General features: G+C 35.8%; 1 protein-coding gene and 1 long non-coding RNA gene across 5 annotated transcripts; one reads left to right on the top strand and one right to left on the bottom strand.

The window, feature by feature from the left end:
• Positions 1-13,051: 13,051 nt before the first annotated feature.
• LOC150005195 (uncharacterized) lies at positions 13,052-16,560 on the bottom strand. The gene is made up of 3 exons (XR_016512426.1): positions 16,150-16,560; positions 15,587-15,722; positions 13,052-13,316 (listed from the first exon to the last, which is right to left on the bottom strand). It is a non-coding gene; the product is annotated as an uncharacterized LOC150005195 (long non-coding RNA).
• A 275-nt stretch (positions 16,561-16,835) lies between these two features.
• On the top strand, positions 16,836-113,465 carry SLC4A7 (solute carrier family 4 member 7). 4 transcript variants are annotated; one of them, XM_090284409.1, is made up of 26 exons: positions 16,836-17,115; positions 53,979-54,060; positions 57,480-57,626; positions 60,781-60,919; positions 61,496-61,656; positions 63,653-63,841; positions 66,297-66,665; positions 72,129-72,244; positions 74,215-74,372; positions 76,256-76,343; positions 77,971-78,117; positions 81,975-82,081; positions 84,256-84,430; positions 88,018-88,151; positions 89,333-89,578; positions 91,023-91,128; positions 92,959-93,120; positions 93,510-93,623; positions 96,237-96,398; positions 96,584-96,835; positions 99,471-99,539; positions 100,899-101,072; positions 107,529-107,660; positions 108,239-108,336; positions 111,066-111,173; positions 113,041-113,465. In XM_090284409.1, the coding sequence occupies exons 1-26, from the start codon at positions 17,068-17,070 to the stop codon at positions 113,120-113,122; spliced, it is 3,765 nt and encodes a 1,254-aa protein (XP_090140535.1). In that variant the 5' UTR covers positions 16,836-17,067; the 3' UTR covers positions 113,123-113,465. The 4 variants fall into 4 exon arrangements, with proteins under 4 accessions (XP_090140535.1, XP_090140537.1, XP_090140536.1 ...); XM_090284411.1 differs by lacking the exons at positions 16,836-17,115; positions 66,297-66,665 and adding an exon at positions 44,612-44,713; XM_090284410.1 differs by lacking the exons at positions 16,836-17,115; positions 111,066-111,173 and adding an exon at positions 44,612-44,713.
• The last annotated feature ends 3,128 nt before the right edge of the window (positions 113,466-116,593 follow it).

Here is a 116,593-nt window from a genome sequence, read left to right as displayed (position 1 = left end):
ACAGAGAAAGCCCCCACGCCATACTTGCCAAGCCTGAAAAGTGTGTTTCCACCCTAGGCAGCCCCTTTAGGCCCTGGAGTACCCCATGCTCCCCACCCACAGTCCTTCAAGTGCTGTTTCCTTGGTCCACACTCTACCTCTGGTTTTGTTCCTCCTCTATGTTAGCACGTCACACTTAGAAGCCTCTGTGTTTGGGACTCTTTCCTTCACCCCAGGACTGAGACAACAGGACTCTTCCTGTTCACATCAACATTCTTGAACATTGCAGGGTAATTTCCTTTTTTCTTGTCTGCTCTTCAGGCACTGTCTGTCTTTGTGCACATAGTAGACTCGGGGCCTGGCATATAGTAGGTTCCCAATAAGGCTAGCTTCATAAGCACTTGGGAGGGAGCTGTGCATTTGGGGCTTAATGCTTGTCAATTGCTGTCTTGAACTTCTTCATCATTTGTTTTTGGATGAAGGTTTTGTGAGTGAAATTCTGGGAAACAATAGCTCATGCACCAGGGGCTTGGAGCCTCACCTCCCTGGGATACTCCCCTACCTCTACCCAGTGACCATGGCTGCCCATCCTCCTCCATTCCTCTTCACCACTGCCACCATCCAGCCCTTGGTGCCGGAGCAGGGAAGGATTGGCTCTACAGGGATGGATCAGTTGGATTCTCCTCCCCACTTATGGAGTTCTGCACAGTCTGTAGTGCCTCTGAGGGTATGGACTCTCTCTTCCACTACCCACATGCCTAAGGGCCCACAATGCTAAGTAGCAAATAAAAAACACCATGATAGGTTGAAGAGATTGCAGAAGAAAGGAAAACACTCTTTTCCTACTCTTTGAAGAAAGGACCCTGCATTTTCATGTCGCACTGGGCCCCACAAACTATGTAGCTACCCTTGGCTGTCAGTGAATATTTGTTAAACAGATGAAGCAAAGAAATTTGACCAAATGTATGTTTCTTCAAAGCAGTTGCCTAGAGAGTGTTGTCGTTTTCTAAAATATTTTTGGAACTTTTTATTGACAAAATTACTCATTTGTACAGCAGATATTTTTCTGAGCACTTTCTATGTGCCAAGTTCTGGTGTAGAGCAGGGAGCTATTCAGACCAGGCTGTAAAAATATATCATTAGAATTGCTTTTGGGGAGACCTCTGGTCAAGAGGTCAGCACAGGCTGACATGGCTCGCCTCTTTGCACAATCACATCAAAATTACAACCAAAACATAGAACAACCATCACTCACAACTGTCAGAAATTGAGTTGAATGGAAGTCTGGCAAGTACATAATTAAAGAAACCACATCCATCCAGTCTGGTAGGAGGGGCGCAGACGCAGAATGGGCTGGTCCCTGATCCCCATCTACGCCTTTCTTATGGGGTTCCGTGTGAATGGCTAGTGAAGGCTTAGCCAGGAGTCAAGAGTCAGGAGCAATAGCAACCTCAGTGCCTCTGAAGCTCAGGTCACGGTAGTAACAGGCTCTTGTAGATATGGCAGCTCAAAGTGATGGCAGAGGGGGGCATCTCCACAGACAGGGCAGCTGGGCTGGGGCAGGCAGCAGAATAGCTAGGCTACAACTGCAGAAGTCCCTGTATTCCACTCTTTGTGAGCCTAAGGATTCAGGAAGATGGAATCCTATTCAGTTATACTGGCCCTTCACTTGTTTGGCAACCCATTTCCCTCAGAGTGACCTCAAAGGAACCAGGAAGTTGTTTTTTTTGTTTTGTTTTGTTTTTTGTTTTTCTTTTTTGTTCCATATCAGGTCAGCGTGCAATATGCTTGCTGAGTAATAGATATTATCTAGCTAGATTAGTAGATACAGACAGGATATTTATTTTCTCTGTGGATTTGATGTCTTAACGTGCCTGGCAGTCAGCATGTCCTCTTGCAACACCAGGTTTGCCTGAGCACTCTCCTTAAGGTAACAAAAGGCCCCTGCCAAAGTACATTCACACTGTGCTTTCCAGAGGTGGGGCTCTTCCGAAAATCCTGAGGATGATCCAGACTTAAACGGGGCTCTTATTAGATACAACAAAACAAATTTTAATTCATTGATTGACTGATTCAAGAAATATTTACTCAGCTTCTAATCATATGTGCCAGATACTATACTGGTACTTGGAGGTAGAGAAATGTATAAATACCATCTCTGCTCTCATGGAACTTACTGTTCAAGGGTAGAGACAGAAGTTAAACAAGCTGTCAAACAGGTAAGGACAGCATGTAATTAGAACCAGCAAGAAGTGCTAGGAAGAAAATGAAAGTTAATTACAATGTTCTCAAACTTGCTGGTCATAAGAATCGATCTAGGGCCCTTGTTAAAATTGTGGATTCCCTGGCCCCATCCAGACCTGCTGAATCATAATCTTTAGGGAAATCCATATATTTCAAGAGCAACCCAGAAGATTCTTAGGAACAAGCAAATGTGGGAAAACCTGGTCTAACAGAACTTAAAACAAAGACCAAAACTGGAGCTTCCTACTGGGCAGTAGTCTTAGAAGCTTTTATTTTAAAGAAGTGTTATTTGGCAGGTCTTTGAAGATTTGTTGTAATAATTGGCAGAAAACTTCCAATTCAAATTTGTATTTGCTGATGCTCATGACCTATGGACTTCAATGCCACCTTTATGGAACCCTCATTAGGTTTCTAGGCAATGGGTTGCTCTACCAACGGGACTTAATTCCCTAGACACGAGACGTTCAGAAACCCCTGTGGCTTTCTTTCTCTTTGTAAAAAAAAAAAAAAAAAAATACACACACATATATATATATATTAAAAATATTTAAAAAATAAATATATAAAAATATATTGAAAATAGTATACATATATTTTTCTAACCCAGAAAAGATGTCATTGAGAATATTTATCAACAACTTAACATTCCTCTCCTTTCAGACCCCTCCATAGCATACTCAACAGACATCATGGCGGGCTTTAATTTAACCCATTCAGTTTTTGACTTGGCCTCAAGGAGACAAGTAGTATCTCTTAACAACATATGAATACCCTTTTACTGTAATTACACTGTTTAATTTTAGTTACTATTCACGCGTTTGGCTTTTTTTAAGGAGTATTTAGCTCTGAAATTTTTACAAGTGTAAAGCATTGCAAAAATCTTCCATTACTATTTGACTATTTTGCCTTAAAAATGATGTTTATATCTTTTTTTCTCAATACCAAAGTAATTTATTCATTATAGATACTTGTAGCTAATATAAAGAATGAAATATAAAAATAAACTGTAATCCTACTGCCCCAAAATAATTGTTAGCATTTTAGTCTCTTTCCTTTTAATCGTTTTATTGTTAATTTTTAACATATTTCTTTCAATTGATCTATAGATAGATAGTTCCAGTCATAAAATTACCGGGTTGAAGGCCATGTTCTTTTTTGAGATTGTTAATAAATGTTGCCAAATTGCTTTTCGGCAAGATTGTACCAGTTTAGGCCTAGAGAGTGTCTTTAGAGGGAGAGGCTAGAAATTATTATTGACAAGATGGGTCCACTGGGACCAATAATCACTAGAAAATGGATGTGATTTATGGAATCCCCAATTAGCCTCATTGTGGTCTCAGACTTGTATTCCTAACTCTGACAGTGTATTTTCAAAACTGAATATCACAGGTAGGACCTTGAAAGAGCCATATCAACCTATCCTTGCGATTGCATCAAAATCTTAGAGATCACGTGTTACTGATGATGAGTAGTCATGACATCTTTATATACAAAGGGCAGCTTATGACTGGAACCACGGTCTGTTCTCTACCCATATTACAAGCACTATTGTTAATTGGCATTTAAAGAGGAGATGAAGCTAGTCATTGGCAAATAATAATACTAGTATTCCCAATTACAGGGCATAGGTTCTCAGTTCTCAAATGGAAATATTTCCAAATTCATAGTGCTTTTTCTGGTTAATTGTCTTTAAGAAAAGACGAAATCCTGGTGCTCATAAAATATGTTTCATTTTCCCCTCCCCACTTTCAAGTTTCAATTGGACCTTAGCTGTGAAAGACAAGTAAAAAAGAAGCTTACTACTTCTCAGTCCTAGTTGACCCCAGGTTACAAGGACACATTTATTATATTTAGGTGGATTTGTCATATGGTTCAATGCTCACTGTGACATGTGATGAACTTATTATTCCCACCAAATGAATCTGAGAGAGAGAGAGAGAGAGAGAGAGAGAGAGAGAGAGAGAGAGAGAGAGGTGTACTGTTTTCACATATAGGTACAGCTTGTATGTACTGTGTCCCTGGCTTCTGGCTTCAAGCATTGAAGATTACAGTAGTTTCCATGATGCATATAGAGCATTTGCAAGCACCCCAAGGGCTTAAGTTTTCACTTGATCTGATTTCTTTCCACTCTCTGTTGGCAATTCATTACCAGCCTGAGTTTAACAGAGCTACAGAACAATAGACATCCAGACTAGCCCTGGGTGGGAACAAGCTCCTAACCACAGGGAGCTGTCTTTTAAAGAAATCTTTAAGGAGAGGGACGGCATGGGTGTGGGACAGGAAAAAATGCTGTAAGACAGGTAGAAGCTGAGAGCTTCTTCTAGCACAGGAGAAGAAAGCTTCCAAACTGCAGGAGTTCTAGCAAGTAGAATCCCCAGGGTTGCCTATGGTTAAAGGAGGTACAGCACCCACTTTGTTAAGTAGTTTCTTATCCATTACCTTATTTGACAACATATGACATCTTTGAAATAAGCAGAATAAGTATTATAGGTCTGTGATCCTTTATTTGAAACCCTTAAGGCAAGATAGTTTAGATTTCGAAATTTTTCACAATTTAGGCAAGTGATATAATGCATGTTATGTGTATTATGAAATACCTGCAGCAGGGTCTAAGACAACATCCTGTTCTCAGACACATTGATATTTTGGTAATGAGACATGTGGATAGTCACAATAAGGAGATTAAGACCATAAAGAACCTCATGTCAATTTAGGTTAGGTTTTCCAGAAATGTATGGAGTTTGCGATTGTGAATAAGGGATTATGACTTCAATTTTCTGCATTTTACAAATAAGGAAACAGAATTCCAGAGGTATTAAGTACCATGTCCAATGTCATGCAGAACTTAAATCTCCTTTTTTTTTCCTGTCAGTTTTAGATGATCTTAAAATGGGATAATTATGAATATCCCAAGATGATCTAAACCAATCCTGTTCCTTATTTTAATATTAATGCCTGGTAATACTTTGTTTTGAGAATTTTGATTCCATGGCAAGAAATGTTTTCTTCCATCTCTGTCTCCCTAAAAGTCTGTTAGTCTTGGTCTGTGCTTCTCCAAATGGAACCTCGGATTTTGGATTTCCCCTTTGGTTCAGATGAGTTCCTACCCAAAATTGGTTGTAGTTTTAGTCATAGACCTGATTGAAGGAATCACTTTCACAAAAGGTGCAATTGTTTACTGAGATTTAATTATTTCCTGAGAAGAAAAAAAATGATTAAGAAGGATCGTGCAACGTTTCCCTCACCCAAGTACTAAGAACAGTCTTCGGAAAGCAACCAACATGTAAGCTACTACCCACATGTACCTAGGTGACCAATATGGACTCCGACTTTCAAAGAGCAGTGACTAAATCAAAACACATAATAATCTTTAAAGAAAGTTTGCTGGCACACCTTGAAGTGCCAATGTACACTACTCTGGACTCACATGCCACTGTTAACTCAACAGTATTCCAGCCAATGCTTGAGCAAACTGTGTAGGTGGTGACCAATGACTATGAACTGACTTGGAAGAAATCAGCATTGTTGAAGAAACAATAAGCTGAGTCTTAGCTAGTTTGCATTCAGTTCCAGGACCCTTTCTAACTTGCTGTGTTATTTGACCATGATAATGCTGACAGTTTAGTTTCAGTAATTTGTAGTTCCTTCTGAAAAAAGATGCATAAAAGAATTCAGAAATAGATAGGGAAATGGTTTTGTATGTAGTAGCAAGAAACCAAAATAATTTAAGGGTCCACTGAAGCTCTAAAAATAATATTTTATTAAGGATGCTGTGACGTACTATTTAAAGCACAACATAGACCTACAGCATAATCATAAATGTGTAAAATAAGGTTGATAAAGAAACAATCCACTAATCTCTGATTGTAAAATATATGTGCATGTGTGTATGTGTGTATGTTAATACAGTATGTTTCTTTTTGTTTTATGTCAGGTTTATTATTAACATACATATTACATAAAATCCATCTTTTTTAATAGGCAGTATTATGAGTTTTTTTTTTTTCAGATTTAATGTGTTTTATTGATTAAAATATTACATTTGTGCCAATTTCCCTTCCCTCTGCTCCCCTCCACCCGGTGGCCCCCCTCCCTCCAGTTGTCCCCCCCTTTTAGATTATGTCCATTAGTTGTGCATACAGTTCCTCCCAACCTCTCTCCGTCTATTCCATTCCCTCCTACCATGATCCCCAATTCCTATATCATCTCCCTCCCTCTCCCCACTCCCCCTCCCTGTTGACCTCCCCCCAATATGCTTCCCGTACCCACAGTTCCTTTTCCACTCTCGTTGCCTGTTTAGTTTGCCTTTGTTTCATCTCCCTAGCTTCTGTTTTTTTTAAACCAGTCCCTTTAACATCTCATATAACAGTGGTTTGGATCTAATGAACTCTTTCAGTTTTATTTTGTCCTGGAAACACTTTCTCTATCCTTCTATTCTGAATGACAATTTCGCTGGATAGAGTATTCGTGGTTGTAGGTTTTGGATTTTCATTACTTTGTATATTTCTTGCCAGTCCCTTCTTGCCTGTAGGGTCTCCCTTGAGAAGTCAGCTGATAGTCTAATTGGGACCCCTTTGTACATAATTCTTTTCTTCTCTCTTGCTGCTTTTAAGATTCTCTCTTTATCTTTAATTTTTGACATTTTGATTATAATGTGTCTTGGAGTGGTTCTCCCTGGGTCCAGTCTCTTGGGAACTCTCCTTGCTTCCTGGACCTGCAAGTCTATTCCCTTCCCCAAGTCTGGGAAGTTCTCCTTTATTATATTTTCACTCAATTTTTCAAGTTCTAGTTCATCTTCCTCACTCTCTGGCAAACCAATGATTCTTATGTTGGGCCTTTTATAGCTGTCCCAGAGGTTTCTGATCCTCTCATTGTTGCTTCCCATTTCCTCTCTCTGCATTGGTTGACTGCTTGTTCCTTCTCCATATTCCAGTTTGTTGAAATGAACTCTGGATTTTTTTTCCTCACCATCTGTCTCGTATGTGGTTTTGTTCCTTTCGTTATGAATGTTTTTCGCTTCTTTCTTATCCTTTTCCTGCTCTTTTGTGAATTCTGTAAGCCACCTGATAACAATGGCCCAGAACTGAGCCTCTGACAGGTTTCTTATCTGTTCATCTGTCAGGTTCTCTATCTGTTGCCTGGTGAGCTGTGTCACCGGGATTTCTATAGTTGTCTGCCTCATTTTGACAGATGCGTTTTGTTTTCTTGGGCCGGCTGTCGGGGGCAGTGCCTGTGTACGCGTCACAATTCAGCGACCGGCGCCTGTCGGCGACCTATTTCGCAGCCCTGTGGCGCTTTCTTTGGGGGCGGGGGTCCAAGATGGATTCACACAGTTATTCAGCTAGGAGACCGGGATCCATCCTCCCGCCCCCCTGGGTCTCACTGTTCAAGGCGATGCGGTGGCTGCCCTCCCCAGCGCCGGAGTCGCGCACCGCCAGGGGCTTGACCGCAGCCGGGATTTTTCGCCGCCCCACCGCTGTCCCAGGTGCGACCGCAAACAGCGCTGCCCTCTTTAACTCTTACCTGCCCAAATGGCACCGCTGGTTTATAACTTCATATGTTGGGCTTCCGTGTAGTTTTATTTTCTGGAATTTCTAGTTATCCTTTGTTTTGAAGTAGTTGTATTCCTCTCTAGTTGTAGAGGGAGACCTAGCGTGTCCGTCTAAGCCTCCATCTTGGCCGGAAGTCTGAGTATTATGAGTTTTGACAAGTGGATGCATACAGTTGTATAACCACCATCGTGATCAAGAGATAGAAAAGATTTATCACAGCCAAAAGTTCCCTCACGTCCATTTGTATTCAATACTTAATCAGCATTCTAAACCCTGGCAAACATGGATTTGTCTTCTTCCTTTTTTCTCTTCCTTTTCTCAAGAATATCATATAAATGGAGTCAGACAGAATGTAGCCTTTTGAGGCTGGCTTCTTTTACTTTAGCAAAATTCATTTTTTAATTCATCGATATCATTGTATGTGTCAGCATTTTTTTTCTTTTTTTGTGGATTGGTATTCCATTTTATGGATGTACCATCATTTGTTTATCCATTCACTCTAGTTTATCCATATTTTTCATTAAAGAACAAAACCATTGTTTCCAGTTCAGCCATATGGATTAAGTTACTATAAACGTTTTTGTATAAGTTTTTCCTTTTTTTTTTTAATGTTTTATTGGCCAATTATGAGGGCAGGCAAATTATCTGTCCTATGCTTTGCTGGTTTACAGGAATCTTAGCTTTCTTGAAGGTTTTCACATTATTTATTTATTTATTTTTAGAGGGGAAGAGAGGGAGAAAGAGAGGGAGAGAAACATCAATGGGTGAGAGCTACATTGATCAGGTGCCACTCTCATGCCCCCAGCCAGGGACCCGGCCCGCAACCCAGGCATGTGCCCTGACTGGGAACCGAACTGGCATCCTTCCAGTCTGCAGTCCAGTGCTCAATCCACTGAGCCACACTAGCCAGGGCAAGTTTCTTTTTTCTGTGAACATAGTATTATTTCTCTTGCATAAATACTCAGGAGTGGGAATATATTTCTTTCTTTAGCATCACTCCATTAATTTATTAAATTTAATGATATATCTATATATATAAAATGATAGAGAAGGACTGATACAACTATTTGTGAAACTTAAACCAAAAAATACTTTTGCCTAAATTATAATGGTATTTCAATTTAAGGTGGTGTTTTATATTATTGGAATAATAAAAACTATTTTACGTAAGTGTGGTTACTGCCAGTTTTTAAAAAAATCACAAGTGTTTCAGTGAATTTATCTAAATACATATTCTATACACTGTTTTTTAAAGTATATTTCATTGATTATGCTGTTCCAGTTGTCCCAATTTCTTTTTTCCCTTTGCTCCCCTCTGCCCAGCAACCCCCTTCCCTCCAGCAATCCCACCCTCTTAGTTCATGTCCATGGGTCATGCATGTAAGTTCATTGGATTCACCCTTTCCTATACTTAACATCTCCCTGTCTTTTTCGTACCTACCAATCATGCTTCTTATTCCCTGCACAATTTCTCCCATTTCTTCCCCCTCCCCCTCCCAGCTGATAACCCTCTAAATGATCCCCATACCTATGATTCTGTCCCTATTCTGGTTGTTTGCTTAGTTTTTTATTTTTTAGATTCAGCTATTGATATTTGTGAGTTTGTTGTAATTTTAATGTTCATAGTTTCGATCCTCTTTTTCTTAAATAAGTCCCTTAAACATTTCATATAATAATGGCTTGGTGATGATGAGCTCCTTTAGCTTTGCCTTGTCTGGGAAGAACTTTATCTGTCCTTCCATTCTAAATGATAGCGTTGCTGGATAGAGTAATCTTGTTTGTAGGTCCTTGCTCTTCATCACCTTGAATACTTCTTGTAAGTCCCTTCTTGCCTGCAAAATTTCTTTTGAGAAATCAGCTGATATTCTTATAGGAACCCCTTTGTAGGTAACTCTCTTCTTTTCTTGAGCTGTTTTTAAGATTCTCTCTTTATCTTGAAACTTTGGCACTTTAATTACGAAGTGTCTTGGTGTGGTCCTCCTTGGGTCTAGCTTGTTTGGGGCTCTTTGCTTCCTGCACTTGTATGTCTATTTCCTTTTCCAAATTAGGAAAGTTTTTCTTCATTATTTTTTCACATAAGTTTTCAATTTCTTACTCTTCTTCTTCTGGTACCCCTATGATTCAGATGTTGGTACATTTAAAATTGTCCCAGAGGTTCCTAAGCCTCTCCGCATTTTTTTCAATTCTTGTTTCTTCATTCTATACTGGTTGACTGTTTATTTTTTCCTATGTTCCAAATCGTTGACTTGAACCCCAGGTTCCTTCCCTTCACCATTGGTTTCATGTGGGGTTTCCTTCATTTCACTTAGCATAGCCTTCACTTCTTCCCTTATGCATTTGTCATACTCAATCATGTCTGTCAAGCTTGTGAGCATCTTTATCACCAGTGTTTTGAACTCTGTGTCTGTTAGGTCAGTGATCTCCTCGTCTGTTAGGTTGGCTATCTCCTCGTTGCTTAGTTCTCCCACTGGAGCCTTGATCTGTTCCCTCTTTTGGGCCATATTTCTCTGTTTCCTCAACTTGACAGGCTCCTGTGTTTGCCTCTGTGTCTTAGGTTGAGCTGTGGCACCTGTTACGTTGTAAGGGGCGGAGCCTTAGGTATTTGTCAGCATGGGGCGACCCACTTCACCACCTTATGGTGCTGTAGGTGGGGGAAGGGTCAGAGAGGGAACAATGATGCTTGCTCAGCATTCGCCCTTTTTCCAGGCACTTCTTCCACTTCCTATATGTGATGGGTGCCCCTCTAGCTGTTGCCCTGGTATGGTTCCCAGAGTGGGGGTGTTTGTGGACATTCTAGGACCATGAGGGCCCTATAAACAAGCAGACTGCTGAGAGACTGGCAGATTCTTCTGCCACCCCAACCCCCACTGGTTTTCACAGTCAGAAGCAATGAGGCTCTATTTTCCCTGGTGTTGGGACTGTGAGCTGCGTGGTCTGGTGTAGGGCTGGGATCACTCTCCAGGTGTACCTCCTGGCTTTCATAATGTGTGACTGCGCTTTCCTCTGGCTGGCCACAGCCACTGCCTTGCTGCTGCTTCCAATGCCACCACTGCCAACACACCACTCCTTTCTGCCCCAGCTCCACCTTACTTCCCTGTCTGGATGAGTATTACTTCTTTATATCTTTGTTTGTTGAACTTTCATTCAGTTCAATTTTATGGTAGTTTTGGTTCTTTTTAGTTTTGAGGTAGTTTTATTTCTTCTTATGGTTGTGGAGGGTGGTGAAGCATGTCTACCTACGACTCCGTCTTGGCCAGAAGTCTACCCACTGGTTTTTATCAGTGAAAGTAGGTTGAAATGTTTTTGATTTTTCCCTGTACCACCAACTTAAGCTTTATTCCTTTTTTTTTTTTTTTTTTAAAGTAAGACTTTATTTTTTAAAAGCAGTTTTAGGTTACAGCAAATCTGAGGGAAAAGTGCCCACATACATTCATAGCCTTTCCCATTATCAATATTCCCCACCAGAGTGGCACACTGTTACAACTGATGAACTACAATGACATGTTATAATTACCCAGAGTCCATAGTTTACTTTGTGGTTCACTCTTGATATTGTACATATTGTATATATAGACAAATGTATAATACATGTATCTGACATTATGGTATACAAAATATTTTCACTGCCCTGAAAATCCTTTGTGCTCCACCTATTCATCCCTTCCTCCCACCCAACCCTGGCAACCACTGATCTTTTACTGCCTTCATAGTTTTTCTTTTTCAAGAATGTCATATAGTTTTCATCATATAGTATGTTGGCCTTTCAGATTGGTTTCTTTCATGTAGTAATACGCACTTATGGTCTTTTCATGGCTTGATAGCTCATTTCTGTTTAGTACTGAATAATATTCCATTGTCTAGCTGTATCACAATTTATCAGAGCACCTACTAAAGGATGTCTTGATTATTTCCAAGATCTGGCAGTTATAAAGCTGCTTTTAACATCTGCATGCAGGTTTGTATGCGGACATAAGTTATTAGCTCTTTTGGGTAAATACCAAGGAGCATAACTGCTGGATTATATGGTAGAACTACGTTTATTTTTGTAAGAACCTGCCAAACTGTATTAGGGAAAATACTTTTATTTATTTATTTATTTATTTATTTTTAGAGAGAGAGACATCAGCTTGTTGTTCCATTTGCTTATGTATACATTGGTTGCCTCTTGTATGCGTCCTGACACAGAGATTGAACCTGCAACCGTGGTGCATTAAGATGATGATCTAAACAACTGAGATCCTCAACCAGGGCCCAAAACTGTGTTTAAAGTGGTTGTATCATCTTGAATTTCCACCAGCATGAATGAGAGTCCCGGTTTCTTCACATATTTGTCAGCATTTGGTATAGTCAGTGTTTCAGATTTTGGCCATTCTAACAGATGTGTAGTGGTATCTCATTGTTGTTTTAATTTGCATTTCTCTGATGTGGAGCGTTGTTTTTTTTTTTTTTTTCATATGCTTAACTGACATCTGTATATCTTCTTTGGTGAGGTGTCTGTTAAGATCTTTTATCCATTAAAAAAAAACTTTTTTTGTTGAGTTTTAAGACTTCTTTATATATTTTGGATAACAGTCCTTTATCAGAGGTGTCATGTGCAAATATTCTCTCCCTTAAAATGCTTGTGAAGTTTTGAAGGGGAAGTGTCCCTATTAAGAAAGAGGTACCCAGAAGAATATTGGTGATGGTAGTGTTACATTGTAGATGATCTGACTATGTACACATAGATTTAGTGTCACATTTAGCTTAATCTTAGTGATCTACACACTTCTTTTCTCCTCTCTCTGGATAATTCCTTGAGCAGTAATAGCCTCTCAGTGTCTGGGAGGATACTTGCCTAGGAATTTTATTGCTTCAGCAAAGGCAAGTGAGTTTGTTGGACTTTGTATCTCTAGCTCAGAGCTCAGTTTTCATTTCTACACATTTCTACACATTTGTCCATCTCCAGCTGGACAGATTCAACCTGTCCATGGACATGGGGTCATCTTTGGTTGTCCCTTTTGAGGACATCAAATTCAACCTTTCCATCTTAGATTGTTCCTCCTGAAGCTTCTATATCTAAGGAGTCACTATATTCTATCTATTTTACTTCCAAAACTATCTCTTATATCTACCTTACATTTTCTGTTTCCTTTGTCATTGCCCTAGTACATGCTTTGTAGCTTAGGGCCATCCAATAGAAATATCATGTGATCCATATATATAGTTTTAAATGTTCACATTGTAAAAAGGTAAAACAAATGTTAAATTAATTTTTAATAATCTTTATTTAACCCAATGTAGCTAAAATTTTATCATTTCAACATGTCAGCATAAGATTAACAAGACTGCATTCTTTTTGTGTGTGCCCAAACTTTTAAACTTGGAGTAATCACAATTAAAATCAGCTATAGTTCAAGTATGCATGCAATAGTCAGCACATTGAGCAGGGCAGTTCGAACATATCTCCTTGCTCTTGGCATTTCTCCTTTCCATCCCCATCTTTCACATGATTGTGTCTATAAGTCACATCACTTCCGTCCTTCATACCCTCTGATGGTGGATCTGCAATAGCATGTAGAAAAAACATCCAACTTCATTACTGTACACACATTCATTCAGTATTTTTTTAAGTGGCCATTCCAGCCCAGGAATTCCAGAATGTTCCCAGTGAGGAGGCAGATATGGTCCCTGCATCTGATTTTTCACTCTAATGGGAATGTAAGCTCCTTAGTAACCTGGTATACCAGGCCCTTCCCATTGTATCAGCTTGAACCTACCCTTCTCCCACCTCATGGTTTCCCAACCAGATCATAATAATAACCATATAATGAATATTTCTTATATGTTAGGTTGTATGCTAAACGCTTTATTTAATCTTCATTTGCAAACCCATGAGGAGAGTACCATTACCTTCAATTTACAGTTTCCAAAAGGAGGCCACATGGTGAGGTAACTAGCCTAAAGGCACACCTTGCACAAAAGCAATCATCCCCAGGCAGTTTGCCTCCAGGCTGAGTGGGGGGAAGGAATGCTTTACCATGGGACTACCCTGCTTCTTCAGATCAATGCCACCGATCTTGTTATTACCTCTGCCAGGAACGCCCTTCTTCCCTCCCCCATTTGATGAAATTATATCATTATCACTCCTGACAGTTTAAATCTACTGTACTTCTCTGCAGCTTTTTCAAACACCTTCATGTACATCCTTTTCTGACAGTCTTCTTCCACCTTTAGCAAAAGCCATCCCATTCTCTTTCATTGAGATTATCTGACTTGTATTACAGCTGTACACATTCCATTGCTGGCATTTGTGTATATATTGATATATACACAAATGACAATACATATTGATATATACACAATACTTCATGAGATTAGTTACTGGTCTGTTTTATTTTTTCCAAGCTTTTCTGTAGGCCTAGCCTACAGACATAAAGAACAAACTTTTTTTTTTTCCTTTTCCTTTTGTCTTTCCCATCGAGGCTGGCTGCCCTGGTGCTCTTGTAAACACCATTCCAAGGATTTTAGTTTTCCTTATAGGGTCAGATAATTGGGAACATTTAAATATCAGCTATGACCCAGAAGAAGCAATGAAAAGATATGTAACCATCAAAGGATCCCCCGCTAGAAGTCAGAGATCGCTTTTCAAGATGACATACTGCTATTTTTCTTTACAAAATATGCTCCGGCTCAAGAGAACTGCTGGGGGAAGATTATTGTTTCTCAGGATAAAGATCTTGCCAAGAGATTGTATCCAAGTCTCTGCTAGTATTACCTGCTGTTCCAGACACCCAGGAAGTATCCTGAATGTGGGATACAGCTAAATGTCATCAATTTTAGATGGTACAAGTTCACTGTTAGTGATAAACTTAGGTTCATATTCTCCTTTGTTTAGCAAATGTTTCACTGTGCCTTATTTTGGATGGATATTTAAAATACTTAGAACAATCTGTCTTTCAGACCATAGTACATTTTATAGCCATCTCCATTTGCACGAAAGCAATTTTAACACATTATCTTCTTTACTCACGAGCATTACCTCAGGATGAACTCTGGCTGAGTTTGAATTAAGTGGGCAATTGAGAGTAATAAATTCTATATCTTGACTTCTACTACATTATTTTTCTAGATGTTGGGATGAAGTGAGGAGTGGAAACAGTGCATGACAGCCCAGGAGTCAAAAAAATAATTGTGGACTAGATAAGCCAAGGGTTTTTTCCCCCCTTTTTGCAAGATGGATAAGAGAAACTTATTTTCTAGCACAGTCTCGCAAGTGTATGTTTTTAAGTCCTTGAAATTGACTCCTTAACTCTCTGGCCTCTGGCTCCTATTTTGTTCCTGTCACTACTTTGGCCATATTCTCAGCTGTCGCCTAGAATGCTCTTAGGTCTAAAGGATGTTGGTCTCCTCCCAACGCCCTCCTAAAACATTCATTTGACATTTAACTGAGAGCTTACTAGGGCCTAACACTCTTTCAGGATTGCTAGGACTATAACAGCAAACACACACACAAAAATTGCTGCTTACATGGAACTTACATTAGTGTGTGTGTGTGTGTGTGTACAGACAGCATAATAAAGCATCACACATGGACTGTTACAAGAGGATAAATGCTGTATAGAAATATAAAGCAGAAAAATGGAACACAGGGTGTTCTGTATATACTCATCACAATTTTATGGTAGGGGAGCTGCATTGTGAGAAAACTCAGAACGAATTCTTCAACATAAATCGTATCCACCTTAGAGAGTGATGATATGAGCATAAGTGATTGGCGCCTGAAACAAATTTAGAAGGCTATTTAAACTTTTTTTTTCCAGTTCCCCGCTTACTCTATATTCTTTCCTTTTCATTCTTGTTTCATGTTTTCTTCCCTTTGCTTTATTGTTCAACTTTCTTTAGTGAAGCATTAGAAAGAGCAGTTCCACCAACAAAACCAGTCATCTCTGTGAGTCTCGATTTTCTCATCTGTAAAGCGGAGATAATAAAACATATTTTGTAGGATTGTGAGGATTAGAGATGAAGCATGTTTACAAAACGTCACAGTCTCTAATTGTAGGCCTCTTTAAACAGTAGCTATTATAACAGAAGCACATTTGCTCTGATACAAGTACAAGAATAATGTGTGCCAGCCTTTAAGTAACCCTGGGAAATTAGAGCAAAAGGGGACCAGGATTCAAACCGGCATCCTTAACCATTTCTGACAAAGGCTTTAATATCCTATTGCAGATAAATAGGCTATGAGATCCAGATTTGCTGTAATACAGTTTCTGCCCAAAGCACCAACTTAGCTCTTTACTCTGTTAAAAATAATACTTATAACAAGCGTGCTGTGGGTCAGACACATTTACGGATCGAAATTCACCTAATTCTTCAATGACCTCGTGGCACGTACCATCGCCTCCTGCGAGAGCTGCGTGTAGTTACTGGAAAGGCGCATCGTATGGGAGCTGCCGTGGTGCCTTGTCAAGAGCCAAGCCCACGAGCACACCTGGTCAATAGTCCCTCTTTCACAGGCCCAGAGTTGAGGTTCCTCCCTACTGAACCGAGGGGAAAAAACTTGCAAGAGTCCTGAAGACCCGTTAGTCCCTTTGGGGTTCTCGTGAGCGTCCTCGAAAGGATGGCATCCTTCTTCCCTCCAGCCTTTCTTTAGAGAAATTGGTTAGGAGCTAGGCACGGTGGTGACCCTCAGCCCACTTCCAAACTTCAGGGGAACCTCCGACCGGAAAAACAAGTTAGACACTTAGTTTCGGTCATTTAGGATTTTACAAAGAGAGGCGGGGCCTCCAAAGGAGGTGGCAGGGGGTGTCCGTGTGTGGGGGCTTGAGCGCAACTCGTGAGCCGCCGATTGGCTGGGACAAATGCCCGCCCCACTCTCTCTCTCTCCACCCCCGAGTGGCCTCGCAGCGGGGCCTGCGGGAGCCGGCGGAGGCTGGTGGTGCCAAACTGGCAGGGGGCGTGACGCTAGAGGCGGGGCGGTGGGCGTGCTGCGGCAGCGTCGCGCGCGTCAGGGCTGCGGTCCCGCCCCGGGCTCCTACGCGGCTGACTCCCCCTTCCCCTCCTTGTCCGGCTGCTCGCTCAGTTCTCACTCCTGATCCACGCCGTGGCCTCGCAGTCCTGTAAGAGGCAGCGCTGCGGCCGGCCGCTGCAGACGCGCGCCCCGCATCTCTCGCACCAGGCTCTCCCCGCGCGCACGCACCTCGCGCACGGACACACTGTTCGGTTTCCCTTGTGTCCTCGGGTCTCGGCAGCAGCGGCGGGCTAACCGCGCGGGGCAACACCGTAGCGGCCGTCGCGGGCTGGCCGGCCGGCCATGGAGGCAGATGGGACCGGCGAGCAGATGAGACCGCTACTCACCCGGGTAACGAGCAGGGTGAGGGCACCGTGGGCGGTGGGGCTCCTCGGCGGGGGGGTGGGGGGCGGAGCACAGAGCTAGGCAGACAAAGGCGGGGGGCATCGGGCGTTGTGAAGGTCTGGCCACCTTGTCTGAGCCCCCGGCGCCCCTCCACTGCCCTGCGGCCGGCGCGCCTCGCCATCCCCTTTGTGTGGCCGCCCAGGGCGCGGGTGCGAGGGGGCGGCGGCGAGCGCAGGAGGCCCGAGTAAGGGCAGCCGGCAGCGCGCCACGCGCATCCTCGCTACCGTATTCTCGGCACAGCTGGGGCGAGACCCCAGCACCCCCGCAGGGCCCGCCCTCCCTCCGGTGACCCCAACCATTTCTTGCCTTATCTATGCATCGCTCATCCCCTGATTCCCGTGCGTTCTCCCCGCTCGGGGTCTCAGTTCCGGTTGCCTTGGCGCTGGAATTCAGCTTAGCCCCTCGAAAGCTCATCTTTCTTATCCCTTTAAGGAGGAGCTCGGCTCCACCTGTCTCTAGCTCCAGGCAGTGGTGGAGAGCTGGGGTGAACCTTTTCCCTTCTTTCCTTCTTTCCCGTCTCTCCACCTGGTCCGCGTTGTGCTTTGTTCGGTGAGTTCTGCGGCCGCGTGGACAAGCTGCCTGCCTTCTCGGCCAAGCTTCTTGTCGCTGCTGTCTGGCCCGCCTCCTCCTGTTTTGGGGAAAACCGGAGGAGTGTACTCCTGCCGCAGGCCGAGTAGAAAGAGGAAGGTGTCTGGAGCCTCCTCGCTGCTCCCTCTTTCATTAGCGTAGCAAAATTGCGTTCTCGGGAGAGGCCTGCCTTTGGCTTCAGGGTCAGAGTCAAAGGGGAGTCGGGAACGGGCTTTCGAAAGGTTGGTGTTCCCATTTGGGATGCTGGACCCGTAGGCAGCCCATGCTCAAGAAATGGACTTCCTGCTTTAATGTGGAATACATGTGTCCCCACAGTTGTGATTCTCTTCTTACTTCGTAGTTCCTGTCGCAAAGCACATGGAGGTGTTATAAATTTTCCGATTTCCAGTTTTTACTCTATGACCAGCAAATGAGGGAGGTTGCAGTGAAAATTTTCCAGTCTTTCACGACTAACAGGAAAATTGCTTTTCACGTGTTTGTATTCAAGTCTTTTTCTTAACAGATCCCCACCCCCAACCCCCAGTCTTTTTAAAGATTATTGTAAGGCCCTGGAGAGTAGTCATTCATTATTTCAATATGTTAATTTCTAAGTTCTCAAAACAAGGAGAAAAATGAATCTCCAGACAGTGAAGTCATTTAGCAGTGGTTTTTGAGAGGATCATTCACAGTGATGGTAATGGAATACTGGAAACTCGTCCTAAGGAGTCCCCTGCAATTGTATGCCCTTTGAATAAACTATTTTGGATGTGTGTTTTAGCACCTTCTCTAATTGTGTGTATCAAATAGTGTTGTTTGCCCTTAAATTTATTTGCAAGTTTTCAATTTAGAGTCATAAAGAGTACCTGAGTTTTTATAAAGCTTTCCAAATCATTCATTCGTTCACTGTAATAACACTTACTTAGAACCTGTTCAACAAGGTAGGACTTACATTAAATGAGGGAGACAGATGACACCAGAATTATCAAACACCGTATTAATGGCATGGTGGGGGAGCACTTTGGAAGGATATACTTTCTACACCTTTGGGGAAATAAGACTTGGCCACAGTAAACATACCGATCGTTAATAAAAATCAAATACAAAAAGCTATTAAACAGTCAAAAAATAGGATGGGAACACAGGAAAACTTGGTTTAAGTAGTAGAGAACACTGAAAATTGGGATGAGGGGAACTATTGAAATTGACAAAGTTAAATTTTCACTCACTGATTTTTTTTTTTCCCTCCGGTATATGAAAGTCATAAAAACAGAAGATAATGATATTCATCTGTCATAACTTCTCTAACTCAAGCCAACTGCTTAGCGTAGCCAGAAAAAAGGATAAAATTCATAAAATACCTTAGGTATGTAATTATGTAAAACTTTTTGAATAAATTGGTGACAGTTTTTATTCTGAAATTGGAGTCTGTATGTTTCATTAATTTAGGCTCAAAGATTTTTTTTCTTCCAAAATTCTCTCACTTTCCATTGATCATGGTTTTGGGATAAAGTCACTTATCTTATAAAAAGGCAACTTTTGTTTGTTTTGATGCAGAAACGTATCATGGTGGACCTCCGTTACAATTGATTTTTAACTCAGTTTTATTTTCTGGTATAGGTTAAATCTTGTTATGATAAAGAGCACAGGTCTTAGCAAATGTTCTTATTTTTAAGCAGTACATGATTTAACACAGTTCTATTACCACTGAAAATCTGGGGCTGTTCCATGAATTTTGTTACAAAATTTCATTCATTTTCTGAGTATTTATTAACTATCTATTGGAAGCCGGGCACTGGGGTTATAGGCTAACAAGGTAGAATTTTGCCTAACTTTAAGGATTTATTTTGGCACGTGTCGTGAACACAGTGATAACGTTTGCATTCTTAGTAATTCCATTTGTGAGCACCAGTTAAAACATTTCCATAAGTCTGTTAGAAAAACTTTTTAAAAATGTAGCATTAGAATAAGTGAAAGATATTAACAACCTAGTATGAGTTCAGTGGTGATTGGCAAGTAGGCTTTTAGTAGGTCTGTAAATTTAAGTATCTCTGGGGATCTCTGGTAAGCTACTGATAGTTCCAGACATAATATCTATCCCAGACGTAATGTCAGGATTTTGTTAACTTTTTGCCGTATAGTTGGTATCTCTGGGCCACGATCCATGGCGTTGTAATAAAAGGAGAGACGTCAAATCTGTTATCTGTGCAAATGAAACTGTGGAACAACAGAGTTGGATTGAAGAATTGTTTGGTAATTGAGACTAGGAAGTACACAGGTTTTCTTCTAAGAGAGCTTAGGGTATGAAAATTAAAGAGTATTTTGTAACACTAGACTCCAGTTACTTGAGTAGGTTAAAATTGAAAGCCAAAGTAACCTGGTGTTGGAGGAACCTGGTGCATTATTCTAGTGGTATGTGGTGTGCTAACCAATACATTCTAAAACCTTGCTAGTTAACACTTGTCAACATCCTGTAGAGGGTTGTTTTTCTTCCTCTTTATTTCCCCTTTTGACTTACTGTATTTTACCACAAATATGATCTTAGAAACTGCAACTGACAAAATGGGCCATTTATGTTAAAAAAAAAAAAAGCATATGGGTGATTCATTGGGTTAATGTTACAGATTAATTAGTGGTTTACTATATTATAGTTTCCCTTTATTGGTTGGAGTCTTCTCTAGTTATCACTTTTTATGCATACAGTATTTTCAGTTTTGCAGTAAGTGTGTATCAGTAATAAAGATCCATGTTCACATGTAAAAGTGCAGTTAGCTGCCCCTGCCTTCCTTAGCCTGGCCTTTTGAAGGAGAGACGTTTTGATTCCAGTACAAAGCAGGTGGCTATTCCAACATTCTGTTTACAGTGGAGTTTGCCTCCGTTTTTGTTTAGCCAACAACTTTGTGTATCTTGTTAGGTGACACAGGTTGAATTTTACAGCTTGGGGAAATTGAGGGTTATTTGAATGATAATAATAGATCATGAAGGGGTCTGTGGTTGGCATCTTTTTATGATAGTGATTGGCATTGCTGCTATTAATAGTCTTCCTGAGGGCACAGGGCTCCAGACTGGAGTAGTGCTGGATTTCTAAATCAGTGACTCTGCTTCCATGGGCTAGACATTTTTAAAATAAGTGCTATAAGCTGAGAGTGGCCGAACACATTTTTCAGTGCTGCTTAAGAAGATAATATCATCATGGCATAGATTGGCATTTTCATCTGGAGCTGATATGTCAGTACAGAAAGGTTCTAGTATGGCTATTTTAAGCAGATTTTAGTATTTCCTTTAAAAAGGATATTTTTAAATATTTAATTTTTCTTAAGATATAGTTTGGATTTTAGTAAGTTCATTTAAACAGACTTTTTAATGAAATTTAAATCAATGGTAAAGCTCAATTCACATTTCCTAATGAAATAGAAAAGATGTTTTTACTATGTTAAGTATCCTTTTCCTTCTGTGGAGAATATTATGTGGATTAGTATCATTTGGTTCTCATTCTGTTCACATGTCAAAAAGCTTAGAATTGTCCTCTCCCTAGATTCCAGGACAGCATTGTTTCTCTCTTTCTTTTTCTTTCTCTCTCTCTCTTCCTCCCTTCCTTCCTTCCTCCCTCCCTCCCTCCCTCCCTCCTTCCTCCCTCCCTCCCTCCCTCCCTTCCTTCCTTCCTTCCTTCCTCCCTTCCTTCCTTCCTTCCTTCCTTCCTTCCTTCCTTCCCTTTCTTTTCTTGTCAGATTGCCTGGTTTGGAGAAGCTGTTGAGTTATATATCATCTGTGATTAGGAACATAGGAAGTGGGTATACCTTTGAAAATGGATTCTCATGTGCAAGATGCTATACTATTAGAAAGGAATGTGGAAGGTGTCTCAAAAGAGCATGAGAGGAAAAAAGATACTTGCAGTCCTTTGTTTTCTGGTAATTTGCCATAACATATACAGTTGACCCTTAGCAATGCAGAGATTGGGGTGCCAGCTTCACTGCAGTTGAAAATTTGTGTATAACAGACTCTCCCAAAATGTAACTTCTCTCCCAAAATGTAACTTCTCACAGCCTACTGTTAACTGAAGCCTTATGGATAACTTAAACAGTCGATTAACAGATATCTCGTATATGTAGTTATATACTGTCTTCTGTACAATAAAGTAAGGAGAGAAAAGAAAATGCTACTAAGAATCCTAGGGAGAGAAAATACATTGACAACACAGGATGCATTTATTGAAAAATCGCTACATATAAGTGGGCCTGCACAGGCCAAACCCATGTTGTTCAAGAGTCACTTGGTGCTTTTGTGTTTGATGCATGTTTTTTATACAGACTGTTTTCAGCTTAATACCATTCTTCATTCTGGAAAAAACAACTCTTAACCTTAGGCATTGATGTTTTCAACAAAAATAGGAATAAAGCTAATTCATGTATAGTGGGCTCTCTCCTCCCATTGAGTTCCATGGTAGTGGTGGAGAAGTGTTTCTTTAAAAAAAAAAAAAAAAAAAAGTCGTCTTGGCCCTGGCTGGTGTGTCTCAGTGGACTGGGCGCCAGCCTGCGAACCACAGGGTCGCTGGTTCAATTCCCAGTCAGGGCACATGCCTGGGTTGTGGGCCAGGTCCCCATTTGGGGGCACGTGGGAGGCAACCACATACTTATGTTTCTCTCCTTCTTTCTCCCTTCCCCTCTCTCTAAAAGTAAATAAATAAAATATTTTTTTAAAAGTCCTCTTAAGAAACAAGTTTTTGATAAGACTTTAAATTAGAAGTTTCCATTCTGTTATACTTGGTCATTGGGATATTACCCTGATCTAGAAAACATCTTTTTCATAATTTTAGTAATTGTACCATTTGCCATGGGTGGGTGGGCTTTTGGGGAGAGGATGTGTTAGCAGAGGACTGATCTGTCTGGGTTAAAATAGACATGGCCTTTGGCAGATTTAAACTTTACCACAAGGCTTGATGAGAGCAGGCTTCTGGGCTTCAGCCCCCACTGGCCCTCTTCTCAGAAAACTTCTGTAGGTAGAGTACTGCCCCTCAAAACAGATGTGGTAACCCTCAATTTAATACCTCTTCTTTCCTGCCCATTTTGCCTTTTAGACTATAATCATGCTTGGGGATTCTTTGATCTACATTGAAAAGTCCCAGAATTTTTTTCCCTCTCTCCTGTGCATTCCACATTGTCATATTCAAATTTGCAACAGAATTATATTTCTAGTAGATACTGCTGTTTAGTTTGAAATATATTGTAGTCTAAAAATCCTGGAAGTTCAGATTTTGTATGGAAGAAAATGAGTAAGAGACCAACTTTCTTAATTCTGTAAGAATCAAATTTATTTACGATGAGAGGCACCTGTGTAAAAATCAGACTACAACCCCTTGAAGTAGTTCCCACAGTTATTTAATAGAGTTTACTTTGCTTGACATTGTTAATTCTTAAATATCATCCGTAAGAATATACCAAGGTACACTTCATGTTGAATTCTCTGCTGTTTTTTCATTAGCTTTGCATGGAACGTGTTCTGGCTTTCCTCTTAGTATTTGGAGTATTAATGGTGCCACAGATAATATAGCACTGTTTACAATTGCTTTTAAAATAGATATAACCATGGTGACTATGGATGGGTCTCAAGGGTCCATGAATCCCAAGAAACTAAAAAAATTTATGCTTGTATGCATTCTTTCTAGAAGTGGGTCAAATAACTTTACATTTAGGTCTCAAAGGGGTTTATAATTCAAAAAACAGCTAAGGAATGCCTAGGCCAAAAATTAACTCAGCTTGGTTTTCTCCCTTCCTTAAAAAGTTCATACTCTTATATTTTGCTTAAATAGACGATAATAATTATTACATCCACCCTAGTATTTGCTAAATTTTGTTTTGCAGAATACAGTATCTGTAGAAGGTTTTGCAACAGAATTAATCATTCTGTAGCCAAGTAAGTTTGGGAAATGTTATATACTATACGGTTTGGAGATTTTCAATGTATTGACTACAATGGTGTATTACAATGTATGGTGATATATGAGAAATCCTATAACAAATACATTAAACTTTGATGGGGAGAGAATGCAGCCATGGGAGGCGGGAATTTCTGATGGTTCTTACAAATGTGAACAGTAGATCCCTAATATGTTGTATTATAAGGTTAAGAAAGCAAATCCTGTGACATGATAATTCACTTGTTACAGTAAAAGGAGATATTTGGAAAATGTATCACTTGAAGGAGATGCTTTGGAAGCAACCTGATAGGGCACTAGTTGAATAAATTATGTTATATCCACACAGTGGGATCCTACAGGTATAAAAAAAGAATGAGGATGAGCTCTTTGTACTGAAGTGGAAAGATCTCTAGGATAAATTGATTTAAAAAGGCAAGGTGTGGGATAGAGGATAATATATAGCTCTTATTTTTTTTTTTACCAAGGGTAGGGGAATAAGAAAGTGTGTATTTATTAGTGTTTGTGTAAATGTACTGGAAAGAGAAAGAACTAATGAAAATGGTTGCCATAGGGGGTGTGAGGGAACAGGAATGGGAGTAAAACTTCAGTATATACCTTTCTATACAGTTTCCATTTTTGAACCATGAAAACTTATCTATCCAGTAAAACAGGATGATTTGTTATATTGCGTTATGTTATAGGTGAACATATCCAGCTATTCCATGACTGAGAGAGAGATATGACTTGATAGATTCTGATATATCATGAACTACTTAATTTTTCATGTTACAAAGGTGCCACATAAATACCAAAGTTGTTAATACATGTTGTCAGTAAAATCACATACTACTTGCCTGATTATGATGTTGAAGGCACGAGTCCTCTTGTTAATTTGGAGTGTGCATATTACTGATGTGTCCTGATCTTTCTCTCACTTTCAGTTCCTTTCTCACCAGGGATTTTGACTCGTGCAGAGTAATTAGAAGGCTGGATGTGGGGAGAGGCTGAGGGTGGTGTTATAAATGAAGTGCCTTAGGCTTATGCTTAGACATATACATATGTTTAAACTTAGAATTTTACTTTGCGATTTATATACTTCGCATTGATTGAGTATAATAGGTATTTTGAAAATTATCCAGATTAATGACAGTTCGTTGTTGAGATTATGGCGGCACATTGCAGGGGCTGCCCAGTATTCGTGATGCGTTTCGTTCGGTTTCTGCCCCAGGAGGCACCATCTACCTTGAGTGCAGCGTAGCTGGTTACTCCTTGAGCTGCGCACCGTGGTAGTACTGTGGGAAGACATCACTGTAACTATGGATGCCTCACGTTGGTACATGTAGTCCATGCGAAATGTCTGTCCCTACATTTAGAAAAAAAAGTTAAAAATAAGACTAAAGACATGATTTCCAGTCTTTACAAGCCAATATTTGGCAAAGGTAGGTAATAATGTTTTTTCTTTTGAAAGTTTTTTTTTTAAGATTTTATTTATTTATTTTCAGAGAGTGGGGAAGGGAGGCAGAAAGAGGGGGAGAGAAACATCAATGTGTGGTTGCCTCTCACATCCCCCAAGTGGGGACCCAGCCTGCAACCCAGGCATGTGCCCTGACTGGGAACCGAACCGGTGACCCCTTGGATCACAGGTCAGTGCTCAATCCACTGAGCCACCCCAGCCAGGGCTTGAAAATATTTTATATTTTTCTTTGGGTGTAAACTGCAGTGAAGTTCTGAGACTTGACAGCCCCTCAGATGAAATAATAAAAATCTACTGAAGGCCCTGCTGCCCTCCTGGTTTGGGGGGAGGCGGCATGTCATGCTTCTCACACGGATGCGGATCACTACTCTAGGGTTTATGGTTTTGTCCTTTGCTGAGCAGCAGATTAGAGAAGAATAGGGAACTTGTTTTTTAGAGAAAGCTTGGTTTGAGTTATGCATTCTACTAGGTATCTGTTCATTACTTATCATCCCTGTTGCAAATGTGAACTGATGAGCAGAGAGGTTTTCGAAAATTTCCCAGGCCATATAGTTAGTCAGGCTAAGCTGAGATTTGAATCCATGGTGGATGCCAAATCACCGCTTGCCCCCTCATCCTCCGTCCAGAGGAATCAGTCCAAGATCCCTTTTTGTCAATACCATTCAAAATAAAGCACATCAGATAATTTTACTTAATGATACATGAAAGCTCGGTTTGTCTCAGATAATTGAGTTAACTGTTGTTTACTTCTCTAAGAGCTTTTATTACTATATCTTTTGTGAATTTATTGTTAATATTATAGCAATTAAATATTTCAATGAAATTTGCCTCTTTGCCTCCAGATCGCATGAGGGCTGGGAGAGAATTTTTCTGGATCATTGTTAAATCTTCAGTTAGGTCTGCTCTAGGGCCTAACAACATAGAAAGCATTTAATGAATATTTGTTCAGTGAATGAATGTTAGCATAATACCACGAATTCATAAAACTGAAGTTGAATATGCCTCTGGTTAGTTGTTTAATCAGGTAATGAATTATAGTTTTTTTTTTTTTTTTTTTTTGGGGGGGGGGCTACTGTTAAGACTATTTGCTTAATGTAACTGCCAGTAGAAGACAATGTTTCTTGCCTTGGTTCTATTCATTGGGGGGTAGGGAGGGGGGGTACTGGATAAATACAGTTTGGATAGATTCTGAAATAAGAGTACTTAACATTTCTTTAAACCTGAGATAGAATTTTAGGCCAAGTGACAAACACGTTAAAATGAAAATTTTATGACTCTTAAGATATTTTCACAAGTTATAAATACATTTGAATTGATTGTTGGAGAACAGTGAGTATTTTACTTGTATATTAATACTTGTGTAATATTTGATTTGTGAAAATTTGTGATTGTCAATGTGTATGACTATAAAGGACCAATGGCAAGAAAATGGATCTCAAATGCCAGATACTATGCCAGCTATTATGTATATTGGTTTGAAATTGTGCTGTTATATTAATCCCTTAGGCCTGTTACGTAGAATTCTTTTCTACTCATCATCTTTTTAATTTTATGATTTTTGAGGTTCATGGACTCTCTTCCTTCCTGGTGTCTGTATCTCTAACTTCCAGTGTTTGTACAGGTGCTATAACTAGCTGATGCACTGACTCAGAAGAGTCCTTTGAGTAATACTCTATATTTATTTTTGTTTTGTTTATAATTGTTCCCAAATGATCTCCTAATATGTTCAGGAAGACCTTCCTCATCCGTTTTGCTTGTGCCATTAGCAGTATCATCAGTATAATGTTCTGTTAGGAGCTTGTTTATATCTGGGTAAGTTGGTCTTGTTTTTGGTAGGGATAAGAGATTCATTCAGACTAAAATTGGCCTTCATTTGGTCCCTCATTTTATTGTATTGAACTGTTTTTATTTGAGAATAGGAAATGCACTAAATAACCCAAGCCCCAAGCCTCGCTTTAAAAACAAGATAAAATTTGGAGCTAACTTAACCTTAGCCCCTGGTGTAACAAGTATTGTTCATTTTTGGGTTTCAGACACACCTGAGTTCCCTGTCCCTAGTCCGCCACCAGGTGGCCTTCAGCAACTAACATCTTTGAGTCTTTTTTCTTCTTTTTCTCATCAATAAAATTGAAATTATAATACTTAACAGGGCTACTTCAGGATCAGGGAAAATATATACTGTATAATATGCTAAGTGTTTCCTTGGAAACGTGTTATTAATAATCCTGTGTTCTAAAAAAAATCCTGCGTTCTTATGAAATATCTCATGTAACAACATTCTAAGAGTTACTGTACATGTTTAGTGAAGAACTAGGTAGAAAAGAGAAAGTCTTGACTATGCTTAGACCTTGGCACGGAGGTGTTCTGGGCAGCTCTGCGGGGAGGGGCTGTGCATGAGGAAAAGCTCCGTCTGCCTCCTGTGCCTCTCCTCTCACTCTGCCACCACAAGTCACAACACTCTGACACAGGGGTGTGGGGTTTGTCCCGCACCAGGCAACTCTGGGACACCAGCTGGTGACCTGCAATTCAGCTCAATTCTGACACTGTCTACCAGGAGATAGTATGAGGTCCCAAGGGTTAAGGGCTCCGTCTTGCAAGGCTGCCCACCCTCCAGGTGCCAGTTGCAGGTCCAGGTTGTCTGACCAGTCAGCTGTAAACCACAGGTTCCTACCACCTCATCCTTGGATTGGGTTGCTTTGCTGGAGCCTCTTACAGAACTCAGGAAAACAGTGTACCGGTTTATGCTAAAAGGAGATGATAAAGGATACAGATGAACATCCAGGTAGAGAAGAAGCGAGGGCAAGGTATGTGGGAACGGGCACAGAGCTCCCATGCCTTCTCCAGGCAGGCCACGCGCCCAGCACCTCCACATCCTTTTCACCCTGGAAGCCCTCCGAACCCTGTAGCTTTAGAATTTTCGTGGAGGCTTCATCTGTAGGCATGACCATCATTAACTCCATTTCCAGCCCCTCTCCCCAGTGTGGACAATGAAAGGTGGGGCTGAAAATTCCAAGCTCCTACTTAATCATGGTCTGGTCTTTCTGGTGACCAGCCCCCCTTTAGAAGCCCACCAGGAGTTACCTCATTAGAACAGAAGACAACTCCAAGGGATTTAGGAACCAGGGATAGAAACCAATATTTATTCTTTTATTACCTCACAGGTTAGATAGTGGTTCATTGCCTTAGCATTAAAATTTTTTTGTATTTTCTCCCATTACCATTTAGTCCCCTTATGCCCCACTCCCTGCCAGCAATCACCACACTGTTGTCCATGGTCCACAAGTCCTTCTTCCTTTTTGCTCAGTCCCTCCCCTCACCCTTAGCTGTCATCCTGCTCTCCATCTATGAGTCTGTCCCCATTTTCCTTTGTTAGTTCAGTTTGTTCATTAGGTCATATGGTATTTTTTTCTCTCTGATTGGCATATTTCACTTAGCATATTCTCCAGGTCCATCCATACTGTTGCAAAGGGTAAAATTTTCTTTTTTGTGGCTGAGTAGTATTCCATTGTGTAAATGTCCCATAGTTCTTTTGTCCACTCCTCTACTAATGGACACTTGGGCTGCTTCCATATTGGTGATTGTAAACAATGCTGCAATGAACACAGGGACGCTTATGCTCTTTCAAATGAGTGCTTTTGGTTCCTTAGGCTATATTCCCATTAGTGGGATACCCGGGTCAAAAGGCAGATCTATTTTTAATATTTTGAGGTATCTCCATACTGCTTTCCACAGTGGCTACACCAATGTGCATTCCCACCAACAGTGCAAAAGGGTTCCCCTTTCTCCACATCCTTGCCAGCACATTTGCTTTAGCATTAAATTTAAAAGAATATAATTATATTTCGACAAAATGTTTAAAAGTTTAAAGCATAATATTTTCACTTAATTTTAGCCATTTGAAAAAACATTTAAAATGTGAAATATGTCTCCTTTTAAAAGTAGAGTACTGATCACTAACTGGCTTTAGACTAATGTGGGTGCTTTTAATCTTACCTTGCTTTAATTATTTTCTTTTGTCATTGGATTTCTTATCTGTTACAGATTTGTTGTAGGTAACAAGTGAAATTGCATAGTAGTTAAATGGGGATGGGGAGAGGGGTCTTTTGTTATGTCACTGTCACACAAATTTTACATCCTAAGATGATCCCCTGGTTCTTGGCTTGTTGTAGAGCGCGAGGTTGCTTGCTAGGTTAATTCTCTTTTGATGAGATCTTACTGTATCTTCCTGTTAGCCTTTCAGAATGAGATCTGCAGGGTATTGCAATGCAGAAGAGTTTAGCACATTGCTTGGCAGAATAGGTATAAGATAGTTCCAGTTATTATTCTGCTGAGGCTTGATGATAAATTATACTTTATAAAGAATCCATAGTGTCATCTTAAATTTAATTGTCATATTAATTTTTCTGTAATCTGAACTAACAAGACTAACCATGTATTTTATTGGATAAAGTAAATCTTCTGAATTTTGTTTTGCATGTACATATATACACACACGTACACCTATATATATGCATACATACACTACTCATTTTATATATGTAATTATTTATTTTAATCATTGAGTCATTAAACGGCTTACTGATATTTAGGAATTTTCAATTGAACTAGAATGGGTTATCATAGCCAAATTGCCATTCTATTTTACAAAACTATGATTTCTTAAAAAGCACATTATTGTAGGAATTTTAAAGTAATGCAGTTTGTTTTAAGGAGGTCATATATGGACTTAAGTTAACTGCATTTTTTGAGATGTTTTCTTACCTGTATTTTTCAAGCTACTTCAGATCTTTTTTAAAAACAATCTTGATAGAGGTAAGATTTAAATAAAAGTAATTTTATTGATTAGAAATCACAACAGAGTATTTTAATATAACGATCTTATAGCATATGGGCCTCACGGAATTGAATTCATATTGGAAGTGTGATAGGGAGAGGTGGGAGTTATCGTAAAGGGGGTGAGGGAAGGAACTTGTATTAAATTTCAGAGCACAGTTGAAAAATGCCAATTGCAAGTTTTACATAATTGCATTTACTCAATTTTTATATGTTACTTATTTTGCTATTATCTTCTAATTGCATTGATTTAGCAATAAATGGGTGTAAAAGGTTAAGTGATGCAAATGTTCTGTGTCTTAACTGTGGTGGTGGTTACGCAGATATGTATATACATTTGTCAAAACTAAATATGTACACTTAAAAGGACCACATTTTGTTATAAGCAAAAATAATAAAGTTGATTTTAACTAAAAAAAAAAAAAAAGGTTAAGTGATGAATATTGAGTGGATTAGTCATGGGGTATTGTTTTCCGCTTACGGTGCTTGTGCTTCCTCAGTTATGGTCGTGAACTTCAAGTAGTCAGGGGCAGTTTAGATTACAGTTTGGTGGCAGTGAATTTCAAGTCGTTGAGGATTGCTGTATCTTTCTGTCTCTACAATAGGTAGAGGTATCTGATTGGGGAAATAAATCATGTTCATTGAGAAAGTTTTTGTAGAAAGCCAAAATGATAATATTTCAGCTTTATTTTTCAAGCTGCCTCTAGAGAATGACACATACAATAAATGAGCATTGGTAGGCTAATTTTTGGGAGGTCTGTTGGATAGGGGTTGTTTACTGTTGTTCAACGCCTTAAATCACTTTTAGAGTCACAGCTTTTGTTTTTGTTTGCCACCTGATATAAGTGAACTTGACCTATGGTTTATAGAGTGCAGGTCTAGGGCCTTTAATCAGAACTTTGCACTCACTGTATTGATTGTGAATTAAAAGTTTTAACTTTGCTCTTTTCCGCCTTGTCCTCCATTTTTCAGAGTAGCTATGGAGCTAAAAACGCTGACTAAAACCTCTGCTTGTCCAGCCTTTAAAGTAGTTGTTAAATAAAATTTATGAAGGGTTATCCCAAAATTCATTCCCTGTATCTTTTCCACTATTTGCCCAACTTCAGGTTGCACTTTACAGAAATAATTTATTGGATTATCACAGGTATTTAAAAAATAAGAGAAAGGTAACAGAGTAGACAATAACAGAATATGTTGCAGGTACGGAGGACAAATACTGTTTTGTGAAACTTGTTTATCTTATATATACATACGTAGACATGTGAACAAATATGTGTGTGCTGTATTTCCAGGGGTTGCATTTAAGAAACAAAAGGAAATCCACTTCTGTAGATTAACATTTGATTGCATTCTTTTGATGATAATATACATATATTATATACATATAGTATTTAAATTTTTTTCATTTAAAATTTTAACATATCCAAGTAAGTATTTTGATTAAATACATCTAAGTGAATGCTACATCAAAAAGTTTTTATATTGGAGAATTTAACTTCAGATTTTGTTAACAATAGCTTACTGGTTTCACGTATAATTAGGGAGGTGTAATGAGAAGGGAGAACTGCTGGATGGACTTTCCTCTCCAATTTCAAACTCTCATCAACTGTGTCAGCCTTTCGGCTCATAGGAAAGAACAAAAATTGGAATATCTACAATTAGAAAGACTGTTTAGTCAGTTTGACCCAGAAGTACCGGAATTATTGTAATATTTGGAAAGGACTTATGGAAAACGGTTGATAAAATTTTTAGAAATGTAGCAATTGTATCAGTACTCTTATAGTACATTAACTGCTTTGAGATTTTAGAAGACACAAGATGATCAGCATGGAATGTTTAATGACATAGAACTATGATTTTTATGTCTTACATGTATGTAAAAAATAGAGCAGACGTAAAAGAAGACAAGTATTGTTTATTGTGTAGGATAATCCTAGAGACTTAGGCTTTTTTTTGGAGAGAAATCTGAAGGAGATTCCATTTGCTTAAACAGTTTATGATACAGGAAGGAATGAGTGATTCTATTTGATAAGCTATATTTTGAAAATATATTTGCAGATTAAGTACCTGAAACTGAAAAGCAGAATATGTTCCTATAGATTCCATTTTTTCTTTTTGTGTATGTATTTAATGGAAGGAAATTTAATATTAAATAGTATTAATATTGAATATTGAAATAGATCAAAGGTTCATATTGAATATCTCTTAGAGGTGGAATTTAAGGGTAATAGAATATTATATTGTAGTTTTCAAAATTTTCACAAAGAACATGCATTATTTTATAATAAAAATATTTGTATGTATCTGAAGTTATTTTATAGCCACTTTTCACACAGGTCAGTAGAATGAATCCCTAACAGTTAAATTATTTTGCAGAAATTAGACAAAGTGGTCATTTTTTTCCCAGACTGTCACCATCTTAGCACTTCAGCAATGGCTTTAATTATTGCCCTGCATGTTTAGTTTTTAACTGTAAAGATGGTTGCAGTGAAAATTATTTCCATATGGTTGAGGCTTAGGCTCTTGTTGAGTCTGTGTGTTTAGGCACGGGTATCATCTTACCAGAAGTCCTCTAAATTACTGCAATTCTAGAACTGAGTCCCTTTTAGAGGTTTTTAAAGCATAATCAGTGTTTGAACTTTTCATGATGTTGGAGAGGTCCTCAATGGAGCTATTATAGGAGTTTATGCCGCTTTATATTTTACGGTGTCATTCATGTGATTTGGTAACCAGCATACTCCCTATTCTTATTCTTTGAACTTCGAAGCTCTCCAGTCGCTTATCTAACTTGCCTTTTATTTGGGGGGTGGTGGTGTCTGCTGCTTCCTCTTCCCTATGCAGTTTAGAATCCATGGCCTGTATCTTCAGCCTCTTTTTTTGTTTTAAGGAAATTTATCATCATGTTTAATGGTATTAAATATGTCAGTAAATCCCCAATTCTCCATCATTTTAACTACTGGGGGTGTCAGACTGCTGGAAACATTGTTACGTAATCTTACAGATTGGTACCCCTATACATTCATGTTTCCCTTTGGTTCTTCAAATAGAGAAAATACTCCTGTGTATTTCTAATTATTTCCTGTTCTCTACAGTGGATGCATTAAACGTTCTCTGCTGTCTTCAGACTGTATCTTTTCACCCCTTAACCCCAGCAAATATTGCTACTCTCTTCACAGAGTCAGCAGAAGGTACCAGAAGGGAGCTTCTATCCATTGCTCTTTCCACTTGGACAGCTCAGCTGAAACTTGACACGTCTTAAGTAGATACCATCAAGCCTTTTTCTGAATTTCTTATCTCAGCGAATAGCACCACTGTCTGGCTCAAATTTGTAAGTGTGAGCATTATCCATGAATTTTCCTTCCCCATACCTAGCACCCAAGTCCAGTGGATTCACTATTCTTACCTTGAATCATTTGACTTCTCTCCCTGCTTCCTTTGACTAGGGTTCAGGCTTCGGTCTTCTTTTGCTTGAAATAATGCAGTGCATTTCCAGTGTTCCAGAAAAAATAGGATTCTGTTAAAGAAAAAAATATTTAGTGACGCTTGTTCAAGAATGGCAAAGCAGACTTTATTTAAGGTAGGACATTCTGATGGGTGTAGGGACCCCTACAGTGGGGATGTAACAGAAACCCTGGGCTGCTCGGATTGAAACAGAACCCACAGGCTGTTTAGTTAGGGGCCCGATTGCCCGCCGCCAGAATTATAATTCTCAATACCAGAGTTTGGTGAAAAGGAAAAAGAATTGTTTATTTGTACATAGTTCTGCCTCCCCCTCCCAGACCTGGCCAGTCTTAGGAAAGTCAGAAACACCGTTTCCCTACTTCCTAGGCACAGTTCAGCTTTACCAGCAGCTGCCAATCACTCAATTCTGACTGGGGAGGTCCTTTCTGTGCTGTGGTGCCCTCCAGCTCTCAATGAAGGACCACCTGGATTCTCGGCCTCCTTGTAAACTGCCTTCTTCCTGTAAACCGCATGGATCTCCTCTCCTTCTCAAAACCGCATGGCGACAGCTTCTTCTTTAAGCAGCCTGGAGACCCCTTCTCCTCCAAGCCACATGGAGGGAGCCCACGAGAGCCAGAACCAGCATCTTAAAGCAGCCTGGAGAGACCTGCTCCTCCAAGCCACATGGAGGGAGCCCATGAGAGCCCGGGCCAGAGCCAGAGAGCGAGCCCCAGAGAGCCAGAGAGCCAGCTAAAATGTCCGCAGCTGCTTATATATCCCTCACTGTAGTGGGTGTTGCAAATAGTTTTGACCATTCACAGAACCCTACTCAGGCTCTGTCTTCTTCCTTACCATCCCACAGTCCAAGATCCCTCCCATCTTCCTGAGTCTTGGAAGTAAAGCTGATCTTTGTGCAACAATGTTTCCAGCCACTAGCTCCAGGCATGCAAGGGCATCCTGAAAACTGCTTCCTTTTCCGCAAATTCTGGGGTTTGTTTTTGGACTCCCCTGTTTCTGTAACAGGGAGGGGAGATCAGACTCCACTCGGACTCTTAACAGGGACAGGGGGTGGGGCTAGGGGGATCAGTGGATGGAAAGTTACTAAGGAAACAGCAGAAGTAAGGGGGATTCTTCTTGTTAGACCAATCCAGCAGAGTTGTTAAAGGCAGACAGGGAGATACCAGGCTGGGTCAGACACCAAGGATTAGGGATTTTCCTTAAACTGGCTTGATTCCACAAGGACAGAGAAGGAAGCCAAAGGTCGGCTTTGCACCTCATTAAAGTTTGGCCAAGGGATAGTCTTTATCACCACTTCCTGCCTGTTATTCTTCACAATGTTACCTTGCCAAAGGCATTTTGGACTGCGGATTATACTCCCCTTGCTCTCTGGATGAGTTTGAAACTTAGGTAGGCCCTGGAGGGTCTGGCTCATTTTTTCCCTTCTCCTCTTTTTCTGTCTTGACTGTTCTTCCCTCCTGTTCTACATTTCAACCATAGGCAACTGATTTTAGTTATTTGAATATACAAGACTTTCATTTCTGGGTCTGGGCATATTATACCTCTACTCCTAGCACAGTGCCTGGCACATAGTAGGCACTTGATAAATAACTGTTAAATGTTGTATACATGCAGAGTTAATAAAATTCCACATAAAGAAAATTGTGTCTTCAAGGGGCTTGAAATGAATTGGGAAATGTTGGTAAATATGTTCAGAGTAAATTTAATTTCACTTAAATATAAAATGTAAAATTAACATGATATGACCAATAAAGATCATGCAGTAGGGTGGTAATAATACCTAATATTTAATTGAGCATATATTTTGTGCTGTGAACTTTTTAAAGCTTGTTATGTTCACTATCTCATTTAATTTTTTACAACCTATCAGTTGTAAGCACTGTTACCATCCACATTTTACAGATGAGGACACTGCTATCTAGTGAGATTAACTAACTCGCCCAGCTAGTAGCAGAGCTGGGGTTTGAATTCAGGCTCTCTACTCTAGCACCTATACTTGTTCATGTTTTAGCTTCAGCCAAAATAAACTGGTTGACAAATTGCATTATATATGTATAGGTACAGTTTTCACTAGTACCTAGTCTTAATTTTATGCTAATATAATTTCTTGGATAAGGTCATTAAGTAGAAGCTGTTTCTCAAATATATGTAAATTGTCTTAATCGCTTAATAAAATTTTGCGCACTGTTTGCGTATTTAAACATGATTTAGTTTCTGAGTCCTACTCTTATATCTTCCGTAGCCATCTATATTTCAAGGTTGCTGTTTATTTTCCAAATGACATAAACATTCCTACATCCACTTGGTATTCCAAAGATTTTCTGATATCTCTTATTTGTTGTACTTTTTTCTTTTCTCTTTGTCTTTGTCATCCTTTAAAAAAATTACTGTGACGTCAGTGAATATTGGGAAAGAGAAGACGTAAACCCAAACCCAAACCTTTGATCTATCGTGTTCTTTGATGACCTGCAAGTTGCTTGGCTTTACTTCCCTGCCCCACACACTGTGTAAACATAAAATGAGTCACTGTTGTTAGGAAGCTTTCCTTTTTTTAAAAAAATATTTATTTACTGATTGATTTTAGAGAGAAACATTGATCTGTTGATCCAGTTATTGATGCAATCAGTGGTTGATTCTTGCATGTGTCCTGACTGGGGATCAAACCCACAACCTTGGTGTATTGGGACCATGCTCTAATCAAATGAGCTACCTGGCTAAGGCTTAGGAAGCTTCCTTTTTATTTACTTAAAAATGTTTCCTGTTAGAGAGCAAGTATAGAAAATATTGGGAGAAGGTGAGATAAAAATTTGACCATAGTGTTTCTTTGTATTCATTTGAATTAGTTACTAAGAGTACTTAAAGTTAGATTATATGCTATTGAGCATGAGGGTAATTGCTTGATGAATTGATTTTCATTCAAATTTGGGTAATTTGAAAAATAAATATCTTGAATCTTTAAAAAGGAACCTAGTATCAAAGAGTAAATGGTAACAGCATTTGTTGTAATTGGTGAAGACCTGCCAGTTTACCTGCATAATGGTTAGATTTGGCAATATTTTATTCTTAAATCCTTAAACTACTTTTATTCCATAATTGACAGCTCTTGCCTCAGTAAGTAAAACAAATAGAATAAGTTTGTGCATCTTCCAGGCAGGCTTCTGTGATTACCTGGAGTCAGAAATATATTTGAACTCGCTATAGTTAGAGATATATTGTAACCGTATAGGGTTTTTTGCTGGGTTCCAGGAAAAGCTGCAACAGAGCGTCCCCCAGCATCTGAAAGAGGAAAGATAGCTGCAGAGAACAACTATCTATAATCTTCATTTTCCTTGTCTCTGACATATGGCTTCTTTGTCAGGTGCCACTTGGTGTCACTCATATTTTCTATCCACTTCTGCTTCAATTTTTCACCCTTTCCTTTTCCTTTCCTTTTCCTCTCTCTCTCTCTCCCTCTCTCTTTGTTTTTGTTGTTTTTTGCTCTTAGTCTGAGTCCATAATCTGGATGCTTCTAAGCAAGGCTGGTCTATGAATTTTAATTAAGTAGATTAACCAAATGACTGTATTGCAGTGAAATGCACCCAGGGACAAGATACGATGACTTTGTAGTGTATTCAATTAGCCTTGGACGAGTTAATGCAGAGGCGCTCTGCATTTCACAAGCCACTCTGAAATGTGAAGGTTTAGGCTTAAGGCCTAAGGCCTAAGGACTTGTTTTATGATGTTTAAAAGTATGCATAGATAAAAAGATTTCCGTCTTTTATTTATCTAAAAAGTACTATATTAAACCATCGTCGGCAGCCGTCCGTCTCGAGAGACGATGGTGTAGCTTCTTAAGAGTCTATCTGCACCGCCGAGAATGGCTGTGCAGTCCGACTCGGGAGTGACATGGTAGTATCTGTCTCCTCCCGTGTTGAATCGACATCTTGCGATGACGCTGAAGCTACAGAGCCTGGGCAGGGTAATATGGAGGGTCTGCTGTTGCCCATGCAGCAGACCCCCCCTCTCTTCGCAGCTGAAGGATCCAAGGGAAAGACGGAGTCAATACAGCTTGGGTTCAGGTGCGCCGCAGGAGTTGCCGGTGTTGACTACAACGTCAAACCGCCTTAGGGACTCCGGCTCCGGATTTTCTGTCGGGGTTTACTCCCTTAGCCTTTCCCCTGAAGAGGTATGCCGCAAGGCAGCGGAGGTTTTTTGGAGTCAGAGTTTTCCTTCTCTGATGTACCCTGACTGGAAGATCGAACCAGCGACACTTAGCTCGCAGGCCGACGCTCAATCCACTGAGCTAAACCAGCCAGGGCTATATTAAACCACACTATGAATATTTTATAGAGTAAAGTTATCCATATGACATCATTGAGATTCCTATACACTGAGCACAGGTAGCTTTCAATAAAACTTCTATTGTAAATTCAAGGTTAAGATGCATTTCTGCCTGTAGAGTTCATTGCTAAATGCAGCTTTTATGAAAGGCTTAAGGCTTTACTTTGTTTGCCTGTGTGAGTGTTTATGTTGACTTCAGAGGAAGAACCTGGTAGATTATTTTTTGGTTTTACAGGGTCTAAAAGTACTGGAAATCAGTAGTAGCTCCCAGTTACTTCTAAGGCACTGGTTCTCAATGGGTTTGTGTGTCGAGTTGTGTTTTTGCCTCTCAGAGACATCTGGCAATTCCTGGAGCTGTTTTTGTTTGTCATAACTGGGGTGGGAGGATATGTGTGCTATTGCCATCTAGTAGGCAGAGGCCAGATATGCTACTGAACATCCTACAATACACAGGACATTTCCCTACAAAAACGTTCAGCCCAAAATTTCAGTGGTGCCAAAGTTGAAAAGCCCTGTTCTATAGGATCAAGGATCATAGAGCAAAAAAGATCAAAGGATTCAAAATAGAGAAGACTTACGTTTTTGTAGATACAGACAGAAGTCACTCTTTACTGGTTTCGAATGCCTTCAAGGAAGTGAGAGAGTTGTTCAATCAGATTATATTAAAATTTATTTTATTTTATTTTTTGTTGAATTTATTGGAGCGGCACTGGTTAATTAGTCAACCACCCCAAGTTATTTTTTAATTTCTTAGGTAAAAATTTCCTAATTAACAGTAGCCCAAGATAAGACCCACAAGAATGAAAAATTCTTTGTAATATGTAGGACTACAATAACATTATTTTTCAATGCAAATATTAATTGTTCTGTGTCTTCTGTCTCTAACATTTAAATGTGGAGCATTCTTAAGAAATATAGAGCTATACTTTGTCAAATACTGTTGCTTTTTATAATGATGTATTTGATTCTGGTATGTTTTTCATAAAAAATAATTTTACCCTATTGTGAACTATATTTTGTTTATGAACTGGATTCTTCACGTACTTAATTCTCATGAAATTATACCTGTGCCTCAAAATATGTATAAAAACAAAGTTCCTGAAATGCTATGTGCACTTGAAACAACTTTAAAAAAATGACTTTTAATCTACTTCACTGTAACACATTGATTATTCAGTGGTACATACAAAATGCCTATATGAAAACTGCAGCTCTACTACAGTATATCCTAAATATCCTAATATATACATGGAATATTTATTTAATAGTTATCTTCTTACACTTTGTTTCTAAATCTAATTAAATGTCCAGGTTTCATAAAGCAGCTGCCAGGAAAGTTTCTTCAAGCCCTGAATTTTTTTTTCTCTTTCTTTTTCTTTTTGCCTGGAATAGGTGCTTAGGGTCATCCTATTCACCACCAGCACAGCAGGAGATCAATTCCGCATGTCTCATGATAGCCACCAGATGGCGATCTTAACCACTGTGCAAGACTAGCAGTGGTGGATTCTGAATTGGTTGCCCAAATTAAGCAATGTATGTGTATGTATAGTACCTTCCTTACCCATCATTATTAAAGGAGATTGTTCTTCTCATACTTTTACTTCTTAAAGGGTTTAGGAAAATATGAGAAGAGTAACCATTTTAAATTAAGTAATTTAAAATGTTTTCTCATAAATAAGAAAATAACACATCTGACTGCACCCCCCCCACACACACTTTGGTCAAATTAAGAGAAACGTTTGTGGGTCCATTGCCTTATGTCAGCAGCAGCATCTACGTCACTAGCAGGTACATTTCTATTATGTTCATGTACTAAAAACGTGGCTTCGCATCCGTAAAGGGAACTTTTAATGGGTACTACAGAGGCTTTCTGTTTTTTCCATTTTTACTTTGAATTAAACTTTTTTTATTACATTATTGGGGTGACATGGGTTAATAAGATTATATAGGTTTCAAGGACACATTTCTGTGACACATGACCTGTATATTCCACTGTGTGCCCACTTCAAAAGTCAGTCATTTTCTGTTACCATATATTCGACCCTCTTTACTGTTTACTACCTGTCTTCCCACGCCCCTTCCCCTGGTAACCACCATACTGTTGTCTGTGTCTGTGAGTTTTTATTTGTTGTTTTCAATTTTATATCCCACATATGAGTGAAATCATATGGTTTTTAAGTTTTTCTGACTTTTTTCACTTAGCATGATATTCTCAAGGACCATCCATATGCTTTTTAAATAATCGTTTTAATTCCTGTACAATTCCCCACCTAACCTACATTTCTGGATTTTTTTTTTCCTTTGATTGAAATTCACAATTAGAATTCTAACCTTCTTAGCATTTCTTTTAACTAGATTTAAGATTTGAAAAAAATCAGTTGATGTATTATATAATTGGCTGAATGTGAAGCTGAAAAAATGTTAGTTGTTTTTCAGGGTGACTGCTAATTCATTTTTAAAAAATGCGAACGTGTTGAGGAAACTTTTGAACCATGTTCAGACTGTGAAATATTTCAAAAGTGTTATTTGCCTTATAATCATAGTTGTATTCAAAACATGACTTGATCATTGTTTTGAAGAATTGACTAAAATGATCATTTCTCACAATTAGTGGCTTCTTAATGATTATCTTTGGTATTAAACCTTACACTATATCCCCCACTGGCTGCTCTGCAAACCCTCCTTTGCCTCGCTCCTGAGGCCGGCTCCCCGCCCACGTACTCCTGCGCCGTGGACTGTGGCCGCTGTACGGCCGGAGCCGTGGACCCCGCGTTTTCTTTTCCATCCGCTGCGCTGGGTCGCCGGTGCGCGGCTCCGTGCCCGCCGTGGCGGCGGCCGGCAGCTCCGAGATCACCACCAGGGATGTCCGGGAGGAGAAGGAAGATGGAGGAGGCAGGAGGTGGAAGAGATGCACCTGCTAATGGGAACGCGAGTGAGGAAAATGGGGAGCAGCGGGCTGACAAGGCGGCAGGTGAAGAAGAGGAAGAGGAGGAAGGTAATGTTGACGGAGAGGATGGAGATGAAGGAGAGGAGGCCGAGGCAGTTGGGCGCAGGAGGAACGGAAGATGATGAGGATGACGACATTGACACCAAGAAACAAGACTGACGAGGATGACTAGACAGCAAAAAAGGAAAAGTTAAAAAGAAAAAAAAAAGGCCTCTGGGGCCTATTAACCCTCCATTTCCCATCTCAGAATCTGCAGGTGGTCACTTAGGTCACTTTGGAGCAGGGCCCAGCCCAGCGCCAGCAGCGCCACCCGCAGATGGACCGCGGTCCCCACCGCCCAACCAGAACCACAGTGTGAATTTGCAACAGGGGAAGAAAAAAGCAGAACTTCCAAGGCCCTGCTTTTTTTCCCCTAAAAGTACTTTAAAAAGGAAAAAATTTATTTTTATGTACACATTATATTTTTGTACATGTTGTTAGGGGTCAGCCATTTTTAATGATCTCGGGGTGACCGAGCCAGCCTTTGGAGGGGTCTCTGGCCTGTCTCTGCCATTACTTGTCATGTGACCATGTTCATTGTTAATCTCAAAAGAAGCAGAAACAAAAAAACAAAAAACCTTGTTAAAAAAAGGATGAACAGCAACGAAACAAACTTATTCCGAGCATTCCAGTAACTTTTTTTTTGTATGTACTTAGCTGTACTATTAAGGAGTTGGTTTGTATGAGGTGGTTAAAAAGGCCAAAGATAAAAGTTTCTTTTTGTTTTCCTTTTTGCCTCTGAAGTTGCTGTTTATTTATTTAGGCCTGTTTGATGTATGTGTGAAGCAATGTTGTTGAACTATAAACTGGAATTTTATTTTGCTGAGTTGTTCCAACAACAAAATCTTACACTATGTATTGAATTAATAGATCCTTTACATCTTTAGAGCAAGAGGATCTTTGTTGAAACTTAGACCAACCTGTATATCCTTCTGTACTTTATGTTTATAGAAATATATACTCACAAATAATGGTTTATCCTTTGTAAAATGTAAAAATTTGATCATAAACATGTAACTCTCCAACTTGCATTTTTCTTAACAAGGTACTGATATCTGTTGAGAGGGACCTTGTAGTTTTAATTCTTCATATCTTCATAATATTTCATGGTAATCATGCATTCTGTTTATTTACTTTCAAGCTGTTTTCCTGTTTTTGCCAGTTTGAGCAGTAAACATGCTTGACTGTATCTTTACATTTTGGTGCTTTTATTTTTGTGGAGTAGATACCCAAAGGTGTATATTGCAGAAAGGATATATTTTAAAATTTTTTTAAAAAGTTTATTTCCTTCTTTAGAGAGAGAGGAAGGTAGAGAGAAAGAGGAGAGAAACATTGATGTGAAAGAGAAACTATCTATCCGCTGCCTCTCCTACATGCCGCAACCGGGGACCAGGTTGGCAACCCAGGTTGTGTCCCCTGATGGGAAACCCAACCAGCACTTACCGCCTTGAAGAACAATGCCCATCCCCCTGAGCCATGCTGGCCAGGGCACAAAGGATAGTCTTAAAAATTAAAAATATACATTCTTCTTAGCTTACTCTCCACAAAGTTTTCAGCAACTTACATTCCCACTAGGAAGTATGTTGTCCTATCTTTACCAGTTTTAAATGTAAATTATACAGCCTTGGTGATGGTGATGTTTTCACAGGTGTATGTATATCCCCAAATTCACTGAGTTCTATATATTAAATATGTGCAGCTCTTTGCACGTCACTCATACTTCAATAGGTTTGTTTAAAAATAAGTATTGCTGTTCAATAGAAGAACTAGTAAAACTAGAATTCCTGAGTTTATATGTTGAGTTAATATCTAAACTGTAAAACTTGATTTTTTAAATTTTATTTGAATATTGGCCTAGTAGTGCCCAGAGTAGTGTCACAGCAGGTAACATTTTGGAGAAATGGATGTTTTGTATTTTGATGAAGAATAACATTTTGATTTGCAATTTGGGAAATTATATACCTAATTTGTTTTTTTTCTCTCCTTGGGACTCTTAACCTTCTTTTCTTCAGTTTTTCACTCCCTCTCTGTCTCCCTTTTCTACCCAAATTCCTATGCTCAGGGTTTTTATAATCTAGTCGGGGTGAGACATGTGCATGGTAAGGAGGTTAAGCTCTTAAATATTAGTGGGGAGGGCCAAGGTTTTCTACAGGAGGAAAATTTCAAGAGGTCGTTGTTGAAATTGGTATTGAACTTGATTGTTTGCAGATTCTCTTTTCTTTGCTTGATGTATTGAGAATTTTTAATATCAGTGAATAATGTGTCTTTTCTGTTTCTTCAGATTTATGTTCATTTGTGAAGCATAAATCATAGAAAGTCTGAAGATGTAAGAAAATATTAATTATATGCTTTATTTTAACTGTTAATGTCGTTAGGGTTTCTAATTCTTAGAGAAGTTTAATAAACAGGAAGCTTTAGTTGGATTTGAAGGACTTTGGCTTGGTATCTGCTGTCTCATATAGAGCAGTGGAAGATTAAGACAAACTTTTTTCTGTTTAGTGCATTATTTCAGTTTACAGTTTTTTATTTTATTATTTATCTGTTGCATGCCATCAGTGAATTCTACAGGATTAGCTGGTAGTAAGACTTCACTTCTGGAATATCGATATTTCTATAGAAAATATCACATATTTGTCTTGTTAAAATATAGGCTTTGATGGTACCAGGAAGCAAATTTGTGTATTCAAAGATATGTTTTTAGTTTAATTTAGATTACATTTGTATGACTTTAGTAGACTTTATTCATTCATTTCCAGCTAGAATTTTGTTTTAATTAACTATGGTTGGAAGTTTTTTTTCTTACATTTTATTACATATAGTTGAAACATTTTTAGACCATTGAGTTTCAGTATAACAATTACAAGAAATTAATTTGAAATGGTTTCAGATTCCATCTTCCAAACTAACCATTAAGAAACAACTACTTGTTGAATTTGGCCAAGTATCAAAGAGGAATAGTCAGAGTTACCTGAGAAGAGTATTAAAACATTCCTCCCTTTCCAGTAGAGTATTTGTGTGAATCTGGTTTTTTTTTTTTTCATGTAATTCAACCAAATATCAAATCATATCAGATTGGTTACGGAAGTAGATATGAGAATCCAGTTGTCTTTTATTAAGTCAGGTACTAGATAGAAATTTGGCAAAATGTAAAAGCCATTCTTTTCACTAACTTGTTTTGTTTTTGAAAATGCTTATTTTCATTAAAATGTTATTCATGTTAATAGGTAATGGCTTTATTATTTTTAAAAATAAATTTAAATATTTTAGTTTTCTCAGTTTTACCTTCTATGGGGTAAATATACATGTGAAACTGATATAAATAAAGGCTTTTTGAGAACCTTCAATAATTTTTTGAAAGCGTGTAAAGAAATTTTGAGTTTGAAAGTTGGAGGAGTGCAACTTATTTCCTTCCTCCATTTTAGCTGTTATCCATATCAATACTTAATTTTTAGTTAAAATAATTATTATAAACCATAATGTGATTTATTAATATTATTAATATAGTTACAATAAGTTGGTATAAATATAGTACTGATAAAAAGGCAAAACTTGACAGATGAAACATCTCTGGATCTTTACTGAAATTATGTGAAAGGGTAGATTTAGCCTAATTTGTTGAAAATATATACTCTTAAGTTATATGCATATACAGACACACTAACACAGTCATCCACATATTCTTAGGGTGTGCTGTCTGTTGAACTGATGTTACATGTAGAAAGGTTTATGTGTATATGACTTTCCAATTCTCTTATGCTGTAACCCCCATCTAAGTTGTGGTTATTAGCTTGGAAGATTAGGCAACTCAGAAGGCAGTGATTGGCTGTACCATAAAAGCAACTTAGAAGAGTTCATCTGTGCAAAGCACAGTGACCTAAATCAGATACGTACTCACTGTCCGTGGAATCTTCAAGGGACTTACTGAATTACATTATCAAAAACAAGACATTTATATATTACTATGGAAAGATTTCGCCTGGAGAAGAAGTTACTTGTATGTACCTAGTTTATGATCTTGTGTTTTATTTACAAACAAGTTAGACTCTTTCAGAGTTTAATAGTGAAGCTTGAAGAAATGTCAGGCTTATTAGCACTGGCTTAGAATAGTATCATCCTCTGTGTCCTTGGCTGTGGAAGTCATCTGCTGAAAAGTAAATCCTTGTATAAAGTTAGCAATGTTTGTAGCATCTTTATTCTATAAAAATAATTTTTGACTAATTAATATTGTTTGAGTGAGGCTTTTAAAAATTCTATTTGGATAAGATACTAGGAAAGAAATCTCTCTTAATGGTAAAGTATGTTTGAGGCTAAAAGGAAGTATTCTATAACTAAAATTACTCTACATGTTAATAATTTATGGAGGTGTTACTTTTGAAACGTCATATGTCATATAATGAAGACATTAATTTGTGATAGGGTTCTGCTGCTGCTGCTTTAATAGTGGATTTTTTAAACTTCACATGTCAAAAAGGATATTAAACTAAGTTTATGAATATGTTGTTAATCTTTTAACACCCCCTCCCAACATTATTCCTTTGGAATGTTAAAAGTATCATTTTGATCATTTTACCAAGAAAATACAAATTATGGATTTTGCTTTTTGGGTAGTATAAATGACTGTGAGAAGAATTAGTAAAATGCATTATGTAGTTAATAAAATCTTTCAGGCATAGAAACTAAGTTGGTTTGATGTTGCTGGGAATTCTCACTTGTGAATTAAATTTTAACTTGATTATGTGTTGATGTTGGGCTTCTTTTGTTTATAAACTGAGTTATTAAATTTAAAAATATTGAGTGTTTGAGCTTTAATTGTGTTCATAAGGAGTCCTTAAGTGGATCCAATATAAATTTTTAGCTGAGTGTCTTGCCTTTTGAAACATACTCAACATTCAACAAGTATTTATTAGAGAACTTACCAAGGGCCAGTCTTGATGCTGAAGATACAGTGATGAACAAAACAGGCATAATTCTTTTCTTGAAACTTATTGTTCAGACTGGAAGACAGTTAAGGAAGTACTTAAATAAATAGTTAACTACAAGTTTTAATACTGTGAAAAAATTACTGTGTATTTTCAGCATCTATTATAGAGGCCTTGGTTTATTGTCTCGTGTTAAAGAACCCATGTAGCTGGGACTTTAGAGAACTGACTTCTTAATTTTTTAAAGATTTTTATTTATTTTATTTTTTTAGAGAGGGGAAGGGGGGGAGAATGAGAGGGAGAGAAACATCAATGTGTGGTTGCCTCTTGTGACCCCCAACTAGGGACCTGGCCTGCAACCAAGGTGCGTGCCCTGACTGGGAATTGAACTGGTGACCCTTTGGTTCACAGGCAGGTACTCAATCCACTGAGCCACACCAGTCAGGGCGAGACCTGGCTTTAATTTTAGTTATTTCATCAACTAACAGTGTAGTCTTAAGCAAGTCACTTAAGCTTTGCATGTTTGTGTGTTTGCACATGCTCGGGCACCATCATGTTACATATGTGTGTATATCTATACTATATAAAATGATAAAACTGAACTGGAAAAGTAAAACATGTCTACACCTATGAGTTTGTGAGGTCTCATTTATTCATGAGGAATGGAAAGGAGAATTTATATCTGGATTTCTTATCATGGAGAGCCACATGTAAATTAAATTATAAGCTGGTATTTGATTTTATTACAGTTCTTCAACCACTGGTGTATTCTCAGTACTGGGAATAATGCTTGGTACATAGCATGTAGTCAGTAAGTATCTGTGGAATAAATGGATGAATTTTTTAATGACTAGTCTTTAAGGAAATAAGACTTTTTTTATGGTCCATTGAATTCATAGGGATCACAGTTATTATCCAGGGGAAGAATAGGCAAATAGACCCCATTGCTGAGGGATTTCCTGGCTCTCTCCTGTTTATTTTCAGTAGAAATATGCAGCAGAACCCTAAAGATTCCAAGCTAATGGTAACCTCATGCTAGCTGAAGATGGGGAATCTTGACAGGATAGCCATGGGATCTTCTTTTTCTGAAAAGCCTCTGGATTTTGTCTGTGGTTTTTTTCCCTATTGTGTAGAATGCCTCTGCTTTTCTGCACTAAAATGTATAGTTTATTTTTTTTTTATTTTAAGAAAGCTCATATTGGAACTAAATTTTGTCTCTATTTCTATTAATAAACTTACATACTTCATAATCCTAAAATAAATGATTCCTGTATGGTTTTTTGCCATGTGTATATACTGAATTAGAACTCAGAGCGAATGCATCTCCTCAGAGAAATAGTACTATTTATGATTCGTAATTTCAGGTAGAACCTTGATGAGGCTTTCCGTTGCCCACAAGTCCTGTGCCTTGTGACGAAGCATCTGACAATAAAGTGTGTTGCTAACAATTATTTGCCAATTTTTATACCTCATACTTTGAGTTCTCTGCTCTTCCATCTTTGGTTGTCTCACCTTTGAAACTTTCTTAACACTTAAGTTGTCTTTAGTTTTAAGCATGGTATTAAAAAAAATTTTTTATTGTTTATGCTATTACAGTTGTCCTACTTTTTACGCCATTGCCCGCCTCCACCCAGCCCGCCCCTCATTTCCATAATCATTCCCCTCATCATTGTCCATGTCCATGAGTCCTACATATATGTTCTATGACTAATCCCGTCACCTCCCCCTCCCCTCTTACAGCTGTCAGTCTGTTCCATGATTCTGTGCCTCTGGTTCTCTTTCGCTCGCTAATTTATTTTGTTCATTAGATTCCTCTTATATGTGAGATCATGTGGTATTTAAAAGAAAAAATTCTGAAGCTTTTTGTTCCAATGTCAGAATCGATCCGATTCCCACTGTGTCTGGAGACAAAGTCTTTTTCAAAAGGCTTTTAAATTTTTTCTGTGGAAATCACATGATTGCCTAAATTAAAAATTTGCAATACCTTTTACATCTCTTCAGCTTATTTTAGAGTTAATATGTAGATCCAAAAATGCCATGTGAGTTCTTTAGAAACTATGAATTTTATTCTTTGGCTTTTCATTGTAGGAAACAGTAGTCTGATGATTTCTCCCTTTAACTGGATTAGGAAGGATTATTTGCCTTACTCTGAAGCTTTTTGCCGATAAAATTGAGCTTTCTGATAATTAAGTTCAACTCTTAGTGGTAGGTGGGAATGGAGTTGGGAATTGGGGTCATTTGGAGGAAACTTATATTTTGGGGGGACAACATTGTTATTTGGGTACAGTTTGATAGTTTGCCCTAGGCATCTTGGGTAAAATATTCTAACATACAAATCAACTTTTAGAACACTATTTATAGATTTGGGGTTGTTCGTATTCGTGCAAGTGTGTAGTAACTTTCAATATTTTCTTGTGAATTGGGATGTACATTTTTTGAAGGAGTAAAACAATGTACATGAAGTGGGAGTGGTCCCGAAAAGACCAAACTATTGTAAAATAATTAAGGGCGTGAAGCAGCCTCAAAGAGAAATTTAAATATGTGGGCCTTAAGTCTTCAATGTAACCCAAAGGTGTTCAAACTTTGGTGGGCACCAAAATCACATACAGAGGTTATTAAAAATAACAGGTGCTTGGGCTCCACCATAGCTAATGAACCAGCATCCCTAGTGTAGGGCAAGGGAAGCTGAGTTTTAACAAGCTCTCTAGGTGTGTCTGAATTTAATATGTCAAAGTCTCTTAAAGTAGTACAGTTTTCGGGCCTTATCAAAGTTAATTGCAGCATCTTGGCATTCCACCCTACCTAGTTACATATGCATTTCCTGTATAAATCTCTTATACAACCATAATGCTATTTTAGGATACATGTTAAGTCTTCACATAGGTTTTAATTAGGTCATTCAAAGGTATTTGTTTCTGCACTTGTAAGACTTTTCTAATCTAGTTTTAAAGTTATATGGCAGATGAGAAAGCATTTTTTATAGAACAACAGAACAGTTGCCTTATTCATATTCAGTAACAATGTAGACATCCTCTTTGGGTTTTGTACTAGGGTTAGGTCCTTTCACATAGTATCTCATCCCACCCCACGGTTCTTTGAGGTGGTATGTACTCTTATTTGTATTTGAAACAATGGTAGATGGGTTAAGTGGCTTTCCAAAGATGGCATCCTAAGTCTACCTCTGTATTTATGTGGTTAAAATAAATCAAAGCACTGTAAAAAAATAACAAATCCAGGAGTCTACCTCTATGACTTCCGGTCGTTTTAGTATTATTTTTGTATGTCCTTCCAGTGTTTCAATTGTGCAAATTTAAATATTCCTTTTCTGGGAGTTTCTTACATAAAAAGTAGCATACTGTAGATGTGGTTTTCTACTTTGTGTCTATTTCATTTGTAATAGGTAATAGATTTTTTATTTTTATTTTTATTTTTATGTCAGTGCATGGAGAATGTCCTTGTTTTCTTTGAAAGTTTGGTATTCCATTGGGTAGTCGTTCCTCTAGTAAAGGGTCCTTGGATTTTTTCCAGTTTTACCTGGTACAAGCCGCAATGAATAACCTTCCGTGTGTGTTGCTTCATATCCAGAGAATTTAAACTTTCTTTATGATCATATATGGATAATCCTTATATCTGTTGTCTTCTTTGTTATAGAGCAATTTAATCTGAATGGTTACCTTATTTTAAAAATATTCTTTAAAAAATTTAATTTTTTATTATTTTTAATCTTTAACCGAGGATATATTTATTGATTTTAGAGAGTGAAGAAGGGATAGTGGAAGAGAGGGAGGAAGAGGTAGGGAAGCGGCTGACAGAGAGAGGGAAAGAGAGAGAGAGAGAGAGAGAATGAGGGAGAACGGGAGAGAAACATTGATATGAGAGAGGAACATTGACTGTTGCCTCTGTTACAGGCCCCAAACAGGGATTGTGCGCTGACTGGGGATTGAACCTGCAACCTTGCTGTATGGGATGATGCTCCAACCAGCTGAGCCACCTGGCCAGGGCAGTTACCTTATAAGTAGGAACTGGAAACCAAGGATAAAATAATTTGGTTAAAGATTATTAGTGATTGATCTTGCATTTATGTACTTTAGGTGCCTTTTCATTCTTTAGTGTGTTTGAGTTTGCCCAGTGCCTCAGCTTTTATTTCATTTTAGGTAGGTTTTATAAACATTTACTTGGGTAACTCACTTATCTGAGGTTAAGAATGAAAACATTTTGATATCAAGGGTTGCTCTGTGCTATTGCCATTGTTAGGTTTCCACTATATTCTTGGAGTTAAAAAAATGAGGTAGAGTTTATTTTTCTAGATGCAGATTTTAAAATAACTAACCTATTATCAGATTAAATTTGAATTTATTTTAAAAAATATCAAAAGCAAAACATTTGTTGTAACACGAGGTTGAACACTATGCGGTTGTCTGTGTCTGTTCTTTCCTGCTGCTTTCCCAGTCACCATAGTGCCGGGTTTAACAGTATGATATTTGGCCTTCAAAATGTTTAATGGTACACATATTTTTGTACATAGTACTTTTAAAAAGCAAAAATATACTATACATAGTGTGTGAACTTTATATTTAGAAATAGGGCTTAAAGTATTATACAAAAATTATAAGATTTAAAATGTAATATATTTGTTTCAGAAATGCCGTACCCCCTTGAAACATCAGTGGTTTCATTCTAAGAGATTTTCAGTATACAGTGATATGCACCCCGCATGCGTCGTTGAATTACTTGTAGAATGTCAGGATGGCCAGTTTGTGTGGCCTACTTAATCACTGCATTTGTCAGAGACCGCCTTTCCAATTCAGTTCACAGGCATTGAAAAGCTAAGTAAAGTTTTTAAGAGAAGAGAGAAATGAAGATTCTTCTCCCATCCCCACTTTTTTTAACAGTTCTAGTTGTGTAAAAATTTTAGACTTTAAAATTTTAACTTTTGTTTGTGTTTACAAGCTACGCTTGAAAACATTCTCATTGAAGATGAAATAATAACAGTACAGTAATATTTTCACTTGCCTTTAAATTAAATGACTTACTTAAGGCTTCACAGATAATGTCTAATGGGAGAAGCTGGATGGACCATTAGAGGATGAGCTGATGGACATCCTTGTTATTTTAATGTGCCTATTTTTATACATATTGGAAGGTGTTTTTTTTTTTTTTTTCATGGTAGATGTTTAGAGGTCAAAGAGTGTCTGTTTTACATAAGCAAATATCGTGAGATTGCCCACTTTAAGCTATTTTTAAATGTTCACTGAATAGTGTTGTTAGTACATCTAAGCATGTAAGTATATCTGCATGGAAATAAAAGGTTTTGTTGTTGTTTAGGGGTGAGGGACGTGCATTGTTTTGCTTCCTATCTTGGCAATCCTTCCTGCTAAGTGAAAGTTTAGAATGGGAGCAGTTAATCCTTTTAAAATACATGGTATGCTACTTCTTGGGATAATACAACTTCTGCCCTTTCAATTTAGGAGACAGCTTGTCTTTTGTACCTGTGCACGTTTAGGGACTAAATGGTATCGAGTCATTGGAAGAAAGTTGAATAAAGATTTTAGAGTACCACACTCTTAATGGTAATTATTGATTATCCATTCTTGTAATTTTTTTGTGGGTTTTTTGTTTGTTTCCTATTTTTTAGAAAAGATTTTATTTATTTTTAGACAGGGAACAGGGAGGGAGAAAGAGATGGAGAAAAATATCGATGTGAGAGAGAAACACCCATCAGTTGCATCTCTCATGCACCTGGACAGGGGATCGAACCCACAACCGAGGCACGTGCCCTGACCAGGAATTGAACCAGTGACCTTTTGCTTTGCCCAGCCAACTGAGCCACACCAGTCAGGGCTATTTGTTTCCTATTTTAAGCCTTTCCTTATTTCTAAGGGTATATGATTGTCATAAGGCAGTTTGATTAACCTACATACTATTGTCTGCCTTCTTTCTTAATCATTATATGAAAATGTCACATGGTCTGCATAGCCTGCTTCTGACTTCTTTAAGTATGGAGCCTTAGCAAGTCATTTATTTTTTCTCTGAATTTCCTATATTAAGTTGAGCACCAATCCTTGAGAGTCATATACAAGTACCATTTGATATCCAAATATATTTGATTCTGTAGTTTGGATATCAATAAATTTGCATTCTCTAATATACTGAGACTGGTTCTGAGCTTTGGGTAGCAAATAGCGTTTGGATGGCAGGGAATTTATTTAAAATTAATCAAATTGATTCAGTTTTTGAGTTTAAAGATCAAGAGGATCTGCATACTGAGAGTTTGGATAACAAGGAACAGTTGTCAATGAATCTAGTTTCTATACACTGAGAAAAGCTCTATACAAAAATACAAAACTTTAGATCACAAATTAGCAGACTTTAAAAGATCATTTTACCCAGCCTCCTCTTTGATCCTTTCTAAGACAACTGGTTCTCCAATTTTTGGACGATTTTTGGACGTTGAGAGTGGTAAGAAGCTAACAACATTGTGTGCCACTTTGGTTTGTTCTAAGTGCTGGAGGACATGCTGGGCAATACGAGGAACCACAGACAAAACGGGGATGGTTGAAAACTTCCCTTGCAAAATTCAAAAAAGATTATAATTGGATGGGTAAAAAAGTAACACCGTTTGAGAAGAATGTTCAGTGGAATATTAACAATGTTGTAATTGATGTTAGTATTATTTAATTTTCTCATCTCCAGTTGTCTCCGTTGCCTACAAAGGTACCAATTAAAGCATAAGGACCTTCTAAGAGAACAAATTAGATTATTTCTTTTCCTTCTTGAAAGCTGTTTCTTTCCTGCTTTGGGAGCTTTGTAGCACTTTGCTTCCATTCAAGCCAGAACACTGTCCATTTCTTTTTGCCCATCCTTTTGCCTGCTTTAAAGGTCATCTGTTGCTTCACAAAATCCTAGCCCCCTTCTACTCATTTCTGGTCTCTTAGCCTCTTGCTGGGCCATCCTTTTCCTGCATTTACCTTCTGTTTTGATACTTTGACAGAGGCATTATAGGATGGGACCTCTCTGGTGGGAGTGGCTTGCTGAATGAGGTTCCACATTTTAGGTTCCTCTGTGTACTACACACAGAATACAGACTCCCTGAGCTGATTGTTGTTACCTGTGAAGTTCAGTGAGGCTTGTTTAATATCAGCCAGCTCTTCCTCAGAACCTTTGTATATCTTTTAAAAGTGTGGATGTCCTCCTTCAATACGGCTCCCAGTCCTGGGTTTCACTGAGGACAGCAACATCCTTTTCCGCTGTTCCCCGCTCCTGGTATACTGCCCTCTAGTCTTTGTCACAGGAACTGGAATAGACTTTCCAGAGCAATTGGAAGTGGTGGTGGTCTCCTCCTTATTACACTTGCCCACCCAGTCTGGGTGTATCTATTGGAACACCTTGTGCAGGCTCAAGGCTTCATGCTGCCGTGCAAGGTTAAAGGTCTGCAAGGTTGAGTATCTCCTTGCCTGGCCCCAGCAAACCCATGCTGGGCAAGGGTCCAGAGTGAATGACAGCTGAAAATGAAAACTTTCTGAGGGAAGGGAATTTGTTCATCGATCTCTGTCTATGGCACAGAATCTTGTGCCTAATAATTACATAGTAGTTAATGGTGGTTACAATGCTCTTTTGAAAGTTAAATTAGAAGTTGAGAAAGGAAGTTTTATTCTCTTAAAAATAATCTATGCCATATTTTACAATAAATATATTTGGTCTTTGTTGAGCTGAAGAAGGGAACAAAATTATGAAGGCAGACTTTTACAATCGAAAGCTAGACTCTCCTTACGGGTTAACTTTTAGCATGGCTTTTCCTTTGTGTGAATAAAAAGTTCTTATAATTTTGGTTGGCCCTTGGTTAATTTGTCAGTGAAAAATGGTACTACATGTTAAGTCTATAGACTTATTTTTGACAATATATGATTAACCAAAATCCAGGCTATTGTAACTCAGTAAAGTGCTTTCCTTTTAATTAGGGGACCGAAGGGCAAAGAACAAGTAAAGCATTCTATATTGACATCTGAGGGTCCCTCTCACCCCACATGTTCTTTAATTTCTGATCTGGAGGATCTTTCTGTTTAAGTGACTATAGGTACCAGTTACTTAGTTACTTCCGTAGAACACCAGTTAAAAATCTTTACCCTCTCAATTCTTACCGTGAGGTTTTTGAATGGTCTTTTGTGGATTAAAAGAGCATATAAGTATACTTTAAGAAGAATACAGTTAGCTGTAATAAGAATTTAGTTCTTGAATAAGAAGGCAATGTTATATATTTTTTGGCTATCTCAAATAATGCATCTAGTAGTAGGCCCTCACTACATATTAATTCATGAGCCAATGAAAATAATTTCTTTCTAGGGTCCTGATGAAGAAGCTGTTGTGGATCTTGGTAAAACAAGTTCAACTGTGAACACCAAGTTTGAAAAAGAAGAACTAGAAAGTAAGTTTGTTTAAAGTCACTTATGCTTAGCTTGGTAATTTACTAACGAACGTTAGTGTCCTTTAAGACTCACCTACTACTTGTTGAAGTACTTTCTGTTGTTGTTGTGAAGTAGAGCATACATGGAGAGGAGTGGTCCTTTATACTTTATAAATATAATTTAAAGATTAATACAGCAAACACTCATGTAACCACTATTTATATCTGCAAATAGAACATTCCCTGATAATTTATTCTTTGTTAAAAGTAGACATAACATAGTTAATATCACAGTTACCACTAGTTGTCATCTAAAGACTCATTTTATAGGTCTGTTACATCGGCCTTTTAACAGGCTATAATAACCTCAGCATAAAGTTGTGGAGCAAATGAATTACCTGCCAATCTTCCCTATGCAGAAGAAAGTGCTTTCTTTCTTTCTTTTTTTTTCTTTTGAAATAAGTTTAGATTTACCAAAGAGTTGCAAAGATAGTACAGTGTTCCTGTATACTCTTAGGCCAGCTTTTTCTGTTAACATTTTATGTAACCAGCATAAACTTTATGAAAATGAAGAAATTAACAATGGGTAATGATTCAATTAACTAAATTACAGATTTTATTCAGATTTCGCCAATTTTTCCACTGATGTCCTCTTTCTCTTCCAGAATCCAGTTGAACAATTTAGGATCTCGTAGTCATTTAGTTGTCATGTCTCCTTAGTCTCATCTAATCTCTAACATAATAGGTACTCTGTGCCTTGTTTTTCATGACCTTGGTTTTTTTGAAGAGTAGTGGTTGAATACTTTGTAGCATATCTTGAAGTTTGGGTTTGTCTAATGTTATCATATCAATAGACCAAGTTTATGGGTGTTTGGGGAACATACCACAGAAGTGATGGCTATTCTCAGTGTATCACGTCTGCAGACATATGATATCAACATGACTTACTGTTGGTGATGTTAACCTTGAACACTTGGTTAAGGTGATGTTCATGGCAGATGTTTTGGTAGACTTATTTTGGGGTCTTTTTGAGAACACATCATAAAATTAAACTCTTCTTGAAAACTGGTATCACATGGGGCCATTAATCTGCTGCTTGTAAAAAGGAGATGCAACGAGACAGAAGTGTTCTCCACATTTACTTTTTGAGATAGAAAAAAAACAACAACTGTCTTTTAAATTTGACTTTTAATCTAGACTTATTAGGGCTTCTAGAAAGAACCTCAGTTACCTAGAAGTTTGTGGTTAGATTCTATGAAAAACAGGGACTATGGAAGTTAAAATTTTAGCAATAATTTCTTAACTCAAATGTATGGTGATGATATTTAATCCATCACTTACCATTTAATGTCAGACCATGAAGGGAGGCACTTGACTATGTTTCTTGGCTTCCCTCGGTTACCTTAAAGCCCCTTAATTTTGCATACTTTTGAACATAACAAAATTTCAGTATCAAGTTTGAGGGAGAGATTGTGTATCTCAGAGTTTGACTAAATAGGCCTTTGGTGATATAAAGGTGAAAGAAAAATGAAAGAAAAAATTATGAGAGTACACTTAGGGGGCGATAATAAAATCAGGAAAAAAAAAAAAAAGACCCATGTGGTCTGATCTTTCAGTCTTTGGGTTCTAACGTATACTTATTTATCTAAATTGCAAACTCACGAACAAATTATTTATTTCATTCTAAATTGCTAACTCTTAAAATTTATTTTTGTCTTAGTGCATTGCGGCTTCTGTGCCAAAACCCATTAGTACTAATTGGGGTAACAACTTTATAATTTCTAGTGCACAATGATGAGAACTTGACTCTTTTAATTTCAGCTTTTCTTTAGTGTTCACAAGAAAATAGTTTCACTGAAATGAAATTGTAAGCTCACTGAATTTTGTTACTGTTTGTTTTCACTTGAGATTTAATTTACATAACATAAAATTCACCAGTTTAAAGCATATAATTCATTGTTTTTTAGTATATTTACTCTGTTGTGCATAACCACTCTCTAATTCCAGAACTTTTCCATCATTCCATAAAGAAACCCTGTATAATGAGTTTTTAAATTTGGGATTTTTTGGTAAAATATTTTCAAATAATTGATATTTAATTTTTACAGTTCTTTAGTGCTTACCATGGACTAGGTAGAGTAGTGGGTACTGGGAGATGTTTAAATGATTTTAGTTTAATATGTTTTTGTAGGTCCAGCATCTTTAGTTTAAAAGGTGATTATTTACTTTACTGACATTGATATTTTGGAAACTGAAACAAGAAGTCAGAATAGGTCACCTTTTTTCGGTCTTACTGGGAAAATGTGTGTCAGGCAGCTCACATTTTTTGCTGCTCTGTGCGTGTTTGTAAATGACTGCAAAACCTCCGTGGGTCTGAGGTTACAAATAAATTAATTGAGTGGCAAATGTGCAAATACAGAATCCATGAATATTCAGGATTGACTATACTTTTAAATCTTATCTAAAGATGAAGATTTTGAATTTTTTGAGGTATTTATATTCTGACCATCTAATGGAATTTGTTAGGAAAGGAATGACATTATCATTCATATTTCAGCATATTTTTTATATTGCTTTTAGTACATAAAGGCAAAAATCAGCTTTATGCCAGATGGTTTTAGCCTAGTTGCAAACTAGTTAAATTTGTAGTCCATGACCCCTATCACTCAACACAGCTTAGATAGGAACCTCATTAAAATTATTTAAGAAATCAATTTCATGCTTCTTAGTATTTGACACAGTGCTACTAGCTGTCTTGCTCCATGATTCAGTTTTATTTAGTGGGCAAGAGCAGAGATTGCCTTTCATAACCATTTTGCTGGTCAGAATACAAACTCAGGATAATGCAACAGTAGCTTTTTCTATCCTAAAATTGTATGATAACCATACTGTGTTGCTTTGTTTTCCCAATCTGATTATTTCCACCTTTTAATTGGAATATTTGGAACATTTACATTTATTGTAGCCTTCAGTGATTTGGACCTTGATGATTTGAGAATTTCAAAACTTAAAGAGATTAGTAAATTCTTACAGATACCCAAATATAAAGTATTTAATTATCATTAAAGCATATCTCTTAAGGGCCTCTACTAACTAGGATTGGCCATAAATGTAGATGGAATAATTTTATATCTACATAGTATGATTTTAGGAGGACCAAGCTCGCTTTTCAAAATATCATTTTAGACTTGCAAATTAATGCTTATTATACAAGCAGTCCTGTGTATCTGTGTATATATCAGTCAGTGATATTAACCCTTGCTGTGACATTTTGTGTAGTGTTCTGTAAAATAAAGAGAACTAACAGAAGACTAGCTTTTTAAATTATGTGAGTTTATATGTAGTTTTCTTTTAGCAAAGTAAATTGTGGTATGCTTTTGGCACATCACTTGTTTTTTCCTTTTGGAAAACCAGTAATGTGTTTTTGAACCTTCTGCTAGGTCATCGGGCTGTCTATATTGGTGTCCACGTCCCGTTTAGTAAAGAGAGTCGTCGACGTCATAGGCATCGTGGACACAAGCATCACCACCGGAGAAGAAAAGATAAAGAATCAGATAGAGAAGATGGACGGGAATCTCCTTCTTATGGTAAAAGAAAACAGTGGTTCTCCATGACACAGTTTAAAGTTCTTTCCTAGAAAGCTTTGTTTTGTTTTGTTTTTTAAATTGAATATTTTCTTTTAAAAAATGTATGTCTTCAATAATGTAGGCACATTATGTGCATTGAAAAATACCAATTGAAGTAAGACTATATTTTCCTACAAGAAAAAGATTTGGTTTATAGGTTAAGATATACTCAGGGTAAGTGACAAAAGTAAGGGACTTTGTTTTCATTGTACTCAGCCTTGGAATTGTAAAAGTTGAGTCTTGGCACTTAAACTTTAATTTAGTAGGGTTTTATTTACCTTTCTTTATAATATGTAAACTATTATATATTTTATTATTTACATAGGCAATAAACAAATATCTGGAATCTTGAGACTCCTGAAAGAGATTGTATATTTTATTTTATTTTTAAACATTTTGGCCAGAAGATCTTATTCACTAAGTTGGATTACTTGGTTATCTATGCAAAAAAGAATGCTCTGATTTGATAGTATGGTTTACATAGGACAGGATTTTTGTTTGAAAGTAGACAAATATAGAAGTACCAAAAGACAGGAAATCAGGAAAAGAGGAAAGGGAATGTTATCTGATGATACACGTTGCTAGTGCTGATGATTTAAGCGGTGCTGAGCGGTGGGAAAGGCAAGAAACAGAAAAAAAAAATAGCTATGTATCCTGAGGAGGATTCTCAGACATTACACTTAGTTATAAGGAGCCACTGGTTTTGTAGCACAACATGGACCCACATGGCCCTCTTTACACCATGGGTCCTAGGATATGTGTGTACATTCCAACTCAACAAAACCCAAGGAGAACAGACATGAAAAGAACCACACAAAGGCACATAAAATCAAATTGCTGTAATCAAGATGTAATAAGTCTAAGTGTATATGCTTGTATTAACAGCTTCAAAATACATAAAACAAAAACTGATAAAATTGAAAAAAGAAAAGGATAAAGATAAATTCTCAATTAGAGTTGGAGATTTCAAGTCTTCTTTCTCAGTAATGGATAGATCAAGTAAACAAAAAACAAAACAAAACAGTAGTAATATAAATTATCTGAATAACACTATTAGATTGACATTCACATTTATAGAGTAGTCCCCAACAATAGGAGAATACACATTCTTTACAAGTGTAAATGGAACATTTACCAAGATAGATTATAAACAAGTTTTAATATATTTAAAAGGGTTGAAGGATATTCTCTGGCCACAATAGATTAAACTAGAAAGATCTCAAGAAAAATCTCCAAATATTTAGAAATTAAACAAGATGCTTCTCAATAACTTATAAGTTAAAGAAGCAATTATTATGCAAATTAGGAAATATTTGATATTCATGGGAAAAAAAACAGTGTAGTTATTAACTGATATAAAGTCTTGTAATATGAGGACTTGCTACTGATTTGCACAGGTTTTATTTAGCATGGTGCTGTGCAAACTGTCTACATATTGGAATTGGTTAAATGCAGCTAAAGCAGTGCATAGAGGAAAATTTATAGCGTTTAGTCCTTATGTTAGGAAAGAAGAAAGATCTCAAATCAATGAATTTCACTTTTAACTTAAGAAACTGGGGGGTGGGGGGATTAACTGGATAGCTCAGCTCATTAGAGCATTGTCTTAATATGCCAAGGTTGCAGGTTCGATCTCTGGTCAGGCACATATAAGAGTCAACCAATGAGTGCACAAATAAAGCGGAACAACAAATTGATGTTTCTTCTTATGATTTGAAAAATGGCAAGAATGTCCTGTCTAGTTACTTCTATACAAGTTACTGGAGCACCTAGCTCATGTAATGAGGCAAGAAAAAAAGGCATACAGATTGCAAAGGAAGGAGTGAAAAATTGTTTTTATTCACAGACACAGGGTTATATATATAGCAAATCTGAACCAATCTATGGAACCACAGAACTGATTGAGTTTGGCAAGGCTATAGGATACAAAATAAATTATATTTATATATAGTAGCAATGAACAATTAGAAATTTAAAAAAAAATACCACTTTCAGTAGCATCAGAAATTTTACTTTGGGATAAATAAGGTTCAAAACATTAATAAGTTCAATCACAATATGTTTTTGTCCTGCATAAATCTAAGGGTATTCCTTCAATATACAGACTGATGTCACATATACATATATATATATATATATATATATATATATATGGGGAAATTCAGATATGTTGTTCTCTTGTCTTTCTCCCTATTCTTTATATTGTCCCCTTCCTGGAGCTTTTCCTGTTCAACTTGTTTATTCTGTCCTCTGTGTCTCTTAACCTTTTGTGTTTTTCGTCTTCTTATTTGTCATTGATGCATTCTGTCTGGCTGTCTTTTCCTGTAGTAATTCCTTTTAATTTACTCTTTAACCTGTTCTAATATCATTTTATGTTGCATTACAAATGCATGAAAGTTTGTTTATTTCAGTGTCAATTTTGAGTTTGACTAACCTCTCATGTTCAGCAGAATTTGAGTCTGTTTTTAATTGATGCTTGTGTTTGTTTGCTCGTTTGTTTTGACTGTCATGGACTAGAATTTATGCTAATGTCTCTGTTTGGGGATCCTCTATCACAGAGTTTAAATTCAGATGCCATGCGTGGGGTGTTTGCTCCTTACAGTTTCCTCCCTAACCTAAGCTTGTAAGAGTTTTGCTCCTCCATGACAGTAGGAAAAGTCAGTTTCTGTATACCTCTAGTTTTGGGTTTTCACATATTTTTTGAACTTGAAATTTTCTTTTACACTCTTGAACTTAGCTACATATTAAATGCATATTATTTCATGTTCTTTACTATCTAACATTCCCACGTATTTTTAGTAAAGAAAAAGTTCTGTCTTTAAGTATAGTATTCCATGTTTTTGGATGGTACTTACTTTGTTTTTGCATCAGCTGTTGCAAAATTAGTCTTGTTTATTTTTAACATGGAGTTTTCCTTTCTTGTCTGTGGATGTGATCTTTCTGTGATACTCTTCCCCCCTATCCCCCGGATGGTTGCTCCTGTTTCCTTCCAGAATTATATAGTATTTTAATAATAAAAATTCTGATGAAATCTTTTTATTTATAATCAAAACTGTGAATTTATCTTTGAACGAATTGAGGAAAATTGTGAATGTATTTAACTTCTTATTTTGTCAAGACACACCTTCCCAGAGGGTTCAGTTCATCCTCGGCACTGAGGACGACGATGAGGAGCACATTCCCCATGATCTCTTCACCGAAATGGATGAGCTGTGCTTCAGGGATGGGGAAGAGTATGAATGGAAAGAAACGGCCAGGTACTAAATGCCAGGTCTCAGTGTTTAAGTGGCTTTACGTGATTTCTTTTTGTAATGAGACCATAAAATTGAAATTATTATTATAGATATCTGGTGCTTTAAAACAATGAGTGGAGAATTTCCTCGTTTCTGAAAATTATCTTTAGTTTTTCTCTTCATTCTCAAAATTTGTTTCCTTAAACATTCCCTGTTACTTTAATATAACACAAAAGGAGTTATGTTATAGATTTTCATAACTCCATAATTACAGGAACAAATTTGAAAAATCAAAATCTTGTGTATTTTAAGGTTAAAAGAGGATTAGAAGTGGAAACTATGAAGTGCCACAGCTTGTTTTTGTAGACTTATTATCGTGATAGCTCAGAACGGAAAGAGGAACTGCAAAGATAACTTGTGGCTAATAGGTGTTGTAGACCACAGCCTGCCTAAATTTGTAAAAATGTGTTTGTAGCCAGATTTTGTTTTGGTGGTGATCTTTGTTTCTCTTTAAAAGAACAAGTTTATGCTTATCATATTAAAATAAGCCAGTGAAAATGTCATTATATGTAAAGTATTTTTCTGCATTCTACATTTCAGGTGGCTGAAATTTGAAGAGGATGTTGAAGATGGTGGTGACCGGTGGAGTAAACCCTATGTGGCAACTCTCTCTTTGCACAGTCTGTTTGAACTTAGAAGTTGCATCCTAAATGGAACAGTCATGCTGGATATGCGAGCAAGCACTCTAGATGAAATAGCAGGTTATAGCAGATTGACGCTTTTATATTTAAGTTGTACTGAAATTCGAGATACTTCAATAAGGGAAATAAAGTGGAATTTTAGGCTATTGATTTAGCAACTCTGTGTTGAGCTTCCATTGAGTGCGGGGCAGTATGAGGAGTAGACATATAAATAACACTCTTTGTCTCTGATAAGTTTGGAGTCTAGAAGATTAGACATAACTCCAGGATCAGGAAGAAGGCGAGTAGAACCATAAGCCAGTTATGGAGTCAGTTTTCTGGAAATGCAGAGGGAAGAGCTTTTTTGTTTCTTTGTTTTCTGGACCAAAGTATCTGGGGAGGAGCTACAGAATATATTAACTGTACAACTTTTTTATAGAATTTTGAGCACATGGGAACAAGCAGCAGTTAGTATAAGAGAAAAGAAAGTGTTCCAATGCAGACGAAGAGAAGGAAGAAAAGTCTAGAGAGCATAGACAGGTATGAGTTTAGGAAAGTTGGTGTGAGTATATAGGTTTCCTAAAGAGTAACTGGAGACATATTTGGAAAAGAAATTAGAGCTGGGTTGTGATTAGCCTTGAATTATGGGGCCAAGAAATTGGATTTATTTGGTAGGCAATTTGGCTCTTGAGTGGTTTTTAAATCGGAGAGTAGTGTGATCTAATGTGTGTTAAGATCATTCTGGCAAGAATAGTAGGGTGGCTTTGGATTAGGAAGCAGTTAGAAGCAGGTGAGGCCCGTTATTCTTCTGGAATAGCTTAGACTATAGAGATGCAAGCTACTGTGGAGATAGAAGGTAGAAAAAGACAGTTTCACTATAAACTACAATTGCTCAAAACCAACATTAAGTTCAGTGGTAATGAATTTGATCGTGTGACTACCTTTATAGAGTGCTCTCATGGAAAAACAAAACAAAAAAAACTAGTATTTGATCTTCAAGAAAACCATACATTATTAGAATTTTTCAAATTGATGCTTTCATATTTAAGTTGTACTGAAATTAGACATACTTCAGTTTCTCAAATTCTAATAATTTACCAGATTGTTAGATTTGAGCACATGCTGTAAAACTTGAAAATTATCATAAAAAGTCCTACTTTTTTCTTTGTCATTTATGAAGGAAAATTTGACCTAGGAATATTGAAATTCGGGTCTTACTTTGGCTTTGCAATTATCACATAATACAATGTAACCCTTTAGTAAATGTTTTGTATAATCCACCCTCACTTGTATGGTAGCCTGTAGTCATTGTGTTAATGTTATGGTTAACCTGCCAGGTTGATCTCTTCCAGCTTTCTTTTGGAGTAATCGTACAAGTTTGAAAACTTGACACTTTTATCTCTAGTGGCACTACTTAAAAATATTTATATATACTCCATAAACTAAAAATAGTCCAGCCACTACAGTAATTTATAAAATGTCATCACCTTCAATCTCCCCATCCCCACCACCTCATCTTCCTAGAACTGATTCCTTTATATATTTTATCTTATCTGCTCCTTGGTTGTTCTGCCTCTGAAAGAGTAAGAGCAGAAACTTGATCTGCTTACTTAACTGCTATATTCCCACCAAATAATAGGTAGTCAGTAAATAGTTAAATAATTAAATGAGTGAGTCCATATATTCATCTGCAGTTTTGAGGGAAAGTATGAGGTGAAGAAATGAAATGCCTTCACTTCTTAGGAAGGCTGTGCTATTAAATATTCAGTTTAATAGAATTGACTATCTGTATCAGCAAAGCATTTCCAGCTATACAGAGGCTATGAGTGTAGAACGGTAATCTTTTTACAAATAACAGTACTCATTAATGTGAAGGTCTCTGTGTAATTGGTTCATTTTTGTTGGATGATGTTCACATTTACCTTGATGCATACATTATTCAATATTGGAAAAGAACAATACTTTCCAGAGCTGTGTAAGAATCTTGTTTTTCTAGTACAGTTTTACTTACAGTATATTCCATGCTATAGTCACCCAATTATTTGGTTGTTTACATATTTATTTTTTCTTTGACTAGATATGGTATTGGACAACATGATAGCCTCTGGCCAGCTGGATGAGTCCATTAGAGAGAATGTCAGAGAAGCTCTTCTGAAGAGGCATCACCATCAGAATGAGAAGAGATTCACCAGTCGAATTCCCCTTGTTCGATCTTTTGCAGATATAGGCAAGAAACATTCTGACCCTCACTTGCTTGAGAGGAATGGTGAGATAAGTTGTGGCATCCAGTTTCTGCTAACACGTCTGTTCTAACAGCATTCCAGTATGTTACAGTTAGCGTTTGGGGAAGGGAAGATATTTTTTCCCAGACAATTACATAGTTCATTTCATTATCTTTTTTATTATGCTTTTTAAAAAGTATTATTTATGTATTTAAAAATATTATTTCTAAAATGTCTCTTTATAACATGACAGAAGTATCTGTAGAAATCATTTAAATAAAAAACTTCAGGCATTCACTCTTGGTAATGCGGCACACTTAAGTGTCAGTAATATTTAAACACTATCACTTCTTGCTTTTTTTATTTCTGTCCAAGAATTCTTGTGTAATTGATTAAAGAAGCATAAATTATGATCTCTAAATTTAGTTTTAATCTTTTTAAAATTCTGAATCTTGGGACTGAACCTTATTATCTATATTAGTTTTTTCCTAGTTGTTTTTTTTATTTTTAAATTTCTTGAGTATACTTTGTTTGATGGCCATAAACAAGTGTTTCTGGGTTGGTTTGCTGATTTCATTGATCTGTCTTTATACAATGTGTGGAAGTTTTTTATGACTGCTCCTGTCTTATTCCAGGAGTGACACGTGACACAGGGCAGAGACCCACGTAGTCCCACTTCTCCACTCTGGTTCACAGTCTCGCAGTGGGTTATCCATGGGAAGTGGGGAGACAGTGTTTTTATAGCCATTTACTTTTGTCACTGTCTTAGTGCTGGAGTACTTGGAGGTCACACTTGGAGGTCTTGCCTTTCCTCTTTTTAAAGCAGAGGATTACATCATTGGGGTTCTATTTTGGCTCTCAAAGAGAGCTGATGACAGCAACTCTGGAAAACCCAGGTGCAAAGGGTCAGAGTTGCTTCTGAGGGTCACTGTTTCCTCTAGCTGCTGCTATTACCCCTGGATTATGAGGATTACAGTGAAGAGGAGTGGGGGATGGGCCACAATGTCTTCTGTCCCAGAAATAACAGTGTGGCTTTTAAGTGTTCTCCAGGCAGATAGCCATTGGTGGTAGGGTTTAATACTATATCTAGAGTTGAGTGTAATTGTTTGCAGCTCAGTGTAAAATACTTGAATTTATGTGACCACTGAAAGTATTTTAAATCTGTTTTAAATTTGCCTTTGTTTTGTTAAGGAAGCTTAAGAATAAAAGAAATCTCTTAGGATCCTATGTTCAATTTGAAAGCTACCACCTCTGTCACATTTTGCCTCTTATTTTCATCTTTTATGTATTATAAAGTCTCTGCTTCCGTGAAATGAGTTCATTTACCCAGAGAGACCCTATTAAATCTTTATTTCTTATATGCAGTGGGTCCAGATTATTCTCCAATTGTAATTTGGTTTCTTTTAATCGTAAGACAATGGCTGTTTTCTTTTAAATGCAATTTTAGCATGGGAATTGTGTTATTTTGTTATAACAGCTTTCTTGCATGTAGCTTGTTTCTTCACTAAATGGATGGTGGTGGTTTATGGATTGAAGATTTATCTTTATTTTTAATATTTCTGGGATCTCTTGAGCATGTAGCTTTGATGACTTAGACTTAGATCATATGGGATTGACTGTTATAAATCTTATTTTCCTAAAAGCAATTAATTTCATTAAGATACACTTCATATAATAGGTGCTTGAAGTATGAGTTTACATTACCTTTTGAAATATGCTAGGCTTACTTCATTATTGCTGTTGGTGAGAAATACTTTATTCTTATTTAGTTAGATTAAAGATTACATATTTATTTAAACTTATCTGCCATATTACAAATGGAATCCTATTTTAGGACATATATTAATGTCTTTAGAGAGCTCAAGACTATGTATTCTTTAAAATTGACATGTTTCTCTTTGAAAAATGACTATAACTTGTGTTATGTTTTTAAGTTTTACTTTCAAGAACCAGAAGTAGGTGATGTACTTAATGTTTTAAAGATTAGAAATTATGAATATTGTTAATGTGGACTTTTCTGGTGAGAGACAGTTAACTGTAGTGGTTTGGTACTGTGCAGAACAAATACACTAAAATAAGCTATTAGTGCTGGTAAGTTTTGTTTTGGGTTCTATTTCTTAAGTTTTTGTACTGTGTTCTTATTTGATATTTATCATTTATTTAAGCAGCAGGTTTGCATTGATATTTTTATTTTTTTAAAAAAGCCACACTGTTGGGCATTATAATTACTAACAATATTTTCCCTTATAATTTACATTAACATTGTTACTTATTATTATTGATACTTCTTCTCCAGGGAACTAATTATAGCTTAAGCAATTTTTCAGTGACTTTCTAACATTTAAAAATCTGATTGCTGTGCTAACCCTGATAGCATGAATTTGAAATGTTGGGTCCTTAAAGCTTACAATTTACATTGTAAATTGATTTTTTGGTGTGTGTTTCTATTTGCCTCCTTCAGTGAACTTCATCATGTTTCATTTATTTGTTTTATCTCAGGGGAAGGCCTTTCAGCCTCCCGCCACTCTTTACGAACAGGTCTGTCTGCCTCAAACCTTTCGTTGAGAGGAGAATCGCCTTTATCTCTTCTTCTCAGTCATCTTCTTCCTTCTTCAAGAGCTGGAACCCCTGCAGGCTCAAGGTGTACCACCCCAGTACCCACCCCTCAAAACAGTCCTCCTTCTAGCCCTAGCATCAGTCGCCTGACCTCCAGAACTTCCCAGCAGAGTCAGCTTCAGGGCCCAGAACTGCTGGTTTCTCCTGCCAGTGATGATATTCCCACAGTAGTAATTCATCCGCCAGAGGAAGACCTAGAAGCACTGAAAGGCCAGGAGCAGAAGAATGAGGAAAATGTTGACCTAACTCCAGGCAACTATTCAAAGTCCCCCATGTGTGGTGCTTTCTGCCTCTGGATCACTTGCACTCGGAATGCCTTTAGCACCTAGCTGTAGCAGCATTTGTAGATGATGCTTATAATTTATTTTGACTTCTGCATGTTTTTTTTTTCTTTATAATATAGTACAGAAATATTATTAGAATTATTAAAAATTTGAAATTATACAAAGACTACAAAGAAGACTACACATAACCTAAGCCCTTTCAAAAATTTTCACTGAGATTTGTCAGGTCCAGGTATTTGAATGGTTCAGGAAAACATAGAAGGTTTTTATAAGTAATCTTTTAATTTGCCATGATTTTTAGAAAATGGTGGCTTTTCTTGTGCATTCATAAGGTGAATGAACACACTGTACATAAATTATAATGAGGTCAGATGCCTTTCATCTTCTGTTGGGTGCTTTTGTCCAACGGATGCAGTATATTTTGACCTTCCTAATAATAATGGGATGGAATGTTTCATTTTGTCTCCTAAAAGACTGATGTTCTCCAGTGACTGCCTGGAGACATCATTATTTCAAGATTGATATTATATTTTGGAATAGATTTTAGTTGTCCTTTATTTAATTCATGTCATATGTATCTTTAACCCAAATATATCTTGAACTTTTCAAGACCCGAGTTCCTATGGTTATGGCTAGAGTATGTTTTTGTATGTGAATCAGGAAAATCATTTCTTAGTGGATATAAGTTTTGCAACTTATTTAAGGATTATATAGTATGAAAATTTTTATATTGTCTGTACATTTATACATATATATGCCCTATTTATATATTCTTCTGTGACTGTTTTACTGACAGTCAAACATCGATGTGATGTATTTGAATCCTGACTAGTGTTTTTAATCCTATAGCATTCTCTATAATACTGATAATATTTAACACTTCAATTGTAGTTTATAGTTATTAAATTAGCCTATTTAATTGGTAGACAAATTTGTGTAGGTTAGGTGGACATAAGCATTTTTAGAAACTCAGACTCAAAAATTAAACTAATAAGTGACAGTCTAAGTCCTCCGACTGAAAACCTCCGTGCTCCTACCGCTGAATGATAGGCATCTTGTGCTTTATTGGCTGTATCCAAGTATACTGAGTGCATTTAATTAAAGTTCATTGTAGTTGCCAAAAAATGATATGCTTATTTTTTTTTTAAATCCTCACCCAAGGATTTGAGAGAGAGGAAAGGAGAGAGAGAGAGAAGCAGAGAGGGAGTGGGAGAGAGGGTGGGGGAGAAGGGGAGAGAGAGAAACATTGAGACATTGATGAGGGGGAAGCATCGTTCGGTTGCGCCCTCTATGTGCCCTGACCGGGGATTGAACCTGCAACCTTTTGGTGTACAGGACGATGTTCCAACTAACTGAGCCTCCTAGCTAAGGCAGTGATATACTTTTAGAAGTTAAAAAATGTAAGTTTTGTGGCTAAATCATTATAACATTAATTATGATCATAGTTATAGCCACCCTTGTTTTATAGTTTGTTCCACACACAGGTATATGTACTTTTCATGTATCATATTTCTAATTCTTCTAACAGTTTGGTGAGGTTTGTGGTATTACCCCCATTTACAAATGAAAACTAAGACTTAGAGATGTTAAGATCATACCATAAATGATTGGAGCAAGGAATTGAACTGAGATCTACCTCTAACAAAGTCTAAAGTATAGTAATCCATTGTAAATTTTACTACTTTGTAAAAATGATATAATAATGAAGTGACTGAACTAAAATGAGAAAAAAAAAAACTGGTAATAATTACTCAGAAATAAACATCGCTCTTAATTATAAAGAACCAGCAAGATTTACTGTTTTTCCTGAACAAAAGTGATTATACAGTTACTTCCTTGCATTTGTTTTTACTGATATCTCACAGTAACACTGAGTATTTCTTGTTTACTAGCTTTTATGTTATTAATTATAAAAGACTACAAATTTTATATAGGAAGGAAGGGATGTATGGGTCTCAATGGCTTGTTAGGCCATGTTGTTAGGGATAAAAGGAACAATTGACTGAGAATTGAGGAACAGAGTTTCTTTTCCTCCTCTGCCATAAGTATGCCGTGAGATTTATCAGCCCTTCTAAAGAAAAGGAATTGGAGTTTCTAAAGAAAAGAAAAACCTCACAATTCTTGTTTTAAGAATACTGCTATAGAAGTATGTAATTAAAATAATAGGAGCGACTGTATATTATTCTCCGTTTAATTACTTTGGTGCTTAAAGCACCTAGAAACTCTCGTTTTGTTTCCTTAAAGTCTGATGTTATGTTGCATGAGGAAGAAGGTGGCCTCAGCATAATTTTGGAGAGCCGAATGTCATAGATATTTGGGTCATGGGTCATTATTTGTACGTAGCCAGAGTAAAAAAGAAAGTGGAATTTCCCTTTTTTTTTTTTTTTTTGAGAATAATTATATATAAAAGAGGTAAACTCATTTCTAGTATTTATAACTGCCTTCTAACTCAGAGATTTTTAACTGAGGTGCTGCAAGAATTTTTAAAGCATGCAATACCTGACTATTTAGTCAGAGGCACTGGCTTTTTTCCCCCTCTTAGATTATCAAATAAAAAAAAAAAACAATGACAACAGCCAACATAACAGTAGTTACTCGGTGTGAATTTCCTGTTTTGACCCATAAATACTTGTATGTAGGTCATGTAATAAAGTTGCATCTTATGGTCATGTTGCATTATAAGGTTGCGTCTCATTGGTTAATTCTTGGTACCAGGAATTCTTATATACAAAGTACATTTTTAAAAAAAGTCACTTAGGAGCAAAAGGGTAGGTAGTTACTATTATTATTATATTTTTTTGTATAAATCAATCATAAATTATACCCATTTTTTGTCAGATTGGCAAAAAGTATATTTTTGATGCGCTGCAGAATTTTAATAATTATAGTTTATGTGTGCCATGAGATGAAGACAGTTGAAAATCGCTGTTTGGACTGAGTATTTCCCAACCTTGGCACCGTTAACTTTGGGCCGGACCCTTCTTTGTTGTGGGGGCCTGTGCTGTGCACGGTGTGGCATTTAGCAGCATCCCCCGTCTGTCTTCGCTAGCTCCAGCAGCACCCCCCGGTTGTGACAACCAGAATGCCTCCAGACATTGCCAGATGTTTCTTGGGGGACAAATGTCTTTCCAGGCTGCAGACCATTGTGCCTACTGCTTCTACTTTTCAAATTTTAATGACTGAAAACTGATAACTTTGACTTATCTTTCTCGGCTTTGCTTTTTTAAATCTTGGTATTGCTTTTATATATACACATACTCACATTTTCTTCTTTTTTTTTTAAAGCAAAGAAATATTGTCCTGAGTGATCTGTGCTAATGATAGTTTTAACTTTGGGGTATTTACTCATTAAATTCTGAGCACTAGGAATTTTTTGTAGGAACAAAGAAGTTTTTTTTTGTTTTTTTTTTTTACTGATTGAGAAAACAGCTTTAGTTTAGCTGACTGAGATTGAGAAAAGGAAGGACTTCATAGATAAGAGAATCTTGGAAAACTGATACATACTTGGCATGGCATCTTTAACAGGTTCAGGATGACCAGCTTAGCTAAGTGACTTCAGGTCACATCTTCTAGCTTTGACAGGATCTAGTTTCACATCATTTCTTCTTCCCATTCCTGTTTTATCCTTGCTTTCCCTCAGAACCTTCTCCTCATTCCACTCTTCTCTCCAAAATCTGTTTCCTGGGACTATTCTGGGAAACTGTGCATATGTATTCTTTGATGATACATCTACAGATTGAACATTTTTAGTAGTTTACAAGTATATATGTATTGATGCTCTGTTGTACTTCCTGCCAGGTCCTTAATGATATTTGTCATTTTCTTGCGTGGGAGTTGGTGGAAACCACTGGAAATACTAGTTAACTACCCCCTGCCCCTGCCTCGCTTGGGCATGTATTTTACTAAAGGAATGGAGTCTCTTCTGGAAATTCAGGGGCAAAGGTCAAAGAAGAGGAGTCTTAATTACTTTTCGGTGCTAAGCTAAAATTCTGAAAACTGAGTTAAGTTTTAGGAAATACTGTATTTCAGAATTCTTTCACACTTCCAGAGAATGAGCATGTAGCTAAATAGATTGCATATGCTTTTTTATGCTGAGATTTGGGGCCACAAGGACATCCTACTTTAGGTATTTAATAGAGAAGTGGATATCACAAAGGTCCTCTCTCATTGAGTTTAAGCACTAAATCGGAATGACTTAGTTTCAGTTACAGTGTGTGATATTCTAGAAAATGAATACTTCCTTAGATGCATCAAATAGATGTGATGTGCTTACAATTCTGGAATTTACTTACCAATATTAACCATAAGGTTTATAAGATGTAACCCCAAAGAGTTTAATTGAGTTTCCGTGGGTCACTAGATTGCCGTGTGAGCAGTAGAGTTAAAAGTAAAGTCAGTCTATGGTAATCCAGTCTAGTGACTTCTCTCCTGCGATACTTAGTGTTCGATATTCTTGAACTAGAAATCTTGGGTGTTTTGAAAATATGAAATACATTGAATTGTAGAAATCTGTGATGTACTTTAAAATTTTTGATATTTGAAACTTTTGCAAAATTCATAGTGGTAACAATTGGTCACATGCTGCAGAGTGTTGTTAGGTGCAATGTTGCTGCTGATTGTCACTTAAAATGAGTATAGTCATGCTGGGACATTCATCATTTGTCATCCAAACAAGCTATTTTTACAGAATATACAGATGTAATCCAAAGAAGCTAATTTTATAAGTTTGCCCAGATCTTAGAAGTTGCATGAATTACTTAAGAACCCCATAGCTTATAAAGTGTCAGAAAGTGCTTATTTCAACACTGATTAGCTTGATTAAAAAATCCTTACTCTTTGTATTTATATTATAAAAGCATTGCTATTATATTTAAAGTTGTATTTTTTCAGGAATAATGATAGTAGACAGCATGTAAATGTAGACAGAAATGAAAACCCTTGAGAAAACTATTGTGATGGTGGAAGATGATTTAACCTACATTTAGTTGATACAGCTCTTACATTTTCTGAGTTACATTTAGGATTTATCAGAAAATATATATTGTTATTGTTGCAAGCATGGTAAGTGTAGTTAGGCATCTTTAACCTCCACAGTTCACATGTATGTTAGATATAATCTCTAAGCAGCTGTAGTGGTAATAAGACTCAGGTCTTCCCTCTTCTGTGGTTCCACACCTACTCACTTTTTTTTCTGCAAAGGCCACCATTTTTGTAAATTCCAATTGTTTTGAATGTCAAAATGTATAGCTTTATTGTTGCTTAAAATGTTATTCTAGTCTTGCTGGTTTGGTACTAACACTTGGCACTTATTGTTTTTTCTATCTTGCACATTTGCTTTTAATAAACCATCACTTTCAGGATGTGAGCAGAGGTAGGTTACAAAGTGAATTTTCTCTTTAATAACTTGGAATTTGTTTATTCTTAAATACAGGTGTTTTAGCCTCTCCACAGTCCGCACCTGGAAACTTGGACACTAATAAAAGTGGAGAGATTAAAGGTAATGGAAGTGGAGGCAGCAGAGAAAATAGTACTGTTGACTTCAGTAAGGTAATTCTATTATTAAGTATAAATCTTCATAATAATTCTTGCTGAGAAAATTGCTAGCAATGTATTTAGCATTTACTATAATACTTTTTAATAGGTGCTTATAAACTGCGTGTGATGCTTGTGGTAGGTTAGTTTAATTTAAGGTCAGAAATTGTGAGAAAGGTAACAATCTCAGAGCACTTGAATAAAACTGTATTTTAGTAGTTTTAGAAATTCTGTCAAAAAATAGGTGAATAATACAGTGTTTTCATCTATACCTACCCATAGATATCATGAAGCTCCAGTACCTTTTGCATTACAGTCATTTGCTCTGGAGCTACCACCACTAGAAAGATTAATTCTGGGAATGATATGATAGCAGTAGTAGTGACTTCCACCTTTCCTCAGCTGTAATGCGATCCCAGAATTACTGTCTTATGGTGTCAGTACTTACTGGGATGTCTCTAGAAGCATATTGGTGCTTCTCCATGGGTAGGTAAAGGCACGGATTTAAAAACAACTCTCCTGTCGCAACTATGATGTTTTCATTTTGGTAGATGAGTATTTAGGCGTAATAGAAAAAAAAAAAATTTCGAAAAAGGGGCAAAAAACTACAAGTTCAAATTACAATTGAGATTAGAGCGTGCTTTATGAGTACGTACTGCTTCTGCATAATTGATTCTGTGCGGCCCTTTTAATTTAATGCTATTAATTTGCTACAGGATACTTTCAACACTTGAATATTTTTGTATCCAATGTCAGGCATTTAATTAAATGTGATTACTTCAAGTAAGACTTATTTCTTTCTCTTCAGTTGTTTACAATGCAAAGTATAGATCCCATTGTGTAGGAAACGAGTTTAAATGATGATTTGCGTTATGTAAGTTTGCTGGGTTTTGCGCTGTGCCATTATAAAAAGCCTTGCGTGTGGGACAGTGACCGCAGAGGGGCTTTTGTACTGCTACGTCTGTGCTAACTTGGTTATATTTTTACTGGTGCTCCTGTTATTTCAGATGAGTGAAAACTGTTCAGAAACGAAACTGCCATTTATTCTTGTTAAATGAATAGGTTAATATAACTTACATTATAGATCTCCTCGAGACATGGCAGATGTCGTTTTTTTATTTTTGTTCTGTCACAGTTTTAATTTTTTTTTTACTTGGCCTATCCTTGTGTACACCTCCTTGTCTCCTGTTGGGCAGGAGTCTGCCTCCTGGCACTGTAGTTGTGGCACACTGGGTGTGGGACTCAAGAGGCCCGCTGTAAGTGCTGCTTTTATTTTTAATAGATAGCCCTGTAAGTGGTTGTTTAGTGACTTGTGTGGAACTGTACAAATAATGAAGTTTCTGTGCTTTAATATTATGTTTGTAACCTTTTCTTTGTAATTATACACAGACCACCAAATTTGATGATATGGCACTACCGTATATTTATACCAGTGATGGCTGTTCATTTCAGTTTCAAATAAAAATAACATTTTTTCCACTTAATGAAAATACTGGCAAATGCCCAGAGTTCTTTAAAATTAAAAGGACTTAACAACAAAAAAAAAATTACAAAGGGACTTAATTCATTTCTAATATTAAACAGATGATCACGAAATATTTTTTTTAGCACTGTGTATAATTTCACGAGCCATTGTTAGTTTGTAAACTATATTTTTGTCCTTAACAGTTTTTGATGAATAGTGCTATATTCATTGAAACTTTTCTCTGCTTCCTATGTTTGATGATTTAGATTTCTGAAATAGTAAAGATTATCACAAACAGTTGAGAGTACTGTTTCATAGATGTATTTTGCTTGCTTTTTTGTATTTGCCTACTCCATTCTTTGTATTTGTAAGAATTTTGGCATTTATTCATTCATTAGATCACCAATTTTGGTTAGCAAATACTAGGTCTTAAAAGCATCTTTCTTTCCCTGTTTCCTTTTAAATAGTCCTATAAATACCATGCAAACTTTATTTTAAATTATTATTTATTTATCAATAGGTTGATATGAATTTCATGAGAAAAATTCCTTCGGGAGCCGAAGCATCCAATGTGCTGGTGGGGGAAGTGGACTTTCTGGAAAGACCCATCATTGCGTTTGTGAGGCTGGCTCCCGCTGTTCTCCTCTCAGGACTGACTGAGGTCCCTGTCCCTACCAGGTCAGCTCCCGTTAACATCTAGAAGGTTTTTATCCTACTGAAAGAACACGTTCCTTTATGTAATGAAAGGTTACTTTATTAATATGGTCATTGTACCAAATGCTTTGACTATTAGGGGATTAAAGAATGATCTCTCTTGTTGAATATAAAAATATAAAGCACCCTTTTAACACATTGTCGTCCGGTCATGAAGAAACTTGTGTTTTCAAGCCCAAATGTTGGTGACCGATAACGAGTTAACTCCTGTTTGCACATGCATTTTAGCTTATACAGTTCTTAAAACTGAGAGTGATACAGGATTTTGTAAAAGAAATTTGTAAATTGTTTCATTTTCATATTCAGTTATGAAAAAATAGCCAGCGATAAGGGATAGCTTTTGTGTAAAATTGCCGATCAACTTAAAAATAATTACGTTGCTGCCTGTATAAGAAGTTCGGCATTTCGTCATTTTAGGTACGTGTGCTGTGCAGGCACTGGAGGCGGAAAAATGCCGAAGCCTTGCTCTGCCGCTTCTGTGGGCGAGTCACACGTGACTTAAGTCTTCTAAGCTTCATTTGTAAAATGAAGATAATAATAGCTACTGGTTGATTAAATGTGATAATGCCTTTGAATTAGACAAAATGCTTTGTCCTGACCTGACCAAAATCTGCTCAAAATACATTACGTGTAAAAAGTAAAATAGGGGTAATACTCATAAGAATAATTAGCAAGCTGTGTTAGAAGGGGTAGTCAGTTCCTTAGCTGTGGACTGTATAAACTTATTTCTAAATGAGAATAATTTAAAAATATTTTAAATTATTTTTATAATAGTAAATCTGAGGAATTAATTGCAGCTTGATTGAAATTTACATGCCTATTTTCAATATGCTTAACTGGGGTGTGTTAATGTTGTGGTATTAAGATAAATGAAAAACAATTCCATAGATTCATATTTGAATTCTTAAAGCAGGAAGAAGAATACTTCCAATTTGGATAAGTAACTATTAATATTTTCCTGTTGTGTTAATAAGAACATAATTAAGTAGGAAGTTAAACATTTTTTATTTAGTCACTATAAATAAATAAAAAAAATCAAATAATATGAACTTTGATATTTATTTGGAGTTGTAGATAAAAATTCTTTTTCCTTCCAAAGAAATTAGTTCCTTATTTGCTGTATTAGAGTCTTTATCCAGATCATATTTTGGGGGATTGTGGATTTTTTTTAAATTTATTTTTTAACAAAGTTACTTTATTTTTATTTTATTTTATTTATCTGTTTTTAAAGAGAGGGGAAAGGAGAAAGAGAGGGAGACAAACATCAATGTGCGGTTGCCTCTCACTTGTGCCCCCAAATGGGGACCTGGCATGCAACCTAGTCATGTGCCCCGACTGGGAATCGAACCAGCGACACTTGATTTGCAGGCCGATGCTCAATCCACTGAGCCACAGCAGCCAGGGCTGGGATTGTGGATTTTTTTGTATATACTCTTGACTCTTTTATTAGGTAAAACTTATTTTTGTAAGTACTTTAACGGGATTGATATTCACTAATTTATTTTTTTGTCAAACAGACTAGAAAAAATTGCTTACTCAAATTCAAAAGGATAGAGAAGATGGGAACTTTTGATATAAAACACTCAATTACTTAATTACTGTCTTACCCTAAGGAAGATGGGAAGTAATAACTTAGTAGAAAGTTAACTGAATGCCTTTCTTTGTTTTGTGATCTGCTTTAGTCTGAGTTGGAATGCCAACTTTTTTTAGTGGTTGGTGTGGGAGGAAGGTAAAATGGTCCAAGTGTTGTTTTTGTGTTTATATTTCAATGATTTTTTTAATGATTGCTGAGATTTATGGGTGTATATTGTTTATGTTTAAATCAATATATTTTATTGTTTTCTTAGGTTTTTGTTTCTGTTACTGGGTCCAGCAGGAAAGGCACCACAGTACCATGAAATTGGGAGATCCATAGCCACTCTCATGACGGATGAGGTAATTAAAATACCTTTGAAGTGGACGCTGATTATGAAGTATATAATAAATTACAGTTCTCTTTTCTTTTATAGTGAAACTTAACTTGTCTTTGTTGTCTTTACTGTTTTATCTCATATTCACTCTTTTAAATTAAATTTATTGGGGTGACATTGATTAGTAAAACTAAATTTCAGGTGTATCTTATATTCCACTCTTAAATTATTTTGCCTTTGCTAAAGGTCTTCAAGATGTTTTTGTCAGGATCAGTGGACTTTTTTTTGGCATTTTCTTTATTTTTCCCTCCACATTTGAAATTATTGATCATTTTCTAGAAATTTTCTTCATTCTGGATTTTAAGGTATCATTTTTTTGGATTCTCTCAGGACTTTGTCTTTTTGCTTTTTCTCCTTTTTTCTCTGTAATTTCTCTTTTCTGTTTGCAAACTTCATCTTTGACCACGACCTGTATTGATCAGGACTTCCCTATCTCTTTGGGAGATAGTTTTGTAACCAGGCTCCAGACATTGCTGCTATGTGTCCCTAAGGTATCTGAAACCCCACTGTCTGAACCTGGCCTCCTTTCTCTATCCCATCTCAAACAGTTAGTCACCAGATTCTATTGATTTTCACCTCTTCAACATGTTTTGCATTTAGTTTGCCGTTTCCCCTGTGACTTCTCTGGTTTACACTTTTTTAGCCTTTTTCTCTTTGGTAATTAATATGGACTTTGAGTCTTTCTCTTACAGTGTTTTCCTCTACGTTACCAGTTACATGCAGATTTGAACATATCATTTTCTTGATCCAGATGTGTCAGTGACATCTTATTTCATATTTATGCTAAAACTTAGAATCTTCACTTTGCTCTGGCCACATTGGCTTCCTTTTTATTGCTTGGATGTGTTAATGCTTCCTTCTGCCTCTGGACATTTCCCATCACTGTTCCCTTTGCCTGAATTCTTATTCATCTCCACCCAACTCTACCCTCTGCATGGGGTTGTCCCCTCATCTCATTCAGATTTCTCCTGCAGTGCTACCTCCTCTAAGACCTTCCTTTACCCTGCTTTATTTTTATCAGAGCATTCTTTTTTACCTACAATTATGTATTTATGGAGTTAACCTGTTTAACTGTCTTTCCCCCTGGGTTCTTGAGTTCAGGGACCTTGTCTTATCTGTGTCCATTGCACTAAGTGCTTAGAATTGTGCTTGGCAAATAGTAGGCACCCAGTAAGTATGTGATCAAATATATTATTTATTTAGGTAAAATTGTACATCCATGATTATTAGTTTAGGATAAATGAATTAAACTGTCATAGAAGTGGAAAGATATGCTACAGTATTGTTTTACTTGGTAATGAATTGCTGAGTATTTCCCATGTAAAAAAAATTTCTCTTTTTAAAAATTGCTTTGTCTTATTAACACATCACTATTTTCCTTTGCTGTTTGATTGTTACTGTTAAGTCATCTGATAATACTTATAGTGGGTTATTTTTTATAGTTGTTACCCAGGGTGGGGTGGAGACCTGCTTGGGATAAGAGGTTAGGTAATTATGTTCATTGTAGACTTACTTATATATGAAGTGGATTTACTCTGTATAGAGTTTTTTTCAACTTTAATATTCTTTTACTCAATGTTTTTTTCCTTTAGATTTTTCATGATGTAGCTTATAAAGCTAAAGACAGAAATGACCTCTTATCAGGAATTGATGAATTTTTAGATCAAGTAACTGTCCTACCTCCAGGAGAGTGGGATCCTTCTATACGGATAGAGCCACCAAAAAGCGTTCCTTCTCAGGTAAGAACACACAAAGTTCTTCGAGTTACAGTAAAAAAAAAATTGAATACTTCATATATTTTTAAAATTTGAATGTATATACAGCACTCAGAGAAGTTGTATCCTAGTACATCCCCTTTACCTTCTTACCCCTATGTTTACCTTCTGTGGGTCCCATTTGTTATTTATTTTTTTAAAGATTTTATTTATTTTTAGAAAGAGAGAAAGGGAGTAAGAAAGAGGGAGAGAAACATGTAAGAGATATATCGATTAGTTGCCTTTCACGTACCCTCAGCTGGGGACCTGGCTCGCAACCCTGGTATGTGCCCTGACTGGGAATCAAACCAGCGACCTTTCAATTTGCAGGCTTGTACTCAACCCATTGAGCCACACCAGCCAGGGCTGTTATAAGTTTTTTGTTTATCTCTTTAGTTTGTATTCAGTACAAAGAAGTAGGAACATATTATCTTATTTCTTCTTCTTTCTTACCACAAGTTAATATGCTAAGTGTACTGTTATGAACCTTGCCTTTTTTTAATAACAGTATATCTTGGCGATCTGATCATAAAAATAAATTATAGAAATACTTTTTTTCTTATGGTTTTGTTGTATTCTATTTATTGAATATACCATAGTTTATTCTATTCCTGGGCCCAGGTTGTTTGCAGTCTTTTATTATTACAAACCAATTCATAGTTATTCATATGCCATATTTGTCTTGTGCAGATAGAACTGTAGGATAAATTACCAGAAATAGGATTGCTGGCTCACATGGGAATTTATAGTTTTAGTAGATAATTAGCAGAATCTCTCCTTATCACTTGAACTATTTTGGACCCCCAAAATGAGGTATGAAAGTGCTTATGTTCCTATAGCCTCATCAACACAGTATGTTGTCAAACTTGGATATTTGTTAGCCTGAGAAATATCTTTATCTTACTATATTGGGTATTTTAATGTGGTTTTACTTTGTATTTTGTAATTAGTGAGGTTAAATATCTCTGAATATATTTAGTTCATTGCCCTCCACCACTGTATTTTTTTTTTTTTTTTTTGTACATTTAGATTGCTCATTGAGCCTTTAGAATTCATCATGGTGTGTTATGTAGAGTATGCTTCCAACTTTATCTTTTTTCTAAACTGCGGATTTGTTGTCAATTTATTACAAAGTTAATAAAATATTTTTATTACTCCCATTGATTGGTGATGTGGCCTTTCTCATTTACCAAATTTCTATTTGCATTCAGGTCTTTCTGTGGAATTTCTTCTCTTTTGGTGTGCCTAATCATGGATCAATTCCACACTTTAATTTTTGAAGCTTTTTGGTATCTTTTAATAAATGGAAAGTTTAGATTTATTCTCGACTCCTCTTACTCTTGTTTTTCTAAATTTACTTGGTTATATTTGCATATTTTTCTATGTAAGCTTTAAAATCAGCTTCCTACTTACAGAAAAAAAGAAACTGATTAAAAAAAATTGTGATGGCAGTTAAATTTCTAAATGAACTAAGGGAAAATTGACATTTTTATAACACTGAATCTGCTCAAGAACATGATATATATTTCCCTAGTTGTTTTCCAATTTCAGGTCAGTTTTTGTGTCCTTAAGGAATGTTATAAAGTTCTTATCTACTATGCTTTACATGTTTCTTGGTGAGTGTATTCATTAGTATTTTAATCTTTATTGTTTCTATTGTAAATGAGGTGTTTGTTCAGTTGTATTGTCTGTTACTGTTGATGTATTTGAAGACTATTTGTTAGTTTTTTGTCCTGCTGCCTTAATTCTTTTACTGTATGTAGATTTTGTCATGTCATCTGCAGCATTCTAATCCCTCCCTTTCTCTCTCTTTCCCCCTCCCTTCTACTCTCTCCAAAAATAAATAAGTAAAATCATTAAAAAAAATAAAATTCTTATATCTCTGATATATTTCTGTTGTTAAAATCTCTAATAGTGTTGACTTTATATAGAAATTTCTTAGTTTCTAACTGTGTCCCTGGTGTTTCTCTCATTAAGTTACTGACGTTGGGACCCAAATACACACTTTATCATGTTCAGCAAGTATCCTAATTTCTATTTCATTGAAAATTTTAATATAATTGGATGTTGAGTTTTGTTAGCATCTGTGGAGATGATCATATAAATTTTATTTAACAATTATGATAAATCATAGATTCTTTAATATGAAAACACTCTAGCACTGTTGCAATAAACCCAACTTGGCCTCTAATGTGTTGGCAGTCTATGTCTAGTATTTAAGTTGTTTGCATCTTTTAAGTAGATTGGTCTAATAGGTTTTTGTGCAATTTTTATGTTTGGGTGTTATTATTATACTTGGTTTGTAAAAACTCATTTTTTTCCTTTTTCTGTAGTCTTAAAACTTCAAATGGCTTGGATGATTTGGTTAAAAGTTGGAAGAATTCTTCTGTAAAATTTTTGAGCTTGAATCTTTTGTTGCATGGTAGTCTTCAATAACTTCCTTAGTTGGTAGAAATTGGTTTGAGTAAGATTTCTATTTTTTTTGGGGTGAGTTTTAGTAAATTATAGCACTGATATCCCTCTTCTCTGGTGTCAGTTTTGAGAAATTTTGTTTTCCTAATATATTACCCATGTCATCAAGATTTTAATTTTATTTATATAGGTTGTACAGTATATTCTCTGTCTCTCTTTATATATATAAATTCCTTCAGTTTGTGAAGTTGCCTCCTTGTCATATCTTTTGTCGTGATTAGCTAATGGTTTATCATATTTTTCAAATACAGTAGCTTTAAAAATTTATTTCAGTATCTTTTAAAAATATATTTTTTCTAACTCAATTTCTCCTTTAGCTGTTTTGTTTTATTCCTTTCACTTTCCTTCAGGAAAGATTTTTTTTGTTTTGTTTTGTTTTTATATTTTCTGAGTTAGATGCTTAATTCATTTATTTTTATTCTTTCGTTTTTCTTAATATAGTTATGTTTGCTTTCTAGGAATTCCATATTTTGTTTTCTTTCTCCTTTGATTTAAGATGTTATTAGTTTTTATTTTTGATATTTTCAAGTGGTAATCTTATGATTATAGATAAATCTTCCTAAATATTGAACATAGAAACCAGGTAGTGTAAGCCAGTATAGTTCATCGAGAGCCTTTGACCCAAGGGACCTCCTGGGATGACCTACCCACCTTTCTCTCTCTCTCTCTCTCTCTCCCCCTCTTTAGTCCTTCTTCCTCCCTCCCTCTTCCTCCTTGACTCCTTTTTTCTCTTCCTTTTCTGCTCTCTCTCTTGTTCTTTTAGGCTCAAATAACAGATTAAAAGCTTTCTCCCTTCTCTTTTAAGTGAACAGGACAGCATCCTTTATCATGAGAATAGCATTCTTGAATTTGTAATAAAATTTAATGGAATATTGACTTTTTTAATGAAAATGCTTTTAACAGCTAACTCTTGTGCTACTTACATCATAAGGGAAGTATTTTACTAAAAGAATTGCACTTAATTTTTTCTTAATGTAAAGTGTACATTCAGTAGTTAACATGAACAACATTTAAAAAATTCTGGTTGGAGAGGTGTTTTATTGGGTAGTTATAGTCCTATTGCAGAATAGTAAATTGAAATGGTGTGTATGAATTTTTTTTTATAGTGTATTTGATATTAGAGTATAAAATTAAACAAGCCAAGCATGAACTTAAAATAATAGACAAATATTAGCTTCTGTTTTAAAGTACAGCTTATTTAAAGAAGTTTACTTTAGGAAGCTTTTTTTTTCTAGGAGCACTAATTAGATAACCAGTAAGAGATATCATGTTCCCTCAAATTGAAGATACCATCTCAGATATTTTAAAACAAAATTCTGAAAGTCTTGTTTTTTTATTTTTATTTTTTATTTATTTTTGGTGAAATGCAGGAAAAGAGAAAGATTCCTGTGTTTCCCAATGGATCTGCCCCCAGCTCGGGTGACACTGTTAAAGAGGCTGCTCATCATGCTGGGCCTGAGCTACAGAGGACCGGACGGTGGGTACACATGCTGATAATGGTGTTAGACTGGGTTTGATTTGATGAAAAAGGCATAAAAATTCTTTTTTTTTTGCCAATATTTGAACCTAATTTTATACAGTCTTTTTTCATATTAAAAAAAATGTGCCTTATGTATAGGTATATGATATTAAGGAAAATTAATATGCACTTAGAAATAATTTTACCAGTATTTACTTGGGTTATGTATACCAAGCTTTAATCTAAAGTGAAAATATTATGTACTGTATGTTAAGAATGTTGTAGAGTTATAATAGGAGGTTAATTTACATTAATTTAAAGAAGGTTTTTAAAGAAAGTCTGTAGTCTTATTATAATTCTCCTTATGAAGTTAGAGAATTGTGGGAACAGAGAGGAATTATAACAAACATTTTTTTTGTGTGTATGTGCATAGACTTAAAACTCTTAATAGAGCATTATATCATAAGATAATGTAAAATTAAACCATGGTATTGCGTTTGGCAGCCTAGTTAGAAAAATTGTTGAAGTTGTTAAGTTTTGGAATAAAGAATAGAAATATTGCCAGGTATAAACATTGCCTGAGTATGTTTTGTTGAAGTAGAGAAATGGTATTTTTTATACTTTAGAAAAGCATGTAAGTATTGATACCTTTTTTGTCCACTGGTGCTCTCTGTGGAAGTAAATATTGAATCTTAAATATTTGTTTAAAAAAACCAGGATATCTTATACTGACACACTCACTGTTAGAGATTTAGTGACACACCTAAATAATACTGTATAGAAGAGAAATAGCTGGCATACTGACCATAAACTTCAGAGAAGTTTAAACTAACAATTCATTGACTAATATATTTGTCTTTGTGAATATAATAGTGAATAATATTGCCCCCATGCAAAAGGTGCTGGCTGGTCTGATATTAGCTATTATTATTATTATTTCCTCAAATTTCAAACTGAGATAGGATTAGTCACTGAGAAGTACCAGGGCCCCCATTGATCTTATGGGTGGGTCAGCTGACAGCCTTACATAAGCTGTTAAATAATCAATTATTGATTTGATGGTGTAGTTTCATTTTCTAGATTATCATTGGCACCTTTTTTATTGTAAGTTGATTCAGCTTGCTGTCAGATAATTTATAAGATAACTTCTTCCACTTGTGTGTGTCTAGGGTCTATTTTACTATTCACTTAAAGTTAGAAGGGTAAAGCTTGAAATTTTGAAAGCATAAGATTAATTTTTTGGTGTGTCTTCTACAGTAGGGATTTGAATGATTATATACTTCTGAGTCACAAAACCTTTTTGAATTATTGATTTGTCACAAGCATTTATCGAGTACCTATTATATCCTAGGCAGTGTTCTAGACACTGGAGGTAATAGCACTGAACAAGAAGTCTCTGCCCCTCCCCTCCAGAGCTTATATTTTAGTAAAATGCTCTCAAGTTAACTGTGTCTGAAGTCTGATTAAAAAATCAAACAAACAAAAAACCAAACATTAAAATGGCATATTTTGATGTGCAAATATAGATTTTTAAATTTACTAATTAAAACTTCTTATTAATATGCACACCAGTTTGTATATATAAGTAAATGACTTACATTGCAGTAATTTTTAGGCTTTTTTCCTGGACCAGAAATACTTATGTGATTAAAGTACTAATTTAAAAAGTAATTAAATTATTTCATTTACTACTACTGAGTGTATCTAAGCACAGCATACTCTATATTAAGGGGTATTTTGGGGGCTTATGGTTTATAATTGCCTTCCTGGTATTTCTGACACTTGCGTTTAAGATTTATAATGTAGATAATAATTAATAGAATTGCTTATGCATATTTTCATGAATGAGTTGTTAGGTTTATTTATTTTTATTGTACATTTTCTTGCACATTTATGTATGAAAGAACATTGACTTATATAAAATCATTTGCCTGCAGTCCTTTCAGTATATAGTCTATAAAGTACAGAGGTTTACGTCTCTTAACTTAATGAGGATCTACCTTTCCTCTACCAGTGGGTTCGATTAAATGAGTGTATCTTCTGTAATTTATTCATACCATGACTTAAATAGCTTATTAATTTTTGTTGACAAAACACTAGACACCAGCAGTTTTATGTAGCCCATAGTTTTAGTTTGAAATAGCTAGAATCCTCTAGTGTACAGTTTGACGAGTTTCATCTCACCTATTTAGGCTTTTTGGTGGTTTGATACTTGACATCAAAAGGAAAGCACCTTTTTTCTTGAGTGACTTCAAGGATGCATTAAGCCTGCAGTGCCTGGCCTCGATTCTTTTCCTATACTGTGCCTGTATGTCTCCTGTAATCACTTTTGGAGGGCTGCTTGGAGAAGCTACAGAAGGCAGAATAGTGAGTACAAAGATTGGTAGTGGCCAGGCTCTTAGCTCTTCAGAGGCAAGTGTCTGTGTGCATTTGTCTCACTATTCATACTTTTATTTGAAGAGTCTACCCACAGCTGATTAACCTGTCCAAAAGCAGACTTCCCCGCAAGGTAATTGCTATGGAAAACATGGGGAAGCCATATGAACAGGAGAAGATGCACAGTTGATGTAAAAAACAAAACAAAACAAAAAAAAAAAAACAAAAAGAAAGAAAGAAGAAGAAGAGGAGAAAAAAACTTTTATCTTGGTTCGCTGGATGAATGGTTTTATAAACTGAATAAAAGGCTTATGTTGTCTTTGTGGGAGAGAGGGGTCTGGTGGGGGGAGACTACTTGAACTGATTCTGCGTGGGCTGTGGGTGGGGGAATTTATCACGGGGGCTGCTTCACATCCTGTAAGACCTCGTAGGGTTAGTTAGAGCCTTGTGAGTAACAAGAACTCATCAGCCCTGGCGGGTAGGCCTGGACTAGGCTCTTGGGAAGAAGAGAACGTAACTGAGGACAAACGATGGAGTTTTGAAATGGTGCTTACTTTAATTTTGCTGTTACATTATTTGTGTGAAAGTAGTCCAAGCTTTTTGTTGGGAAGTATAACCGAAAACTGCATCCATTATTTAATATAACTGAATTGAAAGTTTTTATGTTTTTTGTTCTTGACTAAAATGAAAGTTTTAATTTTTTTTCTTTTGTTGGTAATATTGGATTAGGGGGTGTGGGGAGTATAACTGAATAGTGCTTTGTAAAATATGGAGACGTTTTTTGGTTTATATACATCTTAATGACATTAAATGAGGTGCCTTGTAATTCTTAAGTGTATTTTATTCAGTTATATTTACTCTTGGGAGAAAAGTCAATTTCTTAAAAAACAAATAAAAGGTTAAAAAATAGCCAAAGCTAAGTAGTGATACTTATTTAATAAAGTATTTTATGAGCTGAACATGAGATAAACATGACAATTGAAATATCCTTTCAACTCAACTTATTTAGATTCGTTTACTTTATTCTGTAATCACCAAATTAAAGGTATTTTTCGTAAGTTGCTTTTTGTGCTTTCACGAGTTGTATGTTGACTCTGCTGATCCCTGTGGAAATGTGTCTTGTGTGTGACCACCATGGAAATGCTGCTTTGCTCTTGGCCTCTGACTGTCACTCCCTGCCCGCCCATCCCATCCTGCTGCATGTGATATAGAGCTTTAGGTCCTGGAGGAACGTAGACAAGTGTCACAGGAGCATGTGTCTTCTGCCCCCAAGGATCCTAACTAAGGAAAAAAAAAAAATACAGTTATCACGTAGTTACTGTGTCATGGAGTGCTGTGTCCCATGTGAGGGAGATACAGGTAGAGCTGTAGGAGTTCAAGTAATAGAAATAGAGAACTTGAGTGTTATGAAGGAAAATGGTTTGGCAATGTGTTCTCAGACGCTGTATTGGAACTTCAAGTGTAAATGGAGACATTAGGAGGTGGAGTTCCAGAGCTTTTGGTGGTAAGGAAGAAATGAATAGATTGGGAAAGGTTCACGTGCAAGTGGGGCTTGAAGCTAAGAATAGATGAGGTTAACTAGGGAAGTAATTTACAGGGAGGGAAGTTGAGGGAAAAAGGGAGAAGTTAATCATGTGTATGGAATGAGAGGAAGAAAATGGCCCTGCAAATTTAGAAACAGGCACTATGAGAGCTCAAAAAGGGGAGTGATGTAATTTTGCAAAAACCAAAATAGTGGTTTTTGAGGAGGAAAGACTAGCAGAGAGTGTTCAGTGCCGTGCAGCGGAGAGGAGTATGGGAAAGAGAAGGGTAGGGCTTTTGATGGGTAAAATGGAAACTTCTGAATGTGGGGTGGGGATGGCAGGTAGTGGCGCTGTGATTTCTTTAGGGACAAACCTGGTTCAGTTTCGGAATGAACATAGGAACAGTTTAAAAATTAGGAAAAAATAAAAAGGTCTGGGTAGAGGACCTAGTAAACGTGGCAATAAGGGTGAAAGGAAGGTCTTTATGGGGCTGTTCATGCTTTTTCAATAACAGCGTAGGGGAGGGAAGCTTTAATTCTGTGCCTGTCTGCCCTGTTAGCATTTCTTTACTTGCCATCTCTTTGCTTTTCTTCTCACTTTTTGGCTTTCTATTTCTAGATACCATTTCATGCCTAGGTATGCATATTCTGTTGTAACTAAGGGTTTCATAACGGCTTAGCAGTGTCTTCCAGGACAAACAGTGTCTGTGGGCAAGAAAAACTTATCTCACACCGTTAACATGGACACTTTTTCCTTTTGCCAAAAGTCAAGCTTGGATGTCAGTTTGATCCTATTTTTCTACGAATAGTTAAATACTCCTTGCACTGCATACTGTCATGTTGCAATTTGATTTTGGAAGATGCTGTTTATTGCCGACGAGGAGGATTGCGACTCTTTATTGAGTGCGTTCTGTATGCCAGAAACACTCGTCCCAAACACTGCTTCATTACATTTTCCTGGCCATCATCACCCACATTAAAAAATGAGAGAAGCTGGGTTCAGAGTTTTAGGTGTGCCCATGACTTAACACCTAGTAGGAACCAGCCTTCCACTTCAGGCCTGGTTCTCAAGCCCTGCACTTGGCCAGATGCTGTGCTGCCCCCCAGTTCTGGGGGGGTTGTTTCTCACACGCTTCTCTTTGCCTTTCCTTGCTGGTGATGGGCTTTTCCGTTCTTGATAGTGCACTCCAGTTGACCTTGATCTTGATCTCTGTGAATGGTAAACTGTTCTTTTCTTTCTGATCCCTCCCCTCTGTCTAGTGGCCTAGCTTAACACCCTTACTATCTAACAACCCAAAGTTAGCAAATAATGTTAGTAGTGGTATAAAATTGGCTACTAGCTTTGATTTAAAATCTCTTGAGTCTTTTCATTTTCTCATTTTATCTCCTGTTACCAAACTTGACTAATAGTAAGATACTTCCTCATTTATGATTGCTGTCAGTTTTATAAAGAGATTTTTCCATCTATTTTATTTATGTTAAACATGTCATTTTTGATATCTATTGCTTAAGTCTATCATATTAGATTAATTTCTTTAAAATGTGTGGAAAGTTAGTCTTTAGAAATCAATTTGAGAACAGTAGGATCACATGCTAATTTCTTACCTGTTGGAAACAGTCTTTTTTCTAACAGGATATTGAGTATTCAGTATGTTTCCTCTTTTTTAAATGAACTATTTCAGACATACAAAAATATCAAAATACCTATGGATCTTTGTACTCAGCACAGGCTTTAAACATCTGTAGATAGAATTGCCTGTCTTCCATGTATTCCTCCCTCCTTGCCTTTCTTGGTATTGAGTTTTGAATTAAGGTTGATTGCAAAAGTTTACTTTTAATATGCTAAAACAAAGCAGTTTTACCTGTGTATTAAAATGTATTTTTAATTTTCTGTATTTAAAATTTAAAGTTGAGACTCACAAAGTTTTGTTTGCTTTATATTTTTAACTACTTGGTTAGTATTTTTATTTTACAGATGTTTATTATGTGTGTCATAACAGGTTAGATATATGTTTATGATGTATTGCTTTTATTCATTTCTTTTTTCCTTAAACAGAGTGCAATAGAGTCTCTTTTTGGAGCATCATTAACTGGGATTGCCTATTCGTTGTTTGCTGGGCAACCTCTAACAATACTGGGGAGTACAGGCCCGGTTTTAGTGTTTGAAAAAATTTTATTTAAATTTTGCAGGTATGTAATAGTTATCTACTTGTCACATGTGTTTACTTATGTGTATAATTATATATTACATTGTTTTTTAACTTTATGTAAAAGTACGTTATATATTTAATAGCTGAAATAGAAGATCTGATCAATGTACATAATCTTAATATTTTTGTGTTACTGTCTGGCCCCATTATCATCCCTACCCCAGTCACCTTGAGAATAAAATTGTTGGATTTGAGTACTGATAGGCAAATCACTTGAGGGGTAATAAAAATTCTTTGTGCTAGCAAATTTCAACCCAGTAAGCAAGTGCTAGTCTGAATTGTTCATTAGATGGTATATTGGCCTTATAAAAGAAGCTTGGGGTGGTGGATCTGGAGGGTTGAAACTGCCTTTATCAGTTGCTGCAGTCAGAGGGAAGTGTTGGTTTCCACGGGCAGGACTGTTGACTGGGAATCAGTGCCGGGCACTCTAGCTAGTATACTTGGAATCTGCTTGACATGGCCGGTACTGTTCCTTTTGTGAGGGATATGCAATCAGATGTCTTAGCCTGAAACAGCTTAATGCTATTAAATATTTGATTCCTCTAACTCCTCTTATCTCATTCTTTCTTCACCGAACAAGCTGATTCTGATTCTGATCTGGCGTGCTACTTAGACTAATAGAGAATGCAAGGACTTCAAGTGCTTTAGATGCTGTGGTAGTAGCTCCTCATTTGAAATTGGATTGAAGAATGAAGTCACTTCCCCTGGAGATATTGGCAGTAGAGGAGATGGTGGTGGCGGTGGCAGTGGCAGTGACAGAGGGGCAGCGGTGTGATGACCATGTTGGCACTAGGGTGTCCAGGTCTTTTGAGAGAGGCTCATTCACTTCTTCTCTAGACTGCTTATCTGTCATCTGCTCCCCATAGCTGATTTCTGAAGTGAGGTCTTTGGTTTTGAAATATTTATTGCCCAATAGATTTTCACTATAAATCTTTTATGTAAGTAAAGTATAACCATTAAGTCTGTTAATAAGAAGCTAGCCTTCAGCTGAAGCAGAAGAACACACAGAGCATTCTTTAGTCATTATTTTGTTACGCTAATTTACTGTTTAGGAATCGTACGTTGTTATACTGTTCTTAACTGCTTGTTATAAAAATTGTAAGTGTAAATACTATTCCATATGTGTATGTTGATCATGTTCACGTTTTTCTTTCTAAACAGAGATTATCAGCTTTCCTATTTGTCTTTAAGAACCAGTATTGGTCTGTGGACCTCTTTCTTGTGCATTGTTTTGGTCGCCACAGATGCAAGCAGCCTTGTGTGTTACATTACTCGGTTTACAGAGGAGGCTTTTGCAGCTCTCATTTGCATCATATTCATCTACGAGGCTTTGGAGAAGCTCTTTCATTTAGGAGAAATATATGCATTTAATATGCACAACAATTTAGATAAACTGACCAGCTACTCGTAAGTGTTTCTTTTTTCTCTAACATTAAAATATATTTTTGCAGAGATGTCTCAGGCTAAGAATGGATTTTTTTTTTTTTTTAATGTGATGCTCACTCTATAGCCAAAATTGCCCAACTAGCCATATGAAGGTTGCCTTGTTTGTTATGGATGAGATTTTACCGAAGCACTCAGTGGACATAAATCCAGTTGAACAAATTCAATCATTTTTATTCTGTAAATGTGATTCTCCATTTGACTGACTTACACGGACAACAGTTACCAACAAACAACGAGAATACTACTTTCCTTCTTCTACCCACCTAAGCTCCAAATCTCTGTATTCTTCCTGTTCCCTCTATATTTCTCCTCCTCCCTCCTTCCCTTGCCTGTCTTGCACACTTTCAACTTTGATGGACAGAGTAGGGAGGGCAATGAAAATTCCTTTGAGACATTGACCTGTTTGAAAATATTAGTGACACTTCAAAGCTGAATCTGTTTTGTGCTATCTTCTTTGTTCTTAAACTATTTAATTGTTTATTTTTTGGTCTTCTTCTTTTGCTGCTCCTTTGACCTTTATGGAGCATGGTTTTTATATTAGTGCCAGACAGAGTGATGCTTCCTTCTGGCTGAGTGATTACCTGTGAACATCGTTTGTTCAGTTAACATTCCATGAGCAATTGCTAGGAGTGTTGCGTAATCCATAGGATAGTGTTAATTATTCATATGTAAGAAGAAAGGCTCGCGGAGATTAAAACTTGCCTTGGATTAAACAGCTAGTAAATAATAGAGCCTGGGTCGAATCCAAAGTCCAGCCTTTTGCCTCTTCTTAAACAAGTTATAATCTAATTGGCATTATTCCTGTTTATTCTCTATTTTTAAACCCACATTTAGAAGTTTCTTTGCTTGTGTGTGTGTTTCTAGCCTTTTCTTTTTTTTTTTTCCAGTGGGTGAGTGTTCTGGATATGAACTAAAACTCCTTTTCCCCTAATGACTTTCCTAGTCTTGTCCTGATGAAAAACTATGTCGTTATTTATTTCTTTAAGTATGAATCTTAAGGTCAGTAAAGGATGACTAGGTAGGGCTTGTGAGAGTACAATGACTTACTGGGAGTGTAACTTTTATTGGGAATCTCCATGTTGTATGTGTGGAGGGAGAGGCAGCAGCAGCTCCTGTGGAGTTTAAGTAGATTAGATTTAGTACACTCCCCACCGAGGGATATGTCTAACTAGTTACATTAAGTGAAAACCTTACTGCTGTTTGTATTAGTTATATTTTATTTAGTATATAAATCAAACCTTATTTCATTCTATTGTTTCTGATGTGTTTTCACTTTCCTACTTTTCATGCTTTGCAACATAGAAAAAGTTAAGAAGTTAAAAGCTACCACTTGTGGGATTGATTTTGTAAAATGTAAACATGAAATATAGGATCCTGAAATTTTTACTCTATTCTGATTTCTCAGATGTGTATGTATTGAACCTCCTAACCCTAGCAATGAAACTCTGAAGGTGTGGGAAGAAAAGAACATAACAGCACATGATATTTCCTGGAGGAATCTCACTGTCTCTGTGAGTACATTATAACATAAAGGATTTGCAACTATTACCCAGTTCTTTAGCTTATTCTGAGTAAATCTACATTTTCTTCTTGATTGATGGGTATAGTATGTTTTCAGAATATAGTGTTATGTTGACCAGATAGGAATTAACCACATTTTTAAGTAGTCCCTCTCTATATCACGTTCACTTATCCCGGCCTCACTGTATCGCGGGATTTTAAAAAATATTATATTTAATTATTTATCACAGATTTTTCACTATATTGCAGGATTTTGCAGTATTGTGTACGTATGCTGTTAAAGTAATGTAGGTTTAAGAGTGTAGAATATGTTTAAGAACATAAGTAGTGTTTATAGAAGTGGAAAGGTTAATAAGGGGGTGGGAAAGGTTAATAAGGGGCTGGGAATGGTTTATAAGGGTGTAGGAAGGGATTATAAAGCCTTAAAATATATATAAATACTAAAATAAATGTAAGGTTCCTACTTCGTGGATTTTCACCTATCGCAGGGGGGGGTCTAGAACATAATACTCGTGGTAAGTGAGGGAATACTGTAGCAGTTGTTAGCCACATGTGTCTTATTTAAATTTAAATTAGATAAAACTAAGTAAAAGTTCCATTTCTAGCCACATATCAAGTGCTCCCTCACCTCATTGACCCCTGGTTGCTGTTTTGGATGGTGTGTATATGTAACCGTTCCATCAAGACAAAATTCTCTTGGACAGCACTGATTTAAAGCATTACATATCAGGAATCAACTTAGATTAATACTTCACATTACATGTTAAAAAGTCATTTTTGTTACGAAAGAGGTAGAGTTAATAGAGGTACTCAAATAAAGTGATTTGTTAAAAACATTCATTTTATGATAAATAGGATGCCTCTCTCTATAGATATAGGTCTTTTCAGTGTGTGTTTTCTTGACATTCAAAATGGCTATGTTAGGGTTTTTTTTTTTGTAGTTGTAGCTTTTATTTTCATGATCCATGTTGTAAATGTGTAGGTCTACTAATCTCAGCACATAGGAATTGAGAATAATAGAACCTTTGATTGTTTTTCTTTGGTAAACCTGAGTTGTCTAAAATGAGTCTTATTAGAGTACAAGTATGGGCAAGAACAGTTGAGTAGCATGTGTCTTGTTAATCACTGGTTGCCCTTCAGTTATTTTTATTTCCAAAGGGAAAATCAAGCCAATATATTTTTATAATTATATTATACTGTGTTATTGATTATGCTATAGATTTTTATTAATTATTTTAGTATATTACTGCTCATAGTCCAATACTTTAATCCCACTGTCTTGAGTCAGGCAGGTCAGTAAAGCCAACGGCAGTCTTTATTACTGATTTGAATTTAGTACTATAGCTAGTTCTTATTCAGCGTCAGAAAAATGTGTGATAGTAATTTTCTCTCTGTTGCTTTTGTTATAAGGAACTTGTTGAGAAGCAAAGATGGTAAAATTGTGAACCAGCAAGAATGCAGACAAAACTTTTAGGAACTAATACTATAAGCATTTCACTAAAGGAAATAGGGAGTTGAAAGAAAGGAGAAAATGATGTAACTTGACAAAACACTATATTTCAGTTCAGTGATGTAAGATGCACACATTTTTTTCAAACCATAACATCTCTAAACTCAGGATATGTCTTAACCATTGATGGTGTGTTAAAGTTGATTTGGGAGTGTTTTTTTTCTTCTTTCTAAAGTATACATAAAATAATGGTGTCTTACAATCAGTAGCATCTTATAGTCAGTGAAATTCATTAGTACTTTATTGGAAATCTGAGAATCCCCATCAATCTCCTTTTTCCCCCCCTTTTTTTATTTTCTCTTTTTTCTAGGACTGTAAGACCTTTCATGGTGTATTTGTAGGATCAGCTTGTGGTCATCATGGGCCTTATATTCCAGATGTGCTCTTTTGGTGTGTTATCTCATTTTTCACAACATTTTTTCTGTCTTCATTCCTGAAGCAGTTTAAGACCAAGCGGTATTTTCCTACCAAGGTAATTGGGGTGTAATTTTTGGAGTCCTGGTAAAAGTCATGTTTTTTTTTGTTTTCATTCCCTTGGCCTTTTTCAAAACAGTAATATATTGTTTGAGGTTAATACTTTATGTCAAATAGTTAAAAAGAAATAATTCATAGTGAAAAATGTATATTACATGTCTGAGCTAGCAGTAGGAAAATAATGGAACTTTGAGAGAGTTAGGTTAGTTATAAAATGTGTTTCCCAACTTTTGGAAAAAATATTAGACATAGATGTATTTCACCGACATGTTGTCACTAATTAAAAACTTCATTCATACTTTCTAGTAGCATATTTTGATCTGAAAGATACAAATTAATAAGGGTACATATTTTTTTGTTTATATTAACATGATCCCTTTAATATAGGTGCGCTCGACAATCAGTGACTTTGCTGTGTTTCTCACAATAGTAATAATGGTTGCAATTGACTACCTTGTAGGAGTTCCATCTCCTAAACTTCATGTTCCGGAAAAATTTGAGGTAAGGATCAAAATGCTTGGTTTTTTGTCTCTTGGGCATACCAAGCTACTTTCAAATAAGCCTTAGCTTCCTAAGGTTTGTAGTTATTTTTAAAATATGCATTCTCTCTGAAAAACTGGTGCTTTGAGAGGAAAAATTATTTCCCACATATATTTTTAAAAAATGACAAGTGAACCTATTTAGGAGGTAAGCAAGAAAGTATCAAAGCTAATCTACACTCTGGATAATGAATGAAAGTACCCATAAGAGTTGTGAGAAGTTAAAAAAAAAATTGACTCCGCTTGGAGTTCATGATGTACTTTCCAGGCAAAAGAAACATTCTTCATTCCTTTATAAAGAAGTAACTCAAACTTGAGTTCATGAGTAGCAAGGACATCCTAGTTAAATTTTTAGAAGGATAGTGTATCTGAAAGTAATTGGAAAGCTCCATGTAACATATTCCAGTGGAACTAGGGGAGATTCAAATGTTTTTATACAAGAAAAAGGATACTTAATCTAATCATCCAGGAACCCTTTGCTTTCATTAGCTAATTTTAGTTCTTTTGTGTACAGAATATCCTGCATAATATAGCGTCCAGTAATTATTTTCCCTTCTAAGATAGAGGTGGTAGCTTTTGAATGATTTCTGGAATTTCTTCTTAGAGTCAAGTATTTGTGTCACTGCTTATATTTACATTTAGCAGATTAGATGACTTCTTCTGGAAGCAGAAGATTTAAAGGTCATCAGAATTAAGGAAAGTAATGGAGATAGTCTTAGTCTGTTTTATCTTTAACTGGGATAAAAATAAATAACATTATTTTTAAAACCAGTGGTCTCCAAAGTAGAGTGCATGGGTGAAAAATGATCTATCAGAATGATTTAGAAAGTCTATTTATATTTTTATCTAAAAATAAGGAAAATTAAGTCTCATAATCTTTACTATATTAATTTTACTATATGGAAACCATTATGTAACATAAATGAGTATAGAGCCATGGGGTATATGTGCTCACTTGTGTGTATAAAAATTTTTAAACATTTTTGCTGCTAAGAGTGTATAATAATGTTTAGAGGCCTTTGTTAAAGGCATAGATTTTGATCTACTAAAGATTTTGGGCCGTGAGAAGATGACTATATGAAAGTCATTCTATTTTTACCAAATCTTACAAATAAATGAAACATAAATTAATATTTGTTCAAAATATTGCTGTAATTTCCTGTAGTCATGGCCCTATTTTCTAATTCTGGTTTTTAGATATATCCTTGTTATTAATTTATTGATCTAGCTTTCAATAGCAAACTGATTTCCAGAGCCATAAAACACACTTGGGGAAACAAATTAAGGAACACTTAAGAATGTATGCGTTGTATAGATAAATAAATAAATAAATAAATACACACACACACACACACACACACACACACACACACACACATGCAGTACTGACTATGAAGCAGTTTAATAAATATCAGCATGGAAAAATTGGAGTACCTGAATTTTTAAATATTAAATTTCCCTTTTGTATTGACAAATGTTTTTTAGAAGAAAGAAATAGGCTTTATTTGAAGTCTAGGTAATGAAAACATGTTTAGATTTCAGTATGTCCAAAATCCTCCAAGAATATTAAACTCTTTTACAGTCTTTTAAAATTTTTTGCTATAAAACAAATTGAAATGTGTTAGCATCTGATAAGATGCTACATTTTTGTCAGTAAGTGCTTGGAAAAAATAGTGTTCTGAGGCCCAGTTCTTAGTAGTGACCATGCCAAGATCACTAGTATGCAGGATCTCTAAAGCAGTTTAGTTTAGGAATTGATCTAGTGGCAGATTGATTTTACACTATATGAAATAAGTTGGAACATGTCTAAAATGACACTGCTTCATTTACCTATTCCTGCATAGCAAACCTCCCACAATGTAGTGCCTTTAAACAACAACTCTTTACTCATTCCTAAGTCTGTGGTATTGGGATCGTGCTTAGGTGGATAGGGCTCTGGCTTCTTGTTTGTGATATTTTTCATATGGCCACAGTAATCTGTTGACTTGGTGGGGGGCAGTGTGACCTCATTCCCATGCCTGTGACTTCAGATGGCTAAAACAGCTGGGGCAGTTGCCTCCTGTCTCTCTCTCTCTCTCTCTCTCTCTCTCTCTCTCTCTCTCTCTCTCTCTCATTACATTGTGTCTGATCCTCAAGAAAGCTTATCCAGGCGCAGCTTAATGTCAGGGTTCCAAGAGGGTTAGAATAGAAGCCGCTAAAGTCCTTTTGGATCAAGACTCAGAAACCACACAGTAACATGTTGGCCTTATTCTGTTGGTCAAAGTAAACCGTAAGATCATCCATGTTCAAGAGGAGGAAATAAACTCCACCTCTAGATGGAAAGAGTAGTTAGTCACATGGACATGGCACCTGTGTCTAGATTTGGGACACATTCTTGTTGCTATCTTTACAAATAATTCACCGTACATACTAAGGTTTAATCTGTTTCTTTCTGATCCCTTGGCATTTCTTGGAGTAGACATAGTCTATGCTATGGAAATTTTGTGCAGCAGAAGAAAGAAACTTATTTATTTATTTATTTATTTATTTATTTATTTATTTATTTATTTGCTTGTTTATTTATTTATTTAAACAGCCTACTAATCCAAATAGGGGCTGGATCATAAGCCCATTGGGAGAAAATCCTTGGTGGACCTTATTAATAGCTGCTGTTCCAGCTCTGCTTTGTACCATTCTCATCTTTATGGATCAACAAATTACAGCTGTAATCATAAACAGAAAGGAGCACAAATTGAAGGTAACTTTAAAATTTTGTCTCAAGTATTATAATTTCTTCAAGAGTTTGGAGTGTTTTCATAATGACTAAAACATTAAAAGATGTAAGGTGAAAATTAATTTCATCTCTTTTTATAAGTAGTTTAGAATTTTAAGCTAAAAGAACAATTTAGACTTATAAATATTCATGTTCATTTCATTTTTCAGAAAGGAGCTGGCTACCACCTTGACTTGTTTGTGGTTGGTGTTATGTTGGGAGTTTGCTCTATCATGGGACTCCCATGGTTTGTGGCTGCAACAGTGCTGTCAATAAGTCATGTCAACAGCTTAAAACTTGAATCTGAATGTTCTGCTCCAGGGGAACAACCCAAGTTTTTGGGAATTCGTGAACAGCGGGTCACAGGGCTAATGATTTTTATCCTAATGGGCCTGTCTGTGTTTATGACTTCAGTACTAAAGGTAAAATCCTTTTATTCCAGTAAAATATACACTTGGTTGAATGAAAATGAAACATTAAGATATCTAAAATTACTTTCATTTCCTAGACTTTAGTATTGTAAGCATTTAAGTACAATATTAGATGTATCCACTTAAACATTTTTTTAAAGGACAGTATTAAAGACTATAAAATTTTGGAAGGCATTAATCCATGACTTTGTTATGATCTAAAAAAAAAGGATATATTCAGAGGATTTTGTAAGCTTAATTACAAAAATTAATATTGAAAAATGGATGAAACTGAGTTATTTGACCAAAATGTAAAAATAATATTGCTATTAATTAAATTAATGCATTCTTTCTAATAAACAAATAAAACAAAAGTAGTAGCACTCAGTAGAAAAACATAAGCAGCCAATATTATAAATGAAGCATGTAAGAAATTATACTTTATATTTAACATATTTTAGTCTCACCTGCTTTTTGCTATACACATCCCACTGAATTTTGTGATTTAAAAAATAGCAATAACCATACCAATGTAGTTAAGTATCTAATCTGAAATTTTCTATTTATCCTGGAAGAACTCAACTGCATTTCTCCTTTGATGCTTTACTATTTTTGTTGTTAACAAAATTACTAAGTAAAGAGTTGTATACCACTTACAAACTAGGGTACAAGCTTAGAGTGTGTATATATATAATATATACATATATATGTGTGTGTATATATGTTATGAAGTAACTAAATAAATAATGGTTAAATATTAGAATTTTTGGCCTCTTTCCGTAGATAGACTTTTTAGTAACTGATTAATTCACCAAATATTTGTTGAGTACTCACTGTTTCATTGGGCTCTGGGGAAAGAATAATAAATAGGACGCATTATTCTGTGCTTTTAAGCACTTGGTGGTCTTGTTGGTGAAACATAGGTAAGTGGGTAATGACTGCATTGTGGTGGGTGCATTGTTAGAAGTGCTTGGGACGGGAGGAAAAATATGCAGTCTTATGAGAAATCTGTCCTCTACTGACTAAGGTTGCCCATTAAATTTTTAAAGTTTTAAACTTAAAAAAAATCTTTTAATCATTTAATTTAATTATTTTTCATTTTTTTATTGTTATTCAATTACAGTTGTCCCATTTTTTCCCCCATTAAATTTTTAAACTTTTTTGTGTGTTCACTGAAAATAGGCAGAGAAAGTCAAGTAGAATATTAAGAAAGCTCTAAAATGAAAAGCTAGTCTCGCTGTTTTTCTTCACTTTCTGAAAGCAGCTATTCAGAGGTAAATTCTTTTTACTTCTTTTGCCTGTTGAGTTATTTTGGTGGTTACCATAATTATATATATTTTCATAATTTTATTATTCTCCTTATTGTCTTTAGACTGGATATTGTTACCAGAAACAGTGATTTTTAAGTCTGGTCCAAGGACCTCTGGGAATTCCCGACACCCTGTCAGGGATCTGCCAGATCCTTCTTTTTCCAATCATGGAACTGTGTGAGGCTGGGTTTTCTTTATACACTTCATCCAAAACAACATATTGCAGCAGACTGAACGTACATACAGATAGGAGAATCTGGTTGTCTCTGTTAAACCACCTGCTAAAGAGATTTACAGAAATACAAAACAATGCTACTTTTCTCACTTTTTAACCTCAGTAATTTTTTTTTTTTTTGGAAATTATACTTTTCCATAACAATGCTAATTTGTAAAGGGTTTAGTATTTTAAAATGAATTAAAAATAACTTTAAATTTTTCTTTTACTTTCTAATATGGTGACTATCTCTTACATAGCTATCTGTGTACAGTGTATATATCAGTATATTTAATTTCCAGGGACTTTCTCATTCTGTTTATTCACTTTTCTTAACATTCTAAAGTTGCTTTATGGGTATAAATATTTTCTTGAAATTTCCTGCATATATTGATTAGGTTTTTAACATTTTTTTTCTCTTCCTCGGTTAATTTTTCTTTCCCCCAGGGTTTTTAGGAAGGACATAGTAGGTTGGTTAGTAAAGATTCCTCTGTAGATCTCTCCGCTGCGTGAGAAGGCCGATTGTGGTTTTTGAGTAGATGGATGGGGTCTGTTGATAGTTTTCTTACAGGATGCCTAGGCATGGACTAGGTGGGCAGTTTGGGATCTTCCCAATTGCCAGAGTTATAAGAGCTTTCTTTTGGGAGTGGAATTCAATTATATATTCAGTAAATGGGACTGTGTAAAAGTCACTGTTGGGGTAGGGATAGTAAATAATAATGGCTAATGCTGTTTGAGTGATTGAGAGAGTATTTTACGTGTTTGAAATCCTTTAATTTTCATTGAATTCTGATACAGGAGACTAAAGCACAGAGAGGTTAAGGCTTATTAAGAGGCTAACTGGGTTTTTTAAACAAGTACTCCTGATAGTTGCGCTCAATCTCTTCACCACTGAACATGCTCCCTCCCCTTTGAGGAAGGAACATGTATTTAGAAGATAAACAATTTTCAAGGAGGTTATTATTTACTAGCGTTTCTCTTATTTATAGAAAAGTTAGATTTCATTACTGAAAGGCCATTTAATACTGTCTCAATTGGTATTCACCGATCATGTTTTTGTGTATTTACTACTGTGAAATTGTTTTAGTAGCATGGGTTCTGATTGTGGTCATTTTACTTACAGTTTATTCCAATGCCTGTTCTGTATGGTGTTTTCCTTTACATGGGAGTTTCTTCATTAAAAGGAATCCAGGTAAGTCTTAACTGTTTAATGATTTTGTAGAAAAACTTAAATATTTTTTAATTTGTAAAGATTATTTTTATGATGGTAGTGATTTATTCTTAGTTCTAACATTTTGAGGGCAGGTTAACTGATGACTTCAAATCTCCATTTTCTGAGTGATTATTGGCTGCGCAATTTTTCCCCTGAGAATGATTAGATCATGAACTGATATGGTCCCACCTATTTTTAACTGAAGTTATTGAAAGGCCCTCTATCATTAAAGACTAGTATAGTATTAAGGGAAGATCAAAAGGACTGGAATGAGACAAAAGTGTTGTTTCTGACATGCTGAATACCAATTTCAGTGTGCTTATTAAAAAGAAAAGGTAGACGTTAGTTTTCCATAAAAATGGTAATACCTGACATTTGTATGGTGCAATCCAGTTTATAAAGCTAGGGTGGAAAATTTTTTCTGTGATCCTCAAAACAACATTGGGAAGCAGGAAAAGAAGAAATAGTAATTGTGTAAATCAGGAAGCAGAAATTGACTCACTGAAGGTTCTTATCCTTGGCAATGGAGCCAAGGCTGGAACCCAGCAATTTCACTACTCTGTTTTGTCTTATTTCAAGTACTTCCTGGGAGACAACCTGGTGAAATTTATTAAGATTTGTATCAAACAAATCTTACTGTAATATATTTAGCTCATAAAGCACATTTAGTACCATGTGACCACCTCCTATAATGAGAAGCATGGTGTCTAAAGCTGCCAGCTCTTGGCTGGAACCGTGTAGGATCTGTTCTCTATTGGTCAAGAAAGGATCTGATTAACTCACTTTTTTTACAATAATTTTATGAGGTAGGTAGGGCTGATCTCATTCCCAATTTATAAATGAGAAAATTAAAGCTCAAAAAGACCAAGGAATTTGCTCACAGTCTCCTTTTCAATTGGTGAAAATTGGTAATTGTTACCAGAGGTTATTTTCATGGAATTGGTAATGTTATCTGGAAAGAACATTGTAAGATTGTTACTCTTCGATTGAACATATTAAAAACAAGTAGAAAAATTAAGTGACTCATGCATTTGAGTGTAGAAGTCAAATTTATCAAAATATTTTAATCCCCTAAATTAAAGCATTTTGGCGTGAGATTTCTGAATACATTAATTGCATTAGTTCACGTGATTGCCTTGAATTTTTTTTTTTTTTTTTGTTCCTCCTTGGTCCAGATGTTCTGTATTGAAACAATCTCCTGTACTATCAGAACAAATCAAGGAAGTTATAGTTTCAATCACAAAGTTCTAAAGTTGAATGTAATTTCTTTTCCTGGGTAGCAGAAATGATATTTTTGTTGAAAACATTTTCTTGTTTTGTTTTTCATTCTGCACATAGTTTTTTGACCGTATAAAATTATTTGGAATGCCTGCTAAGCATCAGCCTGATCTGATATACCTCCGTTATGTACCTCTCTGGAAGGTCCATATTTTCACAGTCATTCAGCTTACTTGTCTGGTTCTTTTGTGGGTGATAAAAGCTTCAGCTGCTGCAGTAGTTTTTCCCATGATGGTAAGTTTTTTTTTTTTTTTTTTTAAACTTTGTCACCAATTAATAGCATTTTTGTGTTTTTTAATAATAATGATTAATATTTATAATTGACTTTGAGAAAAGGAATAACCCATTTTAAGTGCTTTTGGTGTTTTGAAATATGAATTAGCCCTTTCTAGCTATTAAACTAATTGTTTTGAAAATAAATTTGCTTTTTGTTTTCTACATTTTAGTCTTCTTTATTTTTTATTTTTTAGTCTTTGAGCTATAGAATACCATTTGTATTTTTAAACAACTTTAGAGTTTAGGCTATTTATGGAATAAAAATGTTAGTCAAGTGTAAAAAGCAAAATAACCAGAATAACTTGGTTCTTTAATCAGATATTTCAGTGCATCCTTTTCAGAAAGTAACAGATCTAGAAATTAAAAAATTCTAAAGATTATAAATGATATTAATAAGGCAATTAATATTATTCATTAAATTATTGCAGAATATTGCATTTTGCAAGTAGAGAATATTCATAATTTTGTAAATACCATGTAAAATTGGTTATGTACATGGCCATAAAGAAAATCTTAAAATTAAAAAGCTGTGAAGATTATACAGGTAATATTTTCTTGTCACAAGTAAATTACGAATTAATAATGAAAATCCACTAACATAATCTTAAGTACTTAGACATTGAATGTTGAAATAATCTCTGGGTGGAAAACTGACTTATAAAACCATTGTGAGGTATTGAAATGGAGAACATTTAAATAATTCTATGGGGTACTGCTGAAGATACATTCATAGGAAAACATATTCCCTTCATTGCCTTTATTATGCAAGATGACTTAAAAATGAAACCAAGTTTTTTATTTTAAAAATCAATAATGGGTAGACTCCTCCCAAGCCTAAGTAAAGAAGAAAATGAGAGAGCACAATATACAAGAATAAGAAAAAGAAAGACATATATAGCTACAGATGTGGAACAGATTGGAGGGATTTTTAAAAATTAATGTATGAATCAATAGCAATAAATTTGATCATTTAAAGCAGAGATCGACAGACTTCTGTAAAAGGTCAGATAGTAAATATTTCAGTCTTTGTAGGCAACAGGAATATTATATAGGCACTTATATAACAAGAAATTTCCTCAGTTTCTTATTGATGAAATTAAAAAGATAATTATATAGTGTTTTCCTTCCCTTTGGCATAATATTTCACTTAATTGGAGTTCAAAGTTAGTGCTCCTCCTCATCAAATCAATTCCAAATGTTCATCTGTAAAAGTTGTTCTTAGCACACAGGTCAAACAGGCGATGGATCAGATTTAACCCAGGGCTGTGGTTTGCCTATCTCTGATCTGGAGGAAATGGATTATATCTATACTACACATACATTTCCAGAATTGACCCAAAGAGAAGTATAAAACATCTGGATATGTGTAACTCAGTTTCATGAAAGATACTTGATAAAAGGTTAAAGACCTGCCCTTGGGAGGACCTGGCCCAGATGGATTAACTGCTGAATTTAAAGGGCAGTTTATTTCAATACATCTTGAATTATTCTAGACCAAAGGAAAAGATGGAAACTTTTGCATTTTTTTAAATGAAACACAAGCAGAATTTTAATAGCAAAGCCTTATAATGTTGTATAAATGAACTATGGTGCTTTTTACTAGTATAAATACAAAAAATCTTAAACTATTAACATATAAATGAATATACAGTGTTACTATAAGTAATGTGCCATGATTTAATAGATAGACAATGATACTTCAGCATCAAGAATTATCAACATAATTAAAGATAAAAATATTTTTACAAATAAAGTTCAGTCATTACAAATAAAATTTGTAAATGAGGTTTTAATTGAATTTGTTGGGGTGACATTGGTAAAAACATACAGGTTTCAAGTGTATACTTTTATAACACATCATCTGCACATTGCATCATTAGCTCACTACCCAAAGTCAAGTTTCTTTTTACCACCATTTGGCCACCATTTTCCCTCTTCTACCTCCCCCCTCGTCCTGATCCCCCTTTCCCTCTGGTAATGACCATACTGTTATCTATGATATTATAAATGTGTGTTAATATAGGGCAACCCACTATTATTGTTGCTTTTTTAAAAAATATTGTAGGTTCTGTGATATAAAATAATAGATTTGTTATAAAAGGAGGTAACATTTGTCAATAATGTGATTATGTATCTGTTAATCCAAATGACTCAAAACAAAAAAAGACTAAAAGCCCTTAGAATTATTAAGAATTTTGTTAGGGGGGATAGATATTAGAACACATAATTAGTATATAAGCTCTATCTTAGTAATAATGCTAAAAGTGAAAATGGACAAAAATTATATTCACAATAGTGACCAAAAACTATAAAATAGTTAAGACCAAATTAAAAAGGAAAGATCTATTTAAAGAAAAACAAAAACCTTTATGATAATATTTGTATTAGTTTCTTGGGTCTGCTCTAACAAAGTGCACAAACTCATTGGCTTAAAGCAACAGAGATTCGTTGTCTCACAGCTCTGGAGGCGAGAATTCAGAAATGAAGGAATGGACCTGCTGCCTCTGAAATGCGTGGGGGGAATCCTCCTTTGTCTGGTCCTGGCTTGTGGTGGTTTGTTGGCAAACTTTGGCATTCCTTAGCTAGCAATCTCATACTTCTGTCTGCGTTCGTCATCACATGGTGTTCTCCCTGTGAGAACACCATGTGATGACGAACCCTGTCTCCAAATAAAGCAATATTCTGAGTGACTAGGGGTTAGGGCTTAAATATATCTTCTGTGGGGAACACAATTCAATCCATAACAATATTGAAGGACATAAAATTAAGATCTGAACTAACACAAAGATATACCATGTTTTTTGTTTTGCAGATTTAGTATTATAAAAATGTCACTTCCAGATATGAAATCTACTAGAGTTTTATTTGTATGTGTATTTTCTATGTGTTGGGTCAGGGTTTGGTGTCAGTGTGAACTAAATAATTTTAAAGGAAAATAAATGCCAGAAACACAACAACATGGGTGGGAGAAATGTGCTATATCTTGTTTGGGTGTGGGTTGTGAGTATATATACATTTGTCAAAAACATCAAACTGTACACATGCTATTTTTCTATTTTACTATATGTAAGTTGTATATTAATTTAACAATAAAGTTATAAAATTGGAAAAAATTGGAACTATTGTAACAATATAATCAATAAAATACACTTAAAAAACAACAACAACAAAAAGTTATAATAAATACCAGAGAAAAACAAAACAAAATAATTATAATTAAGAATTCATGGCTGGCTCTGGGGGTGAGGGACTTGACTGTTTCTGTGTTGATACCCTACTGTTTTGATAACTAAATATTTAAAAATTGCTGTTACATCAGTGTAGCTAACACAATGTGGAATTGACATAGAAATAGACAAATAGACAAATTTATGAACTTAAAACTTAATGAGTTCAGAACTTTATCAGAATATATGAGAATTTATCACTTGAATATCATACCATAAGCAGATAATATCATTAAAGGTGGTGATTCATTTATGTGGGAAAATTTAGTATTTATAGTATTAGAAGATTTGACTATACACTGGGAGCTAAATAAGGTTGCTTTCCCTCTATGATACTATATTCAGAAAGAAATCATAAATGAATTCAGGATTTAATTATTAAATCGTAGTAGAAAATTTTGAACACTATTTGTTATAATCTAGTAGTTGAGGGTAACTTTAGAAATACGTTTTATTGATTATGTTATTTCAGTTGTTGTGATTTTCCCCTTTTTGTCCCCCTCCACCCAATACTCCCCATTCCCTCTGGCAATCGCCCACCTTAGTTCATGTTCATGGGTCATACATGTAAGTTCTTTGGCTACTCATTTCCTATACTGTCCTTAACATCCCCCTGCCTATTCTGTACCTGCCAATTTGTACTTCTTAATCCCTGCACCTTTTCCCTCATTCTCCTACTTCCCCCTCCCGGCTGGTAACCATCCAAATGATCTCCAGATCTATTTTTCTGTTTCTGTTCTGCTTGTTTGCTCAGTTTGTTTTTCAAAGTCAGTTGTTGACAGTTGTGAATTTATTGCCATTTTAATGTTCATAGTTTTGGTCTTCTTTTTCTTAAGTTAAGTCCCTTTAACATTTCATATAATAAGGGCTTGGTGATGATGAACTCCTTTAGCTTTATGTTGTTTGGGAAGCACTTTACCTGTCTTTCCGTTATAAATGATAGCTTTGCTGGATAGAGTAATCTTGGTTGTAGGTCCTTGCTTTTCATCACATTTAATACTTCTTGCCAGACCCTTCTTGTCTGGAAAGTTTCTTTTGAGAAATCAGCTGGTAGTCTTATGGGAACTCCTTTGTAGGTAAATCTTTGCTTTTCTCTTGCCGCTTTTAAGATTCTCTCTTTATCTTTAACCTTTGGCATTTTAATTAAGATGTGTCTTGATGGGGTCCTCTTTGAGTCTAGCTTGTTTGGGACTCTGTGCTTCTGGGACTTGTATGCCTATTTCCTTCATCAAATTAAGGAAGTTTTCCTTCATTATTTTTTCAAATAAGTTTTTAATTTCTTGCTCTTTCTCTTCTCCTTCTGGCACCCCCTATGATTCGAATGTTGATATGTTTGAAGTTGTCCCAGAGGCTCCTTACTGTATCCTTGTTTTTTATTGCTGTTCTGATTGAGTTTTTTCTTCCTTGTGTTTCAAATCATTGATTTGATTCTCAGCTTCATCCATACCACTGTTGATTCCCTGTAAATTTTTCTTTATTTCACTTAGGTTAGTCTTCAGTTTTGCCTGTGTCTTTTTTATGATGAAGTACCCAATGAGTTCCTTGAGCATCCTAATAACCAGTGTTTTGAACTCTGCGTCTGATAGATTGCTTATCTCCATTTTGTTTAGTTCTTTTTCTGTAGTTTTGTTCTGTTCTTTTATTTGGGCCGTATTTCTTTGTCTCCTCATTTTGGCAGCCTCCCTGTGTTTGCTTATATGTACTAGGTAGAGCTGCTGTGACTCCCTGTCTTACTAGCGTGGCCTAATGTAGAAGACTGCACCTGTTAGTTGGATGGGGTAGAAACTTAAATAATCACCTGTGGGGGGCAATCCATGTGAACCAGGTTGATGGAGTCTCAGATATGATGTCTCTGCTCTATGGCTCTGTGTGGCTGCTGCCTGGCCTCTGGAGTGTGGTACAGGAGGGAGCCGTCCCCAGTCACTTGCCCTGATGCCAGACACTTCAATTTCTCCCTGTATGCCACTGGTGCTTTCCAAGCTGCTGCCCTGGTGCTGGAGCTCAGAGGGAGTGAGTCTGGGTAAATCCCAAGTCTGTTGTGGACCCTTTAAGAGGAGATGCCTGAGAATCCCGCAGTTTCTTTTGCTGCCCCAACCCCCACTGATTTTTATAGCCAGAAGTTACGGGGATTTACCTTTCTGGCACTGGAACCCTGGGCTGGGAGCCTGCTATGCTGTGGATCCCTCACTCCCGTGATATCCCTCCCGATTTTTATTCACCGCACATGAGTGTGGGACTGCTTGTTCTACAACTTCATGTCTCCGCTCCTCCTACCCCTCTGAAGGAATGTGACTTTAATACCTTGGTTGTCAGACTTGCACACAGCTCCCTTTTCTGACAATTCTGGGTGATAGTTGTTTTGTAATTTTGTTGTAATTTTTGGTGTGGTAGTGCGACGGACTCAGCCATGTTTACCTACGTCTCCATTTTGACACATGTTCTGATGGTAATTTTTCAAAGAAGATTGGGAAACCCAACTGTAAAAGAAAGAGATATATTTGACCACATAATAAATAAATATTTATGTGTTCATGGTAAAATCAGATTGTGAACCTAGGAGAAAATACTTGTAACATGTGAGGCAAATAACATGTTTCTATCCAAACTACACAGCACTCTTAGGAATTCATGAACAAGTCATAAAAACCACTTGCAAAACAGCCAAAGGGTAGGAAATAGAACAAAAAAGGAAATTGCCAGTGATTGCCAGTGAACATTTGAAAACATCTTCAACCTTATTAACAGCTAAGGAAAAGCAGATTAAGTAAAAACATATCTTCTTCACAAATATGATTGGAAAGTTAAAATCTAATGCTGGAAAATGGACTCTCTAATGCATTACTCAAAAGACGTTTTTGTTATTTTCTGTACTTACATAATGTATATAATGCAAAGTTGTCATATAAATTAATATTTTCTTACTGTGAAGACACCATGCTTAAACTGCTTTATAATTTTATGTAGAGTGCACGCGGTTTATATAAGAAAAGGTTAAATAGTCCTTCTTTGAGCAGAAAGTTCAGAAACATACTGGTGATTCAGTTCTTTCAAAATAAGATGGTGTATAAAGTAATATTAAAATCATACAAAATACTTTTATTTACAGTTATAGATACTTTCCTATCTTTAAGTGATATTTAAATTTATATGTTTTTAGATGTTAATATTCTCTTCCCCACTTTTTAAGGTTCTTGCATTAGTCTTTATACGTAAACTCATGGATCTGTGTTTCACAAAGAGAGAACTCAGTTGGCTTGATGATCTCATGCCAGAAAGTAAGAAAAAGAAAGAAGATGACAAAAAGAAAAAAGAGAAAGAGGTAAAAACACTAGAATTTTAAATTTATATCAATCACTTGTTTAATATTTTGTACCAAGAAGCAGGTATTATTACATATAGTCGCTTTATGACAATCAACTCCTTTAATATCTCCTAAGAACCTTATTATTATAAAGTGTAAATACTTTTTTAATCCCAATTTTACAAGTAAGGAAACTGAGGCAGAGGGAGGTTAGTAGGTAACTTGTTGCAGACATGTTTTTAACCCATTTTACCAACTTGCCCCATTCATACTCCTGAAACAAAAAATTGCATATCATGTATGTATCTAATCACTGCTCAGAAGAATTTAGCACTATAAAAACATAATTAATATAGAATAATTCTACACCATAGTCTACAACCTAATTTAACCTTAAATACAGAATTATATTTTAGGGTATACTTTAAATTTAATAGCATTTTAATAATGTGTCATACATAATGACAAACTCCTTTTAAGTAAACATCTTTTGACAGAATAAAATAAACCTTTAGTCTTTATATGTTGACTCGTGACACAGAAGTTGATCTGAAATATTCTGGGAAGAGTAATCTCTGTGTGTGTGTGCTCTAAAGGAAGCAGAACGAATGCTTCAAGCTGACGATGAAACTGTGCACCTACCATTTGAAGGGGGAAGTCTCTTACAAATTCCGGTTAAGGCCCTAAAATATAGGTAAGTTATAATTTTTATCCTGTAAAATGTGTTTTCTATACACATCAACTACACAAATAAGTTATGTAATGCTTCTTTAAAATAGTGATACCTGTTTTTAAAAAGTCAACAAAACCTAGATCTGGCCTATCAGCTAAAAGAGGGCATCGGGCAATTCTGCACCTTCCCCTCCCAGGTTATAGGCAGCAATGAAGAAGAAGCTGGACTTGAACCAGAGCCAAGCAGACAAGATTTACTTGTCTTTCATCAGTCTTTCAGTCCTAGTGAAGTTTAAGATTAATATTCCCTGAATAAGCCTCTGAATATTCCCATTCTCTCAGCAGTACAGCTGAGGCTGGACAGTAAAGATTTGTAATCCATTTTCTAATAATTTCCATTATGCAACTATGTTCAGTGGTTTGAGAACTCCCCTAGTTTCCAAAGGTGTGATTTGACTGCTGTTAGTGAAGGCTCATATTACGGAAAAAGAATTGTTTTGTATAGCACTCGCCATGTATGATTTTGGTGGCTTATTTTTTTAATTTAATAGCTAAAGGTAGAGGTTGGGAAATTAAATTTATTTTGTAGTTTCAAAAGATTGAAAACCTACATTATTTATGTACACTTTTGATTCCTCTTTCTACACTTTTATTCCATTTCTAATTAGCTATTTATAGTAGAAAAATCGGTTTTCGAGTATGTAGATTTCTTCCCTGATCTGTTAATGAAGAGTATTTGTTGTTATTTAATTAATTTGCTTCAGCCTTTCTTTATTTTTAACAAATCTTTGTGGTTTTTACAGAGATCACATTTGGATTTGTACATGTTGTTGAGTTTTGATAAATGAGTTTGTTAAGTAGTTTCTCTATAGTTTTTATTAATTTTTAAAATTGGGATTATTCCATGTTAACTTTCATAATTTTCCCTCAAATCTTTATATTCTTTAAATATCACATAGACATCTTAATATCCAACTACAGTGTAGTTTTGTTAGATTCTGTAAAGATTTGTTGAATGAATTAATCTATTAACTTTGTTGGTTGTATTGTACTTCTAAAAAGAATTTAGGGAACTGCCATGATGGTTATCAGTGACACAAATTTGTGGAGATTATTTACCACGTAATTTCTGTTGGTCTTGCATTAGCACTTTCTCAGTGCGATTATACATGATGCAGCTAAATGGAGTGTATACTTACACTGTCTGTTACTTAACAAAAAGATTGGGTGTCTGTATATTTACTTTTAGTTTTTAACTGCTGACATGGACCATGATTAATGCTGCTTTGCTTAAAATTTGAACATCAAGAATGCCAGGAATTGGCTGACCAGAATTTTAAGTATTAATTAGCTTTGGATTACTTGCCATGAAAATCAATGAGATAATATATGACAACATTTAGAAACTGTTAAGACCCAATAAAATGTGAAAATAATTTATTTAATGCAGGCAAACTTTTTCCCATCTAGTTTTGGGGGAAAACAAAATGTATACTTTATTCAAAAAGGTCTTATTGTCTACTAATGGGAAAGTTCTTACTTAAAGGAGGACATTTATAAGCTAAAAAGCGCTTCAAACATTTTTCTCTCCAGTTATTTGAAGTTGACAAGCAAGCAAAGAAACATTTACTGAAGAGTAGGCGGAGTTTCAAGTTGTACGGCTGTGCCGTTGTGAATTTGGGCATTCAGATGTTGGGCACTTTTAAAAATTTGACCTAATGAGGCAGCCATTCCTAGAGACTTTACAATGGCCATGTCACACTTTTTTAGTCTTAAATTGTAACTGATGCTTAAGATTTAAAGAATGTAACGAAGCTAGTGCTTTCTAAATGACTGCTGCTTGGTCATTCATAACCCAGCTTCCATCATATTGTTAATTTAATATCTAACTTGACATTTGTATTTGTTGCTTTTTTTGCGTGAAATGTTTTTCTTTTGCTGAAGAAAGAGATCCTTGCAAATATGTTTCTATTAACTTCGTAGTACTCTCATATTACTGATGACTGACAACCTTGAACCCATAGTGACTTATGTATATCATCATTATTGGATTTGGGGTCTTGAAGTAATTTTTACAGTATTTCATAGAGACATAGAGACATTTGTTCCTTATGTTGAAAGAAACAGTATTTTGTTCTTTTGATTAATTTGATTTATAACTGTGATACTAAAAATGTAAATGCCAGCAACAATCAGTACTTATAAGCCTGTTTTTGTATTAACTATTGAAATATTTCAGAGCTCTGTTTTCCATTTTAAAGTGTCACCTTTCCCATCCTTCTTTTTAATGTTTTTGAAAACTTTAAAAAACAAGTTTTTTGTTTTTAAACCGTAGTCTAAATTTTTCTTACCTCCTTTGGATAGTTATTTAATGAAATCCAAGTTTGTGCCAATTATAAACGATTTCTAATTGACTTAGTAGTATTATTTTATAAGCACATTAGTATATTCTTTTATATTATTTCAGTAGTACACTTATAGCCAAGGTGATCATCTTTGGGCATCATTGCAAATTTAATTAATCTTACTCCTAGTTTTGATTTTAAAGAAAGATGCATTTCCTTACGAGACCTTACAACAGGACTCCAGTATTCTGGTATCTTGCTAGAACTTGGTTTATGTTATGTGCATGGCAAAGAGTTTTGTCGATTTTAAGTTGATGAAAGCAAATATTATATAGGTAATAAGAATGACATTATTAATGCTTTTGCAAGTACTGAATACTAACCAAAAAGTGTATTTGTTCTTCAGTGTTGATCCTTCAGTTGTTAACATATCAGATGAAATGGCCAAAACTGCACAGTGGAAGGCACTTTCCATGAATACTGAGAATGCCAAAGTAACCAGATCTAACATGAGGTAGACAATTTTCAATTTGTTTATGGATAGCTGTTCAATAAAACCATTAAATTTAACTCATTTACGTAGTTTATATTCTCCTGAACTTAAAACCAACCTTTTTTCCTTCTTTTTCGTCCTTTTTTCTTTCACTTGTTTATCTATTATTTTTCTGGATACTGGAATCAGATTTAGATACTCCTAGTTTTATTTTTTAAATGTATTGTTTTCTATTTCAAAACATTTGAGCTATTTTATAATAAAGATGAACATATACCTATTGTAGTGTGGAATACATATATAAAAGATCAGAAACCATATGAAGAAAGATGATTACTCGGGATGAAATAAATTCTGTAATTGAACACCCTACCTCAGTCATGCTTTGTCATGGTTCAAGAAAAACATGGTGTTTTCTTTTTCCTTTGTTTTCAGCCTATGATTTCTTCAGGTGAGGTAAATGTTTTCTTGAAGATATTTGGAAGAAAATCCGGGGATATAAGGATCATTCAGTTTTATGATGCTTCATATATCACATAACTATTTCATAACCCCTTTCTTCTTTTTCTTGTTATGTAACCCTTTTTTTCTTTTTTTATGTCAAGGACTGAACCTCAGGGATTCCAATGTGATAATCATTAGCACTTTAAATCCCTTAGGTCTCTGGAGAAATGCGATATAATCTTGTTGGGTAGTCAGTCATTTATTTTTAACAAATACTTACTTTGTGTATACTTTGTTCCTGAAACTGTGTTGTGTGTCAGTATACACTGCTTGGGCATCAGATGAAAACTTCCAGGCAAGCGATCACATAGCTCTTTCTGTTCTCTTGCTGTCTTTCTGGCCACCTTCATTTGATGATGATTCATTAGGGTTTTTTTTTTTTTTTTTCTTCATTTTTTCTCTACCTCCTTTTAGAAACTTGCTCCTACTTAATCTCTTATCATTTTTGATGTGATCATTTCTTGAGTTCTAATTTCTAAGATGTTTCCTTTTTTCACTTCTGTCTTTGATCTTAAAAGATTTTAAGTTCAAGTCTTTATCATTTTGCATTATTTCATGCAGACAGAATTTCACTAAGTGCTCTTTAATTTTTCAAACCTTGTTAGCACTCCCAGTCTAGATTGTTAGTATAGCCATGATATATATCTTATAATAATATTGTAGTATTTTTATACTTCTGTGTCTCATTGAGGTTACCCGTCAATTCAGAATTGAACGGGAAGAAATCGAATGTTTGGGTTGTGTTGTTTAACAGAAAAATGTTTGGGGGAATCTTGCTTCAGTTTTGTTTGCTGAAGGCAACAAAGCATAGTGTGTTTTTATACTTTTGGAACATTTTCAAAACTCAGATATTCATGTGCTACAGTTAAGTCAGTTAATTAAATCTATATACATGCAATTATTGTATTTGATATTGTAATACTTTAGAAAACAGAGTATGTGTTTTCTTGTATTTGTGAGAAAAAGTTTATAAATTTGTTACATTTTTTAGGAAATTGATTTGATGCTTACCTATATCAATAAAGGTTAATTTTTAATGAATTTGTCAGTGAAATAAAAGCCCAGGGCTGTAACTATACATATATAAAGTAAAACTAATAAATCAAACATAATCATGTACTGACCAGTTTGAAGGAGCCTCTCTTCAGTTGTAAGAAAAACATGAATTTCAGTGGAAGAAATACCCACAAAAAACTAAGAATTTTAATATTTGTCCTTCTAATTAAGTTTACTGATAGGAAAAGAATAGTAAAATAATAATACCAAGACTTATTTATATTATTAATAGTTATCTGAAAGGCTTATTATGAATACTTAGTTATATTTAGAATGTAATATCTGTTCATTTTAAAAATTGTTTATTCTCATTCTTTGTTTTAAATAGCCCTGAAAAACCTGTGAGTGTGAAGATAAATATTGAAGATGAACCAACAAAGAAATATATGGATGCTGAAACTTCATTATAGAATTGAACCAAGAGGAATTATACATACATACACACACAGATACATATATATACATATAATGTGTGTATTTCATGTCACTATATATAACAATATTTTATGTCATGCTATTTATGCATGACCACTGGGTTTTTTAAAGTAGTGTCTCAAGTTTGTTGGGAGCATCATGGAGATTGTGTATATAATGAAATGGTCTTTTAGGAGTGAGGTACATGGTTCTTATTATTCAAATATTTATTCTGTTGAAAAAATCTTTTCTGCAATAGAAAATGTGGGGAAATGTATTCAATGTACTTTAAATCTATTTGTGTATCAGTGAAGTTTATAACAACCTTAAGTGATACATACTTTGCATATTTATAATTTTAACTTGAGTTATTGAAGCTTTTCACATATTATTTCACTTCTGTTAGTGCTTATGGGAAGAACAGGGAGTCTATGCCAACGCTGTGGGGCACATAGTAACATGTTTTGGCTTCTCTTCGTGTGTGTGTTTCATTTATGTAGATGTCCATCATGTGTCACAAGCTATAGGAATTTTTTAGTTATAGAGCTAGAATAATGGAAACTTTCTAGTTAGGAACTATAGTTTTGACCTATTTATTTAAAAAATTTATTTTAAATCTTAAAACCTCCACATTTTGGTTTCATTCAGACAAGTGAAATTGCAGATGATTTATAATTTAACCCCCATACCAGTCATAATTTTATGAATTTTAGAACCTATACAATGCCAGATACAATAATTAAATTTTGTTGCCTTTGTAGAATTTTTTTTGGAATTTTCATCCTTCATTAGAGCCCAGAATGCTTACTCTGTTCTTTGCCTTTGCTGTCTTCTACTTAAAATATAGTTTAGTTTGTATCAGGTTCACAGTTTTGATTATTTTTCTATTATAAGTAGTACGATTAAATAATCAGGAGTCAGAATTCTCTTAAATGGGTTTTTGATCTGTATTTATTCTAGTAAGAATTACCTTCATTTGCTGTTTATCTTGTTCTTTCTGTAGTATAGATAATATTTAATAGATTGTTTTATGTGATTTCATTTTAAAATATTTATTTTAATTGATATGCTTAAATATACAAACATTTGAAAAGGTAACATATAAATTGTTAATGTGAATAGTTGGTGCTCATTTGCATTTACAGTTTATTATCTGAAAGCAGTTGATACATTTTACATCTTTATATAAAGCACTGCCATATTTGTATTTTAAAAGGAATTTAGACAGTTTATGTATAGTTCAGATTGATGACCTTCTTTCTATTTTGTGTATTTGTTATTTAGTTTTTGCTTTTCTGAGCTCTCTTTAACTTCTAGCAAATCTTTTTAGTCATCTTTTATATACTTTTAGCTCCACATTAAATAAATAAATGTTGTTCTTGTTAAGCCTGTAGGACTGGATGAATGGGGTTGTGAAACTAATTTGGCGAGAGGATAGTTTACTAAAAAAAGAAATGAGTATTGAGAAGCCACAGAAATATTGAAAATAGTGACATGAATATTAGGATGAAAATACTAATGAAATAACAATGCTCCCTTTAATCATTTGTAGTTAAAAGTACAAAAGTATGAAGAATGATCTTATGGGGGAGCATGAGAAATGCCAAAAGCTGATACTGTAGCAATTCTGAATGTTTTTAATCCATTCTAAAATGCTTAATAATTAATGTAATTTCCCCATCTGAGACCGGATTGTCAGTTTCTCGTTTAAGTAACGGATTTAACTTATGCTTCATATAGGAGGTTGCAAATGTAGCCACTTTTAAGGAGAAAATAGAGCTGGCATTATTTCGTACTGCCTAAAAATGACTCTATTGGCATTTGATAATAGAGTATTTATTACCCATGGTGCTTGTTATTGTTTTTGAGCTTCGATTGAAGTGATTCCTTTTTATTCATAGCAGCATAATCATTTCCAAAGACCCCAGTATTTGCTGCTGTATTTTGTAAACTCCCCTGATGTACCTGAACAGGAGGATTTCCTCACATAATTTCCTTGTGTCTGGACATCACAGGGTTAACAAATTTGCTTATTTTATAGGAAGTGATTTAAAAATTTAAACCGAAAACTACCTGGGATCATAGTGTTTCTGTGATTTTATTTAATTACGTATAGTGATTGTCCAGTGCCAGAAAAACCATGACTTGCAAAATACTTTGCACTCAAAATGTTTTTAGTATGTTTCTAATTTGTTTAATGGTTTCTGTTTTCTTTTGACTACTTGACTTACAAAATGATTTGATATGACTACTCCATTGAAAAGCAAAGGTAACTCAAGTTTAAGTAATTAACTGCTTGTTTTATATGGTTATATTATTCCACTATTTTTGAAAAAAACAATCATGGATAGCATTCATTGCAAGACAGTGAAAAGTATAATTTACTACATATATTGATTCTTAAATGTTGCCTTAAATACTCGTAGGTGGAAATAAATGAGCAGTAGTAATTGCTGTGTACTGATTTACCTCAAGGTGCAAAATAATTAAACCTGTACATATTTCCATTTACAAAATAAATCCATATAAACAGCCCTGCACTTTCTTAGATGCCTTGGTTTCCAGGATGGAGCTTAGTGCTACTGAGTACCCTGGCCCCAGAGCCACCTCAGGATATTCTTCTCTCCATCCTATTTTATTTATTTATAGATGTCTGTTTACAAAGACTATAATGAATCCTGATGTTGACCATCTGAAATTTACTTTTTTGAATGCTGTTTCACTCTAAAATAGCTTTTGAGAAAACAATGAACTAACTTATGATAAAAGGACGATTCTGTACATTCTCTAATAATATTAGATATGCCGAAGTGAAGCACACCATCTTTCTAATGGGTGTGTGTGTGTAAATGATTTATCAAATCATAAATCTCTTAAGGTGTTTAAAAGAGCTATGGCGTATCAGTGTTCACATTTGCCAAGTCTTCTGTAAAACATGTAGGACAAAATTTTTTTATGTCCTAATGCATGTATTTATAAAGACGTTTCTTTACCACTCAACATTAACTTTTATTTTATCATCCAAAAACATTTCCTTTTTTCCCACATACTTAAAATTTATGTATGTATATAACAGCTTTCTAACTTTTTTTTTTTTTACAAAGACAGACTCAAAATTCTGTAAAAAAAAGTGGTTTCTGAAACTGAGGTATGACACCAGAGCTTGCTGTTTTTTAAAGGATTATATCATGTACATCGGTTTTGTAATGTGCTCGAGAGTTTTACATGTGAATCCTGTTTAAAAGTGCTCAGATTTCAGATGTATAAGCCATTGATATAACATTGTAATTCAAAAATGTTTAATTTAATGTGTTAAATTTATTTATGTAGATTACACCATTGTTATTGTGTGCAGTACAAATATGTGAAATGTCTTTTGGTTTAGTCTGACAATTATTTATTTTTTAGAAAGTGAACTTGAAGATTTTAAGGACATTCAAAATTTAAAATAGCTCAGAATTAAAAAT

Source organism: Furipterus horrens, unplaced genomic scaffold, assembly GCF_987537825.1.
Source record: "Furipterus horrens unplaced genomic scaffold, mFurHor1.1.pri manual_scaffold_7, whole genome shotgun sequence".
Classification (NCBI taxonomy): domain Eukaryota; kingdom Metazoa; phylum Chordata; class Mammalia; order Chiroptera; family Furipteridae; genus Furipterus; species Furipterus horrens.
The sequence above is the reverse complement of the archived record's forward strand: the minus strand, read 5'-3'. Positions and strand labels throughout refer to the sequence as shown.

Coding starts and splice junctions, on each gene's coding strand:
- SLC4A7 (XM_090284409.1), top strand. CDS start 17,068: ATGGAGGCAGATGGGACCGGCGAGCAGATGAGACCGCTACTCACCCGG. Junction 54,061..57,479: donor TGAAAAAGAAGAACTAGAAA/GTAAGTTTGTTT, acceptor ACCTTCTGCTAG/GTCATCGGGCTGTCTATATT. Junction 89,579..91,022: donor GATAAACTGACCAGCTACTC/GTAAGTGTTTCT, acceptor CTGATTTCTCAG/ATGTGTATGTATTGAACCTC.